This window comes from Delphinapterus leucas, chromosome 5 (assembly GCF_059928025.1).
Source record: "Delphinapterus leucas isolate spDelLeu-1000000601 "Yukka" chromosome 5, BTC_Dleu_Yukka2, whole genome shotgun sequence".
Taxonomy (NCBI): Eukaryota; Metazoa; Chordata; class Mammalia; order Artiodactyla; family Monodontidae; genus Delphinapterus; species Delphinapterus leucas.
This window is the reverse complement of record NC_143133.1, coordinates 69,135,736-69,279,914: the sequence shown is the minus strand read 5'-3', so window position 1 is coordinate 69,279,914 and position 144,179 is coordinate 69,135,736. Positions and strand designations below refer to the sequence as shown.

General features: G+C 34.1%; 1 protein-coding gene across 1 annotated transcript; it reads left to right on the top strand.

Annotated features, from left to right (window-relative positions):
• The first annotated feature begins 53,964 nt into the window (after positions 1–53,964).
• On the top strand, positions 53,965–124,821 carry GABRG1 (gamma-aminobutyric acid type A receptor subunit gamma1). Its single transcript, XM_022565017.3, has 9 exons — positions 53,965–54,091; positions 70,767–70,915; positions 84,199–84,266; positions 107,044–107,264; positions 108,100–108,182; positions 111,398–111,535; positions 111,661–111,813; positions 115,655–115,866; positions 123,787–124,821. The coding sequence occupies exons 1-9, from the start codon at positions 53,988–53,990 to the stop codon at positions 124,054–124,056; spliced, it is 1,398 nt and encodes a 465-aa protein (XP_022420725.1). The 5' UTR covers positions 53,965–53,987; the 3' UTR covers positions 124,057–124,821.
• Positions 124,822–144,179: the final 19,358 nt, after the last annotated feature.

The following is a 144,179-nucleotide window of genomic DNA, read 5'->3' as shown; positions in this document are numbered from 1 at the left end:
CATTTTGGAATCACCTCCTGTACCTAGTATAATGCTCTATGCTTAATAGGTTTTAATGAATCATTGACAGTGAATGGAAGGACACTCTTGATCCTTCATCGTTTGTAGATATATATCCTGATAAAAATCAAGGTTCCATGCTTACTGTGATATTCCTGTTCTACAGCAATTATATGGAAGCATCTCAGCGAAGTTACAAAGGAGATATAGAGCAGAAAGTGTGCCTGATCTGAAAATGCTGACTCACCAGTTCTTACTTAATGAACAGCCTTATCACCTGTTTCTCTTACTTCCACAAATGTAAAAACACTTTCAAATTATTTTCTCTTTCCTCAGCAACTTTTGGTTTGGCTGAAGAAAGGTGTCTAGGATTTTTATGTTCTAATCTGATTAATATCTAATTTCATACCCGAAGGGATAGAAATTAACCTTGTTTTGGTTTCATTTCTAGTCCATTCTATTAGCAAAAGTCTGTAGCCTGGAGAGTCCAAGAGAAAACAAAGTATATATCCAGATAACTCATGAAAACAGGAAATCAAAATATCCATACACTAATACAGTTTACAGTTTTCTGGTATATTTTAGGACAAAACATATTTTTGGTCTAAAACAATCTCCTAAACATTAGAATCTTCTTTTTCACTCTCCTAACAGATACATGATTGATAGCACTTTAAAAGTATGTAAATTAAGAAACTAGTTTACTTTCTGTTATTATTATAGGTGTTATGGGTTGACTTGTGCTCCTCAAAATGATATGGTGAGGTCCTAATTCTCAGTTTTTCAGAGAGTGATATTATTTGGAGAAAGAGTCTTTGCAGATGTAATTAGTTAAGATGAGGTCATAAGGAACTGAGGTGGGCCCTTAATCCAATAGACTAATGTCCTTATAAGAAGAGAAGAAAGAAATACACAAAGAGAACACCATATGAAGAAGCAGGTACAGAGGGAAGACAGCCATGTAAGGACTGAGGCAGTTTGGAGTTATGCTGCTATAAGGCAATGAATGCCTAAGGCTACCAGGAGCTAGAAGAGGCAAGAAAGGATCCCCCATCCACAAGAGGCTTCAAGGGAGCACGGCCCCACCAAACAGCTTGATTTCAGACTTCTACCCTCCAAAACCTTGAGAGAAAAACATATCTATTGCTCTAAGACATCCAGTTTGCGGTACCTTGTTCTGGCAGCCCTAGGAAACTAGTACAAAGGGTATGTTAAAAATCATCATCAACAATCTGACCAGAACAAATACTAATAAGACATATGTCAAATATATTAGCGCTTATTTCTAGTCAGAGGGTTTAGAGGTGGACAGTGAGATTTCTGGTTACTGGGATTATGGAGAACAGTTGTGTGGTGTGTTGGTTAAAAGCTTACACTTGAAAATTATTTAAATTTATTTGGATACTAGTTTTGTGATTTTGTTCAATGTACTTCACCTTTCTTGAGCCTTAGTTTTCTCATTGATGCAAAGTGAATACTATTTGTATTGAATGCCTTTTAAAGATTAAATGAATTAAACATGGGAAATTCTTTAAAAAGAACCTGGTAATTTGAAAATGTTCAACAAGGATTCATTGCTATTATTGTATTGTGTTTTTATGTACTCCCCATCTTGTATGAAGTTTTCTGTATTACTTTGTAATTAGAAAAAAAAGAATAATAAAGATTATTTAGAAAATATGTTTAACATTTATTGAGAGCTTGCAACGTGCCAAATGTTGTGTGATGTATCATGCAAGCATTTTATCTGTTAAATCTCACAGGTATTATGTGTATCATTTCTAGTCAATATTACATATGAGGTTAGTAAAATCCAAAGATGTGAAATAAATTGTTAAAGGACAGAATAAATCTAGACCATTCAAATTTCAAAACTTTGTTAATAACTATGCTATGCTTTGTTACCTCACCAATCCTTCTCCCAAATAAAATAATACAATCTTGTGTCAATCGATTATGCTCTTTGTGGTGTGAATAGAGTTGATGTAGTAGAATTACTGTTTAATTTAATATTAATTTAATTTTCTATTTTTTGAAATTGTGACATGCTAGTTAGAAAAGAAGAACCATATTACATCTGTATATTTGCCAGAAAGCCTGATTTGGAGTCTATGGTTCTAATCCCCTTGTAACCTTCATTCTTTTTATTGATTTTTTATGTTATTCCATTGCCTTTATATAAGATATCAGCTTTTAGATAGAAGTGTGTGTGGCTGTAAATTAAGATTAAATTTCAATTCAGAGGCCAAATAGGTAAGCACTTATATAATGTGCTCCACTGAATAGCACAAACACCCCTTGCAAAGCCTATAATATCACATGCAATATTTTTATTGAATATAATTAGAGATAAACGTGACTTAAACTCCTCTTATTATCCCAAAATGTAAAATCATGGTTCCATGAATTTAGACATAGGTTAAAAGCAAAACATATATATTTTTTTAGTTAATGTGAACATATTTCTCTTATTTAGTCAAACAAATGTTATTAATAATTTTATTTTACTTTTTCTTTTCTGATAACCCAATTTCATCTGTTCTTGTTAAATCTCTCAACAATCAGTGGCCTGATAATTATAACATGGCTTTCCAGCAAGTGTGGAAGATTTGTTATTCCTAAAGGAAGGCTTTCATTGAAAGATTATGTGTCTGATATGTTAGATGTTTCAAATCCTCTTAGAAATACTTTCTGATTTCGTTTACACCACTTCATTTGATGCTGCAGAAAAGAGTTAACTCCTCCATATCTTCTTTCTCTGAATTAAAATACTTGTTGTTTCCCTAAGGTAACAATAACTGTCAAGACCAATGTATCAGAAAATAGCTCAGACACAAGAGAAACATGTTTCTGACTCACATGAAGCTCCAGACCAGCAATGGCTCTCCATGAGATGATTTGGGGTCGAGGCTTTTTCACCTGTGGCTGCACCATCTTCAATACATGGCTTTCAGGTCTGCAGTGCTTGCCTTCATCAATCTGACATTTGCAACAGCGTGGCCAGCTGCACATAGGAGATGTTTATAGGTCAGTTCAGAAAGTGATAGACGCCACTTTTGCTTACATTCCATGGCTACCAATATGTGAAACTGCCAACTCTATCCACAAGGTAAACTAGGAAAGATAGTCTACAAGCATGCAAGGAAAGAGAAGTAAGACTGCCAATCACTCTCACATTCTTGAACTCAAATTACAGTGTAAACTGTCAAGGGCAAAGAATTAGAATAGGACTAGTCCATGCTTTCCTACTATAACTAGAGGAAGAAAACTTATCCACATACAGCAAGCCTCATTTCATTAATGAGAGATTAGCAGCAGTCAAAATGTGGTTCAAATGAGTTAGAGCCCCAGCATCTACTGCTGGCAAACACCATTGTAGGGGATGATGTTCTTTCCTCAAGAGGCTCTTGCCTTGGGAGATTGGGGAAACTGTGGGGAGGGGAAGAATCAGTCTGCTATTGCCTTGTTTTCCCCCAACATTTCAATGAATAGTCCCTTGCCTTAGTGCTATGATACTTAGTGCTTATGTTGAATGACACATCTGAATGGATCATAAAATAGAGAATAAGAGATGGTATTCTATACCCATATTCTTCTGTTTTTTCCTGGGGCATTCCAGGTAAATCTATCTTTCTTAAAGAGTTAAATTTAAGATTTAGTACTTTTTAAAGGAAACATTTTAAATCCCTAACATAGGAGGAGACAGTATAATATATTATTTTTTAATGTTATATTTATTGCACAAATATGGGGTTCTTTTTTAAAAATTAATTTCATTTTTATTTCATATTGGAGTATAGTTGATCATGGGATTCTTAGAAAAACAATAAAATTTCTTTTTTAGACTCAAAATGAGCCATTAACCTACAAAATTAGTTTAAGAGGGATCATTAGCTACTTATTTATTGAATTTTAAAATAATACACTTTGCTTAGAATAAAGTGTAAGCAGTGCAAAATATCTGACATCTTTAAACTAGTTATAGCAGCAGTTAAAAAGCAAAGTCTGAGATTCAAACAAATGCATGTGGTTGTACTTGATTTGTGTCCTGTCCCTACAGCACTGCTGATCAGAGCCAGTGTGGAATTCCCCAGCTGCTAGTTACCACCGCTGACAGGCAAACTCTTCCCAAAGCTGCTCAGAAACAAAGGAAAATGTACCTGTAGGCCTGACCAATTCCATAAGGCTGTGCAGAATCTGGGCATTGTTTACTGCTACAATCTCACTACATACCATTCTCAGTCTCATTCACTACACTGCTTATGGTATTCCCTTCTGCTTGCAAGGTTCTTTGTCCCTGATCTGTTCATGCGTTTTTCCTTTCTGTCATACAGATCTCATCTCCAATGTCATTGCATTAGAGAGGTCTTTCCTGACCATCCTATGTAATATTTTGCTTTTCATCCCTGCCCGAGTCACTCTCTATCAAATTATGGTTTATTAATTTATCTGTTTGGTTTTTTTTCCCTTCATGGTACTTAAACTATCTGAAATGATCTTATTTACATATTTGTTTTTTCTCCTCCCTGTATTCTACGCTTGACAAGGAAAGTGAGCTTGTCTGTCTTGCTCATTTATTGATGTGTTTCCAGACCCAACAACAATGATTGGAATATGGTAAGTATACAGTCAATATATGTTGAATGAAAAAGACAGTAATGATATGTGGGTGAGAGAAGCTGATATTTGTCCTTCTTAGTATGTAAGCTAGTTCTGAAATTGATCAATGAACTCAACATTTCTCCTGAAATACCCTTTGGATGGAAGACAGTGGATCTTCTCATCAAAGCTAAAAAAATATGTAAGGCACCTACGTGGCTCACCAAGGAAACTGCTCTCTCTCTAATATCTAATTGATCCTGGTAGAATTATGTTTATATCCCTGGCATCTCTAATGATTTTGATTATGCTGGTTCAGAGAATCACCTAGTCAGCATAATGAAAGTTATTCTACATAAGTATCATTGTGTTACATAAAATAATTAGGCTTTGCAGTTATTAAAGATAGCAATAATTTATTGTTATCGACAATCTAATTAATAATGAATAGCAATCATTATTGGTTCAATGAACTTTGTAAACAAAGTGCTATATTTCCTCTTCTACACATAATTAACACTGAGCTTCAGTACTCTGTAGAAGGTAATAAATTCAAGAATGATGAGGCCAGTTTTTCACTACAAATTTTACTGATGCTAACGTTTATGCACCTTAACCATTTTACCTAATTGTCATCAGCAGCAAATGTTTACTGAGTTTTGTTACGTTACACAGAACTGGAATAGGAGCCCAAAGAGTCTGGTTTCAGAGACCGTGCTTATAACCCATACTCTAAGCGACATCCTCTCTGGTTTTAAATGTTTACTCTAGTCCTCAATAGAAATATATCACTCTTTTAAACAGTTCTTTCATGTTGCATTATATATTTTTAAGGATAAATCAAACATGGTTGTCTAGTCAGGAAGTCTCTTAAATGCATTAAAATAAATTTTGAAAGTGTATAACAATTATAATTTAGGGATTATAAATCTCATACATGCTTACTGTAGTAAAATGAAGATGAGAAAAATAAAAAATCATTTATAATCCCTTCTTTTCTGAGATAACTACTGTCAAGAAACCTTTGGATCACAAAACAAAATTGCACTTAATGGTAAGAGAGAAGAAAGTTTAGAGAGTATAAAACCCTTTAAGCTCTCAAAAACAATCAAAAGGTGTTTTGATCATCAGAAGAACCATTGAAGTCCCTTCATTTTCACGTGGTGTTATAGATAGAAATCACCAAACTATGTGCAGAAAACGACATATAGCAAGGTCACTTAACCTTTTGGCACCTCAGATCCTCCTTTGAAATATAAAAATAATAAGCCCTAGCTTACTTGCCTCAGGGACGTTTAAGGATAAACTTAGATTATAAATGTGAAAGCTCTTTGAAATATCTTCTCTCTTGCTGAGCACTTCCCCACAACTATATTCTGTTACTCTGCCCTCTGACCTTTCTTCTCACTTGAGAATCACTGTGTCTCTTTGTCTCCTTCTTCAACACAGCACGGAAATCACCGGACTACATACTCTCTAGGCTACTTTCTGATTCGGTGCTATGATTTCTGGGAAGAAATTAATGACATTGTTAGGGGAAAAAAGGCATACTGGAAAATAGTTTAAAGATATTGTCTTCCGATGGTTTAGTGTGTCATTGGTTTAATCTCTCCAAGTCTTGTGAATTTCCCCTGAGTAGTAAGATTGATTGCCAAATGATGAAGCACTGAATTACAGTTGACCTTTGAACAACACCAGTTTCAACAGCATGGGTCCACTTATATGTGGATTTTGTTTAATAAAAATATTGGAAAATATTTTGGAGATTTGTAACAATTTGAAAAAACTTACAGATGAACCAAGTAGCCTAGAAATATAGAAAAATTAAGAAAAAGTTGGTTATGCCATGAATGCATAAAATATATGTAGATACTAGTCTATCTTATCATTGACTACTATAAAATACACACAAATCTATTATAAAAAAGTTAAATTGATCAAAACTTACACACACAAACACAGACCATACATGTCACAGTTGAGAGAAAGGTAAACAAACATAAAGATGCAGTATTAAATCATAATTGCATAAAATTAACTGTAGTACATACTGTATTACTGTAATAGTTTTGTAGCCACCTTCTGTTGCTATTGTGGTGAACACAAGTGCTGTGTGTATCTGCTTAAAACGTCATGTAATCATCTCTGCCTGAGCAGTTTCTCTCTAGTAAATCGCATATCAAGGTAAAAAGTCATCTCTCGAGGTTTTCCCATGTTTTTCACCACGTTTAGTGCAACTTTGCAAATCTTGAATGACACCAGGGGACCCATACGAAGTGCCACTTGTGATGCTGGAAGTGCTCCCAAGAAGCAGAGAAAAGTCACAACATTACAAGAAGAAGTCAAGTTGCTTGACATGTACTGTAAATTCAGGTCTGTAGCTGTGGTTATCTGCTGTTTCAAGATCAATGAATCCAGTGTAAGGACCATTGTAAAAAAAGAAAAGGAAATTCAAGAAGCCATCACTGCAGCTATGCCAGCAGGTGCAATAGCCTTGCACATTTTTTTTTCAAATACCTTTTTATCTCACAATGAAAATGAAGCTTTTATATGGGTGCACGATTGCTATAACAAAGGCATACCTATAGACTCTAATATTATTTGAAAAGAAGCAAAGTCATTATAAGACAACTTAAAGCAAAAGGAAGGTTAAGGATCTAAAGCTGGAGAATTTAATGTCAGCAAAGGATGGTTTGATAATTTCAGAAAGAAATTTGGCTTAAAAAGTGTCAGCGTTAACAGGAAAATCAGCTTCTCCAGACCAAGAGAGAGCAGGCAAGTTCCCAGATGCCATTAAGAAAATCATTGAAGAGAAAGGATATCTGTCTGAACAGGTTTTTTAATGCAGACAAAAGTTCTCTACTCTAGAAAAAAGTGCCACAAAGGACACTTATTAGAAAGGAAGAGAAGCAGCCATCGGGATCTGAGGCAGGAAGGGATAGGCTAACTCTACTGTTTTGTGCAAATGCAGTTGGGTTCATGATCAGGACTGCTCTTATCTATAAAGCTGCTAAGCCCCGAGCTTTGAAGCGAAAAGATAAACACCAGTTGCTAGTCTTTTGGCTGTACAACAAGAAGCCCTGGACAACCAGAACCCTTTTTCTGCATTGGTTCCATTGGTGCTTTGCCCCTGAAGTCAGGAAGTACTTTGTCAGTAAGGGACTGCCTTTTGAAATTCTTTTGGTATTGGACAACACCCCTGGCCACCCAGAACCCCATGCGTTCAACCCTGTAGACACTGAACTGATCTACTTGCCCCCAATCACAATGTCTCTAATTCTGCTTCTAGATGAGGGGCTTGATAACATATAGGAACAATTTTAGAGAAATAAAAAAGTGAAAAAAATCCAGACAGAAATTATGATGTAACGTTACAGTAACGTTACAATGAGTGTAACGTTACAGTAACGTTACAATGAGTGTGCCTGCCTCTCCTGCCTCCCCTTCAATCTCTTCCGCCCCCTCCACCTCTTCCACCCATGACACAGCAAGACCAACCCCTCCTCTTTCCCCTCCTCCTTAGCCTACACAATGGGAAGATGACGACGAGGATGAAGACTTTTATGATGATCCACTTTCAGCTAATGAAGAGTAAATTGTCATCATGCTCTACAGTTAATAAACTTATCTGTTGTGTCATATGTGTTTTCGTGTGAAAATCTAATAACTGTACAGCAAGAACTGTATGAGACGTTTTGGTGCCATCATCATTATCATCAAAGTATTTACCATGTAGACCATCGTACGCAAGACTCATGTTGAAGTGGAGAGCCTATCCTTACATAGGCATAAGGTGAGTGATATTTAATATAAAATGAATAAAGTGTAAGCTTTCTTACTGTTTTATAACTCTGCTTTCAAAGAATTACATTACTGTACAGTATGTGTCTCTGTCTTGTAATTAGAGAAAATGCATATCAGTCTATCATCAAAATAAGTATTTTTTAAAAAATGTAATGTTTCTAATACTCTATTATGAATATGACTGTGATACTGTATGCCATAAAAATTTTATAATGACCTACCTATTTATTAGTGTATAGGCTAGGCTACAGTGAAGCAATCACATCAATTATACTAGGCAGCCATGAAGTAACCATATTGCTGCCTCATTATATTGTAAATGCATGAATTGTTATACTTGTAAATAAATATTAATTTATTTTTCACATTGTCTTTTAATTTTTAATGTCTAGTGTTAGTAATATGCATAATATCTACAGTGTTTTGTATCATATAAGACAATATTGATGTAGGTATTGACAGGTGATTCATCTTGTAAACAGATGACATAAACTTACTGTAATGATAAAGACAGTACAGTACTGTAAATGTATTTTCTCTTTCTTATTATTTTCTTCATACTTTTTCTCTAGCTTATTTTACTGTGAGAATAGTTAACTACATGTAAATATAACATACAAAATATGGGTTAATCACTGTTTATGTTATTGGTAAGGCTTCTGGTCAATGGTAGGCTATTAGTAGTTAAGTTTTAGGGGAATCAAAAGTTACAAGTGGATTTTTTTTTTTTTTTGCGGTACGCGGGCCTCTCACTGTTGTGGCCTCTCCGGTTGTGGAGCACAGGCTCCGGATGCGCAGGCTCAGCGGCCATGGCTCACGGACCCAGCCGCTCTGCGGCATGTGGGATCTTTCCGGACCGGGGCACGAACTCGTGTCTCCTGCATCGGCAGGAGGACTCTCAACCACTGCGCCACCAGGGAAGCCCGTGGATTTTTTTTTTTAACCCAGATGAGGTTTTTAAAAAATATTTATTTATTTACTTGGCTGCGTCGTATCTTAGTAGCGGCATGCGGGATCTTTCATTGTGGCACATGAGCTCTTCATCGCGGTGCAAGGGCTTCCTCTAACTGTGGCACGCGGGCTCTAGAGCACACAGGCTTAGTTGCCCCACGGCATGTGGGATCTTAGTTCCCCGACCAGGGACCGAACCAACATCCCCTGCATTGGAAGGTGGCTTCTTAACCACAGGACCACCAGGGAAGTCCCACAAAGGGATTTTTGACTGTGCAAAGGGTTAACATCCTTAAACCCCAAGTTGTTCGAGGGTCAACTGTATTTTCATACCCACTACTATCTTCATTCTTGGAGCTCTCATTATATCATTTCCTACTTTCTTTTATGTTCAAACTCTTTAAATTTCTGTATCTTTTCTAACAGCATTAAATATCTCATAAAGAAAACCCTCAATTTCTCATTTCTATCTTATTATTGCCTTATTGCCTTATCTAATATCTTCTTTTCACAGTCTCCTCACACTGTTGTCCATAGGCACTGACTCTAGTTACTTTCCTCTTCAAGTATGTTTTCTTAAAATCCATTATGAAAGTAATATATGCAATGATAAACATTTCAAACAGGTTAAAAGAATTTTTAAGTATAGCTCAGAGTCTCAGTCCCATTTCCCAAAGTAAAATTTTCAGTCTCAGGTCCTGGAGGCTGCCCATTGTCCCTGCCACATGGCTCTCTCCCAGGTCCTCTCACAACCTGAGAGCTTAATTCTTCAAGGTGAGAAGGAGAATTTTTGCTGCTTTGTGTCTCTTTTGTTCAGGGAAAGTCTGTATCTTTTATAAAAGAGTTCACCTTTAAAATCAGGACAGGTTCATTTCCCTTTTGATTAATGAAAGTCAGTCATCTAGGACCTTAATTACACCTGTAACATTAATTCACCTTGGCTACATTCTATTGGTTAAAAGCAAGTCACAAATTCCACTCACACTTAAGGGGTGGGAATTATACAACTGTGTGGTTATCAGGAGCAGGGAATCATGGGAGCCATCTCAGAATTCTGTTTACCCAGGATTCCTCAGTGTAATGTTTGAATTTGAGTCTGTTCACGAAGGTTTTTCTAAAGATATACTAATATTTTAGGTAAACTCAATTTTCTCAATCTTTTGGATTTGTGCCTTGTTTAATAAAGCTTTCCTGATTCTAATAATATGAGAACAATATATATGGTTAGTGTATTTTTTTTCAAGTGCTTTTACAGCTTTATTTCCATTTTTTTTTTCTTTTTGCCTTTTGTGCATTAATTCTTTGACACATCTAAATATTTGTGTTTTGTTTGTTTGTTTTTTGCAGTATGCGGGCTTCTCACTGTTGCAGCCTCTCCCGTTGCGGAGCACAGGCTCCGGGTGCGCAGGCTCAGCGGCCATGGCTCACGGGCCTAGGCCGTGAGGCCCGCGTACTGCAATAAAAAAAAAAAGAAATATCCCTTGAGATTAACTTCTGCCTACTGATTTTATATATCTAATTGATTAATTTATGCTCATATTTAATATTATTCTGGTTTTGTGGGGTTTTTATTTTCCAATTTCTTGAGTTAGATGTTTAGCTCATATAATATTAATATATTAATATATAATATTATATTAATAATATATTAATTCATAATAATTACATTATTACTTTATCATAGTATTACTGTTTTATAATTTTATTAAGATATACTTTACATGTAAAATTCACAATTTCAAGTGTAAAAATTCAACAATTATTGATTTGAACATATTGTGCATTCATCACCATAAATCAGTTTTAGAATATTTCAAAATTCCAATATAATATTACTTTTTGATAAAAAATAGTTTGTTTTTTTTTTACGGATTTTCCACTGTACTATTTAGCCTTATCATACAATTTTGCTTCTTAATGTTTTGTTAGTACATTCTAGTTATTCTGCAGTTTTAGGGATTTTATTTTGACCAAAGTTTTTCTTTTTTTAAATTAAGAAAGAAGATATATCTAACACCTTCATATTATGTACTTTAGATTTTATTTAATACTTACTAAATTAACTCCTATTTTTGCTGTATTGTGTTGTATTTCTCAGTCTTCCAGAACATCACAGTCTTCTAGTTTATCATTTTCCTTTCTTTGCATTATTCTTAGGCTCCTCTGATCTTCTTTTACATAATTGTTTCCTGAAGAATTTATTATTTTTCCTATTTTCATTCTTTCTCTCTCTCTCTGCCTCTCTCTTAGTATATTTTTCCTAGGTATTACTCAACCACACGGCTTAATTTCTATCCTTTTGTTAATAGCCTCTTATCTACAAATCCACCGTACAACCCCTTGCCAAGCTACACACTTATCCAACCGTGTAGGAACACATCCCTTGGAATAATGCACAATGTTCAGAATAGAGTTAATTCTTCCACACTCTATCTCCTAACACTCCTTTGCCCTTTTGCCTATTCATTGCCAAATAAACTACAAGATACTAGCTCTGTTACCTGCCTTATAAAGAAAACCTTTTGTGCCGTACCTGGGGCATATTGATACATACTGTGCTCTGCCCTACTTTCTCTCCTCATTAATTTGCCTGTTCCTGCTTCTCCATTGTCAACTCCCTTCATTTACATAACTTACAGAAAACATTTCAGTGTATGGTTAAAGGCATGGAGGACTCTGGCACAAGACTGCCTTCTTTCAAATCTGATTCAGTCATTTGGCAGTGTGACTTTGAGTCTCTCTGTGAACTTAACCTCTCTGCCTCATAAAGTAGTACAGGTACATCCATTATAAGACTGTAACCATGATTCAATCATAAACATATAAAGCAATGGTGCCTGGCAAAAAGTAAGAACCTGATAAATGTTTCCTCTTATTTTTGGTCCAAAATTATCTATTTCCTATTACAAAATACAAAAAGCTCTGGAAACAAAGAGTTTTGGAATTTATTTGGCAAGAAAATCAACCCTAACCCTGTGCTTATCTGGATACAAGATATGACTTGAACTAAAGTGATACTATTATGTTGTTTACAAAATTAAAGTGTATATTTTCATTTCTCTGCTGAAATATAAATATTTTGAACACTGGTCTGCTACCCCAAATCTCACTAGAGATGTTACATAATATATTAAGTATGCACCATATTATCTTTCTAAAATGTGAAAAATTCTGAAGTCAGAAATGCATCTGGTTACAGGATTTCAGAAAAGGGATCATGAACTGTACTACAGTTTAAACCTTAGCTTCAATATTTCCCTCTTGTCAAAGCCTTTCCTGTATTCCAAAACTGATTAGAAATATCTCTTGTGTGCTGCAGTTGTGCCTTACATTTCCCCATCATAATAATTTTGAACTATTTTATTTGCTTGTAAAACGTGTGCTCTTTTATTCAACATAGTACCAGGCACCTGGTAGGTATTCAGCAGGTATTTATTACAGATTCTCTGAATGAATGTATTGGATAGAACATCCCTACACCAAAATAAACAGCCACATTAACATTTATTTAATGCCTTGCTGAGCATTAAATTTGTTGCATAAATTCATTGATGTAACAATGAATGAGACACAGAATCTGACTTCGAATCAGTTGTAACATAGTGGTTAAAACAAGAATATTGACATGGATTCACTTTAAAGAGATTTATGCTCTGATAGTGAAATCCACAGGGTGTTAATAGTGCTTTGAGGAAGCACCTTTGGGATTCTGGCAACACTTCCTAGAAAAAAAAAGACATTTGAGCTGAGGGTTTTAGGAGGAGAAGCTGTTAGCTCTACAAAAAGAGAGCACTGAGAAGACAGAGCTAATGAGCAAAGGCATGAAAGCCGGAAACTGCTAGATGAGTGTGAGGAATCGGAAGCAGTATGATCACCTGGTGACAAGCTGGGTACGAGAGGAGATTAATAAGAGTCAGAGTCAATTGATGTACCTCCTGGAGATTAATTAATAATCATTGTTTTTCATTTGTAAATGAGAACTCCAAAGAGCAAGGGAAAATGTGCTTGAGAGGAATAAACTCTTCATCCATATTACTTGACTGACTCTTCCAACGGATTGCCCCATAACCTGAGATTTTCTTTAAATTTAACATTTAACTAACCATAGTTATTTGATGATTGGTTTCTATAAATTCTGGTTTCCTCATCTGAAAATTCTACTGCTCAATTTCTGCATCTTACAAGGATAAGGGAGGAAGTACAAAATTATTTTTGTCTCAATAGGTGACTATAAAAATTCCAGGGTACAATAAATGTCTAAGTCATTATCAAGATGACTGAAGATCAGAACATCATGCTTTGCAATAATTTCGTTAGCAATATTTTGAAAGAGTATTAAAAGAATTCAAAATACTGCCCTGAGAAAGGTTAAGATTAGGATTTACTAGACAATCTTCAGCATGAATAGCTGGATTAGTAATCTTTATTGCAATATGAAAGAGGAAAACATGATCACATCTAGATCTCTGGAGAAATTCTCTATGTTGCTGGCTTTTACAAACTCTGTATATACTGTTCAACCTTATTCCATTTAAAATATAGCTATGTTGTGCACCAGTAATTAACATAATATTATAGGTCAATTATATTTCAAAAACAAACTCATAGAAAGAGATTTGTGGTTGTCATGGGCAGGCAGTAGTGGGAGGGGGTATTGGATAAAGGTAGTCAAAATGTAAAAATTTCCAGTTATAAGATAAATCAGTACTAAATCATGATAAATATAATATAAATATAATCATCATAATAAATATAATGAAAACTGCTGGATGTTATATTTGAAAGTTGTTAAAAGAGTAAATCCTGATAGCTATCAGAAGTATTTTGTGATAGCATTTTTCTTTATATATATATATATGGTGATGAATGTTCACTAAACTTACTGTGTTAATCATTTTTTGATGTATGTAAGTCAAATCATTATCCTACAGACCTTAAACTTTAACAGTGTCAATTATTTCTCCATAAAACAGGAAAAAAATGAAACCAAAAATTAAAACTTATATATAGCTATTTTCACAACATTGATAACGAGCTATTGAGTTAAAGCAGAGGAAAGAAGTGACAAATACAGGGCCTGCAAATTGGACCCTATTGTATCTTCTGGCCTCAGACTTCTATTCTAAAATTATAGACCTGTGGTTCATTACTTCAAATTGTACATTGAAAATATGAATTATTGGTTTGGCCAAAAAGTTCGTTCGGGTTCGCCACACCATCTTACGGAAAAACGAAAGCTTTGGCCAACCCAATATTCTTTTTCTTGAATATGAAAGTATGAATTATTTTTTCTTGAATGTTTGGAAACTTATTCTTCTTGTAAAGACCACAGTGAATTGTGTTTTGCTATTTGACTTCTAGGCACAATGCTGGCTTTTAGGATTTAAAGAATCACAGCAAGTCAGAGGCCATGTCCCAGTGATAGCAATAATAACCAACAGAAAACTAGTTGTGTTGAGCCATAAGAAGAAAAAACTATAGACAAAAACAGAAACTTTTCTTGTCTATATCTTTTTAACCATAACTCCATTGGATACTTGATTTTTCAAGATTAAAATGAAGTTATATCTATAAAATTCTGAAAGGCTGAAGATAATATGGTACTTATTTCATTGAACAACAGAGGAAGGGTTATTTATTTGGACATTACCTTCAAAAATTAGTATCAAAAGTGTGGGCTGGGGCTTCCCTGGTGGCGCAGTGGTTGAAAGTCCGCCTGCTGATGCAGGGGACACGGGTTCGTGCCCCAGTCCGGGAAGATCCCACATGCCGCGGAGCGGCTGGGCGCGTGAGCCATGGCTGCTGAGCCTGCGCGTCCGGAGCCTGTGCTCCGCAACTGGAGAGGCCACAACAGTGAGAGGCCCGCAAACCGCAAAAAAAAAGTGTGGGATGAAAACCATAAAATCAAAAGTTTCCCAAGCAAGTTTTCTTTCTTTTTAAGTGTTATGCAGTCAGTTGAATACAAGTTCCACAAGAGCAGTTATCTTGTATGTGTGCTATTGCACAAGAAATTCCCAGGGCCTGCACAGTACCTGGAAACTGGTATGTGCTTAAAAAAAAAAATGCAATGTGGAATGAATGAATTAATAGTGGCCATAAAATGGGACCTTTATTGAAGGAAGACAGTACTTATATGCTTTTAGTAATTACCTTATTTAATCCTCTCAATAAGTCAGGAAGGTAGGTATTAATATCTTCATTTTATAAATGAGAAAATGAAAGCAGAGCTAGAAAATATCTCACCCAAAGTACGTATGTATTTGTATACATATATTATATTCAAATTATATATGTGTATAAAATATATATCTATATATACATGAAACGTGTGTGCATACACATATATCTATCATCTATCTTGTTTCTTACCTACTTGGCCACATGCCTATCATCATGTCTAGAAGAGAGTGGAAGCTCATTAGATGTTAATCTCCTTTTCCTCCTATTAAGGGTCTTATATTTAACATGCAGATTAAATAAAATCTTGGAATGAAATAATATTTAGCTTTGTATAATACTATAAACTCATAAGGTGAGTTAAAAAGCAAAATTTTCTCTCTCTCTCTCCCTCTCCTTTTCTCTCATTTATATAATTGATTTGTCTAGTTTTCTTCCCAATGACTTAGAAAAAGACTTTTTTTTTTCCGGTACGCGGGCCTCTCACTGTTGTGGCCTCTCCTGTTGCAGAGCACAGGCTCCGGACGCGCCGGCTCAGTGGGCATGGCTCACGGGCCGAGCCGCTCCGCGGCATGTGGGATCTTCCCAGACCAGGGCACGAACCCACGTGCATCCCCTGCATCAGCAGACGGACTCTCAACCACTGCACCACCAGGGAAGCCCCGAAAAAGACTTTTATGTCTCAAAAATTATAGCCATATCACTTGTTCAGAACTTTATTCATTTCCATGAAAAACCTGGCATTGCTCTGTATTTCACACAAATTACAATGTAATATATTTTCCACATTATTTGAATTTGTGTCTAGGGATGTCAAAAGGCCAAGAGCTTAAAAGACAGATACAGTGAATCAGAGAGCTAAGGAGATACAAAATTTAAAGTAATATATTCATTTTGATTGTGCTAACCTTTCCCCACAGACTTTGAATAAAATTACTTTTGGAAAGGAATGGGTGTTCAGAGATTTTAGGTTGTTAAGAAAATGAGGTCAGTACGTAAATGGTAGTTAAACAAATCCATAAAAATGATGACTTGAAATTCAGGGTTACTTGGAGGAAGTATTTATCAAGTCATATAGAAGATGTTCTTCTAAAATGTATGCATCTTAACATTGTCCATTACTTAGTAAGACATATGGAAATATCTCAATATATCATTTTCAGAACTCATTCTTTATAAATAATTCAAATACTTCATTGTGATTCATGTTCATCTGAAAGAGATTGTAGGTCTTTTTTTTTTTTTTTTGGCTAAATACTGGGCCAAAAGTGAAAACTAATTCATCTTTAGTTTTTCAATAGTGAAAATATTACAGATCTTTCAGAATAGAGACGAATCCATTAGATAAAGTGTTTCTCAGCCTGATTACAAACAATTTACTATTACATTGCTAGCTAGAAAACATAGAAATTTAAGTTTTTATGTAAATAAATGTGAATAAATAAATGTAAATCTCCTTCCAAGTTTGAGGTGGCTGTGTGCATTGATTTGGCTAACAAGATGTATTTTTTCTGACAGGAAACTTTAAAATCCAGTGTGTGGTTCCACATATTTTATTTCTCCTGCTACAGTAACCTTGAGAACGAGTCTAGGTGGAGTCTTTGTCAACCCAGGTCTCTGACTAAAATGAGCAGAGCTCCTCTGCTGATCTTTATTGCACTTGGAGCACACCTGATAAATGTACCTGTTATCCAATTCTGTTTTTGTTTGTTTCTGCAATATAATTTAGCCTCTTATGACTGATACATTATTATTTGGAATAATATTGTTCACGTATACAAATGGTATGCATGCATATTTGAAACCATAGAGAAAGTCACACATTAAAATAATAAAATAGTTTTATCTAAAAAAAGCTAGACACATATGTTGCATTGTGCTACAGTACCTAGTAATAAATAATTACTTGTTGTGAATTATGACTATGTTAATTAAAATCTAGTTCACAGTCACTGAGAGAATTCAACCTGACAATAATTATACATCTAGTACAGTATAGGGGCATAGTAGGCACTCTATAGATAGTTTTCTTTTTTCTTTGGCTTTTAACTGGTAAGGCTATTAACTAGTTTATTTTAAGCAAGAATTCAGAATTTGACTAAAATCAGTATTAGTCATGCAAACTTGAAATTTTGAATTCCCAGATTATTGCATTAATAAAAATTCAGCCCTTGCTCTCAAAGGGTTATAGTTTTTAACCAAAGCATAAAGCCCCAAATAATCAGTGATCTACTTTCTCTACTATAAAATAATCATACTAAATGGGTTTGTATGTATTGGTCAGTCACAACTTAATATAAATCCTGAAATATATGTGTATATGTGTCATAAAATGTTGGTATGACAGTGTTGATATGTGATATAGGCCATGTTTCCCAATATTTACATGCTTATACATATGATGTTTAACATGTATTCACTGAGTGCCTAATAAAGTACCACATATTGTGATCAGATAGAGTTGTTACTCTTCTGGAAATGCCTTTTATTTTTTTCCCTCTATATTCTGATTTTCTGAATTTGTAAAAGAGGTTTCATTAAAAATGTTGTATATTTTAATGTTCAAAGTAGGGTCTGACACATAGAAATGGCAGAAAGAAGCAAGTGAACCTGATTGGGTTTAACATTTGCATAGCATACATTTTCCTGTGGTGAAAGTGGCCATTTATATCCAGGAAATACCCAAAGTCTGACAAATTGTTACCACATTTCCTCCAGCCACCGTTTTAATTTTGCCCTTTATCATTTCACAGAAATGACCACAACAACTTTTAACTGGCTTATTGCATCTAGTCCTCCTTCCTTCTATTAATTCTGCATTAAATCACTAGAGTAAGCCTCCTGTCTCTACTCTGTACAAATAAAACAAAACATCATAATAATACCAGGAATCAGTACTCTTAAGAGTACCTTCAAATCTCTTTCATATTTCTCTATCCAAGTATTATGAGCCAAACATCCCTATTTCACTAGAGCAGTCAGTTGCTGGCCAGTATTTCAGCAAGTGCTTGTCTCTCCAAATGCAGATTAAGTTCCATTTTAAGCAATTTGTTCCCACACTAAACCCTTGAATAACTTTTATCCCAGAAACCTCATTTGGTATTTATTATTCATTTCATAGTATTGTAAATTCCTTTGTATTATGTCCACATGTTATTTATGTAATTAAATTTTAAATTCGTGGAGAATACTCGTGTTTTGTTTTCTCCCAAAATATCTATGACATTTAATGGATATTTATCAATTTGATTCTAAAAATGTTTACACTTAATTTACTTTTTTTAAAAAGAGCATTGAAAATTGTCACCTTAGTAAGGATTTATATGAGAATTAACCTCAAAAATGAGAAACAAGATTACTAAAAAAAAAATTCTGAGATTTAAAAAAAAACACAAAGATTTTATATTTCCTAATATGCAGAAACTTTTAGTAGTCTTCAAGATCTCCTTTTGGAAAAACTAGTTAAATAAGAGAATTAATTGGTCTTTCCTCTCCAATGCCCAGCCTTCAGTTTTTGACATTTATAAATCATCATTGGAGCAAGGTGACTTCCATTTTAGTATGACAATATCATCCCAAGATGGAAAAAAATTTTTTTAAAGATATCAAAAATATCTTTTAGAAGAGAAATGTGGTAAAAAAAGAAGAAGAAGAATGTTTGCTTTTCTCAGAGCAAACAAAAGATAAAGTGGTGGTAGGGCTTCCCTGGTGGCGCAGTGGTTGAGAGTCCGCCTGCCGATGCAGGGGACACGGGTTCGTGCCCCGGTCCGGGAAGATCTGACATGCCGCGGAGCGGCTGGGTCCGTGAGCCATGGCCCCTGAGCCTGCGCGTCCGGAGCCTGTGCTCCGCAACGGGAGAGGCCACAGCAGTGAAAAAGATAAAGCGGTGAAAGATTTCATTTGTCAGTGAGCAAATGGAACTTTCATGTTAATGAAACATTGAAAGATGTAGTTGTAAACTTAGACAAAAAAATAATTATTGAAAAAGACAAGGGGAATTCATAAAATTCAAGGAACATAAACAGAATTTCAAGTCAAAGTTTTGCCAGTGTGTGGGGAGTTAAAAATCACACAATGGGTTATAGAGAGCTGGGAACAGAAAACAGCAGAGTTAAGAATTATAAAGTCCAAAATGTTTTATGAGCAGAAAGTCAGTTTCTTCACTTCTCTAAGAATCTGGGAGACCAGTGGAAAGAAGAAAGATAATTATCTTGCTTCAGTACTAGAGATTAAAAGGTGACTCCTACAAATGGCCTCACAGCTCCTTTCTTTCTTCCAGATCACCTTTAAGAAATAATCATTTCAGACTTTTTGATGACTTTTTGTGGAGAAAATGGAACCCTTCTACACTGTTGGTGGGAATGTAAATTGGTACAACCACTGCGGAGAACAGTATGGAAGTTCCTTAAAAAGCTAAACATAGAGCTACCATATGATCCAGCAATCCCACTCCTGGACATGTATTTGGAGAAAACTATAATCCAGAAAGATACATGCACTCCAATGTTCATTGCAGCACTATTTATAATAGCCAAGACATGGAAGCAACCTAAATGTCCATTGACAGAGGAATGCATAAAGAAGATGTGGTACATATATACAATGGAATATTAGCCATAAAAAAGAATAAAATAATGCCATTTGCAGCAACTTGGATGGACCTAGAGATTATCATACTAAGTGAAGTAAGTCAGACAAAGACAAATATCATATGATATCACTCATACGTGGAATCTAATTTAAAAAATGATACAAATGAACTTATTTACAAAACAGAAACAGACTTATGGATATGGAAAACAAACTTATGGTTACCAAAGAGGAAATGTTGTGGGGAGAGATAAATCAGGAGCTTGGGATGAACATACACACACTACTACATATAAGATAGATAACCAGCAAGGACCTACTGTATAGCACAGGAAACTCTACTCAATATTCTGTGATAACCTATATGAGAAAAGAATCTGAAAAAGAATGAATATATGTATATGTATAACTGAATCACTTTGTTGCACACATGAAACTAATACAACACTGTAAATCAACTGTACTCCAAGAAAATTTTAAAAAGAAAGGAAGAAAAAATCATTTCAGATTAATATTTGTGAATGTTTGGTACCAGGAAGATCTGATTTTGAGACTTTTGGAGAGATAACACAAACAAATTTAGTTTCTTAAAAAAAACAAAAACAAAAAACTTAGAACTAAATCTAACACATAGTAAATGCATTCCGAGAGGGATTATAAGGCAATTCTATCATCTCCCTTTCTGCTGGATTTAACCAAGGAGAGGATTCACCTCTGGTGAATCTTGGTGATGATCAGCTAAAGGCCCAACTTAGTTTCAGGTGTACAACATAATGATTTGACATTTGTATACATTGCAAAGTTATCCCCACAACAAGTCTAGTTACCATCTGTCACCATACAAAATTACAACTTGTTCTTTTGATGAGAACTTTGAAGATTTACCTTCTTAGCAACTTTCATATTTGCAATGACTTATTTAAAAAAAATTCTTTAACTCTTTATACATTCTGCTACTAATGCATTCCATACATTCAATTATTTTCTTATAGTCTATCTTTTTTTGAAGTTTAACATTAAGTTTACAAGTATTCACACAATTATATTACAAAGATTTTCCATTCCACAATATGAAATATTCTAAATTTATTCTAGTTGTATTTTATATCCGTAATTAAAGTGTCAGCATAACTTTATATGGATTTGACACATTTATAAGTTTTATTCCTAGATTTTCTATAACTTTGTTGCTTTTTTTTTTTTGGTTTAATTTTCTCTATGTTGTATAAGAAGGTTATCAACATTTATACATCATTATTTTGCCTGGCTACTTTAATATTTATGTATTAAGTACCCACTATATGCAACGCTATTTCTAGCCTCTGAGGACAAAATAGTCCTTGCTTTTTGGAGTTTACATATCCAGCTTATATGATGCATTTAATGACAGTTACAACTCTTCCTTTTTAAAAGATATAATGTGTGAGTGTTTATCAAAATACTTCCAGTTTCCCCTCAATTTAGTATGAAACTTAAATTACTCTAAAAAAATAAAGTCAATAAAAAAATGACTAGTACAGTATTGAGTAATAACATCATTCTTGTCCAGTCCTTGACCATAATAGAAAATGTATCTAATCTTTCACCATTAACTTTGAAGTTTTTGATAGATTTCTGATAGATATATATTAACTAAAAATTTGTTGTAAAATATAAATTTGTTATTCTTTCTTTGTAATCACAAATGCATGTTAAACTTTCTAGAATGCTTTTTCATTATCAATCAAGATTATGGTGGGATTTTTCACCTTATTCAATAAGGGTAATTGATCCTACAATTTGTTCATGTAATTAATCATATTGTCATAGTATACTATCACTTTAATCAGTTCTAGACCTAATAATTATCAACTTTTTTTAAAGAATTAGATGAGATAATACGTGTGATGCTTTTATTTATTCTTTTTAATTTTTTAATTTTTTAACATCTTTATTGGAGTATAATTGCTTTACAATGGCGTGCTAGTCTCTGCTTTATAACAAAGTGAATCAGTTATACATATACATATGTTCCCATATCTCTTCCCTCTTGCGTCTCCCTCCCTCCCACCCTCCCTATCTCACCCCTCTAGGGGGTCACAAAGCACCGAGCTGATCTCCCTGTGCTATGCGGCTGCTGTCCACTAGATATCTATTTTACGTTTGGTAGTGTATATATGTTCATGCCACTCTCTCACTTTGTCCCAGCTTACCCTTCCCCCTCCCAGTATCTTCAAGTCCATTCTCTAGTAGGTCTGCATCTTTATTCCCGTCTTGACCCTAGGTTCTTCTAAACATTTTTTCTTTCTTTTTCTTTCTTTTTTTTTTTTTTAGATTCCATATATATGTGTTAGAATACAGCATTTGTTCTTCTCTTTATGACTTACTTCACTCTGTATGAAAGTCTCTAGGTCCATCCACCTCATTACAAATAACTCAGTTTCTTTCCTTTTTATGGCTGAGTAATATTCCATTGTATATATGTGCCACATCTTCTTTACCCATTCATCCGTTGATGGACACTTAGGTTGCTTCCATGTACTGGCTATTGTAAATAGAGCTGCAATGAACATTTTGGTACATGACTCTTTCTGAATTATGGTTTTCTCAGCGTATATGCCCAGTAGTGGGATTGCCGGGTTGTAAGGTCATTCTATTTTTAGTTCTTTAAGGAACCTCCATACTGTTCTCCATAGTGGCTGTATCAACTTACATTCCCACCAACAGTGCAAGAGGGTTCACTTTTCTCCACACTCTCTCCAGCATTTATTGTTTCTAGATGGGTTTTTTTTTTTTTTTTTTTTTTTTGCGGTACGCAGGCCTCTCACTGTTGTGGCCTCTCCCATTGCGGAGCACAGGCTCTGGATGTGCAGGCTCAGCGGCCATGGCTCACGGGCCCAGCTGCTCCACGGCATGTGGGATCTTCCCAGACCGGGGCACGAACCTATGTCCCCTGCATCGGCAGGCAGACTCTCAACCACTGTGCCACCAGGGAAGCCCTAGATGTTTTCATGATGGCCATTCTAAACGGTGTGAGATGATATCTCTTGTAGTTTTGATTTGTATTTCTCTAATGATTAATGATGTTGAGCATTCTTTCATGTGTTTGTTGGCAATCTGTATATCTACTTTGGAGAAATGTCTGCTTAGGTCTTCTGTCCAGTTTTGGATTCGGTTGTTTGTTTTTTTTTGATATTGAGCTGCATGAGCTGCTTGTATGTTTTTGAGATTAATCCTTTGTCAGTTGCTTCATTTGCAAATATTTTCTCCCATTCTGAGGGTTGCCTTTTCGTCTTATTTATGTTTTACTTTGCTGTGCAAAAGTTTTCAGCTTCATTAGGTCCCATTTGTTTATTTTTGTTTTTATTTCCATTTCTCTAGGAGGTGGGTCAAAAAGGATCATGCTGTGATTTATGTCATAGAGTGTTCTACCTATGTTTTCCTCTAAGAGTCTGATGGTGTCTCGCCTTAAACTCAGGTCTTTAATCCATTTTGAGTATATTTTTGTGTATGGTGTTAGGGAGTGTTCTAATTTCATTCTTTTACATGTAGCTGTCCAGTTTTCCCAGCACCACTTATTGAAGAGGCTCTCCTTTCTCCACTGTATATTCTTGCCTCCTTTATCAAAGATAAGATGACCGTATGTGCGTGGGATTATCTCTGGGCTTTCTATCATCTTCTGTTGATCTATATTTCTGTTTTTGTGCCAATACTATACTGTCTTGATTACTGTAGCTTTGCAATATAGTCTGAAGTCAGGGAGCCTGATTCCTCCAGCTCCATTTTTCTTTCTCAAGATTGCTTTGGCTATTCAGGGTCTATTGTGTTTCCATACAAATTGTGAAATTTTTTGTTCTAGTTCTGTGAAAAATGCCAGTGGTAGTTTGATAGGGGTTGCATTGAATCTGTAGATTGCTTTGGGTAGTAGAGTCATTTTCACAATGTTGATTCTTTCAATCCAAGAACATGGTATATCTCTCCATCTATTTGTATCATCTTTAATTTCTTTCATCAGTGTCTTATAATTTTCTGCATACAGGTCTTTTGTCTCCTTAGGTAAGTTTATTCCTACATATTTTATTCTTTTTGTTGCAATGGTAAATGGGAGTGTTTTCTTAATTTCACTTTCAGATTTTTCATCATTAGTGTAGAGGAATGCAAGAGATTTCTGTGCATTAATTTTGTTTCCTGCTATTTTACCAAATTCATTGATTAGCTCTAGTAGTTTTCTGGTGGCATATTTAGGTTTCTCTATGTATAGTATCATGTCATCTGCAAACAATGACAGCTTTACTTCTTCTTTTCCAATTTGGATTCCTTTTATTTCATTTTCTTCTCTGATTGCTGTGGCTAAAACTTCCAAAACTACACTGAGTAATAGTGGTAAGAGTGGGCAACCTTTTCCTGTTCCTGACCTTAGTGGAAATTGCTTCAGTTTTTCACCATTGAGGATGATGTTGGCTGTGGGTTTGTCATATATGGCCTTTATTATGTTGAGGAAAGTTCCCTCTATGCCTACTTTCTGCAGGGTTTTCACCATAAATGAGTGTTGAATTTTGTCGAAAGCTTTCTATGCATCTATTGAGATGGCCATATGGTTTTTCTCCTTTAATTTGTTAATATGGTGTTTCACGTTGATTGATTTGCGTATATTGAAGAATCCTTGCATTCCCGGGATAAACCCCACTTGATCATGGTGTATGATCCTTTTAATGTGCTGTTGGATTCTGTTTGCTAGTATTTTGTTGAGGATTTTTGCCTCTATGTTCCTCAAGGATATTGGCCTGTAGTTTTCTTTTTTTGAACATCTTTGTCTGGTTTTGGTATCAGGTGACGGTGGTCTCGTAGAATGAGTTTGGGAGTGTTCCTCCCTCTGCTATATTTTGGAAGAGTTTGAGAAGGACAGGTGTTAGCTCTTCTCTAAATGTTTGATAGAATTCGCCTGTGAAGTCATCTGGTCCTGGGCTTTTGTTTGTTGGAAGATTTTTAATCACAGTTTCAATTTCAGTGCTTGTGATTGGTCTGTTCATATATTCTATTTCTTCCTGGTTCAGTCTCGGCAGGTTGTGCATTTCTAAGAATTTGTCCATTTCTTCCAGGTTGTCCATTTTATTGCCATATAGTTGCTTGCAGTAATCTGTTATGATCCTTTTTATTTCTGCAGTGTCAGTTGTTACTTCTCCTTTTTCATTTCTATTGATTTGGGTCTTCTCCCTTTTTTTCTTGATACGTCTGGCTAATGGTTTATCAATTTTGTTTATCTTCTCAAAGAAGCAGCTTTTAGTTTTATTGATCTTTGCTATTGTTTCCTTCATTTCTTTTTCATTTATTTCTGATCTGATCTTTATGATTTCTTTCCTTCTGCTAAGTTTGGGGGGTTTTTGTTCTTCTTTCTCTAATTGCTTTAAGTGTAAGGTTAGGTTTTTTATTTGAGATGTTTCTTGTTTCTTAGGTAGGATTGTAGTGCTATAAACTTCCCTCTTAGAACTGCTTTTGCTGCATCCCATAGGTTTTAGATCGTTGTGTGTTCAGTGTCATTTGTTTCTAGGTATTTTTTGTTTTCCTCTTTGATTTCTTCAGTGATCTCTTGGTTATGAAGTAGTGTCTTGTTTAGCCTCTATGTGTTTGTATTTCTTACAGATTTTTTCCTGTAATTGATATCTAGTCTCATAGCGTTGTGGTCAGAAAAGATACTTGATACGGTTTCAATTTTCATCAATTTACCAAGGCTTGATTTGTGACCCAAGATATGATCTATCCTGGAGAATGTTCCATGAACACTTGAGAAGAATGTGTATTTTGTTGTTTTTGGATGGAATGTCCTATAAATATCAATTAAGTCCATCTCGTTTAATGTATCATTTAAAGCTTGTGTTTACTTGTTTATTTTCATTTTGGATGATCTGTCCATTGGTGAAAGTGGGGGTGTTAATGTCCCCTACTATGATTGTGCTACTGTAGATTTCCTCTTTTATGGCTGTTAGTATTTGCCTTATGTATTCAGTTGCTCCTATGTTGGGTGCATAAATATTTACAATTGTTATATCTTCTTCTTGAATTGATCCCTTGATCATTATGTAGTGTCCTTCTTTGTCTCTTGTTATAGTCTTTGTTTTAAAGTCTATTTTGTCTGATATGAGAATTGCTACTCCAGCTTTCTTTTGATTTCCATTTGCATGGAATATCTTTTTCCATACCCTCACTTTCAGTCTGTATGTGTCCCTAGGTCTGTTGGGACTGTTGTAGACAGCATATATATGGGTCTTGTTTTTTTTATCCATTCACCCAGTCTATGTCTTTTGGTTGGAGCATTTAATCCATTTACATTTAAGGTAATTATTGATATGTATGTTCCTATTACCATTTTCTTAATCGTTTTGGGTTTATTATTGTAGGTCTTTTCCTTCTCTTGTGTTTCCTGCCTAGAGAAGTTCCTTTAGCATTTGTTGTAAAGCTGGTTTGGTGGTGCTGAATTCTCTTAGCTTTTGCTTGTCTGTAAAGCTTTTAATTTGTCTTTTAAATCTGAATGAGATCCTTGCTGGGTAGAGCAATCTTGGTTTTAGGTTTTTCTCCTTCATCACTTTAAATATGTCCTGCCACTCTCTTCTGGCTTGCAGAGTTTCTGCTGAAAGATCTGCTTTTCACATTATGGAGATTCCCTTATGTGCTATTTGTTGTTTTTTCCTTGCTACTTTTAATATTTGTTCTTTCTATTTAATTTTTGATAGTTTGATTAAGATGTGTGTTGGCGTGTTTCTCCTTGGATTTATCCTGTATGGGACTCTCTGTGCTTCCTAGACTTGATTAACTGTTTCTTTTCCCATATTAGAGAAGTTTTCAACTATAATCTCCTCAAATATTTTGTCAGTCCCTTTCTTTTTCTCTTCTTCTTCTTGGACTCCTATAAATTGAATGTTGGTGCACTTAATGTTGTCCCAGAGGTCTCTGAGACTGTCCTCAATTCTTTTCATCTTTTTTGTTTATTCTGCTCTGCAGTAGTTATTTCCACTATTTTATCTTCCAGGTCACTTATCCCTTCTTCTGCCTCAGTTATTCTGCTATTGATCCCTTCTAGAGTATTTTTAATTTCATTTATTGTGTTGTTCATCATTGCTTGTTTCATCTTTAGTTCTTCTAGATCCTTGTTAAACATTTCTTTTATTTTCTCTGTTCTATTTCCAAGATTTTGGATCATCTTTACTATCATTATTCTGAATTCTTTTTCAGGTAGACTGCCTATTTCCTCTTCATTTGTTAGGTCTGGTGGGTTTTTGCCTTGCTCCTTTGTCTGCTGTGTGTTTCTCTGTCTTCTCATTTTGCTTAACTTACTGTGTTTGGGGTCTCCTTTTTGCAGGCTGCAAGTTCGTAGTTTCCTTTGTTTTTGGTGTCTGTCCCCAGTGGCTAAGGTTGGTTCAGTGGTTGTGTAGGCTTCCTGGTGGAGGGGACTAGTGCCTGTGTTCTGGTGGATGAGGCTGGATCTTGTCTTTCTGGTGGGAAGGTCCACACCTGGTGGTGTGTTTTGGGGGGTCTGTGGCATTATGATTTTAGGCAGCCTCTGTGCTAATGGATGTGGCTGTGTTCCTGTCTTGCTAGTTGTTTGGCATAGGGTGTCCTGCACTGTAGTTTGCTGGTCGTTGAGTGGAGCTGGGTCTTGGCGTTGAGATGTAGATCTCTGGGAGATTTTCGCCGTTTGATATTATGTGGAGCTGGGAGGTCTCTTGTGGACCAGTGTCCTGAACTTGGCTCTCCCACCTCAGTGGCACAGCCCTGACGCCTGGCTGGAGCACCAAGAGCCTGTCCTCCACATGGCTCAGAATAAAAGGGAGAAAAAAAAAAGAAAGAAAAAAGAAGAAGATAAAATAAAAAAGTTATTAAAATAAAAAATAATTAAGAAAAAAAATTTAAGTAATAAAAACAAACAAAAAAAAAACAGACAGACCCCTAGGACAAATGGTAAAAGCAAAGCTATACAGACAAAATCACACACAGAAGCATACACATACACACTCACAAAAAGAGAAAAAGGGGAAAAAAATAATATATATCATTGCTCCCAAAGTCCACCTCTCCTCAATTTGGGAGGATTCATTGTCTATTCAGGTATTCCACGGATGCAGGGTACATCAAGTTGATTGTGGAGATTTAATCCGCTGCTCCTGAGGCTGCTGGGAGAAATTTCCCTTTCTCTTCTTTGTTCGCACAGCTCCCGGGGTTCAGCTTTGGATTTGGCTGGGGGGTTCAGCTTTGGATTTGGCCCAGCCTCTGCGTATAGGTCGCCTGAGGGCATCTGTTCCGGCTCAGACAGGTCGGGGTTAAAGGAGCAGCTGCTTCGGGGTCTCTGGCTCACTCAGGCCGGGGGGGGGGGGGGGAGGGAGGGGTTACGGAGTGCAAGGCGAGCCTGCGGCAGCAGAGGCCGGCATGACATTGCACCAGCCTGAGGTGCGCCATGCATTCTCCCGGGGAAGTTGTCCCTGGATCACGGGACCCTGGCAGTGGCGGGCTGCACAGGCTCCCGGGAGGGGAGGTGCGGAGAGTGACCTGTGCTTGTACACAGGCTTCTTGGTGGCGGCAGCAGCAGCCTTAGCATCTCATGCCCACCTCTGGGGTCTGTACTGATAGCCGTGGCTCGCGCCCGTCTCTGGAGCACCTTTAAGCAGCACCCTTAATCCCCTCTCCTCGAGCACCAGGAAACAAAGAGGCAAGAAAAAGTCTCTTGCCTCTTCGGCAGCTGCAGACTTTTTTCCGGACTCCCTCCCAGCTAGCTGTGGTGCACTAGCCCCCTTCAGGCTGTGTTCACGCAGCCAACCCAGTCCTCTCCCTGGGATCCGACCGAAGCCGGAGCCTCAGCTCCCAGCCCCCGCCGTCCCCGCGGGTAAGCAGACAAGCCTCTGGGGCTGGTGAGTGCTGGTCGGCACCGATCCTCTGTGCGGGAATCTCTCTGCTTTGCCCTCCGCAACCCTGTTGCTGCGCTCTCCTCCGCGGCGCCGAAGCTTCCCCCATCCACCACCCGCAGTCTCCGTCCGCGAAGGGGCTTCCTAGTGTGTGGAAACCTGTCCTCCTTCACAGCTCCCTTCTTTTTTTTTTTTTTTTTTTTTGCCCTACCCAGGTATGTGGGGAGTTTCTTCCCTTTTGGGAGGTCTGAGGTCTTCTGTCAGCATTCAGTAGGTGTTCTGTAGGTGTTGTTCCACATGTAGATGTATTTCTGGTGTATTTGTGGGGAGGAAGATGATCTCCTTGTCTTACTCTTCCACCATCTTGAAGCTCCTCTCAGCTTTTTAAAAATACAAACTGTGATCCATAGCTTAATGTCTTTCAGTATGCGTAAAAAATAATTTAGATTTTAAATATCACTTTAACCATTTTATTTTGTAGCTAATGTTTATTGTATTCTATAGCTATCTCTTTATTTAAATACATTTGTAAAAAAATTCTGCCTTACATTCTTATAAAATTCTTTCAAAACTCTCCAAATGACAAACTGACCAAGTACCAGTTATTATTTGGTGAGTAATTTTTGACTAAAAATATATCTGTTTCATTTTCCAGATTTTAATTATTAATGGGAATATAACTCTGAGTTGAAAATAAATTTCATTCAGAAATTTAAAGAAATTATTATGTTTCTAGTGTCCAATATTGAAAAGGAGAAATTTAATGCAAATTTTATTATTCCTTTAAAGTTACTATTTTCTTTCCCTCTTGAAGCTTTTAAATTTTATTTTATCTTAAGATTTCTATAATTTTACTAGATTATTGATAGGTCAAAGTTAAGGAAAGAATGAACTGTTTCTCAGCATTTGATAGATGCAATCTAAGGACTAGTTTTAGACAAATTATCCTCTTAAAAATCCTAACAAGGACAACAAGCAAAAGCAACAACAAAAGCAACAAACATTTCTCCTATTCCACTTTCTTTGTTCTCATCTTAAGGAAAACACATTAGACAGAGTTCTAAAAATCTTTAGACTGATCCTCTAGGTACTGGAAGATTTCTCTGATTTTCCCTTTCAGACAATGAATTTTACTTTTAGCCAAATTCAAACTTACTTAGCTTGTATTTAAACATTACAAGTGTGTTTTGCTGTTTAATATTTTCTCCTCTTTCACAACAGGCTTTTTTTTCAGGATTAATTTTTCCCAAAAACTGCCCTTAGCATTTCTAATACTCAGAATTTTCTTTTTCTTTTTTTAATTAATTTTTATTGGAGTATAGTTGCTTTACAATGTTGTGTTAATTTCTGCTGTACAGCAAAGTGAATCAGTTATACGTATACATATATCCGCTCTTTTTTAGATTTCCTTCTGATTTAGGTCACCACAGAGCACTGAGTAGAGTTCCCTGTGCTATACAGTAGGTTCTCATTAATTATCTTTTTACACATAGTAGTGTATATATGTCAATCCCAATCTCCCAGTTCATCCCATTCTCCCTTCCCCCCTTGGTATCCGTAAGTTTGTTCTCTACATCTGTGTCTCTATTTCTGCTTTGCAAATAAGTTCATCTGTACCAATCTTCTAGGTTCCACAAATATTTGTTTTTCTCTTCCTGACTTACTTCACTCTGTATGACAGTCTTGGAATTTTCTTTGACTCATTCTGTTTCTTTTGGGTTCAGTTATTTTGGTCGCTCACTTTGGTCCTTTTCCTTAGGTCTATTACTTATCCCCCCCAATTATAGAAAATTCATTGTATTACCAAATGAAAATGCAGACTTATTTATATAGGTACCTGGTTTAGCATCCCCCCACACGTACTATTATAAACCTATTTAGACAGTTGTGCTATTGTAATAAATTTAACTTCAGGGGAAGGTGCATTATTAATTAAATATTAACTCTGAGAATTGACTAAGGAGTCCCTCTTGATTACTTATTTCTTGACACTAATTTAGGAATATCATGGAATTACAATAACCTTTCAGTGACTTGCCCTTATATGTATTTTACATTGTGATGGGCTTTCTTCAATCTTCATCATTGTAATTCTAGTCTATCTCCTAGAAGTTTTTCAAAATACATGGCCTATTTATGGTGCAGTTTTGGTTTCCAGGGCTACTGGTTTTCCTTTAACAAAAATAGCATTTATGCCAAATTATGATGGATAGGTTTGGAGGAGAGAAATAGGTTTTCTTGATCCTCTATCATGATCCAATTTTAAAACTAACCAATCTCAATCTGTAAAATAATTCACAATCTTAGCACAAAAAAGTAGTGTTTGTGGTTGTTGGATTTAGTAGATTGGCCCACTTGAACCCCTATTCCAATCTCCTTCTAGCATGCTGAAACTGTTTCCCAGATTTCTTAGGAGCTAGGATCTTGGAGTTAATGAATTAATATAAGATTTGAATTTGGAAATGAGTTAAGTGGAGTGAGAAGTGTTCAAATTATTATTATTTTCTACTGCTGAGGGATTAGTGATATGACTCTGAATCCAACATTCTGGAGGGGGAATTCCTAGTTCCTGATTATAACTGCAAGCCAATGTGCTCTTGTAGTTAAAATTGCAGAGGCAGCTTTCTGATCCTTCAATTTCCTGATGTGACAGGTTCAGGGAGCCATTTCCAAGGGGCTTAGCCATGAGTCTGTTCCTAAATTCTTTTCTGTTTAACATCTTTAATATTAGAACAGAGACTGGCATAAGTTAAACACTCGAGAAACTTAGGGTATTATTATTAATAGAATTTTTGCTTTTTGCTTACTATATACATAGCCTGCATAAAAGCAAGGGCTTGTGTTTGGCTTGATCTTCTACACAAACGTTCTCTTGCAGAATACATAAGCACAAAAGGAATATATGAATCCTAGTCAAAATAATTGTTTTTAACCTACAAGTGTAAATTATAAAACCTATGTTGGGTTTAAATTGTGGGTTTGAAGCATACAACAGAGATTTTATTCTATTTCCTTGGCAGTGAATAACTTCGGAAGAATTTTTATCTTGCATTTTCATAAAAGTTAGACAATATTTTAAACTATATTAATCAGGAAATACTATTAGTATAAAGGGCACTGATGGAGACAAGCGAAATATGTATGATCACATCAAGGCAAGATTACAAAGTAATTATCAAATTACTTTGATATTTACAAAGTAAAACACAACCTATATACCATTTTAAATTATGATAAACCTGTTATAGCAATTTTAAAATAAGTTTTCATTTATATTTCAAACATGTAATTAATAGAAAATATTTACTATATAATTTTGTACTCATTAAATTCATGAGTATGGCAATAATTTAGATTAAGGGAATTATTTTTACAAAGTAGCTGAGGAGTAAAATATGGAATTCAAAATGAATCACACTTGAGGAAGAATCCTTAATACTGAATCACCTTTCTTGTTTTATATACTTCTTTAGCAATTACAGCTAGATTAGATATTAAAAAGAAGATATATTAAAAGGAGTCATACAGAAATGTAAGAACAAGCACAAATGATCATTTTAATTGTTTATATAGGAAAACCTTGACTCAATCATAGCAAGGCAGGCATGTCAAGAGCAGGGTATGGTGATAGCATGTTATCTTAACTATACAACACTATTTTATTATTTTTATATATTATATTTTATTTTTATATTTTTATTTTATTTATTTATATTTTCTATTTTATTTATTTATACTTCTATTTTATTATGTTATATATTTTATTTATATATTATGTATACTTATATATTTTATTATTTACACATACACACATTTTATATATATAGTGCTTTTTATACCTACTCATTGCTTGAAGATCACATGGTAGAATGCTGGTTTTCAAACTCTACTCTTTCCAGCTCTTACTGAGGAGACTGATTAAGGATTGCTGTTGTTGGATGGTATGGGATAAGAGCAAACAGCTGTGGAAGGAGCAAGCAGGGCTCTATAACCTGTGCCCCTGATTTATCCAGTTCAGGTCTTTTTCTGGTTTTTTTGTATATTGGGATTTGTGGTAAGTTTTTAATCTGAGAACAGGACTATAAATAAAATCAAAACCAAACCAAAACCAAACCAAATATTTAAAAACAAGTGATCTAGTTCAAGGTTTGCATTGTTAGATGAAGGAACTCAATCCTTTAAACATCCTTTGATTAATGCCAAAGTCACCATTTAAGACCACTTCCTAATCCACATGCCAGTCCCCTTTAGGCAATGACACATTTCTTCTCTTATCCTAGTCTTTATTCATTCTACTTAATTCAGTTTATTTCAATAAACATATTATGCCCCTCCTGTATTCCATGCATATATTAGGCACTGGAGACATGAAGATGGATAATTCATGATTTCCTTCCCTCCAAAATCTCAGCTTACTTAGGAGACAAAGAGTACATACAGATTTCAGAATACAGGAGTAAATGCTACTATGAGGTGTATCATACCCAAATAAAATTAAGGCTCATTAATGCAGGATTGTTTGGGAAAGGGCTTTTATTCCTGATTTTGTTCATTCTGGGTACCAAAATCTTAATTCTAATATTCAGAAAATATTCACATGTTTCATATATCAGTATGAAACAATATTAAAGTGTTTTCATTTAACTCAGAAATTTTTGAAGTTGACAAAATGATTTATTGAGCATAAGTAAATCTACACTCATTTATGAAAACTATGTAGAATTTCCTAAACTATACTTATACACAATGAATTCCAAAGGAGAGTGGCTTTTATTATTAATTTCTAGTTTCTCTTCATTAAGTAACAGGTAATAATAATATTTAACCTTTTTATGAAAGAGAAGCTGTGATCCAGTTTGTGTTTTTTCCTGGCATTCACCATATTGTTCTTTTCCACATCTTCTGGTCAATTCTGGGATGTTTATATTTCACTTCAGTGAAATATAAACTGAAGTTTTTTTTCTCCGCGTTACTAAAGTTTTTCTCCACCTCCCCTCCCCACCCCAACTGCAATGACTCACCTCCATCTCCAGTCTGAGTAATGGTGTCTCTGGAGTCTACATTGAATCCATGTGCTCCCAAAGTATCAATGGTCTTCTGCCTGGTAACTAGAGACAGGTTGCATTTTAAGTTTCTTTGGCTACAAGCCTTCCTCTGTTCAACTTAAAACAAAGCCTCCATTTGCACTGATGACACATACAGTGAATCATCATCAACAATAGCTCAGGACCTAACTCTTTACTTATTTACTTGTCAATATCACATGGTCATGCATGAGATGAAGCTCAGTTGTGAAGCTTAAAGTATCAGAATTTGCTGCAGACTTCACTGTAAACAATGTCTTACCAGGAAATGATATCATAAGTTGATAGAACTCTTCTCTGATTTGTGTTATACATAATGCTAGCTTTAAATATATTTGGGATACTAACAAACATCTATTTTATTACCAGAGAGTAACTTTAAACTTCAGAGATCATGGGTCCTATTGCTTATACGAATGATTTTTACTTTCTAGTATTTCTCTGTAGTCACCTTTACTGCTTGTACTTCTATATCTGATAAATTATGTTTACTTCTATAACATCATGATTATTTAATCTTGTCTTTGAGTAAGCTTATGATCTCTTTAATGAGAGGCTATAACAAAGACGCTTGAGCTGAGGCTTCTGAGACTGATTTCTTCATTAATAGGTTCTGATACCCTGAGTTTAATTTATAATCATAAATTACTGTCAATAAACCCATGCATCTACTAAATTAGGATGAAAAGAAAAATTGAGAAGATATCTTTAAATTTAGGTGGAAAAAGTCATTTTAGTTATTTTAGATATTCAAGTCCCAAGTTTCTTTTATGATTAAAGAAATCAATGCTTTTTTGCCATTGGTATCCAATTTGCAATTCCCTTCTTTGATGTTTTGCTAGCATCATGTTAGCTAAATGAAGCAATTACGCTCTTAGCTTTAAGTAGCTACTTAAATTCTTTTGAAGTATAGTGGAAAGCAGCAGGGTTTTGGAGTTAGGAAGATCTGGGATGTAAATACCAGCTCTGCCATTTAGTAGCTGTGTAACCCTGGGCAAGTTATTTAACTTCTCTGAGTTTTCATTACTCTATCTATAAAATAAGTATAATAATATAAAGTGGAAGATTTCTTCCAGGGATTAAATGAAATACTAAATATATGCAAAAACACAACACAGATCCTACTAAAAAGTAATTATTCATTTAATGGCAGCTATTACCAATTTTATATGCTGATGTATTTCTCAATTTTAACAGCTTACTTTGCATATGCAAATATTTTAGAATAATATACTTAATTTGAACTGATTTTTATTTAGAATATTGTAGAAGCTTTCACCCAAGACCAACTGAAGTCATAAAGAAGAGCTTGGTTGCCATGAGGAGGAAGAGAATAAACGCAGAGAAAGTCCTATTCCCAAGTCTGATAACACCAGGTTAGTCTCTGACTGAGGCTGGACCAGGGCAATAGCGAACCACTATCTCCACATCCCACTTAGTTCAAGCAACAAGTAACAAGCAGCAATAGCCTGGCATTAGGAAGGGTGAGGTCATATAGAAACAGCCTATCTGTGGTTGCAGGTGTGCAGAAATGACTAAAGTTGAAAGAGGAGGAGGGCCACTAAAAAATGCCTATTTCTCTACTCCCTATTTTCTACACAAGGAAACAACAGCCCATTACTAGAAGAATTTGAAGAGTATATATCAGTATGAGTCAGGCTCTTTGAGAAATAAAACCAATAGGATATATACATACAGACGTGTAGAAAAAGATTTACTATAAGGGGTTGTCTCATGTTATCAGGGAGGCTGAGAAGTCTCACGATTAGCCATCTCTAACTGGAAGCCCAGGAAAGCTGGTGTAGTTCCTGTCCAAACCCAGACGACTGAGAACCAGGAGGCCAGACATATGAGTTCCAGTCTGAGTCCAAAAACCCAGGAACCAGAAGCCCTGCTGTCCTAGGGCAGGAGAAGATGGATATCACCATTCAAGAAGAGCAAGTAGATTTGCCCTTCCTATGCCTCTTTCTTCTAATCAGGCCCTCAACAGATTGAATGATGCATTGGTGAGGGCAATCTTCATTACTAAATCTACCAATTCAAATGCTAATCTCTTCTGGAAATACCCTCACAGACAAACAAGCTATTTTTACCAGCTATCTTGGTATCCCTTAGTCTAGTCAAGATGACACAGAAAATTAACCATCATAGTATCCTGAAGGTAATAATAGCAATAACAAAACCCAAATAGAGTTCAACTACAAACTAAATTAGCTCATCCCCCTACACTAACAGCATAACAAAAGAGGCATGACCATTTACGAGCATAAACACTATTTACTTCAGTCTTTATTATTTTACATACAATTCCTGATACTCAAGAAAATTACGAGACATTGAAAAATGTAAGGCAAAAAATTAAAATTATTGTCAAGAGATAAAGCAATCAACAAAATCAGACTCAGAGATGGCCCTGGTCTTAGATTATGAGATAGGGACATTTACATAACTAAAATTAATATGTTAGAGGATCTACCAGAAAAAGTGGACAACATACACGTGTGAGGAAAGTTTAGTAAAATGATAGATAACATAAGAAGGTAAAATAAGAATACTAGCATGCTAAAAATGCTACCAGATATAAAGAATTCCTTTAATGGATTTATTAGTAGATGGACATAAAAGAGAGAAAGAAGAAAAAAGAGAGAATCCAAGAGCAGAGAAAAAATATGGAACAGTCAAGTATATGTGTAATTGGGGTCCCAGAAGGAGAAGAGAAAATTTGGGTGCAGAAGAAATATTTGAAGAGATAACGATCAAAATGCCCATAGAATCTTAATCAGTATATATACAAAGAGAAACAAACAGATAAAAAAACTACCCACTTAGATACATCATAGTCAAAATGTGTGGGGGGAAAGAAGATTTTCAAAATTTTGTATGCAATCAGAGAAGAAAAGAAAACATTACACACCAAGAAAAAATAAAAATAATCTTATTGATCAGAAATTATGCAAGCCAGAATACAAGATTTTTACATCTTCAAAGGACTGGGCAAAAAGTAAAAACAAAGTGGAATTGTACATCCAAAGAATATATCTTACAGAAAACTAAGATGAAATAAAGAACATTTTTAACTGACAGCATGCCATGTTAAGAAATTTTTCAGACCATGTTAAGTAATATGATACCAGATAGAAACTTCAATCTGGGCAAAGAAAAAAGAATGTGGGAAATAATACACACAAAAAAGATGCAAATAGAAATTACATATTTTCTTATTTTTAATACTTTAAAACATATTTGATTCTCTAAAGCAAAAATGTGAAAATATAATGTGGACCTTACAGCATATATAAAAGTAAAATTATGAAAAAACAATAGTAGAATGGATGGGAGTGCATAATTGGAATTATACTGTTATAATTTTCTTAAACTCTTTGTGAATTGGTATAATGTTATTTGAATGTAAAATGTGATAAGTTAAAGAAGAATATTGTAAGCCCTATGGCTACTGCTAAGGAAAAGAAATATGAGTAACATACATGCAAATTGTATTAAAGCCTTGAACATAAGACCTAAAATCATAAAACTCCTACAATAAAATATAAGCAGTAAGCATCTTGACATAGGCAAGACTTTTATAATCTGACACCAAAAGCAAGAGCAACAAAAGCAAAAATAAACAAGTAGAACTACATCAAACTAAAAACTTCTGTATAGCAAAGGGAACCATCAACAAAATGAAAAGGCAACCCAATGAATGGGAGAAAATATTGGCAAATCATATATGTGATAAGAAGCTAATATCCCAAATATATAAAGAACACATACAACTCAATAACAAAACAATCAGATTAAAAAATGGGCAGAAGATCTGAATAGACATTTTTCCAAAGAAGACAAACAGATGTCCAACAGTTACATGAAAAGATGCTCTACATCATTAATCTTCAAGTAAATACAAATCAAAACCTCAATGAGATACCACCCCACACCTGTTAGAATGGCTGTTACAAAAAAACAACAAGCGCTGGTGAGGATGTGAGAAAAGGGAACTTGAGTACATTGTTGATGGAAATGTGAATTGGTGCAGTCACTCTGGAAAACAGTATGGAAGTTCCTAAAAATGTTAAAAATGTAACTAGCATATGATCCAGCAAATCCACTTATACAAAGAAATAAAAATACTAACTCAAGAAGACATATACAACTACATGTTCATTGCAGCATTGTTTACAATAGCCAAGATATGAAAACGATTTAAGTGTTCATCGATGGATGAATGGATAAAGAAATTGTGATACGAATTGTAAGTATATTACTCAGGCATAAAAAAGAATAAAATCCTACCATTTGTGACAACATGGATGGACCTAGACAGTATTATGCTAAGTGAAATAAGCCAGAGAAAGACAAATACTGTATGATCTCTCTTTTACGTGGAATCTAAAAAAAAAAGAAAACAAAAAGCAAAACCAAACTCATAGACACAGCGAACATACTGGTGGTTGCTAGAGGTGAGGAATGGCATTGTGGGAGAAATGGGTGAAAAAAAAATAACCTGTGCCTCCTGGTATAATGCCTGGAAAAGGACACAAAATTTTTTCATTTGTGTTCTTGCCAAAATCATGTAACCTAAATCTAGTCAGAAGGAAATGTCGGAAAACTCCAGACAGAGGAACATTCTACAAAATAACTTGTCTACTCTCTTAGAAAATATCAAGGGTAAAATAGACAAAGATAGATTCACTATAAACAACATTATTGGAACAAATGTCAAAGTATGAATAATGTCTATAAATTATATAGTAGTATTGTAAAAATCTTAAATTCCTAATTTGGATCATTGTTCCTAGGAAATACACACAAAATTATTTAGAGTTGAGAGACAGCATGTCTACAACTTACCCTCAAATGGTTCAATAATAATGATAATGATTAGTAACAATATTATGAAGAAGAATATGTATATACGGAAAAAATAAAGGCGTGGGGAAATTTTTACAGTTGGGACTATCACAGAAGGGTGTCCCTATATTTCTTCTTATCATTATTTTCTGTAAGTCTGAAATTATTTCAGACTAAATATTTACTAAATAAACTTCAAAAAGAGATATAAGTAGTAGTGAAAATAAATGAAATCATGAAAATAATTAATACAAAAAGACATGAAAAAGGATGAAAAAGAACAAAGAATAGATGGAACAAACAGAGAATAAGGATTAATATAATAGACTGACTAATCATATCCCAGGTCAAGTTAAACTGAAATGGTCTAAACACCCCAGATAAAATGAAGGGCTTATCAGATTGGATAAAAAACAAGGCTGAGCTACGTATGACCTATAAAGAAACTACTTTATTTATAAAGGTATATATAGATTAAAACTAAAAAAAGAAGGAAAGAAGAAGTAAAAAAATAAGAACAGAAATCACTTAAATTAAAAACAGAAAGACACTAAAGAACACAAATGAAGCAAAAAAGGTGGTTCTTTGAGCAGATCAATACAATTAATAATCCTCAGCCTGATTGATCACAAAATCGATTAAAAAAAAAACAACACAAATTACCAAAATCAGGAATGAAAGAAGTGACATCTCTAGATACTACAGACATCATAGCAAGTATTGGTAATTTTTTTTCTTTATATGGACCAATAATAAATACTTCAGAATTTTCATGCCACAATACAGCCTCTGTAGCATATTCTTGTTTGTTTGACTCTTTTTGTGGCAGTTTAAAAATGTAAAAAACATTTTCACTTCATGGGGTGTATAAAAACAGGGCCAGATTTGGCTCTCAGGCTATAGTTTGCCAAACCCCAGTTAAAAGGACATTAAGGCAAAATTATGAACAATTTTAAGTCACTAAATTAGTAATTTACATAAAATGTACAATTTCCTCAAAATATAGAAACTTCCAATGTTCACTCAGGAAAAAATAGATAACAGGGCTGATTACATGTCTATTAAACGAATTGAGTTTCTAGTTAAAAACCTCCCAACAAAGAGAACTCCATGCCCAGATAACTTCAATGGCAAACACTAACAACCATTAAAGGAAGAATGTACTAGTTATACACAAATTCTTCCAGGAAATAGAAGAAAGTTGAGAATTTCCAACTCATTTTATGAGGGGGAAGAAAAATCCTACTAAATATCCCTCAAGAATATTGTATTAGTTTCTTCTAGTTGCTATAACAAATTACTACAAATCTGGTGGATTAAAACAAAGGAAATGTATTCTCTCACATTTCTGGAGGCCAAAAGCCTGAAATCATTATAAGTGGGTGTAAATCATGAGTTGGCAAAGCTGCACTTGCTCCAGAGGCTTTTAGGAACACTTCATTCCTTGCCTTTTCCAAAAAGAATTTGACATTTATGATAAAAACTGTCAGCAAAGGAGGAATAAAAGGGAACATTCTCAACCTGGTTAAAGGCATTTACCAAAAAAAAAAGCAGCTAATATCATATATATATATTCATATGTGTACAGTAATATTGACAAATGCATTCCTGCTAAGATGGAGAGTAAGGCAATGATGTCCTCTCTAACCATTATTACTCATATCATAATAAAAGCCTTAACCAGTAAAATAAGGCAAAAAAAAAAAACACTAAAAGTATAGAGATGAGAAAGAACTAAAATTTATTTTATTCATATTTTGATATAATTGTCTACATAGAAAATTCCCAAAGAATTTACAAATTTTCTCTAGTACCAATGAATGTATTTAGTAGGGTTGCAGGATACAAGCCCTACTAAAATCATTTTTTATATATACCAGTGATAAAAAATCTTTTAATTTAAATTTTAAGAGACTATTTAAAACAGTATGAAAAATGACAACTATAGGAATAATTTTAACAAAATATAGTCAATTTAAAAAATAAAAACTAAATAAATGGGGAAATAAAAATTATACTTGCAGTAAACAACTGAAAATCAAAATTTTAAAAATTTTATTTATAATAGGATCAAAAAATGTGAAGCACTTAGGGAAAAATCTAACAAAGTCTGTATAAGATGAATATGATGAAAACTAACACATCAATGAGAGAAATCAAAGAAAATTTAACTAAATGAAAAGTTTATTTGGAAGACTCAATATTATTAAAATATCAATTATTCCCAAATTGATTTGTACATCCAAAGCAATTTCAGACACAATCCCAGCCGTTTTTTTTTTGCTTTTTGTTTTGTTATAGATTAATAAGTTTATTTGAAAGTATTTATGGACATGTAAAGAACCTAAAGTAGTCAAAACAATTTTGAGAACAAAGAATAAAGTATGAGAACTCCCAATTTCTGATTTCAAAGCTTACAACAAATCTATACTAATCCAGATAGTGTGATATTGGCCTAAGGATCATTGGACCAGAATAGAGTCCAAAAATAGGCTTACATATATAACAGTAATTAATTTTCAACAAAAGTTGACAAGGTAATACAATGGAGAAAGAATAGTCTTCTCAACAAATGGTGATGCACCATTTGGATATCTACATGAACAAAAGGAGACTTTGATGCATACTTTGCACAATACATAAAAATCAACACTAATTGGATCATAGAATTAAACACAAAACATACAACTACAAAACTTGAGAAGAAGTCATAAGAGAAAATCTTTCCAAGCTTGGATTAGGAAAAATGCTTTTAGATCATCCCAAGCACAAACCATGAAAGAAACCAAATTGATACCTGTACTTCATCAAAATTAAAAACCTTCTAACCAAGAGAATGAAGACATATGTCCACAAAAGACTGTATATAAAGGTTTATAGCAGCAACTGGAAGCAAGAAAAAGATACGTCAACTGCTGAATGGATAAATAAATATTGGTACATCCATACAATTAAATATTGTTCCCAATAAAAGGAACATAATATTGATAACATCTAATAGAGCAGAATCTTAAATTTATTATGCTAAATGAAAGACACAAGAAGACAAAATTGCATACTTTATGATTCTGTTTATATCATGTTCTGGAAAAGGCAAAGAACAGAGGTAGATATCAAGACAGTGATTGCCAGGACTGAGTATGAGATGGATTGACTACAAAGAAGTATGTTGAAAATTTTCAGATAGTAGAAATATTCTGTACCTTCATAGTGACAAGTGTCAAAACCTATGGAATAGTATTCCTAAACAGGGTAAATTTTACCAATTGTAAATTATATCTCAATAATCATGAGATATAAGCAATGTTGTTTACACTCATTCCTGTTAGGTTTTATCTGCGTCAAGATTTCCCAAAGCTAAATTCTGTCATCCAGCATATAAGTAAGCTTTCTCTTCTAGCTTCCTATTTTTCAGTCTTGCAAAAAATGCCTTTTAATTTTCTTTCAAGGTGACATTGATCAACTAAATCTATTCTGTCCTTGTTTGGTTGACTAACCAACTTTAAATCCACACAGACTACAGCTACTAAACAGACTGAAACAACATGGACCCCAAGGACTTCAAAGCTATGATCCTCCACCATGTCTGTTGGCAGCAAATTCCTGCAATGTAGTCAACTGAGAGGGTTGATTAAGTTATCTCAAAGCAAAAATATCTGTCTTGAATTCCAAGATGAAAAAATTAAACCTCTGAGGCTCTTCCACATGTATATTAATGTGGAAAAATGATATTATTTGGCTTCTTTTTTTCTGATCACACGTCTTCCTTTTTATTCTAAGGGTATATAGATTCTTGATAATTGCACTTTGCTTAAAATTTAAATGATGTTAGTTGTGAGCCTGGAGGAAAGAGCGTGAATGCAAATCAGCAGCAATACGAGTAATTTAGGGCAATAGTTCTTAACCTTTGGGAGAGAGAAGAAAGAATCCCTTATAGATAGTCAAATATTTGCTGAATCAATGAGAATGAGATGAAGCTTCTTCTCAGAAAAAAACATGTATATTATTCATGTAAAATGGAGTTCAAAGACTATGAATCCAATTCATCTTTTCATTAAGAGGTCATCAAACCCTAAGAGAAGGATCACCATTATGTTGTCTTATAAATACTTGTAAAGTTCTTGGAAGTATTTTAACATTCCTTGGAATGTGATACGTTTAGCAAAGCTGCAAAGCTGGTCACATATATTCAGTGAGCAAATATGTATTGACTGCATTTTGCCGTTGTATATGGTATCAGTGGTTTCAATGGAAGTCTATATATCATTTGTTTAAGCATCTCCTGAGAAGCTTGTTAAAAATACAAATTTCAGGATTTTACCTACTGAAACTCTGAATCAGGTTGTACAGGGTGGTAGAATTTCTATTTTTAAAGGCTCCACTAGACCTTTCTGTTCAATAGCCTGGTTTGGAAATATGGTTCAAAAATTACTAAGTCCTGGACTACTTTTCAATGTTTATAGAGACATGAAATTATCTAACATGTTCTTTAAGTTAAACTTCTTCTCAATGAAAACAAATTACTGATGATAAATTTATTCCTAAAGACTATAGCGGTTAATTCCATGCCTTCGTAACCATTTCAAACATTTGTTCTGCGCAGAATAATTATGGATGTTTTTAGCAATAATGAAGGAACCATTACAAAGTGAACTACTGACTTTGAAGAAATAATACTGTAATTCTAAAATAAAATCCAGTTTTCAGAGAATAGCACACTGATGTTCATAATTCTTCTCATGGGAAAATATGACAGAAATTAATATTGTAAAGACTTTTAAGAATCAGCTCTACTAATCAAATACTTAGTATTGGGGAAATACAATATTACGCATATGTGTTGTGTAAATTTGTAGATGCTTTCTCCTCTCCATCTATTCCACTTGTAAAATATTTTAATACAAATTTGACGTTGTTTTTATATTCCTCACTTCTCTGCCTCATAATTTGTTTCAAAGATTAATTGTCCATACTCCTGTTCTACCCTGGATATCCGGACAAATATATTCCTCTCTTTTACCCATGAGGTATGACATAATTTACCTGATTAACTTTATAAGTCTTGTTTTGATCAGCAAAAATTAATTTGCAACAGATCCTTGCACCATCTCAATTTCTGCTGAGAAACCTCTCCCCATATTAACCCTGACATCCCATCCTGTGTACCCAAATTTGTGACAAGTCTTCAATTCTTGATTATGTTTTCATGACTTAAATGCTGGTCTTATTTCTATAGCTAGTTATCTAAATAGATAAACAGACAGACTGACAGACAAGATAATTCACGAATTCACTCTTTTTCATCCAACAATTACAGTGTACCTACTGTAGCTAGGTATTATTAGGGACACAAAGACAAAAGAGAGAGTCCCAGCTACAGAGAGTATGCCATATGGTGTTATGACAAACACCATAATATAAAATACTTACTGCTATAAATGGAACACATATACAGTGTAGAAATACAGAAAAATAGATGTCAATATCTGATGATGATTGTGTATATGTAGAATCTGTCCACAAAGATTTAATGTAAAAATATATTTTACATTGTGAATCAAAACATTAGGCAATATTTATTCCCCCAAATTTAGACACTAATATTCTTGGAGACTTTGTAATTTGGACTTTTCTCAGACCACCCTTTTGTTCAAAATGAGTCAGACTTCTATAGAATTTCATGGGTGGTGGTTGGTGATAAATGGCTATAGGTCAGCAGGGGTAGCAGTTGTGGAAGAAAGCTGGCTGTGAAGGGATAGAGAGCAAGGAAAAACTAGAAACTGGGGTGTTTCTCACAACCTCCAATCTTGACAACTCAGGTAATTTTCAGAAGAAAATGGCATCCATGGAAGGGTCCAATTCAATCCACGTGCTATCAGGTGGCTAATTAATGCTCTTGTGCAATGGTATCATATTTGGAGCTAAGTGTTAGTATCTGTTATTGACTGGCTGGAAATCTGCCAAGTCAGACCACACTTGGTGCATCTATATTACTGACTCTATGTATAATATTCATCACTTCGTGTAAAAGGACAGTCTATAAGGACATGGGTGGCTGGAGAAAGAGGGTAACTGATAGTCACACAGCACATCATCTTGTTCACTTGAATACAAAGGTCTTGTTCTGGTGAGGCTATCTTTGGTGAGAATCATAGATGGAATGAAAAATATGTCGACATTCTGTGTTTCTTCAGAGAGGTCTATTCAAATATCTCTTCCCCATTCTCTTGCCACCAATTTTCCAAGTGTGTCTCTTCCAAGCCTCTGACCTTTAGACACAAACTATAAATCAATGAAGATTCTACTTCTGACAATCTCTCATTAAAAAAAAAAATTCAACAAAACAGTTATACTACTCAAAGTTCTGCCTACTGGGAGTTTTCTTCACTTTATTCTGGAGGCCCTGGAGTAAGCTGAAGTTGTCTACTTTTGTCTACAGAATCATTTGTAAATAAGGCCTGATTTTTTTTTCATCTTGTTAACTACTCATAGGAAATTCCTAATGAGACTCTAGGTGAAGATTGAGAGAGATGGGCAAAGGAGCTAGAGTAAGGGCCATAGGCATTTTAGCTATTTGCTTGTGTGTCTCAGTCTATGCCTCACTCAAGCCTGATTGCTTATGTGTTGCTATCATTTGACTATGGACTTCTGCCCATGCCAACAATACCAGTTCATGAAGGGTAACTCAGGTTGTATGGTAACTTGGTGGCTCACGTGAAGTGTTCAGTCTCTACTAGAGACCTGTAGCAAGCCAGAATCTATTTCTTAAAAGGAGAATAATAATCTGAAGAGGATGGCACAGCTTTGCTCTAAAATTTTAAAAGTCTTCTTTGTGATTCATTAACAGGAGTCTGTTCATAAGTGCCATACAGCATCCCTATATGCTACAATCATTTCAAACATAATTGGATTAGTATTCTTTCTTGGCCCAAGTGGTAGAGGCTCTTATGCAGTAGTCTAAACCTATTGCACAGATTTTTTCTTTTTCTGAGGCCTAATAAAAATAATAAAAGCCCTAATAAAAAACAGACTTTAAGGTTACTCAGTAAATAGGTTGGAGTAATAAACCTAAATAAAGGATATGTTATTTCTACAATCCAAAGAGACATTATGATCCTTCTTTAATGATAGGAAGGACCCGATGCACCAAATTTTCCTTCACCTTCACAGGAATATCTCCACACCCAGGTCACTGAACCCCTAGTAATTTCATCAATGTGTAAACAAGGCCCTGAATTTTTGTGGAATTCTTTCCCCACATTTTGGTATGCGTGTGTCTTACCAAGGTGTCTAGAGTAGTTTCTTCTTCCTGTCCACCAGATCCAATCAGAATGGTGTCATCAACTTAATGGAAAAGCATGATGTCTTATAAAATAAAAAGGCAGTCAAGGTCCATTTAGACTAGACTATGTCACTGGCTGGATGTTTGATTTAGCCCTGAGGTAAGTCAGCAACAGTGTATTCTGACCCTCTCCTCTGAAAGTAAACTTCTAATGAGTTTCACCACTGAAATGTTTGCTACACATCAGGTATCAAGAGACTCTGGAAACTCCAGTAATAAAAACAAATTTGGGATAACAGCTGCAATTGGAATCATTACCTAATTAAATTTTTGATAATCTACTCTTATTCTCTTATACCCATCTGCATTGTGTATAAGCCAAATAGACAAACTAAATGTATCTTTAGTAAGAAGTACCACTCCTTCATCTTTTACGTTGTTGATGTGGTAGAGATGTAGCATTACATTTTGTTTATTATATTGGTAGGTAAAGAGAGTCCTGGGGCTTTTCTTGGTTTTTTTTCCCACAGGTCAAAGAATTAATTTGGTATTCTACAAGTTGCTGAGTATGTCCCTCACAACTATGCATTGTATACCTGGGATAAAATCACATGATGGGTTCAGGTGCACATAGGCCTACTTTGGAATTACCCCAAACCATAAATCATCTCATCTCTGTAGATGTCTACTATGGCTTCACTGGACCACAGTGGCATTTTGGATCTCCAGGAATTGCTGTAAGTTAAAACCAGGGCCTTATAATCTCAAAGAATCTGGTTATTCAGCTTCTACAGTCACTCTGATAAATGGTGGCAGGACTTCTGGGAGGAAGAATAGGACATAAATTTACAGAATAAATTTTTGTCTGTGTAGCTACAATCTTCCTTAAGCAAAACCCATCACCCCTTCATTAAGAGGCTCTAGACTCAAGACTAGAAACTGGTTTGAGGGGCTTGAACTCTTTTGTGATAATTCAAATCACATCTTTCTTCACCAGACCTAATGCTTTGCTGACTATACACATCACTAAGGTTCTATAGGCTGATCATCTACTTCAGTTCCAAGGACACCATTATCATTTAACAAACAACAAAGATCTCTGCAGCTCAGACTATGCTGATTACTGTGTTGCCTCTGGTGTACATTTCTGTACCCATGCCCATCTTTACTCTGGTGATTAAGTGCCACCACCTGACCCCTGATATTCTAGGATTTTATCCTGTCCATTGAATACAGAGAATCCCTGAGATCCCATTATATCCATTGGATTTGGGAATCCAGTTTGATGGCAGCATTTCCCACTATCATCTCTGGCCTAGAGACAATAGTCACCCAAGAGCTCGTCAAGGCTGCTGGAGCTCCCCTGATGAATACATTAAGGGAGTGTGCTTGGACAAATTTAGGGGCATAGATTGGAGTTGGTGAACAGGACAAATCCATGCTAACATCTATTTATTCTTAAAACTTCGGATACCTACTTTTCAGTATCATGGATGTTTTAACTTCATAACTTGCTACTTTGGGGTAAAGGATCAGTCAGTCATTAAAGCAAACTGCTAGAAATACTCTTGATTCAACATATTGAATCCAGAATCTTCACTTAGTGGAATGTACCCATTTCAAAGCATTTTGACCCACCCAGCATTATAATCCTTCTACCCTGATCCAATATACTTAAATTTTATTTTCATAAAGGCTCCCCAGATTTCTGTCAATAAGGACAATTCTTTTGGTGTTCATGGCACCTCCTTGTGGTCTAAAAGGAGACTTGAGGACTATAAATGCTTTTCTGGTACATACATGTTGTCACTGCATACTTTGCTGGACGAAGAGCTATTGTAAGACAAATTAGGGAGGAAATATGCAAGTAGAAGGATGTGCTCTCTTTGTGGAGCTTAAATGGCCATGGGAAACTATATTATTCTTTAGCTGCTAGTCAAAACCATACAAATAGACATACTGCAGGCTATTAACTAGATAAGTAGGGAGTTAGTTACTAGATAGGACCCATTCAAAGATGCCCTTGGGGCTGGGGCATTTCAATGCCAGTCCTGCTAGTGAGACTTTTTAAAAATAAAATATATTAGGCCATATACAAGGTGAATGAGTAATTGATATAAAGCTCCATCAAGATCTTTAAGGTTTTCATTAAATGTCAGGCTTTGATATATCTCCAAGTGCTGTACCTTTTCCTGTAAGTGTCTCATATTCTGAACAGGACTGTATTCCTTTGAATCACGGCTGCTAAAGGGTCATTCTTCAAAAACTCTTTCCCACCTTTGACATTTTTATGGGATGGCCCTTTAAAGTAAAATATGGAAGGTTTTCATGACAGTGATGTCCTGGTATGTAGTCACTAAAATAACAGTGTTGGTTAACCTGAGGTTGGAAAAGGTGTCCTGGGCAGAAATATAAATTATCTTCTTTAAAGCAGAGATCATGACTCATCTGTCATCGTAAAGACAACATCACGCAGCAGCTCAAACATGGGCTCTGAAAACTGACTCCCTAGATTCAAATTCCAGCTCTGCCATTTACTTGCTGTGTGACCTGGGAAAGTTACTCAATCTACTAGATCAATTTCCTCATCTATAAAATAGATGTGCCGGAAAAGAAATGCTAGAAAAGAAAGCATGAAACATACAAGAAAGAACAGCGATAACCAGTGGCAAAAGGTCAGATTCAGAAACTACTATACAGAAACCCAAAAATGGGATGGACTTAGATGCTTTAGATCCATAGCTGCCTGCCACCAATGATCAGTACTCCCTCTCTTTGCTGTACTCTAGAGGCCAGGTATAGGATTAAGGAGATTGAACAAAGAAAGGGTGTGTGTCTTCAGTTTTCTGAAATCTCTTTGAGCTGGCCCTCTCTTCTGTTTGATTTAAATAATAATCTTATTGCATAAATTAAAGTGCTTGGGTTTGTTAATTTTTATCATGGCAATATGTAAATAGGAAAAATAGTTAATTTCCATGGTGTGATAAGAAGGAATAAATCAAGCAACAAGGTCTGGATTTTGTCTAATTAGAGATGGGCACTTGGAATCTATGCTGTTGAAAGAGATCCCTTAATGGCTGCAGAAGTATATAAAAGGAATAAAGCTATGCATGTGTTTGTTTATTTATTTAATTATACACTGAATACTTATTCATTCTACAGATATTTATCAAGTACCTATTACTAGCTAGCCATTGCTTTGGACAAAAGGGGTGAGTGGATGAAAACAAATGAAATCCTTGACTTCACAGAGCTAAATTATAGGGAGAGAAAGGTATTGACCAAATGTACACATAATATTAAATACAGATAAGCTATAATAACATTAAATATATACATAACAATACCAGGTTTGATAAGTACTATAAATTTTTAATATATAAAAATTTAAAACACAGAACTGATAATTTGGGTAGAAATACAGATACTTTTAAAAAATGTGTTATGTGCTATGATACAAATATGAAATGGTTGCTTTAAGTGGAGAGAGTATTACATGCACCTATAATGTAGAACCATTAAGAATAATGCCTGGTGACACATAGAACTCAATAAATATTAACTATTATTATAGGACAGACTGTACCACAGACTAGCATGCAGTGAACAAGCAATAAAGCCTCCTTGGGGGAAAAAAAATGACACCTAAACTTAATCAGAAAGAATGAAGAAAGACGAGGCAGATGGAGAAGAGGGAAGGGCTTTCTAAACTGAAGGAATAGCATATGACAGGACAAAACAAACAAACACACAAAAGTATGATATTGAGTGATAAGTTTAGGAACCTACAATTGTGATTTTGACTGAAGTATAGAGTTTGTGGCCATCAGAAGAAAAGTGTACCAGGAGAACTAGAAAATGACTCCAAATGTCCTCTTGCTCTGGAAAAGTCAGGTTTCAGGACAATGTTGAGGGTGGGGTGAGAACATCAGTGTCTCCTAATCTTCTCCATTCTCCCTGTTAGACTGTACATTCTAGAAATTACTACTCTGTGCCAGATCCTGTAACCAAGCGCTGGAGTGAATGAATTAGATTTGAAACCTACTCTCAACAAGTAAGCAACAGTGACAAATAACATTTTTTGAGTAATCTCTATTATGCATGTACTGTTTAAAGCAATCCCCATGTCTTCATGCATTTGATGCTTAAAACAACTCAGTAAACTAAAAATTCTTATAACCTTTCTATAGATGAAGAAAGCAAGGCAAAAAGTGGTAAGTCTTGGGGCTTCCCTGGTGGCGCAGTTGTTGAGGGTCCACCTGCCGATGCAGGGGATGCAGGTTCGTGCCCCGGTCCAGGAAGAGACCCACATGCCGCGGAGCGGCTGGGCCCATGAGCCATGGCCGCTGAGCCTGCGCGTCCGGAGCCTGTGCTCCGCAATGGGAGAGGCCACAGCAGTGAGAGGTCTGCGTACCGCAAAAAAAAAAAAAAAAAAAAAGTGGTAAGTCTTGTTCACCATTGTATTCTCAGTGCCTGGTACAGTGTCTGACATCATAATTTATTCATAAATATTTGAATGAATACATTAATAATGGACAAGTGAATCATATGGAAATCTAGCTTTGCTAGGCCAGGGTTGCACATTCATAATCAGGTCACTGTCTCACTGGTCATTTTGTGGGACAATTATAGGACAATGGTTTTCAAATGTTTTGATGCATGAGAACCTCCAGAGGTTCTTGCTAAAGATTCTAATTCATTTGGTCTGGGGAGAAGCCCATGTCTTTGCATTTTTAGTAGATACTCCAAGCATTTTATTCTAAGGTGATACTTGGATACATTTTGAAAAAAATGCTGTGAAATATGAGTTGATAATCATCACAACTAGGTATGAAATTAATGAATAATGGTTATGGCTTAGCCTGTCAAAGGAAGGAGAAGGGGTATGGTGACTTCAATGACAATATGAAGAACATCAGCTGCAATGGAATCATTCTACTGATCCTTCTCATCCGTATGGCAGGGCTTCTCATTTTGGGCACTATTGAGGGCTCGGACTCGATAATTCTTTGTTGTGGGATGGCTTTCTTTTGCATTTTAGAATGTGTAGCAGCAACTCTGGACTCTACTTACTAGATGCCAGTAGCTCGTCCATCCTCCAAGTTGTGACAACTGAAAATATGACAACTGAAAATATCTCCAGACATTGAAAAATGTCTCATGAGGTCAAATTGCCTAGAATTGGAAACCACTGCCATAGTGGAAGACAGGGAGCTGTCTCCAGACACTTTCCTACAGCAAATTCTGGCCTTCTAATCTAGATTTGTATACAGTATAAGACACCTGATCTGTTTCTCCATAAGTGTTCCTCTGTGAGACACTATGGTTTGTTTGATGAGCACAGTGTACCTTCTTGGCTTTTTTTCAGTGCTCACACTATGTGTCATCCCCCCTCCCACCATACACAAACACATACACACACACACACACACACACACACACACACAACTGATTTAGCAAATCAAATGAGACAGACTGTCAGCGTCAAGACATGGCTGATATACAAAATCATCATTCCTTCTTCAGGTTCCAGAGGGCTCAGATCCCTTTAACTTTACAGGAAATTATAGTTAATTTTGACAGCAGAATAGGATCAGTTTCCCAGAAGACAAATATTATAAGAAGGAAAAATAAATCAAAGGAAGAGACAGAGAAATAAAAAGTCAGATAAAATTTCTTGAAAGAAAGAATTTAAATAAGTTTGAAAAATTTCAGCCCCAAATTGGCAAAAACATATATTTCAGAAAATACAGAAACTTTCCCAGTTTGGAAATTACTCCAGTCCTTTATTTTTACAAGAATAAACAGACAATGTGTAACTGCCTAAGGATATATCCTTCACCTTTTCTCTTCATTCATTTCTCTTAACAGTTCTCAGCATCTTTCAGTTATGTATGAGAACAATAAAAGTAAAACCTTGTTAAGAATTTTTGATGGGAAAACTATAAACTACTGTTGTATAAAAATATGCAATATCATACTGCCACTGATTATATGCAGAAAACTTACTTAATCTTAGCAAAATGCAAAGAGTACCTAGACGAGTATTTGTTATTCACTACATACGTCTAGTGAATTCATTCCTAGTTCACTGGCTAATCAGAATGGTGATTTAGTGTGTGCACCCAATGAAACAGTTAAATAGCTATGCAAAGCATATTCTTAATTGGCCAGAAAAAAAAATAACTACCCAGATTCATATTGAAATCAACTTTAAATTTATTCACTTCAGAATCTATTATAATGAAACTTTATTGTTATACAAATTATTTGGTATGAGCTACCTTGACTAACATACTTTGTGGAAGAGAATAATGCTTCCTAATTAACAAGTAGTAGAAGAAAAACAAGGAAGTCAATACCTATTTTCAGAGAAGACTAGAAAGGTGGAGAATCAAAGAGAGGGGAGAAAAGCCCAGCACTGCACCATCTGTTATTCTGGGCAAGAGAATACCTGTAACCTTGTTACCTCCATCCAGTTCCTTTAAGTGATTTCAGACGGCAGGGTAGCAACAGCTACTCATGCACAAACACTGTTACTTCTACCTTGAACTATTTGCTGGGAGACAAATACTCTAAGGTAACTCGGTGGTTAATTGCAGTTCACCCCTGAATCTGGTCAATTCCAGGTGGTTGTGAGGTGATTAATGACAACCAAAGACCCCAAACCCAGGGCTTCGGTGGGAAGCAGTGATTTAGAAGGGCATACAGGCGGAAGATGGCTGGGCAGAGCAAACCTGTTTCCACCACCACCACTGTCTTAGCCTTTACAGTTTGTTCGAGCTGCCAGAGGCTTTCTAGTTGCCATGGCAACTGTTGGGCTCTGCTGCAAACTCAAAGCAGAGCCTCTGAAGTTAGGTACCAAACACTGGAGCTCAACAAACGCAAAGGGGAGAACAAGGATTACACATGTAATCGATCTCCAGCTCCTATGACTAAAATAACCTTTTTAAAATCGGCTTTTTGTTTATTTCTTTGTAAAAGGAGATTATTCTTGTCTAGTATTGTTCATTAGTATCATCTTCTGGTGCCCGGAGAGAGGAGACTGCAAATCCTCTCTTATAAGGCAGCAGAAGGGGGGTGGGTAGGAAACGTGATTACCAGGAATGCACCCAGCCCGCTCATTCATTCATTCAGTTATATATTTCAACATCTCCCGAGGACATATTTGTGCTGGGCATCGTGCCAGGTGCTGGGTCTGCAAAGAGAAATGAACCGCTCCCTCCCCCCCAACAAAATTAACAACAATAATTAACAAAAATTAGCAGAATCTTCGCGAGCCTTGGGAAAACCAATTAGGCACGGCAAACTCCCCACGGATCCCTCTTGGAAGACAGATTCAGAATCCAAACACGGGAGAGGAAACAGATCGCCGAAATAGAGTCAGGCAGGAGGGAAGGCTAGAGGGAAGAGGGAAGCCGTCTTTCCCTAGCGAGGGAAATCTGTCAGGGCCACTCAACTGCTTCTCTGAGGCTGCCAGGGAGAAGAGGTTTGTTTTTCTTTCAGAAAGACGGAGCCCTTTTCCCTACTGGGCTCGATTTCTAGTAGGGGAAGCCCCGCCTTTTGGGGCCTTTGATTGGTCCAACTTCTTTTCAGATAATTTATGCCAGCATCCTCTCGGTCTGATTGGCTCCCTTGCTCAATTCCGCTGGGAGTCGCATCCTACCTGGTTGGGAGGTGTACTGCCTTCCCACACTCTCCCTTCTGTACTCACCAGGCTGCAGCTAAGGTGGGAGAAAAAGTCCTGGCTTGGAGAACTGAGCGGAAAAAGCGATCCCAATGGGTTCTTGGAAAACTCTTCTCTTCTCCCCTTTTCTTCTGTGCAGTCAAAGGAAAGGGTTGAGGTTGATGTTCCTGTTACTGACCCTGCATCTGGGAAACTGGTGAGTAAATTCAAGGACTCAAAACTATTCTTTGGTATCTACCCACTCCCCCCTCATTTCTCTTTTTTTTTAAAAAAAATCATTCTAGGTTAAATAATTTGCATTTCCCTGGGCACATGTGCAACATTTTACCATCAGTTTATTTTTTAATTGGATCTACTCTTTTTCTGATAGAATGAAATTAGCCTATGTGTGAAGCATGGAGATTAGCTCAGTTGAAGCAGAGTAGAAACTAGTAAAGATTCAGTTACTGGAAGTGGGGAGGGGAGTAGAAATGTTTTCGCTACTACATTTAGTCAATGAATGCCACTGATGAACTTTCTGGATGATTCTGCATTTTAAAGACAAAGTTATTTTAGAAACTTGTTACAGAGCATGGCATGTATGATGCTTTTTTATACACTAATATTGCCTTTTCCCTTACCTTTTTGGTATTCTAAAAAAAAAAAATCAAAGTTTTACATCAAGAAAGATCATAAATATGGCTAAAAATCCATCAGGGTTGAAGCTATGTTACATTTAAGTTAGAAATAACCATGTATATTTTACTGAGCCAGCTTTGAATCATTTTTTTTAACTTGGCTGTGTACAAGTAAATAAATATTGTAAGGTGATGTGATTGTCCTGTGTGTGTGTGTGTGTGTGTGTGTGTGTGTGTGTGTGACAGAGAGGAAGAGAGAGAGGGAGTGCTTAGAACTCAAGAGTAAAATGCAATCACTATAGAGATGGAAAAATGCCTTTTTAAGTACTTGCATCACTGCTAAAATTTATTATTATGACGATTATTTTTAGCATATAGCTAGAGTGGATTTTCACCATTACTAACAGATAGAACAACTGTATTTTCTCTCCAAAAATAGAGAATAAAGTATGCTAAGTAATATTAGACTTGCCAGAATATGTTTGACACTCAATGTTTTTTAAATATTACAGTTTTAGTTTATTTACCCTTTTCGCTTAGAAACATAAATGTTCTGCATGAGCACAAACATACTACTTGATTAATTATTTCTTATATTTAAGTGCATTGTAATGGTTTATTTCTTTTAATATATTATAAAACTTTGGAAGATATTTTGGTAGGCCATGTATTAGTGCTCTCATGCATCTTCATAATATCGCAAATGAATCTGTGTTCTCATAAGTAAAAACAGACTAACCCAGTGATTTTCTGAAATAACAACCTGTAAGCTGATTTATCACTGTAAGTGCAAGTTTCTCTTGCAACCTAACAGACGAGCTGCTTACTAAAGGGCATACTGTCTACTTAAAGAGATGTTTGGTTTTAAATAATACATTTGCTTCTTGAGGATATTTACATTATGAGAATCGTGATGGGTTTCAGACTCTCTTCAAGCTGCTCAGAATTAACAAGTTGTGTGGTATAGTGGACAGAGATGGGCTCTGGAAGTCTGGAGACATGATTCTATGTGTCAAGGGTCCTTAACCACTCTGAACACAGTTCCTTCATCTAGGAAATGAAGGGCAGTAGTAGATCATTTATGATTTCTTCAAGTTTTCATATTCAATATTTCTAAGATTTGAACTGAAACATAAAATAACTCAACAGCTGCATCACTGGCTTTTTGTAGCAGTTTTCAAGAGGGAAATTCTAATTGGGAATGCTGTGTACTTTTGTTTTGGTCATATGTATGAGTGAGAGAGAGAGAGATGCGTTATGCAGCTAAAATAAATAAATCATTTTATCATAGTACTATAGAGAATATAGATTATTCTGGCCAGTGAAAAAATACATATTAAAAAATAAAGCTGTATGTTGCTGTTGTAATTAACTCTTCGGGTCTCAGTTATGGGAGTGTATGTCTTCACTTTTCAAAGTAGCTAGAGTTGTGATGAACTTTTTATCCTTTTAATATTTAGTTGAAGGTAATTGATGTCAACATGTATAAACCATTTACATTCATAATTTCTTCTTCCTTTCTTCTTCTTTTGAGGGACCTTTCTAAAACTAATCACAGATGGTTCTATTTGTAAGAATTTTGATGTCTGATGCCAGTTTCTAAATTAAATTTTCAGTCACCTATTTTGGGATTTACCGAATTGGAGGCTATTATTTTTTGTATCTAATCAAAGACAGTAGCTTGTTTACTCATTATTTTTCATCAAGAGCATAAAGGAGAGGCACTTTATTGATTTTTACATTGCTGAACTATGAAAACCAATCCTGTTGTTGTAATTAAAAGCTGTAGTCATGGTTCCTATGTTTCATTCTTTGTGAGGCTCTATGGCATCTTGGCAAGTTGGTTAAAATCTCTCAAGCTTGAGTTGACTTATTTGTAATGTTGAAAAAAATATAATTATAATCAGACTTTTGAAAAGAATTGAAAAAGTGCTTTGAGATTTTACATAGTCTAAAATGTAATTTATGGTAAGCTTTGACTAAGAAGTTATACTTTGAGAGAGCTAAAGAGAGATTGTTTTAGAGATTGTTTCTAAAAACAATCTCATGAGTCAATAATCATACAATTTAGCAGTCAGTTGCCCAAATGACAATATTCAAGTATAATTACATTATAAAATATATTATTTTAAAATAATTTCAGTAATATATTTTGTGGAGATGGTAATGCATGATTTTTCTTTAGGCATACAGAGCTTTGGCTTCATTTTCTAATAAAATACAGATGCAAATGAGTACAAAATGACTAATGATGCTCCATGATAATTAAATATTCAAAGAAGAACTGAGGGACAAAATGATTTTGAAGTTAAAATGTAAATGCTATAATTGATAAATCCCCTGTGTATAGAGTCTTTTTGGTATACTCGTCTTCCTTTTTATCCTATTATATACTATGAGTCACATTTTTGGCTTATCAACAAAAGGAAATGTTTGATTTTTTCATCTTAAAAATGAAAGAGACAAATCTAATATTTTATATTTATATATTTATATAAAGGTGATTAAAATTTGTCTAAGAAAATAATAATGAAGGTGGGGTCCCAAAGAAGAGGAGACAGGCAGGGCGAAAAACTGAAAAAAAGGGCTCTTGAGATATTGTCAAAATATGATGAAATGACTGCCACAAGCCTCAGGAGAATAATTCACATATATGCATGCTACCAACTGAGAATCCTAGACTCGACCATTAGATGTAAATTCTAGTTTCAGCCTCAGCACTTCCCACTAGGCTGAAATCAGGCAAATCTTTGAGACAGAGACTCCTCGTTTGTGAAAAGTAGAACTGGCATCTACCTTTCCAGCTTGTTTCAAGACCAAGAGAGAAAATTTTTGCAAAGTACATGACAGTTAAAGTTTTAACTGAAAAGTCATAACAACAGATATTCTTGGAATCTCAGTAATTCTAGAATTTTTTATTCTAGTTAAATTTAAGTGCAGTAAACTCCTTGAATTGTTTGTGCATTATTAAATATCTTTTGGATTATGGGAGAGATCATTCAACGAATATTTATTGAATACCTGCTATGTGCTCTACACAGTGCAACTTGCTGGGTTTACAGTGGTGAATAAACTAGACATGAGAACTAACCATATGGATAGTGCTTGTGTCTAGTGTTCTACATGAGTACTACCATTATACACACTGCTGAGGCTGAGGTTTATGGTATTAACCAAAGGAAAACATCTTGTAGTCAAAATAAGGAAATATACCTTCACAACTCCAAAGATAAACAGGAGTCTAAATTTTTAAGGTTAGAGGGTACTGATAGAAAAGATCACAATCAGGGAAAGAGAATTAGAACATCATGAGATTACTCATCTATAATACCAGAAAACCATGGAGGAAATGTCTCCAAAATTCTAAAGATAAATGTTCAACCTGGAAGGTTATACTTAGCCGAACTACCAATCAAAAATGAAGGGAAAATAAAGCCCAGATACTGTTATTCTCCCCATTTCACAGATGGAAAAACCAGGGCACAGCAATTTTTACAAACTCACTAAAGATCATCTTGCTGATAATGCTGAATCCAAGACTCAGATCCCATGTGCTCTATGCCCAGAGCCTGCATTTTTAATCACCTTTCCTCCAAGATTACAAATACCATATAAATCAAAGCAATTAACGTAACTGTGGATGAGGGGGTTGGAAAGTAAGGGAGGGAGGGATAAAAGGAAGAAAGGAAAGGAAATGAAAAAAAGGAAAAGAAAGGAAAGGAAAGGAAAGGTGAAAGGAAGAGAGGAGAGGAGAGGAGAGAAGAGGAGAGACAGTAAAATTGACACAAGCTCAGTAAGTTACAGCCCACTGTGTATTTATCACATAATCTAGAATATTATGTGTAGTGCTGGATTAATTATTTTAGGAAAAACTTAAATGAACTGGAGTTCTTGATCTAGAAAAAACACCACTGGATAGAGAGTTAAAAGCAAGAATTTTGAATTCAGGTAAATTTTGTTGAGGAATCATATATTCTTAAGGATGCTAGAGAAAATCATTGTTGAATTTATTATGTATAGATGTTACAGACAAACCATAAACAAGTAGTGAAAGCTATGTGAAGCCAGATTTTCATCAGTACAAAAACACTCTAACAAAATAATGGATGTCTTGTCACTAAACTTCAAGCAGAAGCTTGTTAGAGTTCTTGTACTCTGTGAGAGCCAGATGAAATTTATGTTTTTTTCTACTTTTAAATATCTCAGAATCTAATTCTATCTGTACTAAAATGGTTTAACCAACTGAAGCCCCATGTTTCAGGAAATAGTCTTAGCTATTAATTCATTCAATAAACAGTTATTAAGCATTAGCATTCATTCAACAAATATTTACTCAGTGCCTACCATGTATTAAGCAGGGAAGTGGAGATACAGTGGAAAGCAAGACATAACCTTTGTGCTAGTAGTGTTTGTATAGTGTATATAGGACATATTTGTGATAGTATACGTGCTGGACAAAGAAGGCAGAGCCCCTAACCCCAGTGAACTTAAACTCTAGTAGTTAATGTTGAGACGGTCTATCAATATAAACAAGTAAAGACAATAAAATGCTATAACAGCTACTTGCAATTCTAGATGAGCTATAGTGGTGACACTAAGGAGATTGGCATCAGTTGTAACTCTGGGAAAAGATTGAATGCTCTTAGCTGTCATAGGCATAAGTTCAGGTCAGTGTTAGTGAAAAATATACATAGGAAGATAACACTAATATTCTGTGGCCAGAGGTATGGTCTCATGCTTTGGTGGGCCTTTTGAAAACTATATTCCTAAGATATCCTTTACTTTGGTCATCTAACATATGACATTAAGATAGCAACGTCCTATTAAAACCTATATAACTTAGTTTAGTAGTAAATTTTTGAACTATAGGCATTCTCTCCTTACAAATACAATTCATTTATAGATTTAACATTTCTCCCTATTTTTAGACAAATATATTGAGTGACAAATATTTTGAGTAACACAGTGGTAGAGACTGTGATAAATATTAGGGATATAGAAAGGAAGTTAACATAGACCCTGAACTCCAACCTGTAGGTAGATGAGCATATCAGAAGATCTATGATTAGAATATAGTAGGTTAAATATGAAAATTTTAATATTGTTGTGATCAGGGTGTGATGTGGTTCTCCACATAGATGTAGGGCTGCTAGAATCAAGGGTCCTGGAAAACAAGTTAATCTTTGGGTAGATTGCTAGGACCATGACTTGTGGTTGCAGAATTTGTGATCCGTCTCAATATAGGCAGGTCATTTACCTCTCAGTCGGCCTAGATGTGTACCACTATTAGAATAATTTTCCAACACATGCAGTAGAGTGTTTTCAGCAGGGATTACTTTTCTACTAAATAGCCACATTGAGTAGAACAATGTAGCCCTATTGGTTGGATTAAATTTAAGTTTTAATCAGACATCTGTGTTCTACAATTTGTTACTCTGTGCAGGTGTCTTATGAGTGTATATTTCTTTCTGTCATTTCCTTAGTACAATTCTTTCTGAAAAACCTGCAAATTATCATAACTGGAGTTGACTAGAAAGAGTGTTTTGTTGTTTCTGTTCTACTCATTTGTATTCTCTCCCTTTTGAAGTGAAAGTTCTGAGAGGACACTTATGTCAATGAAACTATTTTACCTCTCATTTTATGGTCCCAAGACTTAGGGAGAAGGTATATCTTTTAGCATTCAAAAGAACGACTCCCATTTCTTTCTTCCATTTAATTTTAAGATCTTTTCATATCGTTTATAATTTAATAAGCCTCAATATTATGCCTTAATTTTACAAAAATTTTAGCAGTCTGATAGAATTTATCTGATGCATAAGTGCATCAAAGGCTTAGAGAATGTGAATGTCATGAAGTGTTATATGTTTCTAAGTCTAATTTATGTTCTGTTATGTTGTATGAATATAAAGTGGAACAATGGAAAATTTGGTGTTCAGTTTAATATACTTTCAATCCAGCGGTAATTTTTTAATGGACTGTGAAGAAAATTATGGTTTCTTTCCCTTCCTCCAAAAAATATTCACATGGAACCAGTCTCAAAAGAACATTTATAATCTCTGTGTATTCATCATCCCCCTAAAGACTATTCTTTGGAAGCACGATTCCCAATTTTCCAAACTCTGTTTTAACAAAATAGCGTTGGCCTGCCAAACAAAGCAAATAAAAAAATCCCAAAACTGGAAAAATATATTGTTTTATTATTAGTACTAGTTGTTATCTTAAGGATCAATCACTAAACTATGAGCAAAGATGTTACAAAAAATAATCTGCTATATTTTATATTTTTCTGTTTTTGTTTTCTTTCTAAAAATATGTCACTATACTAATTTTTAAAAATCGATTCTGATATCAATCTGTCGCTTTTCTCATTAACTAATATAACCCTACACTCCTGTATCTTATCTCACCAGATCAAACTATGTTCTACTAGATTTAGGAATTGGCCATACCCCTTTTGAAACTAACAGTGAAGCTCTCTGTGCCCCAAGTAATCTCTATTGCCTTTAATTTCCTAACATTAGTGTAATTTTAAAGATGCTATGTATTCTACCTTACCAAGGAAACTACATAAAAATCACAGTGGATGAAGGTGTCACATTTTATTCTTTCTCTGAGACTAATATTCCACATCTCAAATTGTAGAATCATTAATATATAATCCAATTTCTGTTCTATTCTGTGGACATAAAATATTTTAAATTTTTTACCACAAATAGTTTAGACCTTATTTTTCTTTACTTGTTTTCTTAAACAAACAATTTAAGCAATCTCTAAGTGATATAAATATATGTTGTTGAAATATATGGGAAAAACAAAAATTTTTTCCCTAATGTCATAATCGTTTTGATCATATAATGTAAATAATAATGGAATAACACTTAGTCCATTCTACTCCTCAAAATTACTTAGCAATTTGGAGCCTATACTTCCAGATTTTTCCATAAGTTTAAACAAATATGTGTATACACATTTGTATGTATATTTTTTATACAAATGAAATCTAACAGTTGTTTTTGTCACACAGCTAATATCAAAGATATTTTTCTAGGTTTGTACACCTACTTAGTTGTACCTCCTTTTTAATGATAATATGGTATTCTATATTAAGGGAGTATCATAATTTCTTAAATTTTTCCATTACAGATTCTCTTTTTTGTTATTACTAATATTGTTACTGTGTATATATATATATATATATATACATATGTACATGCTTTTAGTTTCAATATTTCATCAATGTTGCCAAATTACTCAATTTATTCTATTAGAGCAATTTATTCTATTAATGGTTATAAAAATGCCATTTATCTATATTATCAATGGTACTGAATGTAATGAATCTTTTAATATTTTGCCAATGTGATGGCTAAAATTTGTCACATTTTAAAGTTATTCTCCCTTGCTACCAGTAAATGTTAGCACAGTTTGTTATTTTTATTAGTCTTTTTTTCCCTCTGAAATTTCTGTATACCAGTTATGTTGTAAATATCTTTGTCTCAATCTATCCTTTGTCTCCAGTCTTTGTCTAAACTGTCTTATGTCCTCCATGAGTTATTTTTCCTTTTTTTTTGTCATTTTTTTTTCCTTTCCTGGTTTGGTTACATGTTGCATAGAAAGACCTCCTCATCTCAAAAGTTAAAAAACGTTTTCAATATTTTCTTTAATAGTTTTATACTTTATTATATTTTGATCTCTAATATATCTGCAATTTATTGTCTAAGTAGTAATCTAATTTATTTTTTCTAAATGGCTTGATAAACCTTTCAATCCAAGTTACTGAATAATTCATCCTTTCATTTCTAAACTGACTAGTCACGTTTATTGTATACTGAATTTCTAGACACTTGGGATCTGAATTTGAAGGTTTGATTTTGTTTTCACTGATTTCTTTATGTGTTATCACAATATGGTTTTGATTACAGTAACTTTATTTTGTTTTCTTTTTATTCTGGCAAATTTCATCTAACAATCTATTTTTCAATAATTTCTTGTAATTCTTATATTGATTCTTCTACTTAATTACAGTATAATGATTTTAATCTGTTATATAGGAACTGTGGATTTTAATTAAAACTTTATTAAATTTATAAACTAATTTGAGAATTATGTATTAATAATATTGTTTTATAGCCAAAATGTTTATTTCCCTTTATTTTGTTCTATTCTTATATTCTTCAATTGGTATTTTAGTTTCTTCACATAAGACAGATCTTCCCTGCTATATTTTTTGTAATTGCTTTATAGATTGTATTATCATTGTGAAAGAAATCAGTTTTTTTTTTTAAGTTTATGATGGATGAATACTAGAATCAGAAAGCTACTGCTACTATGTTTTAAAATTTATATTAGGCTAACTACAATCAATTCTCTGATTAACACCAATAATTACAGTTTTCAGTTGTTTATTTTCTTTATTCACTGTAATTTTACTTGTAAACAGCAAGATGATTTCTAATATTTGGTCCATTTATTCATTTACTTAGTGAATTTTTTTTTAATTTTATACCTACTATATGTCAGGCTAAGTGCCAATGGTATCACATTGAAAACCTTAACCCTGGCTTTCAAGGAGCTTACAGAGGGTCATAAATAAATAAAGTAAATAGCTAATTAAGATGCAGTGTGATCAATTTTATGGTAAAGTTAAGCACTGGACAAACTGGAACACACTTATTTAATATTCTAGGCATGCTTCCCTTCCCCCTCCTCAAATTTTCAAAGCATTCCTCTCTGTGCCTCAAGTGATGGGTCCCAAATTCTTTTGTGTTAAGAGGATAATCACAGAATTGAGTGGACTATCACTTCACCTCTCTAAAACTCTGAAAGTTCAAATCTGTAACTCTATTATCTATCATCTTTTACTTATTTCGCTTCCCTACCAACTTTTATGAGCAATAAAAATGATTCAGCATTACTACCCTAAAAAGAGCTTTGTACAAAAGAATTAAGCAGGTAGAATATAAAGGCAAAAAGAAAATAAGAATTAAAGTTTTTAAATTTTATTTTCTTTGAATTTCAGATCTAAATTCGGTGCCTATACATACTCTTTAAAAGTTAGCTCCTGTAGGCTTTGACATTAAAATATAGTCTACTCAGAAACATTAGAAGAGGTATGTTTCTTCCCTGGAACTTGTCACTTGACTTATAGAAATGTATCTGATGTTCATAAACAAACACTAATTTGTCATGAGCAACAGATCACAGATGAGGCCTTGTTTGGAACTTCATCTGCACTTTTTTTTTTTTTAAATAACCCATTTTATTTATCCATTCCACTACTGATGCATATTTGGATTTTTTTTTTCTGAATTGATGGTACATCCACTAATGCTTCTCTGAATATTGTGGAACAAGCATTCTGGTGAACATACTATGCATCTGTGTTGAGTATGTACCTGGGAGTGTAATTATTGGGTCATAGAGTGTGTGAACATCCATCTTTAGGAGATAACACCAAGGAGTTTTCTAAGTGGTTTTAACAGTTTGCCCTCACAGCCCTGTACAAGAGTTCCAGTTGTTCCACAACCTCATCAACACTTGGTGTTGTCAAGGTTTTTTATTTTAACCACTGTGGTTTATGTATAGTGGTATCTCATGTTTTTAATTTACATTTTCCTCATGAGTAATGATGTGGAGTGTCTGTTCATGTACTCATTCCCATTTGGTTATCTTTGCTTGTGAAATGCCTAATCAAATCTCTGCCCATTTTTTTTTTCCTGATGGATCATCCATCTTTTTCTAAATAATTTATGGGAGTCTGTTACAATCTTAGAGATGAGTCTTTTTTTTTTTAAGTTTTGCTATATGATTTAATATTATTTATTGCCTTGTCCTAAACAGCTTGAAATTCAATTTTGTAATCATAGCATCAGCAATATGTATCGTATTTTTTTTACATCTTTATTGGAGTATAATTGCTTTACAATGTTGTGTTAGTTTCTACTGTAAAACAAAGTAAATCAGCTATACATATACATATATCCCCATATCGCCTCCCTCTTGCGTCTCCCTTCCATGCTCCCTATCCCATCCCTCTATGTGGTCACAAAGCACCGAGCTGATCTCCCTGTGCTATATAGCTGCTTCCCACTAGCTATCTATTTTACATTTGGTAGTGTATATATGTCCATGCCACTCTCTCACTTTGTCTCAGCTTACCCTTCCCCCTCCCAGTGTTCTCAAATCATTCTCTACATTTGCATCTTTATTCCCATCTTGCCCCTAGGTTCTTCAGAACCCTTTTTTTTTTTTTTTTAGATTCCATATACATGTGTTAGCATATGGTATTTGTTTTTCTCTTTCTGACTTACTTCACTCTGTATGACAGACTCTAGGTCCATCCACCTCACTACAAATAACTCAATCTCGTTTCTTTTTATGGCTGAGTAATATTCCATTTTTTATATATATATATATTTTATATATATATATATATATATATATATATATATATATATATACACACCACATCTTCTTTATCCATTCATCTGTCGATGGACACCTAGGTTGCTTCCATGTCCTGGCTATTGTAAATAGTGCTGTAATGAATATTGTGGTACATGACTCTTTGAATTATGGTTTTCTCAGGGTATATGCCCAGTAGTGGGATTGCTGGGTCACATGGTAGTTCTATTTGTAGTTTTTTAAGGAATCTCCATACTTTTTTCCATAGTAGCTGTATCAATTTACATTCCCACCAACACTGCAAGAGGGTTCCCTTCTCTCCACACCCTCTCCAGCATTTATTGCTTGTAGATGTTTTGATGATGGCCATTCTTATTGATCTGTGTGAGGTGATACCTCATTGTAGCTTTGATTTGCATTTCTCTAATGATTAGTGATGTTGAGCATCCTTTCATGTGTTTGTTGGCAATCTGTATATCTTCTTTGGAGAAATGTCTATTTAGGTCTTCTGCCCATTTTTGGATTGGGTTGTTTGTTTTCTTGATATTGAGCTGCATGGGCTGCTTGTATATTTTGGAGATTAGTCCTTTGTCAGTTGCTTCATTTGCAAATATTTTCTCCCATTCTGAGGGTTGTCTTTTTGTCTTGTTTATGGTTTCCTTTGCTGTCATCTGCACTGTCTTACTAGATAATGGAAGAGTCTTCCCTAGGTGTCAGAACAAGGGCATTTGCATTGAAGTAAACTTTATATGAACTATATCCAGGGTGACTTTACAATTTATCATCCAAATTAGGCCATTTTGTGAGTGAAAGAGGTTACTATTAATATTGTAATTATTCTAGGACAACAGGTGTAAATCAAGATTGTCCTGGGAAAATCTTGATGAATATTTACCCTATGTATGAAAAATAGTTTATATTGATTGATTGACTTGTTATAGACATATATATATATTTTCTAGCTGTAAAGATGAATTCTCCTCATGATTATATGGCTTAGCATGCCTTGTCTTCACTTAACCTATCTCTCAGTTATCATTAGTTTAAAACTTTTGCTTGTCATATTCAGAAGAGTAATACAATCATTAAAGTACTCTTTTACATACAATAATTTACTATGTAATCAGATGGATTTGTCAAGGTATTAAACTAAGTTAGTAAGACCAAAAATGACAACACTGATACAGGTGACTCAGAAATTTTCTTTAGTAACAAGTTACAAGTGTCAATTAAAGAATATGAGAAGCGAAAGCCTCAGAGAAACAGATGCCAAGTTGGGATTGGACATGTAAGAGATTTTTGAGAGAAATGCCTGTGCAGGGTAAATGAGAGGAAGTGGAAGTAAGCAGAGAGAGCCTTCAGATAATAACGGAGGTCTGATCCCTGTGCAAGTATAAGGCAAAGAGGATGTTTGGGTTAAAAGAGTCTCAGACTAGAGAGCCCTACTAAATAGGCTTTGGCCAGGCCAGCAGGATTCATCCAACACAAGTTGCCCTTTAGAGGAGGCCCTAGTCTTGCAGGAACGGGTCTGTACTACCATTGCCACAATGTTCATTTATTGCCTGAAAGCAACCCGGGGAAGCTTGGATCTGGTACAGATGCAGTGCTCGTCCAGAGGGCTGGCGCCTGGGCTGTCAGTCAACCATGTTCCTACCCCAGGAGAATCGAGTGGCAACTTTTTAAGGCTGCCAATTTCATTTTCTTGGCAGAGTGTAAAGCTCTACTTGTCTCTATAAAAACCTCTACTTAATTACTTATTTTTTATGATTAGAAATTTATTTCTGGGCACTATCTGGTGTATAGGAAGAAGCAGTTCATTCTTAGGTAGGCATTAATGTCAAATTAACTCCTTTTCATATAGTTATATTACAAAATTATGCAGAAAAATTGTAGTATACTATTAATATACAGAATAAAATTAAATTTTCTATAGCTCCACTAGCATAGAATACTTACTGTATTCATTATACTGCTTTCCCGTTAACTCTTTAGCCATTTTATACCTAGGTTTTGATCAAGGCAAATTATTATATGTTACTTTGCATATAACATTAAATTATGAAAATAATTTAATATCTTTACAGACTTTTCATAATCACCAATTGAATGGATGCATCAATCACACCATATGGACATATAATACTTTACTTAAACCTGCTCTTTTGTTTAAAATTTGTGCTACTATAGATAACACTGTGATAAGCATCTTTGTTTATGATGGTTTTTTGTATCATCTGAATAGTTTTCTCCTTCATTAGAAAATAAGATCATATAGATCAAGAATAAAATTTTACTTATCTTTTTGTCTTCAGCAATTAGCATATTTTGTAATACATGGTATTTCCTCTATAAACGAATTAAAGCATTGGACTGAAGACTGAGCACACACTTTAGAAAGTCTTTTTCATCAGAGAGTGTGATTCCTTGAAATTATTATTCTAACTTCTCAGAACTCAAAGGCAGAGACTAAGCATTCTACCCATGCACAACCCAAATGCACTTGCTAACTACTTACCATAAATGTTGTGTTCTTATAAATTAGAAAACTCAAAATCTAACTACCCTGGATTGTTTAACAAAGATAAAGTAAGATACCATGGAAACTTCAAAGAGAAAAGGAGTCTTCAAGCTAAATCAATCTTGTTTCAAATCCTGGCTCTATTATTTAATAGTGTGGGTCCTGCGAATTCTATAAATCTATTTTTTTCTAATTTGTAAAACAGGACTCGTAATGTTTATTTCATGGGATTACTCTGGATTAAATGACATACCTTAATATGGAAGAAACCTAGCACTCAGTTCATGAAACATGGTAGGAACTTACTCAACAGCTGATAAGAACAATAAAAGCATCAATCATCAAAATAAACATTTAGTAAAATTATATACTAAGGAGTATATTTATTTCCAATAATGATAAAATTATACTCATTCAAATTATTTAAGAGAAGTGCTTGCAAATGTCTACAACTTCCCATAATATTATCTACGAAAATAATACTTGTTTCCTCCAAATGAATGTTCACTCAACATAGGTAAATGTTACAAAACTTCCAGTCTATGAATGATAGTGAAACATCAGATATGCTATATGAACTATCTTTAAAATTATAAGTGTTTTTTAGTCACCAAAATAATACCAGTGTGAAATTAAGGTAGTTAATGAATATTCTGAAGGTAATTCAGAAAGTGTGGAGGAAAAATGAAGAAAATTAACTATAATGAAATTTCTTTTCTGCTTTGACAAAAATGAGGAAAGTTAGTTTATGAAGTCATTGAGGTCGATTTTTATATTACCTCTGAGATAGCTGGGAAAAGGGGATATAAATCAGTATAAGCATGTGCTTCCTGGATTACCAAGATGTTTCTACCCTAAAACACAGGAAAAACATATTTTTTCTGGGAACTTCCATTTGACTACAGTTATATTTCAAAGAAAAATCAAGTTCTTATACATGCAGTGGTCTGCATCTATCCATCAGATGTTTTATTTTATAAAACTGGGATTTAAAGCTAGATGGATGCCCTAAATTTTGGTTGTTGACAATATCTCAGAAGTTCTAATTAGATAAAATTTTCCTGGAAGACACATGAGCAGGATTCTTAATATTTCAGTACTTTTAATGCTTTAATTTATAAATGAATGTATGTATGTATGTATGTATATATTTTACTGAGAGAAAATAAGAAATTATTTAAAGGAAATCATACAACTGTATTTCAGTAGTGTATATTTTTGAAGTTAAATATAGCAAAACAATTAATATAAATGAGCACTTCATTAAAAATCTGTTAAATAAATGTACTCCAGGAGTTCACATAGGGATAAAATTTGTATACTGTGGTAATAAACTAAAATCTCAGTGGCTTACAATACTAAATGTTTATTTCTCGCTCAGGCTACATGTCCATTGTAGGTCAACTGTGGCTATGTTCATGTTGCCTTCACTCTGAAAGTGAAGTCATGGAGTAGTAGCCTCTGCCTGAGTACGGCTGGTCTTCTGGCAGAAGGACAGAGATATGGTGAACCATGCACTGACAATAAATCTGCTTGGTAGTGATGTATGTTACATGTATTCCATTAACCAAAGCAAATTGCAGGGCCAAACCTGAGTTTAATGGGACAGGGATGCCTTGCAGAAAGGATTATTTCAGGTCACATGACCAAGTTAGAAGTCAGTGGAGTGAAAAGAATAATTCTCTGATAGGAAGAAGAGGAAAAATATCGAGAAGAATAATGTACTCCATTATCCATTAACTCTCCGTTAATAACTATCAATACAATTATTGTAAAGATAAAATGAGGTACAAATACTTACAGGTTAAGTTTTAATTTACAATGTTAATTTATACTCTTTAAAAGAATAAAGAGAGTGGATGTTAACTAAACTTATTGTGGCAATCATTTTACTATATATACATAGATCAAATCATTATGTTGTACACCTTAAACATATACAATGTTATATGCCAATTAGATCTCAATAAAACTGAAAAATAATTTAGAAGGATAAAGGGGGTAAAGGCTGCATTAGCTAAGATGTTTAGGTTCACAGCAAAAGAGATTTGAATGAATAGTGTAGAAATATCAACTAAGGCTGTTAAGATAAACTTGAATATCTACTGTGGGAGGGAAGCTCATCTCTCAAATATATGTAAATAAATAATATAGATTTACCTGATTTTACCAGTATAAAAGTTTATATATACTTTTTCAGTGGAGGACTAATATTTACTAAAGTTGGGTGTAAGTCTAAGTTGATCTCACTCAAATGAAGGTGGGGTTACTTACGGGTAATAAACAAAGTAGTTTGTTACTTTTGGTGAATTATAGATGAATATCTATGTTACTATATGTTTCTACCACAATTCATAAGTAAGCTGAAACTTTATGCTTGTTAAACACACAGGCGTAGCAGGAAGCATTAGCTATAGGACCAGGGTTTGAGTCTCAGTTTTGAAAATAAATGAGTTTGTGCTTTGGTTGATTCCCTACTGACTTGTTTCCTCATTTACAAAATAAAGGCAGTGGGTTATTTGATCCCTAAAGTCTAACTTCTAGTCCTAAAATGTGATAATCATTCTTTCCATATATATACACATATATATATGGAAAGCATGATTATATATATGTGTATATATATAGACATGTATATATATACATATGTGTATATATAATATGTATATATATGTATACGTGATTATATATTTATGTATATATATGGAGAGTGAGTCAACCACTCATGATTTGGTGAGACAATCTTTGACAGAGTTCTTGGAATAGATGTCTGGGGTCTCGGTTCTTCTGACTTAAAAGGAAGAAGCATAGGTGTGTTCAATACTTTTTCCTTTTTTCTTTGAATCCTTCTTCACTCATCTTTCCTTAAGTCTTCTTTTCTACACGTGCATTTTAAAATACATTTTACCAGACTAATGATTACAACTTTTCCTGCACTTATTTACCTTTTAATTTTTATTTTAGGGTGTGGTGGTATAGAGTCACTTACGTATGGTTGTGCAGATTGTGTACCGCACAAATCTGGGGCCACTCCTCACATTATCAGTGCATAATCTCTATGGCCTTAAATGACAGTTGTGGGAGTGGCAAAACTTTATTACATTAATATTATACGATATTTTCTTGCACTGGATTCTTCATTTTTGAGTATTATTAAAACAGGACAGTTCATATGATGTAGGCCTTAGTCTTACTGAATGTAAAATATTTCGAATGCTTTTTTTCCCCTCTTATTATTCTCTTACACAATTAGAATAATCTTAAACTATTTTTTAAAATACACTACTTGGTTGAACTTTCTATTATACAATTTTTGTTTTTGAATTCTTTAGTGTTGATAAAGCAGATGATGAAGATGATGAGGATTTAACAGTGAACAAAACTTGGGTCTTGGCACCAAAGATTCATGAAGGAGATATAACACAAATTCTCAACTCCTTGCTTCAAGGCTATGACAATAAACTTCGCCCAGATATAGGAGGTAAGTTCGAGTAATCATTCTTGGATTTTGGTGACTGTGAAAGCCACATTTGCTGATGTTATTTTATCATATTTCATATTCCTTGAGTGTCCGATGTGTGTTAGAGACTGCGGGTTTGGCAATTATTATTTGGAATGGTACTGCTTTGAAAGCTTCACAGTTTGACGTGGGAAGAAAGACATCTAAACATTTTCAATGTAATTATTTTACAATTGCTACAACAGAGCAATTTTTGATAAAACTGCCTGAAAAACTAAGAGATATTTCATAAAAGGGAATATTTGAAAGGTATGTAGGAGTTCCAATTTTTTGCATTGCTGCACTGTTTTAGTTAATGTAGAATTATAAGCCTTGAGAGCATATTTAGTGTAGACAATCCAACATTGCTCTTCTTTGTCAAAATTGTTATTCTCAGTTCTGAGCATTTATGTATACATTTTATAAAATAAATAATCTCTAAGTTTCCCACTGCAACACTTTAAAACAAACAAACAAAATATAAGTCAGCCAGATTTTTATTGGGATTGCATTAAATCTACAATCAATATAGAGAAATTGAAATGTTTACCATACTGAATTTTTACTGTACTAAATTCATGATCATCATATATTCTTCCACATATGTTCAATTTTTTATTATCGTCTTCTGTAAAGAAGTGCTGAATATATTTTACTAGATTTAATTTTCTATATTTGAAGTTTTAATGTAAGTATAAATAGATTTAAAAAAAATTTTACTTTCTAAGTTTTTATTAGCAGTGTATAGAAATACAATAGATATTTTGCTAATCTACTCTGTCCTCAGCAGCCTTGCTAAATTTATCAACTTTATGTATTGTTATATTAATGTAGATTTTCTATAAACACAGAGTAATGACTATTACCAATAATGACTACTTTGCCAATAGTGTTTATTTTGCAAATAATGAGCATTCTAATTAATTTTCAAAATTATACTTTTTTCATGACATATTGCACTAAGACTAGAGATCAGTGTTGAATAGTCCTGGTTTGTTCCTGATATCAGGGAAAACAGTCTATATTTCACTATTAATTATGATGTTTGATGTAAGCTTCTTTTTTTCTAAGATGCTTTTTGTAGTTCCTTTATCTTCTTATTTTGCTAGGGTTCTTTTTACTTCCCTACTGGTTCAAATGATTTCTGTGCACCTATTGAAACAATCATATTGATCATATTTTGCCCTTTATTCTACTAACTTTTTTTTCTGTAACTAACTTTGGCTGATTTTTAAAACTTAAACAAAATTTGCATGTCTGTAATAAATGTTACTTAGTTGTGACATGGTAATATTTTTAAAATATCACTAGATTCAGTTTGATAATATTTAGTTTTGGAATTTTATATATATGTTCATAAAGGGCATTAGCCAGTTATTTTATTTTCTGTAATGTCTTTCAGTTTTGGAGTCAATATTATGCTAGCATCTACAAATGAGCTATATTTCCCTCTCTTTTCATCTCTGAAAGAGTTACCTAAAATGGATACTATTTCTCCCTTCAATATTTGGAAGAATTACTTGGTGAAGTCATATTGGCCTAGAGTTTGTATTTTGGGAAAAAATTTTAGCAGTTCAATTACTTTATTAGCTTTGGTTAGTATTCAAGGAGTTTAAATTTTAAAATTTACTTGAGTTAGATTGTTTCATAACATCTTTTACGATATTTTTAATGTTTTTAGGATCTGAGGGCTTTTCTCCTTCGCCATTCCTGATATTAGTAATCTATTCTTTCATTTATGAATAAATCTTGAAGGGCTTTAAAATTTTTATTAGTTTGTCATAAAATCGAATTTTAGCTTTGTCAAATTTCTTTGTTGAAAATTTTCTTAAATTTTATTATTTTACACTATTTTGTTTATTATTAATCTATTTTTCACAATTTAATTTTCTGTTTTCCTAGATTATTTTAATTATTTTTTCAAAATAAAATTTAGGCTTAATAAAATATTATCTATCCATGAAATTCCCAGAAATCTTTCAGCCATGTTAATATTTACATAATCATAGAACCATTATCTAAATCATTAAATTAATATTGATACAATACTATTAACTAATCTACAGACCTTATTCAAATTATGGCAGATACCTCACTGATGTCCTTTTTTTCTGTTCAGAATCCCAACCAAGATCACACATTGCATTTTGTTCTCATGCCTCCATACTCTCCTCTAACCTGGTATAGTTTCTCAGTTTTTCTGTTTGTTTCATGAACATGATAATTTTAAAGTATACTGGCCAATGGAACGCCCCTCAATTTGTCTGATATTTTCATTATTGGGCTGTGTTTATGCATTTTTGCCAAGAACACCGCAAAAGTGATATTTTGTGCTTTCAGTGTATTGTGTTAGGAGGCATGTGATGTTTATGTATCTTATTACTGGTGATGTAAACCACACTTATCATTAAGTGTGGTTTCTTCCACGTTTCTTCACTGTGAAGTTATTATCTTTCTTTTTGATTAATAAATATGTTGTGAGGAGATACTGCGCTGGGGAGAACTATGCAGATATTCTCAGCACACTTTTGTCCATTCCTCTGGTCTCTATCAATGATTCTTACCTGCAGGAGCATTACTGTGATGTTTGTCAAGTGGTAAGTCAGTATTATCATCATTCCTTCTACACAAATTAATTGTAATTCTGCAGTAACTAGGATCTGTGACTTGTCCAATTGTTTATCTATTCACTTATTTATTTACTCAGTGTAGACCTCTAGATATATGTCTTATCTTATAGTTTATTATCCTTTACCATCGTTTATTTTATTGCTCAAAATGAAAATTTGACAACTGGTATGTCCTATAATTTTATTTCTCTGTTCTTTTATGTTTCTATCATTTTCTGAGCATATCGTTACTTTCTAGCACATAAAATTTTCCAGGCTCCTCTTGATCCAGCAATGGAATTCATCATTTCTCCAAGAACCCTGGTTCCTCTTTTTGTAGAATGGTATTTAGAAACCAAGATGTGAGCACCAGGTATATTTCTTAATATTGGGTGTCATTGCTTCTTGACCTTCTCATTGGGCAGAAGGAGAAAATATATGTTCTACACACACATTCATAGGCATCTATATATCTATGTCTATCCCTGTGTATATGGATTATAAACCAGAAGTCAATACTGACAGCCCTGTTTCCAATCCAAATACAATAGGGTTCATTCTAACCTTTCCCTTTTCCTTATCTGTAATTTCTTTTTCCATCAGGGAGACACCTGGCTCTCACTTACCCATAGTATATTTTATTATTTGTTCAATTCCAGTAAATACATAAAGTAATTCTATAATTTTAACAGTCTATAAAAAATTAACTAGAATAAAATATCCATATACAATTTATTTTGCCTTTATCTTTGCAGTATGTAATCAAAATACTGTTCCCAAAAGTAACTTAGGTTAGTTCTTTTCTTCCTTATCCCCATTCAATGTGGTTATGTTAACCATTTTATGACAGTTTTGTTTCCATGTTACTGGTTATATTCCACTTTGAATGGAATTCATCTATGTTTACTTTTAGCATTTGTATGATTTTATTTCTTTTACTTAATTCCCTGATGCATTTGAATTTTATTTCTGTGTATGGTGTAAAGTATGAATCTAATTTTTATCTTTTTCAAATGGCTTTTCTGTTGACTCAGCATGATTTATTAAAAAGTCAATCTTTGCTTCCATTATTTGAGATGTCAACTTTATCGTATATTACATTTTCTTATGTACTTTTGTGATTTCTGTCCTTTCTATTCCATTCTTTCATTTGTTTTTCTATTTATTTGCCACCACACTATATTAACAGTAGAGATTCAACGAATTTTGAGCCTAAAACATTTAGTATTAATACCTTATAAAGCTGGCCCCACCTCATATTTTCATTTTGTTTTGTTTTTCCTTTTCAGTTTTCCTGGCTATTGCGTGTCATTAAAAAAGAATAGGAGCTTTATTATCAACAAGTTTAGATACATTTTAAAAAGAGCTGTTGGTATTTTTATTGGGATTGCATTAAATTTGTAAATTAACTTTGGGAAAACTAACATCTTTATAACATTGAATCATCTAATATGGGAACATGGGCTGTCTTTCTAAATCTTCATGTTAATTTTGTATCTCTCTGGAATGTTTTAAGATTTACTCATAGATTTTTCATATTTCTTAAATTGAATCCTAAGTATTTAATTTTTTTCTCCTATAAATATTTCCTCAACTCTAATGTCCTCTACCTTATTTCTGGTTTTGCATATCAATGTCATTGATTTATGAATGTTCATTTTATATCTTACTACCTTCCTGCTGCCTTACTGATTTTTTTTGTTAGTTTAAGCATCATTTGTTTACAAAATATGCTGTCATACCATATACAAAAAAGTATTTATTTTATTTACCAACTCATATGCAACTAATAGAATTATCTTGTCTAAAAGCATTATGTTGTTTCATTGTCTAACATGTCTAATATAATAATGAATAGTAGTGGAGATAATGGGTAATTTTGCCTCATTTTAGTTCTTATGGAAAAGACTCTAGCGTTTCTTCATATGAATATTCACATTAAGAACTTATCCCTTGATTTGCTTGATTTAGTTTTAAAATCAGGAATTGGTACTGAAATTTTTCAAAGACTTTTTCAACATTTCCGGAAATAATTTTGAGTTTTATCCTCTTTAAATCTATTAGTATGGTGTATAGTATTAATTGAAACAATTTGCATTCTGGACTAAAGCTTTCTTGGTCATGATATATTATAAACTTAATGAGGTATTGGATTCTGCTTGGTAATATATTATTTAGTATTTTGTATTGGTATTTATAAGTGATATTCATCTTTTATTTTTGAGTACTGTCTTCATTTGTTTTAGCCATCCTTTTACATTTGTTTCATGAAAAGGTATTTTCCTTCATTTGCAAAGGTCTAGCACTTTATCTGGGTGTTAGCATCATCTGACTTTTGGAAGTTTGATAGAATTCCATTATAAATTCATCCAGGTCTTGTGCTTTTTGGAAATAGTTAATCACTTTGATCACTTTGTTTTCCTATGAAATTTGGTCTGTTTGTGCTTTCTACTCATTTTTGGTAATCTGTATTTGCCTAGGAAAACTATCTCTTTTATTTAGGTTTTCAAGTTTATTTGCAAAGAAGTCTTCAAAGTAATTTCTTAGGATTAAAAAAAAACCTTTTTCTGTTTCAATGTTTAGTTCCCATTTGTTATTTCCTATTTTATATTTTGTATTATTATCCCCTTTTTTCTGATCAAGAAAATTAAGAGAAGTGGATTTTTTCAGAATTTCCATTATTAATGAATGAGCTCTACTGTGTTTCTATTAACTACCTTGTAATTTCTACTTTGTCTTTATTATAACCTTCATTATATTTTATTTTGTTTTGCTTTTTCTTTTGAGTTGGAATTTAATTATTTATTTTCCCTCTTCAATTTTTGGTGTGTTAATATCTGTATTTCCCTTTTTCTCCTGTAGATTTTGCCTCATAAAGGTAAATGCATTGTTATTTCGTGTATAAATATTTTGTGTTATATCTTCATAATGACTCTCATGGCTTTAAACATTAAAAAGTTGTTTTTATTGAGATGGTTAAATTGATGCCAGTTACTTATCACAAGACACAGAAACCTGTACTTCCATTTTACTCGTCATATTTCACTATTATTATTTGACACTCTCTTTTCTTTCAATTAATGTCAACTCCCTGAAGGTAGAAAGCATCCTATCCCTCATTGCTAAAACAATGTCTGAAACATAAATTATGTTCACTTAATATTTACTGAGTGAACTTTTTTGAATAGAACCTAGCGTGTATAATCTTTTAATTTCATGTGTAAGTATTTTGAAAGTTGTTCTACTTTATGAATTTAGCGTTTTACCTAAATTATTTCAGATCGAGATTTGGACTTTCAAACGCTATATACATCTGTGACATCACATCGTTTAATAGATTAGACGAGACATGTCCTAAGTACCTTGATAATTATACCATGCATAGCAGCATTTGTATCTGTGCATCTCAGATTATACACAATGAATTAGTTAATTGTTCACATGATTTGTAGGCATTCCTTTCTGCCCAAAATTTGTGTTAACATCTTTCTTCTTCATAAATTATGAAAACAAATTTAATCAATTTACTGAGGACTTATGAAATTAATAACAAATTAACATTAAAAGGCTTTGTAATTCTAGTAAAGCTTTAATTACTTTATGTTGAGTTTTCTTTTTTATTTCTTAACAACTTTTCAGGTAGAGTCTACAGCTTTTCAAACAATTTCAGTGATTTAAATAGTTTGATCTAATCTAAAAAATTACTATCCCAATGGATTTAAAGCTATCCCTCTCCCAGGACAGATGATAGACATGTGCCACTAGACAGGGACTTGGGGTGAGAAGGGGAGAATCTGCTTTTTTATTCCATCTGTTTAATTGTTCTAAGTTTCTAGTGATGGGAACATGCAGGAGATATGAGGAGTTAATTGGGTGCAGTTTGAAACTTTTGTCTTCTTAGTTTTTATTTCTTTTTGGGTTAACACCAAATGGCCCTTGGTACACTTGGAGAGGCAAACATATAAATAGTGAGGGTAGGAGGGTAGGAATAGAGTAGAAATGCTTTATGTTGTTGTTCATAGGCATTTTATACTGTTCAATTCCTTGACCTGGGGAATCTAGAGGCTTCTCTATATCTTCCACCTGTCTTAGCTCCTTTCATCAACAATCTAGTCTGGAGATACGTGCTGCTGGTGGCCAAAAAACTGGTAAGATGCCTCTGGTCCAGTTATCTTCCTTTGATGTGAATTGTACCCACAAGAAAATAAAATATCCTAGACATTCTAAAGAGTGGGTGTGCAGATACTCCATTGCTTCTCTTTCTTTAAATCTCCTCTCCAACTTTCTTTTCCCCTGATCAGGTGTAGGAGTGGAAGCAGGTTGATAAGTCTGCTGTCTAAAGAGACATTAAACTACAGAATAAGAAAGCAGTCTTTCATTCTCCTAAGAAGAAATTCCAAATAATTAAATTTACATATACTTAATATATATTATGTATATTAATAACAGTCATACATTTGTGAGTATTGAATACTTGAAATTGGTTATTGACTATTGAGTACTTGAAATGTGGCTAGTATGGCTAAATTTCAATTAAATTTAATTAATTTCTATTTAAATGTAAGTAGTAATATGTACTGTGCAGAGTAGCATTTTATCTGTTCATCTCAGAGTATACATAGCAAATGACTTAAGTCTCTCCAAAAAGTGATGTTGGGAAAGCTGGACAGCTACATGTAAATCAATGAAATTTGAACACTCCCTCATACCATATACAAAAATAAACTCAAAATGGCTTAAAGACCTAAATATAAGACATGACAACATAAAACTCTTAGAAAAGAACACAGGCAAAACATTCTCTGACATAAATTGTAGCAATATTTTCTTAGATCAGTGTCCCGAGGAAAAATAAATAAAAGCAAAAATAAACAAATGGCACCTAATTAAACTCAAAGCTTTTGCACAGCAAAGGAAATCATCAACAAAACGAAAAGACAGCTTATGGGATGGGAGAAAATATTTGCAAACGATGCGACCAACAAGGAGTTAATATCCAAAATATACAAACAGCACATACAACTCAATATTGAAAAAATAAACAACCCAATCAAAAAATGGGCAGAAGACCTATATAGACATTTTTCCAAAGAAGACATACAGATGGCCAAGAGGCAGATGAAAAGATGTTCATATCACTAATTATTAGGGAAATGCAAATCAAAACCACAATGAGGTATCACCTCACACTTGTCAGAATGGTTATCATCAAAAAGTCTACAAATAATAAATGCTGGAGAAGGTGTGGAGAAAAGGGATCTCTTGTACACTGTTGTTGGGAATGCAAATTGGTGCCTCCACTATGGAGAACAGTATGGAGGTTCCTTAAAAAAATAAAAATAGAACTACCATATGATCCAGCAATCCCACTCCCTGGTACATACCCAGAAAAAACAAAAACCTAATTCAAAAAGATACATGTGCCCCAGTGTTCACAGCAGCACTATTTATAATAGCCAAGACATAGACACAACCCAAGTGCCCATCAACAGATCAGTTAAAGAAGATAAGATATATATATATATGATATATATACATATATGTATATATATATATAAATATATATATAAAGGAATATTACTCAGCCATAAAAAGGAACAAAATATTGCCATTTGCAGCAACATGGATGGACCTAGAGAATATTGTACTTAGTGAAGTATGTAAGACAGAGAAAGACAAATACTATGTGATATCACTTATATGTGGAATCTAAAAAATAATACAAAGACTCTATATACAAAACAGAAAAAGACTCACAGGCATAGAAAACAAACTTATGGTTACTAAAGGGGAGAGAGAGGGGAGGAGGGACAAATTAGGAGTATGGGATTAACAGATACAAAGTACTATACATAAAATGTATAAAATAGATAAGCAACAAGGATTTACCATATAGCACAGAAAATTGTAATCAATATCTTGTAATAATCTGTAATGGAATATAATCAGAAAAAAATAACTGAATCACTATGCTGAACACCTGAAACTAACACAATAGTATAAATCAAATATACTTCAATAAAATTTTGAAAACAAACAAATATGAATAATTATTAAAGTGATCTTTTTAGGCATTCTTTTCTGTCCAAAATTTATGTTAGTATCTTTTCTAGCCGTCTGTGTTAGTATCTACTAGCTAAGGTATTAGACAGCACAGTCTCAAGTATCTATTTATCCATATCTACCTTTTCTTCCATGTGTATCCAAGTGTCTATTTGTCCATATGTAACCTAGGGAAGGAGATGGCAAATGTTAGTTCACATTCCTTGTTAGTAAGGCCTGGGAAGAAGCATCTGGACCCAAATATGACATCTTTGTGTTGAGAACCCTTGCTGTCTGTTCTAGGGCAATAAGACATATTAGTCATAGTTCTTTCAAAATCTGTATAACTGCAATATCCAGATCAGTGGGACTATTTCTTTTTTAATACCATTTAGGGGCAGTAAGAAAAGACCATGAATCTTATTTTCCAGGATTAGAGTTTTTGACTGACTTAAATTAATTTTAATATCCAAGGTGACCAAAAAGCTACATATTATGCTAAAGATATCTTAGACTACTGGAATACAGCATGGTTAAAAATAAGTATGAAGAAAATATTTTTAAAATTCATTTTAGTTTATATCTTCTGATTGATAACCAATTACCCACCCAGAGTGAGCTCTCTTCAGTTTTGCCTTAACTACCTGGAAACTCGACGTTGAGCTCACTGTTTTTTTCTTTCTTTCTCTTTTCCTTCCTCTTTGTATTTTCTGGATTACTAAGTTGCCTGGAATGTCTATTTCTATATACTCGCACTAGGAGTTTACTTATATTCTGGTGAGATACTTAAAGCAAAGTACTTAGAAGTCACAGCACAGAAAGAGGCCTTGCAAAAATAATTCAGTGTCATCTTTACCTGTCTTCCCTCTATCTATCAAAAATGTAATTTGCTGTGGCAGTACATGCTTTTCTAAGTCATTGCTGTACTATCACAAAAAACAGATCTTTGATCTCTGTGTGTATTGATGAATTAAACATAGTGTGCCCACTTTCTAAACATCATTTAATAAGCTTGGAATAGCAATTTTCTTTTAGCTTCATTTTCCTACTTTTGAATTGAAGTATGGTGTTTTCCTTTTTAAATATCACTAAAATCCTGCAATTGGACAACCTTCTACTGAGAAAATCATAAAGCCAAGAAAGTACTTACTCAATTACTAAGAATCCTGTATTTTAAGTGATTTCACCCAAAAGTATTGTTCATAGCATGAATCAATGAAAGCAGTAATAAGTCATTATTAAGGAACAACTACAGATTTCTGTTGTTTTCCTTTTTATATTTTGAAGCATATAAGCACTAGCTGTAGTTTCAAAATTAATCTGAAATATTTTAATCCACTTTCAAGTTTATTCTACGTCGTGTTTTGGGGATGAAGTTTAAAGGATTGGATCAAATGATAGCACCTCAAAGTTATAAAATGATACACATAACAACTCAAAAAATGCTCATAGTTTGCAAATATATGTTCATTGTGTAATTTATTGAATATCTTCTGTGAATAGCAATGTTCTACGCTGGAATTACTGATGTAATATATCTTTTGTCCCATCTCAGAAGAACTTGATGTATGCGCATCATGAAATAGTGTGGCTCAAGCCCTAATGCCAGAGTTAATATTTCTGTAACATACATATATTTGCCTTATAGTTAGCTAAGGAAATGTTGCTATCAAGAAACCAGGACAGATCACTCATATCTACATCTTTCTCTACTGTAAAATGTGAAAAGTATGTCCTGTAAATAAAAATGTCCTCAAGAATATTACTCAGCCATAAAAAGAAACAAAATTGAGTTATTTGTGGTGAGGTGGATGAAACTAGAGTCTGTCATACAGAGTGAAGTAAGTCAGAAAGAGAAAAACAAATACCGTATGTTAACACATATATATGGAATCTAAAAAAAACAAAAACAAAAACAAATGGTTCTGGAGAACCTAGGGGCAGAACAGGAATAAAGACACAGACGTAGAGAATGGACTTGAGGACACGGGGAGGGGGAAAGGTAAGCTGGGACGAAATGAGAGAGTGGCATGGACTTACATATACTACCAAATGTAAAATAGATAGCTAGTGGGAAGCAGCCACATAGCACAGGGAGATCAGCTCAGTGCTTTGTGGATAAGGAGGGTGGGAGGGAGACGCAAGAGGGAGGAGATATGGGGATATATGCATATGTATAGCTGATTCACTTTGTTATAAAGCAGAAACTAAGACATCATTGTGAAGCAATTATACTCCAATAAAGATGTTAAAAAAAATCATTTAGTTCTTGTCATAAGCGGTGTTCAGCCCCAAGTATCATGCAATAGAGAGCAGGCACTCAGTTTTTGTTGATTTATCAGATGAACTGAAAAAATCTAATCAGATAAGACTGGTACATTGCACTTAATTGCTTATAACTGTTAATAAATATACTAAATGAAACTAATAAACCTATTGTTATTAATTGACTTTCATAAAAGCCACTCTGTAAATCTAGTTATAATTAGCTTAATTATATGATATTTATTGGTTACAATTCATAGCTAGTCAAACATAAATGGCAAATGATTAAAGCAACTCATCTCAGAAGTCATCAGCTTAGGTTAAGCTATATAACCTTCTATAAGTCATAGAACCTACTTTATTTTATTTGCATTATCTCTATGTAAATCTCCATGAGATCTATGACAGATTTTCTTCTCACAATGTCTTTTTCCCTTCTTGTCTTCTTTATGAAACCTTTATACGCATTCCTCAACAAGTATTTGTTGAATCAGTAAATGAACCCTTTATGCTTTATATGGCGGGGGGGTAGGGAGTAAAAAGAAACTATGTGAAAATGTTTTTCATAGTGAACAAAAAAATCTCATGAGTATAAGTTATCATCATTATGGTAAATCTCATTATAGCAAGTCAAAAATACCCGACAAATGTTCAAAGCCCAAATCACAATCAAATATGCACTATTGCAGACAGTAGTTAATCATATCATTCGATTAGCATTTAAAAGGCTGACCTGTGCTGCACATTTTGATAGAATATAAGAATACAGCATATACCATTTAAACACTAACTTGGAAAACACAAATGGTTATGTACAAAACACAACAGATGAAGTCCACAGGGATGGCTGTACAATATATTCTAAGAATTAGATGAAAATACACCTTTCACTGGAACCAGCTATAAACAACCGAAAGGAATTTTGTTAACAAGAGAGGAAGGAGGTGTGAACAAATTTAATGAAGCTCCTCACAAGAATCAGACCTGGATGTAGACGCTTCAGATCTATCACCTCCTTTAATCATCATAACTATGCTTCAAGCTCTAGTGTGTGCCGGAACTAGCTTATACTAGCTCACAATAACCACTCATTATATATCGTCCCGACTCTGTATTCAGTGACTTCACACTGGTGTCTTTAAATCATTCATTGTGGGAGTATTTACAACATTGAAATCAGCAAACGGTACAAATCGGGGCTTGTTTTCTCCCAGTCCAAGAGCAAGTTTGTTAAGATTTGCTAGCACATCATGATATGCACTAAGTAGGATAACATAACAATGTTTAGGCTCTAAAATCCATCTAATCCTAAAATTCTATGACTATTGCAGAGCAAATTAACTAGCATTTTTAACTGAATAAACTTCCTTAGTTTTAATGGATGATTTAGACAGTTTTAGTCTGTACACTGGGAGGTTTTTAGTCAAAAATGGTAATTTTTAGTTACATAATTTATTTGTAAAATGAAAAGGTTGTTGTGTTTATATAATGGGCCATGCTTCCTCATTTAATAATGAGAATGTTTTATTCTTGAAAGTGTAAAATAGTAATAGTTATTAAGATTTATTTAAATGAGATTTATTTAAGACAACCTATGATTATATCTTTGACCATTCTTTTTCTTTTTTTTAACATCTTTATTGGAGTATAATTGCTTTACAATGGTGTGTTAGTTTCTGCTTTATAAAAAGTGAATCAGCTATACATATATCCCCATATCTCCTACCTCTTGTGTCTCCCTCCCACCCTCCCTATCCCACCCCTCTAGGTGGTCACAAAGCACTGAGCTGATCTCCCTGTGCCATGCGGCTGCTTCCCACTAGCTATCTATTTTACATTTGGTAGTATATATAAGTCCATGCCCTCTCTCACTTCGTCCCAGCTTACCCTTCCCCCTCCCCGTGTCCTCAACTCCATTCTCTATGTCTGTGTCTTTATTCCTGTCCTGCCCCTAGGTTCTCCAGAACCATTTGTTTTTGTTTTTGTCTTTTTAGATTCCACATATATGTGTTAGCATATGGTATTTGTTTTCCTGTTTCTGACTTCACTCTGCATGACAGACTCTAAGTCCATCCACGTCACTATGAATAACTCAATTTCATTTCTTTTTATGGCTGAGTAATATTCCATTGTATATATGTGCCACATCTTCTTTATCCATTCATCTGTTGATGGACACTTAGGTTGCTTCCATGTCCTGGCTACTGTAAATAGAGCTGCAATGAACATTGTGGTACATGACTCTTTCTGAATTATGGTTTTCTCAGAGTATATGCCCAGTAGTGGGATTGCTGGGTTGTATGGTAGTTCTGTTTCCAGTTGACCATTCTTTATATTGGTATTTTGCAGTGAGGCCCACAGTAATTGAAACTGATGTTTACGTAAACAGCATTGGACCAGTTGATCCCATAAATATGGTGAGTAATGAATATTAAAAATAGTTATCTGGCATAGAGTTCTGGAGTATATATATACCACAATAATAGAAAGAATATGTGAATAATTTCTGATAACTAATTCTGAATGAGTTCTGGGCAACAGGTGCAATTAGTGATTCGTTGGTTGTGCATAGGCTGACTGCAAGGTATAGAGATGATTTTGCAGATGGTAGAGTCATTTTTTGAGATAGGGAATTTAGCCATATGTGCCCTCAGATGCTGAAGGCACATTCAGGAGGAACCGTCCAGTAATGATTTGGATTTTAATTTCCAGGAAGAAGTTATGACTGGAAATAATTGTAAATTGGGGAGGGAAGAGGGACAAGCAGCATAAAATATAGCTTAAAGCCTCAATAAATGATCCAAGAAGATGCAGATTAAGAGGAACACAGATTTGAGAATCAGATGGTATTTATAATGAGGTCAATGCATGTAAAATACAGGTGGAAGAAAGAGAAATGCAGAAAAGGGACATACTCAGAAAAGTCAGAGGGTAGGAGAAGAACCAGGGAGAAAATGATATTGTATAATCTGAGGAAGAAAAGAGAATGGAAAAGAAGGAACTGATAACCAGTTGTCAACATACATGAGAATCCAGTGATAAATGGAATAAATTGGGCCCACTGGTGTTGGTTATATGGTACTGGTTATCTCTGTTAGGTGAAATTCAGTGGAAAAGTGAAAGAAAGAAACGAATAGCAGCTGAATCGTACGTCTCTCCTCCATCCTCAAAATTGGTCTCCTATCCAACTTCTTGTCACAGAGCTAGAAATATGGGTTCTGCAGTGATAGACATGCAATCATGTGTGGATTTCAAGGTGATGGTGAGTAAGTGGGAATGCAGGTTAATTTTATGAACTACTACTTTGAGAAACTTGACTTAGAAGAGAATGAGGTAAGAGTTTGGCGGTAGAGAAGGAAGAGAGTAAAAGAGGAATATGAGCAAGAGAGAATATGAGAAAATGTCAAGGAAAGGTCATTTAGGATGGAAAATGGAAAAGTTTGTAACTATGCTTTATCTCTTATACACAGAATAAATAGTTTTCATTACCATTTGAAAGACATAATAACTCCAATATAACCCAAAGACATTATTTAAAATAGGTTGAAAATGTGCTGTTCCAAACCCTAATGATCCCATTTCTGTGAGTCAAACTACTTGGTCCCATTCAATGAGCTCAATCATGTTATATGTTCATCTCCTCTGATTTGGTCACCTGTGTTACTCTCTCAGGCTGCCGTAACAAAGTGCCAGAGACTGCTGGCTGAAACAACAGACATTTCAGACATTTATGTCTCCAGTTCTTAAGGACAGAAGTCCAAATCAAGGTGTCAGCAACTTTGCTTTCTTCTCAGGCCTTTCTCCTTGGTTTGAAGATGGCCACCTTCTCACTGTGTCATTACATGGGCTTTCCTCAGTGCATGTGTTTCCCTGGTGCTCTTTGTGTATCCAAATTTTCCCTTCTATAAAGACAGCAGTCAGATTGGATTTGGGTCCACCCTAAAGACCTCATTTTAAATTAATCATCTATTCAAAGGCCCTATCTTCAATTACAGTCACATTCTGAGGTACTGGGGGTTAGGGCTTCAACATATGAATTTTGGGAGGACACCATTTAGCCCATAGCACCATGCAAAGATAATTCTCTAACCCTTTGATGATTTTTCTCCCTAACTTCATTTATTCAGTACCACAACAAATTGTCTCTTTATTAGTGATCTTAACCACTTTATGCCTGAATAACCATCATTATATACTTGTCTGTGTCTGCTTATTCTTATAGTATTACAGCCATGCTCAGTTTTTCTCTTACTCAATATGATGTTCACATGATTGTCATTAACTTTCACAGCTGCCTATATTGATTACCGTACTGACAGCATTTTGGCCACACCATAATGGACATCTTTGTTGCCTTAGTGCAAATAAATACGAACTGGCTTGGGATAAGTTGAATTTGAGAGTCTGAAAATAGGAGCCAACTGTCAGGAGAAAGGGCTGGAGCAAATATTTACCAGGGATTAGCTAAACCTCCGAGGAATTGGAAAAGCAGTGTTAAAGTAAAGAGAGAAGGAAAAAGAAACAAATATCAGACTTTGAGGAACATATATTGGGTTGGCCAAAATGTTCGTTTGTTTTTTCCTGTAAGATGGCTCTGGTAGCTCTTAGTTGTCTTTAATTTGAAACAATTTTGTTAGATTGTATTGTGACAGCTGTCATATCAGCATGCATTAAAAAAAACTTACCAAATTGATGAATTTTTGTGTAGCCATTTTAATACTGAAGGTGGAAGAAAAACAGCAACATTTTCGGCATATTACGCTTTATTATTTCAAGAAAGGTAAAAATACAACTGAAATGCAAAAAAAGATTTGTGCAGTGTATGGAAAAGGTGCTGTGACTGAACAAACCTGTCAAAAGTGGTTTGTGAAGTTTCGTGCTGGAGATTTCTCTCTGGACAATGCCCCATGGTAGGGTAGACCAGTTGAAGTTGATAGGGATCAAATCAAGACATTCACTGAGGACAATCAACATTATACCACATGAGAGACAGCCGACATACTCAAAATATCCAAGTCAAGCATTGAAAATCATTTGCACCAGCCTGGTTATGTTAATCACTTTGATGTTTGGGTTCCACATAAGTTAAGTGAAAAAAACCTTCTTGACCGTATTTCTGCGTGTGATTCTCTACAGAAACGTAATGAAAACATTCCATTTTTAAAACAAATTGTTGCGGGCGATGAAAAGTGGATACTGTACAATAATGTGGAACAGAAGTGAAATGAATCACCACCAACCACACCAAAGGCCAGTCTTCATCCAAAGAAGGTGATGTTGTGTATATGGTGGGATTGGAAGGGAGTCCTCTGTTATGAGCTCTTTCTGGAAAACCAAACAATTAATTCCAACAAGTACTGCTCCCAATTAGATCAACTAAAAGCAGCACTTGACGAAAAGCATCCAGAATCAGTCAACAGAAAATGCATAATCTTCCATCTGGATAACACAAGACCACATGTTTCTTTGATGACCAGGCAAAAACTGTTACAGCTTGGCTGGGAAGTTCTGATTCTTCTGCCATATTCACCAGAGACTGCACCTTCAGATTTGCATTTATTTCGGTCTTTACAAAATTCTGGAAAAAATTTCAATTCTCTGGAAGACTGTAAAAGGCACCTGGAACAGTTCTTTGCTCAAAAAGATTAAAAGTTTTGGGAAAATGGAATAATGAAGTTGCCTGAAAAATGGCAGAAGGTAGTGGAACAAAAGGGCAAATACATTGTTCAATAAAGTTCTTGGTGAAAATGAAAAATGTGCCTTTTATTTTGGCTTAAAAAACCAAAGGCACTTTTTGGCCAACCCAATATATTTAAGGACCTGAAAGATGAAATTGAGGTAGTAAATTAAACAGCATAGTTGGCAAGAAAATGAAGATAAAGCAAGGGAAAAGAAAGTTTCAAAGAGTGTTTTAGTACTACTTCTACCCCAAACAAATTTGTATACAACCTCTTGGTTTTTGTAAAGATAAAACATTCTATATACCTGTGTGTATTGATTTAACATTATGAAAATATAAGATTTCATAAAGTAATGCCTTACTAAAATGTTAATTTTCTCTTAAAAAATCATAAAATATTCAGTCTCTAATTAACCAATACTTAGATAAGCCCATTTGGGCATGTGGAAGTCTAAATTTTTCTGCATTGTATATGTTTTATTTGGGGCTTTTGTTTTCAATTTGAATGAATTCATTAAAGAAAAATGTGGTCATTAAAGAAGAAGTAGAATTCAAGACTGAATTTGTATTCCAGAAATATTTTGACAAGAATGGCTATCAAGAGGCTTCTATGATGATCTTCCTATATAAAAGTTTCATGGTATTAAATATTTAGTTTTCCCAGTGGGGCAAATTAGACACTTGTAACCTTGGACAGTGATAGTTTTTTAATAAAGTTAATTAAGTGAAATTACTATTAAAATTGGTGATACTAAAGCACGTATAAGAAAAAAAACTGTGGAATATTTGATAGTGTTTATTAAAAGAGAAGCATTGTCATACTAGGGATTAAGGAACAGTTTACATAGAAGACTATTTTAACTAAACAATGCAGGAAAATTAGAATTCAGTTATTATAAAATGAACAAAATTGCTTTGACTGTGAGTGTAATAAAGCAAGCAGACTTGAGTGTAATTAAGCAAGCAAGTGTTTTTTCCCTCTTTACACATACAACTTAAGTTACTGATAAGGAACAAAATTAATACATAGGTTTAATGTTTTTATTTTTTCAAATGAGGCAAAATTTTGTTTGGTGCAAAATGGTTGTTTCATTTTAAGCTTGGCTACATAAAATAGTATCTGTAGATTACTGATAAGACCTAAAGCAATATAATTCTACAATAGGATATGTCTTTCTTTTCTTTTCTTTTTAAATCCAGGGTTAGATTAATGGCTTCAATCCTGGTGCCACTGTCAAAAAATAGATATTTAATAATTGCATGTTGAAAGAATGAATAAATCAGTCAATAAATAGATCGTTCCTATAATTTCTATTTTGAGAATTTAAGTGCAAAGTGAATAACAGATGAACTAATGAAGATTGAAAGATTAACTTGGAAAGAGGCTGTTCAACTATGCATCTCTAATTAAAACTATCTAATTGTAAACAGAACAGAAATATACAATCAAAACTGAAGGCAAAAAATGTTAATAGAGGTTATTAGACTGGAATTAAAGTATTTAACCTCTTAATTTTTCAGGTTTTGAGGAGATTATGTATTTTCACTCTTTCAAGTAAATGTGTCAGGATAATTAAACAATTGCACTTATCCTCTGGTAGCAAATACAACGTTCAAGGGTTATAGCGATTCTCTGAATCAAGTCAAAATCAATGAAAGCTCCAGAGAATCCAAGATGATATTATAGGTATATAACACATGGGGAGTAAGTAGAAAACAGTTATAATTGAAAATTCCAGGTATAATTTGGACATGGGTTTACTCATAGGAACTGGTACACCATTATATAGTCCAATATTTAAGAAATTATCAATATACGCATTTTGAAAGTGTCAGACCAGAGAGAAAGACAGCTATACAAAACTGTTCAAGAACAAGATCCCATTTCATGTCTGTAGAACTTAAGTTTATATCTTCCTAACTGCCAGGGTCAGAGGTCACATGGTCTTAGAATATGCTTCCGAAGCTGAATATATTCTTCCAGCGTGAAATTGCGATTGGTTTTGGTAATGGAGACAGGGATGAAGAATGAAAACACAAGTTATGAGGAAGGCAACTTAGAAAGGAGCCAGGGCACAAGCTGGGCTAGACTCCAAAGTAACTACCTGCTGGAGATGACAATGCTGGGGAGAGCAGTACACAAATAGGATTAAATTAATTTAGCAAAAGACAAGTTGTTTTCTTTCTGTCCAGTATAGAAATATTTAACAATAATGCCCCTTTTCAGACTCCTTTTACAAGAAAAGGAAAATCCAACTGCTCCCTATAAAAGAAAAAATATTCTTTAAAAGCATAGACAGAACTACGAAAGTTATAAACACTAATCATTATTGTATGGAAATACAGTACGGGATATAAGAGATTTTCCAGAAACCAAATTTTGTTCTGTCATTCAAATGGAATGGCCAAACATCAAATGTGTGTATAGGGGGTGAGGTATAGTTAAATAATCTATTTGAGAATGGTGAGAACTGAAGTTTAATATTTTTTATTTTCCCTTATTTTATCAGACTTGTTTTTGACAATAAACTCCCTAGACATATAACTTGGGTTTAAACATTCTAGATATATTGAGAAAGCTGGTGCTCAGAATTTTTTTCTCCATGAATTTCTTGCAAGGAGCACATTTCTTCAGCATGGTTCATACAGTAGGTGCTAATGTTCATAGGTTCATTTTTCCATCTCTCTTTGTCTCTGTCTCTGCCTTTCTCTCTCTCTCTCTCTCTTCCCTCTCATTCCTCTCCTTCCTTTTCTCTCTTTTTTGTTCCTGCTGCTTCCAGATTTAAGGAAATAAAGCCTCAAGCATAGCTTCTACATATCAAATTAACCGTGTTTTTTCCTCTTACTATATTAACAGGAAATGGTCACTCCTTGCCAGCTATATTATTTTTAGGAATTATGAAACAGCAAACACATTAAGTTTATTTGTTTGGTTTGTACAATATTTTAAAGTTTGTTGCCATAGTTTTAATTTCTTTTCTTTTGCATATTATGTTAAGATTTATTGTTTTCATTAAATACTCTAAAATCTATTTCTTTTCACAGGCTTTATTTTAAAATAATATAGAATTTAGGTAAGTTTTGATTCAACACTAGCAGAGGTAAAATTTAAAATTATAAATAAATATTATTTTCAACTCTGTACTTCTTTGATCCAGAATGCTCACTTGCCCCATGAATAGGAAGTTAAAGCTCTTAGAATAAAGAAATTAAAATAACCTCTGAACTTCCAAAAATTATTAAAATAATTTTACTATTTCTTGAGTTGAAAAAAACACATTTAAATTTTTATTTTATGGTCTTATTTGTCTTTTATTTATGTAAGACTTGTATTGCAAAAGTTGGTACATTGGCTACTAAGTTAGAATATATATGGCCTCTTTCCTTTGGAGAAGTATAAAACCTAGTGGGGAAGATGTCTAAAAAATAACAAATTAGATCGATACAGAAGAGGAAGGGCCCGGAAAGTTCTGTGTATGAACACATACATATTTTAAGTTGCAAACGGTGACCCTATGCTATTTTATTTCTAAAAATCTTTCATTAAAATAGGATTTTTTCCTTATTATAAAAGAAATACATGACCAATATTGGAAAATTAGAAATTCCATTTAGGCAAAAGAAAAAATTAATATTCTAGATTATGATTATCCAGTGGTCACCATTGTTAACTACCATTTTAATAACTTCATGTACATAGTTTTCCCAAATGTTATACTATTAATATTATACATATTTTTATAACGTTGTGTCTTTCTACTTATTATATCATGACTGTTATTCCACTTAACTACTTTTTAAAAATATCATTAAATGTTGCATGATATTAGGGGATGTATTTGTACCATAATCTATATAGTAATACATTATCTAACATCTTGGTCAGATTTTGGAGGTGTCTATATTGAATTATTTTTTAATGATCTGCCTCCTAGGTTAGTTACAATTTTGAGTCCTTCATGAATTAGTAGATAGAGAATGTTGTAGAATGGGACTGTACTGCTTGGTAGTTCTGGCCTCAGGCTAGGATTAGGGGGAAAGTTCTGCCAGAATAAGGACCTAATCATACATGTGATTAAAAGGTAGGTAGCCTTGCTTCCTGCCTAGCTGATTCAAGGCACTATTTCATTTGTCAAATGTTATAGATGATAATAAATATATCTTATGAGTATACATTTTTCACCTCTTTGTTTAAAATCAAATTATATGAGTTATATGGTACCTACCAAGGGTTTTCAATGATAAACTCAAAGTTATTAGGCAACGGCTTTGATTGCTTCACTTCTTTTTTTTTTTTTTTTTTTTTTTTTTTTTTTTTTTTTTAATTTTTTTAAATTTAATTTAATTTTTTTATACAGCACGTTCTATTTAGTTACCTATTTTATACATATTAGTGTATACACATCAATCCCAATCTCCCAGTCCATCCCACCCCCCCAGACCCCACCCCCACTTTTCCCCCTTGGTGTCGATACGTTTGTTCTCTACATCTGTGTCTCTATTTCTGCCTTGCAAACTGGTTCATCTGTACCATTTTTCTAGATTCCACATATATGCATTAATACATGATATTTGTTTTTTCTTTCTGACTTACTTCAGTCTGTATGACAGTCTCTAGGTCCATCCACATCTCTACAAATGACCCAATTTTGTTCCTTTTATGGCTGAGTAATATTCCATTGTATATATGTGCCACATCTTCTTTATCCATTCACCTGTCGATGGGCATTTAGGTCACTACCATGACCTGGCTATTGTAAATAGTGCTACAGTGAACATTGGGGTGCATGTGTCTTTTTTTTTTTTTTTTTTTTTTTAAACATCTTTATTGGGGTATAATTGCTTTACAATTGTGTGTTAGTTTCTGCTTTATAACAAAGTGAATCAGTTATACATATACATATGTTCCCATATGTCTTCCCTCTTGCGTCTCCCTCCCTCCCACTCTCCCTATCCCACCCCTCCAGGCTGTCACAAAGCACCGAGCTAATATCCCTGTGCCTTGCGGCTGCTTCCCCCTAGCTATCTACCTTACTACGTTTGTTAGTGTGTATATGTCCATGACTCTCTCTCACCCTGTCAAAGCTCACCCTTCCCCCTCCCCATATCCTCAAGTCCGTTCTCCAGTAGGTCTGCGTCTTTATTCCTGTCTTACCCCTAGGTTCTTCATGACATTTTTTTTCCCCTTAAATTCCATATATATGCGTTAGCATACGGTATTTGTCTTTTTCTTTCTGACTTACTTCACTCTGTATGACAGACTCTAGGTCTATCCACCTCATTACAAATAGCTCAATTTCGTTTCTTTTTATGGCTGAGTAATATTCCATTGTATATATGTGCCACATCTTCTTTATCCATTCATCCGATGATGGGCGCTTAGGTTGTTTCCATCTCCGGGCTATTGTAAATAGAGCTGCAATGAACATTTTGGTACATGACTCTTTTTGAATTTTGGTTTTCTCAGGGTATATGCCCAGTAGTGGGATTGCTGGGTCATATGGTAATTCTATTTGTAGTTTTTTAAGGAACCTCCATACTGTTCTCCATAGTGGCTGAACCAATTCACATTCCCACCAGCAGTGCAAGAGTGTTCCCTTTTCTCCACACCCTCTCCAGCATTTATTGTTTCTAGATTTTTTGATGATGGCCATTCTGACTGGTGTGAGATGATATCTCATTGTAGTTTTGATTTGCATTTCTCTAATGATTAATGATGTTGAGCATTCTTTCATGTGTTTGTTGGCATTCTGTATATCTTCTTTGGAGAAATGTCTATTTAGGTCTTCTGCCCATTTTTGGATTGGGTTGTTTGTTTTTTTGTTATTGAGCTGCATGAGCTGCTTGTAAATTTTGGAGATTAAAGCTTTGTCAGTTGCTTCATTTGCAAATATTTTCTCCCATTCTGAGGGTTGTCTTTTGGTCTTGATTATGGTTTCCTTTGCTGTGCAAAAGCTTTGAAGTTTCATTAGGTCCCATTTGTTTATTTTTGTTTTTATTTCCATTACTCTAGGAGGTGGGTCAGAAAGGATCTTGCTGTGATTTATGTCATAGAGTGTTCTGCCTATGTTTTCCTCTAAGAGTTTGATAGTTTCTGGCCTTACATTTAGGTCTTTAATCCATTTTGAGCTTATTTTTGTGTATGGTGTTAGGGAGTGATCTAATCTCATACTTTTACATGTACCTGTCCAGTTTTCCCAGCACCATTTATTGAAGAGGCTGTCCTTTCTCCACTGTACATTCCTGCCACCTTTATCAAAGATAAGGTGTCCATATGTGCGTGGGTTTATCGCTGGGCTTTCTATCCTGTTCCATTGATCTATATTTCTGTTTTTGTGCCAGTACCATACTGTCTTGATTACTGTAGCTTTGTAGTATAGTCTGAAGTCAGGGAGCCTGATTCCTCCAGCTCCTTTTTTCGTTCTCAAGATTGCTTTGGCTATTCGGGGTCTTTTGTGTTTCCATACAAATTGTGAAATTTTTTGTTCTAGTTCTGTGAAAAATGCCAGTGGTAGTTTGATAGGGATTGCATTGAATCTGTAGATTGCTTTGGGTAGTAGAGTCATTTTCACAATGTTGATTCTTCCCATCCAAGAACATGGTATATCTCTCCATCTATTTGTATCATCTTTAATTTCTTTCATCAGTGTCTTATAATTTTCTGCATACAGGTCTTTTGTCTCCTTAGGTAGGTTTATTCCTAGATATTTTATTCTTTTTGTTGCAATGGTAAATGGGAGTGTTTTCTTGATTTCACTTTCAGATTTTTCATCATTAGTATATAGGAATGCCAGAGATTTCTGTGCATTAACTTTGTATCCTGCTACTTTACCAAATTCATTGATTAGCTCTAGTAGTTTTCTGGTAGCATCTTTAGGATTCTCTATGTATAGTATCATGTCATCTGCAAACAGTGACAGCTTTACTTCTTCTTTTCCGATTTGGATTCCTTTTATTTCCTTTTCTTCTCTGATTGCTGTGGCTAAAACTTCCAAAACTATGTTGAATAAGAGTGGTGAGAGTGGGCAACCTTGTCTTGTTCCTGATCTTAGTGGAAATGCTTTCAGTTTTTCACCATTGAGGATGATGTTTGCTGTGGGCTTGTCATATATGGCCTTTATTATGTTGAGGAAAGTTCCCTCTATGCCTACTTTCTGCAGGGTTTTTATCATAAATGGGTGTTGAATTTTGTCAAAAGCTTTCTCTGCATCTATTGAGATGATCATATGGTTTTTCTCTTTCAATTTGTTAATATGGTTTATCACATTGATAGATTTGCGTATATTGAAGAATCCTTGCATTCCTGGAATAAACCCCACTTGATCATGGTGTATGATCCTTTTAATGTGCTGTTGGATTCTGTTTGCTAGTATTTTGTTGAGGATTTTTGCATCTATGTTCATCAGTGATATTGGCCTGTAGTTTTCTTTCTTTGTGACATCCTTGTCTGGTTTTGGTATCAAGGTGATGGTGGCCTCGTAGAAGGAATTTGGGAGTGTTCCTCCCTCTGCTATATTTTGGAAGAGTTTGAGAAGGATAGGTGTTAGCTCTTCTCTAAACGTTTGATAGAATTCACCTGTGAAGCCATCTGGTCCTGGGCTTTTGTTTGTTGGAAGATTTTTAATGACAGTTTCAATTTCAGTGCTTGTGATTGGTCTGTTCATATTTTCTATTTCTTCCTGATTCAGTCTTGGCAGGTTGTGCATTTCTAAGAATTTGTCCATTTCTTCCAGATTGTCCATTTTATTGGCATAGAGTTGCTTGTAGTAATCTCTTATGATTTTTTTTATTTCTGCAGTGTCAGTTGTTACTTCTCCTTTTTCATTTCTAATTCTATTGATTTGAGTCTTCTCCCTTTTTTTCTTGATGAGTCTGGCTAGTGGTTTATCTATTTTGTTTATCTTCTCAAAGAACCAGCTTTTAGTTTTATTGATCTTTGCTATCGTTTCCTTCATTTCTTTTTCATTTATTTCTGATCTGATTTTTATGATTTCTTTCCTTCTGCTAGCTTTGGGGTTTTTTTGTTCTTCTTTCTCTAATTGCTTTAGGTGCAAGGTTAGGTTGTTTATTCGAGATGTTTCCTGCTTCTTAAGGTGGGCTTGTATTGCTATAAACTTCCCCCTTAGAACTGCTTTTGCTGCATCCCATAGGTTTTGGGTCGTTGTGTCTCCATTGTCATTTGTTTCTAGGTATTTTTTTATTTCCTCTCTGATTTCTTCAGTGATCACTTCATTATTAAGTAGTGTATTGTTTAGCTTCCATGTGTTTGTATTTTTTACAGATCTTTTCCTGTAATTGATATCTAGTCTCATGGCGTTGTGGTCAGAAAAGATACTTGATACAATTTCAATTTTCTTAAATTTACCAAGGCTTGATTTGTGACCCAAGATATGGTCTATCCTGGAGAATGTTCCATGAGCACTTGAGAAAAATGTGTATTCTGTTGTTTTTGGATGGAGTGTCCTATAAATATCAATTAAGTCCATCTTGTTTAATGTATCATTTAAAGCTTGTGTTTCCTTATTTATTTTCATTTTGGATGATCTGTCCATGGGTGAAAGTGGGGTGTTAAAGTCCCCTACTATGAATGTGTTACTGTCAATCTCCCCTTTTATGGCTGTTAGTATTCGCCTTATGTATTGAGGTGCTCCTATGTTGGGTGCATAAATATTTACAATTGTTATATCTTCTTCTTGGATCGATCCCTTTATCATTATGTAGTGTCCTTCTTTGTCTCTTGTAATAGTCCTTATTTTAAAGTCTATTTTGTCTGATATGAGAATTGCTACTCCAGCTTTCTTTTGGTTTCCATTTGCATGGAATATCTTTTTCCATCCCCTTATTTTCAGTCTGTATGTGTCTCTAGGTCTGAAGTGGGTCTCTTGTAGACAGCATATATAAGGGTCTTGTTTTTGTATCCATTCAGCCAATCTGTGTCTTTTGGTGGGAGCATTTAGTCCATTTACATTTAAGGTAATTATCGATATGTATGTTCCTATTCCCATTTTCTATATTGTTTTGGGTTCGTTATTATAGGTCTTTTCCTTCTCTTGTGTTCCTTGTCTAGAGAAGTTCCTTTAGCATTTGCTGTAAAGCTGGTTTGGTGGTGCTAAACTCTCTCAGCTTTTGCTTGTCTGTAAAGGTTTTAATTTCTCCATCAAATCTGAATGAGATCCTTGCTGGGTAGAGTAGCCTTGGTTGCAGGTTTTTCTCCTTCATCACTTTCAGTATGTCCTGCCACTCCCTTCTGGCTTGTAGGGTTTCTGCTGAGAGATCAGCTGTTAACCTTATGGGGATTCCCTTGTGTGTTATTTGCTGTTTTTCCCTTGCTGCTTTTAATATGCTTTCTTTGTATTTAATTTTTGACAGTTTGATTAATATGTGTCTTGGCGTATTTCTCCTTGTATTTATCCTGTATGGGACTCTCTGTGCTTCCTGGACTTGATTAACTATTTCCTTTCCCATATTAGGGAAGTTTTCAACTATAATCTCTTCAAATATTTTCTCAGTCCCTTTCTTTTTCTCTTCTTCTTCTGGAACCCCTATAATTCGAATGTTGGTGCGTTTAATGTTGTCCCAGAGGTCTCTGAGACTGTCCTCAGTTCTTTTCATTCTTTTTTTTTTATTCTGCTCTGCAGTAGTTATTTCCACTATTTTATCTTCCAGGTCACTTATCCGTTCTTCTGCCTCAGTTATCCTGTTATTGATCCCATCTAGAGTACTTTTAATTTCATTTATTGCGTTGTTCATCATTGCTTGTTTCATCTTTATTTCTTCTAGGTCCTTGTTAACTGCTTCTTGCATTTTGTCCATTCTACTTCCAAGATTTCGGATCATCCTTACTATCATTATTCTGAATTCTTTTTCAGGTAGACTGCCTATTTCCTCTTCATTTGTTAGGTCTGGTGCATTTTTATCTTGCTCCTTCATCTGCTGTGTGTTTTTCTGTCTTCTCATTTTGCTTATCTTACTGTGTTTGGGGTCTCCTTTTTGCAGGCTGCACGTTCGTAGTTCCCGTTGTTTTTGATGTCTGTCTCCAGTGGCTAAGGTTGTTTCAGTGGGTTGTGTAGGCTTCCTGGTGGAGGGGACTAGTGCCTGTGTTGTGGTGGATGAGGCTGGATCTTGTCTCTCTAGTGGGCAGGTTCACGTCTGGTGGTGTGTTTTGGGGTGTCTGTGGCCTTATTATGATTTTAGGCAGCCTCTCTGCTAATGGGTGGGGTTGTGTTCCTGTTTTGCTAGTTGTTTGGCATAGGTTGTCTAGCACTGTGGCTTGCTGGTCGTTGAGTGAAGCTGGGTGCTGGTGTTAAGATGGAGGTCACTGGGAGATTTCCACCGTTTAATATTATGTGGAGCTGGGAGGTCTCTTGTTGACCAGTGTCCTGAAGTTGGCTCTCCTACCTCAGAGGCAGAGCCCTGACTCCTGGCTGGAGCACCAAGAGCCTTTCATCCACACGGCTCAGAATAAAAGGGAGAAAAAGTAGAGAGAATTAGTAGAAGTATGAGGAAAGAAAGAAGGAAAGGAGGAAAGGAAGGAAGGAAGAAAGAAGCAAAGAAGGAAAGAAAGGAGGGAGGGAGGGAGGAAGGAAGGAAGGAAGGAAGGAGGGAAAGAAGGAAAAAAGACAGAAAGAAAGAAGATACAGTAAAAATAAAATAAAGTATAATATAGTTATTGAATTAAAAAATATTTAGAAAAAAAAAAAAAAAAAAAAGAGGGACGGATAGAACCTTAGGACAAATGTTGGAAGCAAAGCTATACAGAGAAAATCTTATACAGAAGCATACACATACACCTTCACAAAAAGAGGTAAAGGGGGAAAAATCATAAATCTTGCTCTCAGAGACCACCTCCTCAATTTGGGGTGATTCGTTGTCTAAAGGAGGGAAGGACGGAAAGAAAGAAAGAAAGAAAGAAGGAACGACGGTAAAGTATAATAAAGTTATTACAATTAAAATTAATTATTGAGAAAAAAAATTTTTTTTTTTTAAAAACCATGGACGGATAGAGCCCTAGGACAAATGGTGGAAGCAAGAGTATACAGACAAGATGTCACACATAAGCATACACGTACATATTCACAAAAAGAGGAGAAGGGAAAAAAATCATAGATCTCGCTCCTAAATTCCACCTCTTCAATTTGGGATCATTCCTTGTCTATTCAGGTATTCCACAGATGCAGGGTATATCAAGTTGATTGTGGAGCTTTAATCCTCTGCTTCTGAGGCTGCTGGGAAAGATTTCCCTTTCTCTTCTTTGTTCTCACAGCTCACAGGAGCTCAGCTTTGGATTTGGCCCTGCCTCTGCGTGTAGGTCGCTGGAGGGCGTCTGTTTTTTGCTCAGACAGGACGGGGTTAAAGGAGCCGCTGATTCGGGGGCTCAGGCTTACTCAGGCGGGGGGTGGGGGGGGGAAGGAGGGGCACTGCGTGCGGGGCGGGCCTGCGGCGTCAGAGGCGGCGTGACGTTGCGGCAGAGGCCGGCGTGATGTTGCACCAGCCTGAGGCCCGCCGTGCGTTCTCCCGGGGAAGTTGTCCCTGGTTCCCGGGAACCTGGCAGTGGCTGGCTGCACAGGCTCCGCAGAAGAGGGGTGTGGAGAGTGACCTGTGCTCGCACACAGGCCCCTTGGTGGCGGCAGCAGCAGCCTTAGCGTCTCCCGCCCGTCTCTGGGGTCCGCGCTTTTAGCCGCGGCTCGCGCCCGTCTCTGGGGTTCGCGCTTTTTGCCGCGGCTCGCGCCCGTCTCTGGGGTTCGCGCTTTTAGCCGCGGCTCGCGCCCGTCTCTGGAGTTCCTTTAAGCAGCGCTCTTAAACCCCTCTCCTCGCGCACCAGGAAACAAAGAGGGAAGAAAAAGTCTCTTGCCTCTTCGGCAGGTGCAGGCTTTTCCCCGAACTCCCTCCCGGCTAGTCGTGGTGCACTAACCCCTTCAGGCTATGTTCAAGCCGCCAACCCCAGTCCTCTCCCTGCGCTCCGTCCAAAACCGAAACCCGAGCTTCAGCTCGCAGCCCCGCCCGCCCGGGCGGGTGAGCAGACAAGCCTCTCGGGCTGGTGAGTGCCGGTCGGCACCGATCCTCTGTGCGGGAATCTCCCCGCTTTGCCCTCCGCACCCGTCGCTGTGCACTACTCCTCGGTCCCGAAGCCCCCCCCCTCCGCCTCCCGCAGTCTCCGCCCGCGGAGGGGCTTCCTAGTGTGTGGAAACTTTTCCTCCTTCACAGCTCCCTCCCACTGGCGCAGGTGCCGTCCTTATTCTTTTGTCTCTGTTTTTTCTTTTTTTCTTTTGCCCTACCCAGGTACGTGGGGAGTTTCTTGCCTTTTGGGAGGTCTGAGGTCTTCTGCCAGCTTTCAGTAGGTGTTCTGTAGGAGTTGTTCCACGTGTAGATGTATTTCTGGTGTATCCGTGGGGAGGAAGGCGATCTCCGCGTCTTACTCTTCCGCCATCTTCAAGGCCCCCCCCTGCTTCACTTCTTAATAGAAAATTTATTTACAAGAGGAGAATGACAAATGTTAATACGTTGCTAATAATACTCTTTAAAAAAAAAGAAAAACAATGAATATCTAAGAAAAAGCAGTTTAGCACATATGGTGATAATTAACATGGCCTAAGATAACTTCAGAGGGATAATATTTCACCATTTTTGAAGATTACACTTAAAATTCTGTTGAGGTACATTTATTAGTTGAATGTTAAAGTTTTCTTAAATACACACACACATAAACACATGTTCTAAAACAGTGTTTATATATAGAAATTTTATTTAAAGAGATGACAAGTTATACTGTACAGTTTGAGGAATTCTGTACAAATCTCATCTATGGATTTCTCTCTCTCTCTAACTCTCTTTATTTCTTTTACTTTTATCTTTATTTTGGTCAGGAAACCTAGTTATTGGATAGAAATGCCTTGAGGAAGTGATAGAATTTTAAGTCGAAATTTTCCAAACTTTTAGAAACCCAAACTGCATTTAAGAAAAATGCAATTTTTCAGTATTGCTTTATGAGATTCTGATTCAGTAATCTGGGATGGGGACCTAGAATCAGAATTTTGAAAAATGCTCTTTGGGGACTTCTGGTCAACCAGTTTTGGCAGCCACTGGCTTGAGCCATTTTCAACTATAAATTTAGCAGGAATTAGGTGGGATTAAATTAAAATAACAAAGATGCCTATAGATCAGAAGTATTTTTATGAGAATGGGTCACTGGACAACACCATGTCCACTGTAGCCTTTATTCTTGTTTATGTTTAGAACAAGATCACCAAACCTTAGAGATGGGAAAGATCAGGATGATAATTTCGCATAGTGCCCTGATTTTTCCAGTGAGAGAGAGTAAAGGACATAGTCAGCACCCTACTCTAAGAAGTCACATAACTGGGACTCTGACATGATTTTCTGACTCCACCCAACCAGTAATTCTTTAGATTACACCATAACATCTCACTACACACACTAACTACAACACACTTTGGATGTATTAGTATTAGTCATTGTTTATCTGAAAAGTATTTACAATTATGTATACAATTAAAGACAATGCCCTACCTCCTACTCAGTTGTGTTATTTTTATATTTGTTTCAGCCCAAAGGCTTTAAATAATGTACTAAAGTTTTAGGTTTTAGATTGGCAATGAATTTGAACTCACATCAGTTACCCTGCAGTTTAACTAAAATCTGAAATAGAGAAAATTTGTTAAATGTCTCCACTTTTAACATCTTGCTGTAATGGAAATCAAGACAAATCTCTATAATGGAAATTGTGCAAATCCTGCCACAGGCTTTGGCTTATCTGGGTAGAGCACTCAGCTTTGTGATATGCACAACTTGATCTAAACTACTGAAGTAAACGTTGGAAGCCAGCACTTCCAATAATAGTGTGAAAAATGCCATCCTAGTAGCATACTGATATGTCAGAAAATCCTCTGATTCTATTTTTGTGTTAGGATTTGAACTTGTAACAAAGAGTGGACCACAAAATTAACTTACATTTTAGAGATAAAGATTTCTCTTTAATGTTAGTATTCAGCTGTGTGTGATAGTCAGTTCAGGTAAATACAACTTCTGTCATGAAGTCTTTCTTAATTTTCCATAGCTGAAAATGATCTCTATTGTTTCTATTTCTGTTTAACTCTATCCCCCCTAAGCATTATGAATTTCCAATTTTATTATTTATATATTCATAACAAGAAGTCTTCATGTTCATCTTTGTAAACCAAGAACAATACAGAAGTAACTCGGACACTGAAAAATATTTGTTAAAAAGTTAAGTGATGAATGCACATGGTGTTATGTACCTTTGGAAATCTAAATTTAGAGACATAAAAATAGAACCCAAAGGGTTGATAACTGAACTCAGGATTTATGTCTGCTTTTGTAATATCTCTCAATGTACTGCTGATTGATTTCAATGATTTAAGTACCTGACATAATCTCCTTCCTTATTTCTTTTTCATTTGAAAAAACAGAATAACACCAAGTTATTTTACTTATCTTGTGATAGTTTCAAGAAGTTGGTGCTTTTACAATAATTGAGCAAAGTGGGGCAGAATCCTATGAACTTTTATCACTAAAGCTATTTGTGCTGGGGATTAACTACACTTGTACCTTTTCTCTACATGTTTATAGCCTTAGTATCTGGTTTACTGCTAACCATTGGCCCATCATATTTTGGCCGTGTGAATAGATACTTTAGGGAGAGATTAATGCCAAGGTGCTAAGATCAGATCAGGATCAACCCAACTTCATGATGTAATTATGCACCTAAATTAATTATTTAGGTCTGTATTTTGAGTGATGCTAATTCCATTACTAAAAAAAAAAGTATTGAATTAACCAGTGCTTTTAAATGTTAGACACAGCACATAACTGCAAATATGACAGTGAAGTAGAAGAATGCACTACATGAACTTTCATCAGTTATGGTTTGACTGATTAAGTTAGAAATCAAGATGGCTCACTTCTTCACCTTTATTCACTAATGCTATTTTCAGGGCTAACTTGCAAGGAGGCAAAGTTTCATAATGTACTTTGGATCTCAAATGTTAAATGCACTGTTCCTCATCTCAAAATGTTTATCCTAGAAGCTATTCTTCAACAAGCTACTTGTTCTCAGTGAATGGAAGTTCCTTTTCATGTTTCTTTTGCTTATTTATTATGCAGGTAATTATAACCTCTAAATAGGAACATGAAGTACAAGAACACAGTTTGATTATTTTCTTGAAATTACACTAATACAAATGAGCAAACAAAATTGGATTTTTCACTTATGTATAAAATGGCACAGACTTTAATAACTTTTCATCTCAATGAGGCATTTATTAAGGATTAGTAATTTAAAAGAGCTTGGAAGTATTAGCCTTTGCAAAAAGTTTAGGAAGGGTGGATAATCAAGACAGGCTCTGTATCTTTCTCTTCTTGAACATAGATTGAGGGACTTGTGAGCAGAAAAAACTTCACACTTTCCCAAAAATCTCTGCTTGGAAGAATTTGGCCTTTGGAAGTTATAACTCTTTTAACAGTGATTAGCACATTTATAAACAGGTGTGCTAAAGAAGATCCCGCCAGCTGCTAAGCAGGATTCACAGATGCTTGCTATATCCCAGCCCTATATAAGTTACTTCTCAACTGCAATCTTTAATGCCCTGTTAGTCAGGAACACCGAAGCCAAGTATACCTACTAAGTAGACTGAGATTTCCTCTACCAACCAATGTTGGATCTTTGCCAAGCCATAAACCTGGTGGGTATGTTAGTTTCTTCCTTTATCTTAAGCAGTTTCTGCTGTTCAATCCCATACAAAAGCACAGTGTAATTCTGGTATAGAATGTTGTTTAAATGGTAACCAAGACTATGTGAAGAGGGGGTCATGATGCAATGTTTTTGTGTACAGGGACCTCATGTCTTTACATCTATGCAAAACAATGAACGACACACTGTAGATGTTAAATATATGAATGATCACTAATTACATTATTATATGGGACAAATTAACCATAATAATTTATCTATGCATATTAGTCACTTTATAAAACATACATTTCATACTCAATTACATAATGTCTAGGCCTGTGTTGGATTTTAAATAATTATTAATATGTATGTGGCTTTCCCAAATTGCAATAGTGTTCATACGAAATAGATAAAATAATGGTGTTTAAAGGTATAAATTTATAAGTATTAACTAATGCATAGAAATCTAATGTACAGTATAATGAATATAGACAATAATATCATACTATAATTAGATACTGTGATAAATATCACTATAACAGTAACCACATAACAATATATAAATGTACTAAAGTAACTTTAAACTTACACAAAGTTACAGGTCAAATTTATTCAATTAATAAAAACCACCAAACTGGGAAAACTGGGCAGGTACGTGTAAAAGTATGAGATTAGATCACTCCCTAACACCATACACAAAAATAAGCTCAAAATGGATTAAAGACCTAAATGTAAGGCCAGAAACTATCAAACTCTTAGAGGAAAACATAGGCAGAACACTCTATGACATAAATCACAGCAAGGTCCTTTTTGACACACCTCCTAGAGAAATGGAAATAAAAACAAAAATAAACAAATGGGACCTAATGAAACTTAAAAGCTTTTGCACAGCAAAGGAAACCATAAACAAGACCAAAAGACAACCCTCAGAATGGGAGAAAATATTTGCAAATGAAGCAACTGACAAAGGATTAATCTCGAAAATTTATAAGCAGCTCATGAAGCTCAATAACAAAAAAACAAACAACCCAATCCAAAAATGGGCAGAAGACCTAAACAGACATTTCTCCAAAGAAGATATACAGACCGCCAACAAACACATGAAAGAATGCTCAACATCATTAATCATTAGACAAATGCAAATCAAAACTACAATGAGATATCATCTCATACCAGTCAGAATGGCCATCATCAAAAAATCTAGAAACAATAAATGATGGAGAGGGTGTGGAGAAAAGGGAACACTCTTGCACTGCTGATGGGAATGTGAATTGGTACAGCCACTATGGAGAACAGTATGAAGGTTCCTTAAAAAACTACAAATAGAACTACCATATGACCCAGCAATCCCACTACTGGGCTGAGAAAACCATAATTCAAAAAGAGTCATGTACCAAAATGTTCATTGCAGCTCTATTTACAATAGCCAGGAGATGGAAACAACCTAAGTGTCCATCATCAGATGAATGGATAAAGAAGATGTGGCACATATATACAATGGAATATTAGCCATAAAAAGAAACGAAATTGAGCTATTTTTAATGAGGTCGATAGACCTAGAGTCTGTCATACAGAGTGAAGTAAGTCAGAAAGAGAAAGACAAATACCATATGCTAACACATATATATGGAATTTAAGAAAAAAAATGTCATGAAGAACCTAGGGGTAAGACAGGAATAAAGACACAGACCTACTAGAGAAGGGACTTGAGGATATGGGGAGGGGGAAGGGTAAGCTATGACAAACTGAGAGAGTGGCATGGACATATATACACTACTAAACGTAAAATAGATAGCTAGTGGGAAGCAGCCGCATAGCACAGGGAGATCAGCTCGGTGCTGTGTGACCACCTAGAGGGGTGGGATAGGGAGGGTGGGAGGGAGGGAGACGCAAGAGGGAAGAGATATGGGAACATATGTATATGTATAACTGATTCACTTTGTTATAAAGCAGAAACTAACACACCATTGTAAAGCAATTATACTCCAATAAAGATGTAAAAAAAAAAAAAAAAGAGTTCGCCTGCAAATGCATGGGACACGGGTTTGCTCCTTGGTCCAGGAAGATCCCATGTGCCAAGGAGCAACTAAGCCAGTGGGCCACAACTACTGAGCCTGCGTGCCACAACTACTGAAGCTGGTGCGCCTTGAGCCCATGTGCCGTTTATTTTTTGGAGAATAAAACCACTTTTGAGTGATTAAAATTTTAAAAATAAATAAATAAATTGAATTAAGCTCTTACAGGAAACATTAAAATTTTATTTGTTAAAAACTGTATGTGCAAAAATTTTAGTGGACTATGAAATTTAAATATTTCATCTTTGTGGCAATTCATAATTTGAAAATAGGGCTTTTCCACTGGAGGCTTAGGAAGGCCAATTAAAAATTGTTGGGTTATGGGATTATTAAAAAATAAAAAAATAAAAATAAAATAAACCCACCGAAATAGATAAAAGGAGATTTTCCACTCACTTTACTCTCTGTATTCTAGTCAAGTAAATTGTAATTTAAATATCCTGCCTGGAAATTAGGATTTGATCCAACTTCTCTATTGACAAGTTGATTCCTAATCTGTTTACTTATTATTCTCTCTACCATTTTAAAATGTTTTTCATTCATTAGTCAAGCTCCCAATTATAATTCCATTTATTATAAATATTTCTCTCCAGGTAAATTGGACAAAAGCTAGTATTACACCAAGAGTGAGTAACCAATCTCTCCCATCTCAAGTGACTCATAAAATTTTGTATCTTTCAACTTACTCTCTTCCTCCTGTTTTAATATCAAAGTTACACACAAATACATATAATCACTTTCTTTTCTCAGTAGCATCAAATATGCATTCTTATTCATTAATTTTATCAAATAAATTTTAATGCTTATAATATGGTAGATATTCTGTCAGGATATAAAGGTAGATTATACCTAATCACCTACTCCTAAGAATTCTCTCATAACCATGCAATTTCCTACTTACAGTCACTTGCTGATTATGGGCAGAGCCTTTGCTCTAATTATGGCACTCATCAGGCCTCACTGTGACCACCATTATATGTGGTTGTTAGATATGTGGATTTGGGATTCAACCTACAGTGTCTCAGTTTTCATATCATCTGCTCTTTGATGTGGGGAGAATTATTTTATGTCTCTATTAATAAATGTTCCTTAAAAATAAAGATTATAGTAGTAATTATTCACAGGGCTGTAGTAAGGATTTAATGACATGATACTTGCAAAACTCAACAGATACTTGGCATATTATAAGTGCTTAATAGGGTGTGTGTGTGTGTGTCTGTGTATGTGTGTATGTGAGTATGATTGCTTTAAAATACTTGAAAACAGTGGATCTAAATAATTGAAATTAATTTTTTGGACAAAGGACAAGATAAGGGCTTTTAGATAATTTGGCGAGTGTTTGCATTTTGATTTTGTAGCTTGTGACTTTTTGTGTGACTTAAGCATTCATAAATATCACAAAATTTAATATAATTGTTAACATGAAAATGATTGGCCTTTATGTTTAATAACTATATCCTACCTATTATAAATCTTGAATACAATTTACAAAAAACTATGTAAAGCCACACGGGACAGCAGTAATTACGAGAAATCTTGGATTTTAGTTTATGTGACTCATGTAAACAATGAAAAAAAAGGTTAAGATAATGGCATACTTTTTTTCTACAAAAAAGACTGAGTTTAAGTGCTATTTACTCACAGAAACTTTATAAAAATCCAACCTGAAGAAAATGTCTAAAATAGTGGCTTTACTATTATAAGTCATTACTCTTCTTTTTATCTTTTAGGAATACACAATAGATATAATTTTTGCCCAAACCTGGTTCGATAGTCGTCTAAAATTCAACAGTACCATGAAAGTGCTTATGCTTAACAGTAATATGGTTGGAAAAATTTGGATTCCTGACACTTTCTTCAGAAATTCAAGAAAATCTGATGCTCATTGGATAACAACTCCTAATCGTCTTCTTCGAATTTGGAATGATGGACGAGTTCTATATACTCTAAGGTATTACTGTTTAAGAAAACTTGTAGTTGCTCTAATTTATTTTCCATACTAATATTTGATCAACTCATAAATTTCCATTTTTCAAACTTGGCAAAGTGAGAAATATGAAGCTTCTTTTATACACTAAAATCTAAAATGGTGAACAATTGTGGAAACACTTGTTTAAGCTTGGAGTTACTAGTATGTGAAAAGGACTGAAAGTAAAGAGGAAAAACTCCATTTCCCCTCTTTGAAGCAGAAGAGATTGTGGTGCAAACATGTTCTTTTTAATCTATAGGGCAAGTGATTGACAGAGATTTTTCTCTGGGAGTTCATCCTGCTATAACATTTTAAAATATTCTGATTTTCAGTGGTGTAGTAAAACATCCCTAACACAGGATTAAATGAGGGTCGGGGTGTAAGATTCAAGTTTATTTAATTCATTGTCTTGAACATATCGACTCATTAAGAATCATCCTGTTAATGGAAAGATGTTTATGGTCAAAAGAAAACAATTCACCATACTTAACCAGGTACACTCTGTTAACCTGCATGTGTGTGCACGTATATGTGTTTGTTGAGATCCTGAAGTATGAATTTTTAAGTGTAAACACAGAGATCATACTTGGGCTAATTATGAGTTATCTTAGTTGGCTGGAGAGAAAAATGTCAGAATTTTCTTATTCATGTATGAATGTTATTATATTACTACTGTGAGACTTCAGAATTATTATTATTTTCTAGTGTATCACAGTCCATTATTGTAGGCCAAAATCACGTTTAAAAATTAGACAAAAGATTTTTAATGCCTGAAATTATTTCTCATTATTTAATATTTATTTTTCCATCTAAATAGATTGACAATTAATGCAGAATGTTACCTTCAGCTTCATAACTTTCCTATGGATGAACATTCATGTCCATTGGAATTTTCAAGTTGTAAGTGATAAAATACTTGATTTTTCATAGAATTTTGTAGCCTCTGATCCTATTTATTTAAAAATGTAAAATAAAATGAGATAAACTACAATTTATACAATTTTCAGAGTTGTGGACTATGTTTAACTGTCTTAGATAGAATTACAAATGACATATTTGTTCCTGGCTTTAAGTTAAAAAGTGGCAATAAATCCATAGTAAATATATATATTTTATCATTCTTTACAAATCTTAGTTATATCCATGTTCTTTTCTTATTTTGATTAAATAAGGGACTACTGAAGATAGATTTGTATTCAGATGTTTTTACACTGCCATGAATAAAAAGTTGATTCGAATTTTATTCATTTTCCTAGAGGCCAGATTTAACTTTATTACATTGTACTTTAAAATATATTCAATTGGTCTGGTGAAGAACATTTACTATATGGGTAGCAAATATTTGAGAAAACTTTAATGAGTTGGAAAAACCAAGGTATAAATAAATTTATTTTATTCAAAAGAATGAATGAAACACAGAGAAATGATTAGAGAGAAATAATTTAGATACAAACACTTAGTATTTTGTTGCAAAGAACTAGTTATAATCTTTCTATACCAATATCAGTTTTGTTTTATATTTACTAACATATTTATCCTCACATTTATCTTTATAAAAGTGTTTTTCTACATAATATATAATTGAGCAAGTCTTGAAAGCCCATAAAATGACTTTAAAAATATTGCTTATGTCTATGAATTGTATAATGCTTTTTCCTTTTTTAAAATTCAATTTTTTTCAGATATCACATTCTAGAATTTATTCACAGTAGATTACAAGTATTTATAAGTATTATCCTGCTTCTTCACTTTAAAAATTCCCATATATCTCTTGCTGTCATTTATTAAGGATTTTCTTGACTTTCTTAATAATTTTAATCTCACTAAAATGTCCTTTTTACTTCATAGTCTCATCTCTCACTGCTCTGATTTTCTAACATTGACTTCTCAATGAATAAAACAGCCAAATAACAGCAAAGACTTGATTAAAAGGAACATTCAAGGACTAGTTGATACACAAATATTTAAAGATGTAGCAATTACTGTATTCTCCTCTAGATATCATACCTGAATTCTTGGTATTGTCATTGGGAATATCCTATCCCTGTTAGTGCAATTGGGTGTTACTGACATAAATATAATAATCATAGCTATCTTTTTTCAGGCACTCTATAGGGGTCCAGTAGAGGATCCAGCCTTCTCCATCTAATATTTCACAACAAATGTATTTGGAAGATTTCATTATGGCTCCCATTTTACAAGTCAACATCATGAGATTTAGAGTGGTTAAGTAACTAGCTCCCTGTTTCTATTTGTGCCCACATTCCTATATATTATGATTATACTCTATTACTTCTACAATTCCAATGAAAAAGAATGGGAAATATGGGAAAAAAAGATGCTAAACCTTTAGAACAAGAGAGAGAAGATGGAGAAAGGAAAGAGGAAACACATCCTTATACAGGCCAACAAAGATGAGAGCAATTTCATTGCATGGCTGATTAAGGGATCCTGGTGGGAAATGATACTCTGTTTTGGAACTTTTTAAAGTTGATACTGAATTTCATTCCGGTAATATGGTAGATTAACCTTTGTGTCTAAAACAATTTAAAACATTTTATTTTTAAAATCGTCTCAAAAATCTTTAAGTGATCACTAGGAAAGAATTTTCAGCTACAAAAATTCACATTAAAAGTTGAAACCAGAAAGGTAAGAAGGTTTGTAGCCTGAGGACATTTGCCAAAAAAAGATAAAATTGAGCTTCGATTTTGACGGCCTTGTGGATTGGAAATGTAGTAAAACATGATCGCTACATACATCTGGGTTACAAAAGGCTGGACACTTAGAGTAACATTAGAGTAACAAGAAGGAGCACCCCCTACCCCGTACACACACACATACACATACAAACACTAAGGTCTAAAAGGAAAGTTGTCTCTTCAATCAGCATACCAGGGTGAATTAACTCCTTGAGAGGATTTAACCACAAGCCCAGCCCCACATGGATTTTCCCAAATTTCCTTCACTTGGTCCAAAAAACCCTTGTGGATTTCCAGGAAGTGTAGCAGAAACAAAATCATATCCTTTTTAAAAGAATTCACTTCCATTCTAGACAGGTGCAGAGAAGGCAAAGGCATTTTCAACATAAATAACAAAGGTCTAGTATCCAGAATATACATAAGAATTCAGATAAAAGAAAGATAAAAAGGAAAACCCAATAAAATAATGGGCAATTGACAAGCAGTTATCCAAAGAAGAAACCGAAGAGTCCAGTAAACACATGAAAATTTTTCTAGGTTTTATTCATAATCAGGAAAAAAGTGAAATAAAGTACACTCTACAGTGAAAATAAAGAAGACTGTCCACATAAACCTTAATGAGAATATGGATCCACATATATTTTCATACTCTGGTTGGTGAGAGATGAGTATAGTATACTCTCTATGGAAAAAAGATTGACGCTGTTTCATAAAGTGGGAAGTATATGTAATCCACGACCCAGCTACTCCATACCTAGGTATATATACCAGAGAAACTTTTGCATATACAATTGTGAGACATGTACAATAACATAACTAACAGCAGTGTTAGTAATAGCCAACAGAAAAGATTACAAGTGTGGACACAATAAAATGGATAAATAAATTTTAGCACATCTTTACAATACAACAAATTTACTACTACTACATAAAACAGCATGGATGACTATTACAAATATGATATTAAAAGAAGTAAGATATAAAATAATGCATCCAGTATGTTAACAATCAAGCAGAGTTCAAAAAGAAACTAGACTAAGCTATATATTTCAGAATTGCCTATCAAAAAAATCTATAACCAAAAATACAAGGGGAGGATTATCACAGAAATCAGGTTAGTGGTTACCTGTGGTCGGGAGGGGAAATACTATATTGGAGTGGACACATGGTTTTTCCCAAGGCTAGCAAGATTTTATTTCTTGATTTAAATGGAGTCAACATGGATTATCATTATTTAATCATTATGATTATTCCTTAACCTATACTCATAAATTTTATGCAGTATTTTTTCTATATTTGACATATAATAAAAATGAGAAAGAATTTCAAAAGAATTTGTCTTTGGATGTTGGTATTGCAACAGCAACAGATTTGGATCTGCTAATGTATATATTTTTAATTTTAATTTTTACCTAGATGGATACCCTAAAAATGAAATTGAGTATAAGTGGAAAAAGCCTTCTGTAGAAGTGGCTGATCCTAAATACTGGAGATTATATCAATTTGCATTTGTAGGGTTACGGAACACAACTGAAATCTCTCACACAATCTCTGGTAAGAAGGAAATACAAATCAGTGATTAATCCTAGCATCAGTGGCATTTGTATTTAAATCTATGGTTTGGAATCCTATACTTATATGTATTTTATAGCCAAAATAAAACATATTTTTTCTTCCAGGGGACTATATTATCATGACAATTTTTTTTGACCTGAGCAGACGAATGGGATATTTTACTATTCAGACCTACATTCCATGTATTCTGACAGTTGTTCTTTCCTGGGTGTCTTTTTGGATCAATAAAGATGCAGTACCTGCAAGAACATCACTGGGTATGACATGTAATATATTCTATAGTGTCATATGACTTTTAGCAACATTTTAATGTGATAAAAGTTTACAGTTTAATATGTTAGAAATATTCCTCTAACTGCAGTCTGACAAAAATGAACAGATACTCTAGTGCAATATGATGTTGAAATGAATATATGAAACAAGTAGGAAAAAGAATTGTAAAGAGCTTGAAATCTCAGAAATGTTTTTAACATAGGTCAAGGGAAGAATAAAACTAAGTAAGAATTAATGCATGAAAATCATACATAATCCCTGAATCTTAAATGTGATCAATATTTTCAATCACTTTTTATCAAGATTTTATTTTTTAGCCAAATCACTAATAGCCAGTATTTATTGACTGGTGTGTGTTTAGAAAGCTTTGAAATCCCCTTCTCTTACAATGGTGCTAACGAACAGTCAATGGTTCCAAAGGGCAGGTGCTGAAAGGAGCAAGAAGTTTCCAGGCTTCTGTGATCTATAAAATGTGTAATAAGTCTGTGAATATTTTTAGAGTTGCCTGTACAATAACACTGATTAAAAGGGTAATTTGTAATTCATACTTGATAAAATAGACTTTTCATCTTTTCTTTAGCAATGTGTTGCAATACAGTCATAAGAAAATGTGTCTAATTATTATACATTGGTTTAAAAGAAAATGATAACCTAAATTTATGTATTGATATACAAAGATGAATTATTGATTAATTGATTAATCCCCAACATCTGTATAAGATATGAATCTCACTACTGATAATTGTGTCCTAAAAACATAAAGAAAGTTGGGACAGTTTCTAGTTTCAACAATAAAGAGGTTTTCATGTGGTTTCTATGGTAGCTGGTGACTAACTCCATTTAGTAAATATAGTAAAATGCAAATTACATAAAAGCAGCAAAATAAAGCCTGAAGTACCTAGTTCTATACTTGGAAATTCAACTCCTTGGGAATTTAAATAGAGGTATAGATATAGCTAGGGGATAAAATGCACTCATATCTGAGTTTTGTTTCCTACAATTACTTCAAATTATTTTATGTTCCAAGGTAATCAAATTACTTTAGTCTTTTTTGTATGCTTCTCTGAGTATACCAAATATTATATTTTGTTCTTAAATATTATTCTTATATTTCTTCCCAAAGAAAATTTGGATGGATTATTTCTACCATTAGGGTTATATGAAGACAAAAGCCTATGCCATAGTGTCATGAAAGAGAATAGTCAATAGTGGAATTGTGTTTTTACATGAATTCATATTTTTAATATTACCATATCAACTATAAAGATAAGCCATAGCCAGCTCTAACTTAAAGAGTATCTCTTACAACTGTGGACTCTATGTAGTTGGAGGATCAAGGATTTTTTTTTAAGTGTACATACATACATCCATACATCCATCATTGAAGGACAATTTCCTGAGCCCATTTATTCAAGATTGTATTTTAACAAACATTTATCAAATGCTTTATGTGAAATAGGCAGCATTCTAGGTGCTGCAGTGTTAACAGTGAACAAATTGTGATGTGCTCTTGTTCATGTTAAAACATAAAACATTTATGTTTTAGTGGGGTGTTTGTTTTAAAAGGAAATCCACCATATTATTTTTAAGCTAAACTCTGTGATAATAATTACTAAATTAAAGAGATAAATGTGTAGAAGCTAAGTTCTGCTATAGTTTTCCTTAATTTATGCAATAGAAATGTAATAGTATTTTAGTAAAGTGAAATTTAATTCTGTCATTGATAATGAAATCAAAGAACACATTGGCCTTAAGATTTTTTTTCTACTTGGGATGGGACATTTTTATGGAAGCCAGAAGTACCTTGGGAAAGCTACCTTTGTCTGACTATGGGAATGTTATGATTTAATAAGTTATTAAAAAAATAGTGCACAAATCAAGGAAGAGAGAAGACTGGTAGTCACTGAAATTATTTCGCACTTACCATATGAAAAGCCTTTAAAAATAATTTTGGCTTAAAAAAAAAGAAGCAAAAACTGTCAGGAATAATGGGAGAAATACACAAATCTGCAATAATAATTGAACATTTTAATACTCTTTCTCTTTCACTGATAGAATAACTACATGGAAAAATCAATTAAGATGTAGAAAATTTGAATGCAATTATCAAACTTAACCTGATTGATATTTATAAAACACTGCACCTAACTACAGAATACACAATATGTTCAAATGCATACAGAACGTTAACCAAGATCTCAATAACATTCAAAAGACTAAAACTTTCCAGAGTATATTTTCTAACCAAAATGAAAGTAAATTAAAAATGAATAAAAATAACACAGATTAATAATGGCCTCAGTTATTTGGAAAAAAGTTAAATGACCTTTAGATAACACTTGGGTTAAAGAAAAATCAAAAAGGAAATTAGAAAATATTTCAAACTTAATTTTAATAAGAATTTAACATATAAATATTTGTAATATGCAGCTAAAGCATGCTTAGAGGGGAAATTTTAAATGCTAGTATTAGAAAGGAAGAAGGATTTTACATCTACTTTAAAAAATAAGTAAATACCTTTTATATAAATATATTATACAAAATTTATTACATTACTGTGCCCATTTTTTAGATGAGAGGCACAGAGGAGTTAAGAAACTTCCCTGAGGTCACAGAGTTAAGAGTGGGAACATGAGAATTTGAACCTAATTTGCCTCCATGACTTCCAATTCATTATACGTGTATCATCTTTAATTTTTTCAATCCTAAGCGATAAAAGTGAAAAGATGGGCATGTGAAAGGAATTATTATTAAGGCATGTTTCAGTGTAGACATGAGGGAAAGAGGTGGATGTTGCCTTTACCATATCAAAGAGGCACTTTCTATTTTTTTCAACCCAGATGTTGCCACTTTATAAATAATTGACCAAATTAAGATTCATTTGGCATTATATTTAGTACTTTTTTGGAGAGAAAACAATCCCACTAATGGTGCCTTCTTTCATAAGGCAAAGAATGAGAATTAAGGCAGTTTAGATCAGAAGAGACATAACATGTGCAGCTGTGAGTTAGGGGCCCTAAAATTAGTAGTGGTAAGAACCACAAGAAGGCCATGGATAAAGAGAAACAGATACCCCCAAAGATCCATATACAGGGCTGGGGCCCAGGTGGGTATTCTAATTTTATATGTTGACTTCTTCAAAACATGAAGATTTACTCTGTCTTTTTAAAGTATTCCCTTGATATCATTTTGCCTGTATTCTTTACCGAGATGAAAAAAATAGGTCTAATTCAAGTAATAAAAAAAAAAATTCTATAGTAGCTTGGATTACTTTTAACTGTGTGTGGCACGAAACTTCAAATCACTGTAGATTAAATTGGGTAGAGGTCTAAAATGGCTTCTGGTGCTCTGGCTATTGTATTCCAGAAAAATGCAATTAGGAAGAGGGAACGAGGAGCATTTCCTATCTTTCTAATGACATCTTTTGGTAGTTGTTTACACCCTTGACTTAATTCTTCTTGGCTAGATTTCAGCCTGTGGCCACACATAGCTAAAAGAAGCTGGCAAATAAATTTGTACTTTCAGGCAGGTGCAGACTAGCTAAAAATTGGATAGTCTATTATTATGGAGGAAGGGAAGAATAGGTACAGGGAGTAAACTACCTGTGGTCTGGAGAATTTAGATGATTAGAACTCACAGAGACACAAAGAACACATTGAACACAATGTAGCTATGGTTACCAGAATTTTTTTTTTTCTGTAAATCACAAGTAATTATATGCTTTTGTTTCCATTGTTTATTTCTGCTCACAATATTGCCAAATCGGTTGGAAGAATAAAAATGGTCTTATTTTTCATCATTTATTTTTCTTCCCTCCCTCCACAGGTATCACTACAGTTCTGACTATGACAACTCTGAGTACAATTGCCAGGAAGTCCTTACCTAAGGTTTCTTATGTGACTGCGATGGATCTCTTTGTTTCTGTTTGTTTCATTTTTGTTTTTGCAGCTTTGATGGAGTATGGTACCTTGCATTATTTTACCAGCAACAAAAAAGTTAAGACTACTAGAGAAAGAAAGCTAAAAAATAAGGCCTCGGTATGTTAAAAAAAAATCTCTATTTTATAAGCAACAATTTACTGTTAGAGATACTCTTTTCTCGTGTTATACTTTCTTAGACTGATATGGTTGCTAGTGGTACCTTGACAAAAGATAAAAAAAATATTAAGATGAAACTGGGGTACCTAACATTGCCCACCAGCAAAAGTATTCTTATATTTTTCCCTAGAAAAGACTTTTGGATCACCTTTGTAAAGAGTGGTTATTATGCTGTGAAATTTTCTACAAGTAGTAAATTCTTTGTACCTAAAAATTATTTAAACTCTCTCTTTGAATCTATTTTTGTGATAGGATTTGGACTTCTTACACTGGTACCCCACAAAATTAACTTAATTTTTAGAGATAAAGATCTCTCTTTAATGTTAGTATTCAGCTGTGTTTGAAAGACATAGCTTTCTATGTCATAGAGAAGATATCTGTTTGGCTTTTGCATATTTGTACTCACTTACTCCCCCTTCCTAAGTATATATCTACCTTAACTTACATCACATCAAGTTGATAAATTAGAATTAACTCTACTGATTCTAAAATACTTAAGTATTGGATGATTAACTATAGTTTCTTTTTATAATGGCAATTATAACAACTTTAAAGTAATATCTAGCACTGAGTATTCCAGGAACTCCTTTATATGCATAATTTCATTTATGCTCATAGGCACCTTATACATACAAGTTCAGTAATTTGCACAAGGACAAACTTAGGAAGACAAGGATCCAAGACTCAAACCCAGGTCTTTTATGATAACAGAGGTCAAGCTTGTAATCCTTCCTTTATGTTGCCTGTTTTCATAGGACTCAGAAAAGTAAACATCTTTTTCTCCAATATTAACAAAAAAGACACTTCATTGCTAATTCCAATAAATGTTTTTAAAGCAGATTTTTTCCAAAATACCAACATACTTGAGGACTATATAAAACAGTTATGCATGAGTGGCAAGCTTGTAAACCTACCATAGCATGTACATAATGAGGCATGGGATTTTTCATGTTACATCCTAAAGTTGTAAGTTCTAAGATTCAATGCTTTTTCTCCCTTCCCCCATTTTTCATTAGTTTCCTTATAAAACTTTACCATACTTTTAAATTATATTTTACCTTTTATGTTATACTCCAAGGACCAAAGTCTTGTGTATTTGGTTCCAGATTCCCACAATATCCCAAGGAAGGAGAGCACATTGTTGGTGGTACACATTTCAGAACTTACATGGTAGAATTAACATGTGACTCTCTCAACTTGACATGATTTTAGCTTATCCATAGGATTTATTATGGCCGCTGAGTGGACAAGGCATCAGGGGGCAATGATTTCAGCTTTAAAATCCATTTGCTAATTTTTTAGGTAAAGAAAAACACAAGTTTTCTACTATCTTCCTTTAATCCAAGCCAAACATCCTCTCTGAATTTTCCATTTCATCATTTACTCATCCACAGCTGTGCTTGATTAATACCTTGACAATTTTATTTTTGGAAATTGTGAATGAAAATGTTTAGAATAAAAATAATTAACATCATAAGCCAGACAATGTACAATCTCACATGGATTCTAGAATTTCATTCTAAGAATATGTAATATAGGTACTAATATTATCTAAGGCTATTCAACCAATAAGTGGCTACTGTAGGACTACAGATAATCAGTTTGACCCCAGATCATGTGCTCTCAACCACATTACCAGATGTCTCATTTACTCAGGAAGCTGAAACATTATGACATTCATTTAATCATTCATTCATCAAATATTAATTAAGGACACCCATGTTCTAGGCACTGTTCTAGAATAGTTATTTAGGAAAAAAATGCCTGTATGTTGAGTATTTAAAACTTAGCACCAAACCCAAGAAGCAAAATATTAAAGATGAAAAATTAAGGAATAAAAAATAAATGAGAGCTTTGAAGCATTAAATTGCAAATATCAAAAGTTAAATTGATATGTAATTGACTACCTAGGTAAGAAAAATATTTTTAGAGCCGTCCAAAATAAAATTCTATAGTAGTTTCTTTCTGTTCAGTTATGTGCTTCGTGAGCTTTTTCAATACACAATGACACTTTAAGTGAAAAATTGGATCAGTAATCAAATCTGACTCCCTGCCTAGTTCAGTGTTTAGCCATATGGTCTTGCCAATCAGGTAAATCAGGGCACACTTTTATGAAGAATAGATAGCTCTGCTTGCTGTTGTCTCAAAATATTCTATTTAAGGGCTTTGTGGAATCTGTGTTTTTCTTCTGTTCCAGCCAGGAGGATCAAATGCAAGCCTAGACCCAGAAATCTTGCAGCATCTTGCCTTTACACATGTTTTAATTGTTTGTGAGTTTATCTTCGTTCTCTCTCTCTCTCTCTCTCTCTCTATCTCTATCTCTATCTCTCTCTATCTCTGTCCTTCCATCTGCCCACTTTATTTTATAGGCTCAAAATTCTGAGTTGTTTAAAATCCAGCATTTCCCTTTTCTTCACCAAATTATTTATGGCAATAGGCCAGGACCAAAGATCTTGCCTAGAGTCACTGAAAAGTCAACATGTCTGTTATTAAAAGAAACTAAAATCCCCTTCTTGACATCTCTTTGACTGCTTAGCTGAGAATCCCAGAAAACTCCAATTTATTTTACTCAGGAAGAGATGATATTTGAACACAATAGATTTTAGCTTCAATGACCCCTCTAAGAAAAATATAAATTAATAAAGATGCTTTCTACCTTACTCTCCACATGATACATTGGACCTTTTCTCTCTTTCTTTTTCTTGCTCTCTCTCTCCACCTCCCTTCCTCCTTTCCTTCTTCTCCCCCTTCCTCCTTCCTTCCTTCCTTCTTTCCATTATCCCTTTCTTCCTTCTGGCCTTACTTATGTCCATATTTCTTTATTTCTTTCTCCTTTATTTTTTATTGTGAATGTCAGTGACATTTTGACTTGGTCCATATTACCATCCAATATATTTTATTGGGTTTTTATTTCTACTCATTAAGAATATGATTCACGTGTGTTTGTATCAATATCTATTTTCACGAGAATCTAATAAGTTAACTGTGTTGAAGTATAGAATCAAGATCCTTATGAAACATGTAAAGATCTCAGAAAAGCAATAGTAGTAAACCAGCTAACTAAAGAGTAGTTCTTGTTGAAACTGAAATAGCCCATTGATGATAAAAAAAAAAATCTCAGAAAACCGTGTTATACCTACATCAGGAGCCTGATCTACCCATTTGAGGTAGAACTTATTTGTAATCTCTCAATTGGTTAAAATGTTAAATGAAGGAAGTTTATTTCACCAGCCATGAACAAGGCACTATGAAGAAAATAACGACACAATGTGTTCTCTGCTTTCGGGGATCTTTGAATCTAGTTGTGGAAAAATACATTAGAAGTGTAAATGTAAGATAATAAAGTACAGTCCAATATAAAAATCAAAAGTAGACAAAGACACTATAAGGAAGTAGCAGTTAGGTGACTGGTTTCAAATACCTTTTCGGCAGCAAAATATTTTCTATGATAGATATAAGTTAAGAATATTTAAAGATGTTCTTATTGAAATAGAGATAGGTACCACAAAGTCCGAACAAAGTGGCCTGTCCTATGCACAGAGGAAATCTTGAGGCATCATGTAATATGGTCTGTGAAGCACTAACAAGCACATAGTGTTGAGAAGAGGCTATGTCATTGTGAGCCAACAGTGCAGTGGGTGGCCTTTTTCATTTCATTGTAAATAATTTATTCAAAATGTATGTAAACTAACTCTTCCAAAGGGAATTTGATAGAGAAAATTACAAAGAAAGCATGGCATCATTGAAGTAGTTCTTTAAAGAATAAGTTGCAGTTTTCAGGAAAACAAATTATCAAGCATATTTGAGAGAGAAGGAACCATGTAAGCCAAGTTGAGGCATACATATAAGAATACAAAGTAGATTTGTATATTTCTCAGGCTTTTCATCTAATACAGTAGCCACTAGCCATATGGCTAGGTTGATTTAAATTAATTAAAAGCAAGCAAAATTTAAAATTTAGTATCTTAGTAGCATTAGTCACATTTCAAGTGCTTAATAGCTACATGTAACTAGTGGCTACCATATTGAACAATACTGATACAGAACACTTCAAGCACTGCAAAAACTTCTCTTGGACATTTGCTTCTATGTTTTTGAAAGATAATTATAAGTAGCATGGAGTATATACTTGAATGGCAAAAGAAGCAAGGAGATAAAGGCTATTGCAGTAGTTCAATAAGTCATATATTACTGAGAGTGGAACTAGGGTATTGGAGTGGAAATAATGGGTGGAAGGTTGTGTTTTTTGTTTCTTGTTTGTTTGTTTGTTTTTGCCCACAAAACCCAACCATAACATTTTCTTCACACACAAAAAATATCGTATTTTCAGCCAGTGCATATCTATATGAATAAACATTCTTCTACCTTTCAGAGCACAAAAATAATGAAAAGATGAATCAATACACAGTTTCACAAATTATAAACCTTCTTTCCTGTAATGGTAATTGGCAAAGCTCCTAGGAAGGATTATTTGATATTGGTGAAATGTGAAGTACAGTAAGAAGTTTACTTGTGCATGGTTGAAACAAATGAACAAATAAAACAGTATATAAATGTACAAGTGAGAATACAATTCTCTGCTTCACAGCCTTGGTCCCAACCCTCAGAATTTTTTTTTTTTAACTTTCTATTTTTTACTTTCCTCTGATAATTATTTCCATTAACTTCTAATTCTTGGAGTACCAAAATGACAACTCAGAATCACCAAAATCCACCTCATGTCTATTTTTAAACATTGATGTAGATCTTGTAATTTTTGAAATTCTCACTGATAAATAACTGGGATTTTGTGAAAGTTGATTGGAGAAAATCTGTGCTTAGTTTGGCATTCTCATGTGCCACTTTTTGAATGAGAAGTTAATAGTGATATTAGTTAATATTTCATAGTATCAATAACATGACCTAATAATGTTTGCTAATCATATTGCTAATACTTAATATTATTAATTGTATTAGTATATGATCTAAATAGTTATTATATTATTGGTCTTGGTGCTTAAAATATATTTTGTATATTTAACTATACGATTAATCTATAAGTAAGAGCATTTAATATATAACCAGACACATATGTATCTTTAATAGTGAGAATGGGATGGATTTCTCAAAATGTTAAGTTCAGCTATTCTTAGTGACTTTTTTAAATAACAAAAAAAGGCATAGTCTCAAAACTACATCATTTGAAGTAAAAGGAAATTCTATTCAATTGTGTTGTTTCTTTTTATGTCATTTAAATGGATCTATTTTATTTTTTCAATGTTTGCTATTTGGGGGGCAGCAGGATTTTTATTTGAGAAATTGCAAGGTGGGTTTTGCTGTTGTACTTCAGATAAATAAGGCATATAATGTTTATATTGTTCCAATTAATTTTTCAATGGTTTCCAAGGTCACAAATGTGTCGAGAGTATTTTATTTTACTGATACTGTGTCAGCTCTTTGGCTATTTTTCTCAATACATATAAACTTCATTCCTAGTCACATTCATCATTCAATAAAGCGTAGTTTCTTTCAATTTATGAATTAGTGGCGTTTTGGGGGAGGCAGCAGGGAACTAGAAAATTGTCAATCTAAATTGTCACTGCAATAAGAAGCTCTCCATGATTTTGACCACCAGGGATTGGTCAATGTTTTAAATGAACCATTTGCAGTTTTCCTCCATTTTTGTGTACTTTAATCATACCTCTCATGCACAATTGATATCTTCTAACAAACACACCATCTTCCCATTTATGGCAGTTCTGAATGATATATGTAATGTGTTTTATGCCATATAACCTTGAAATTGCGGACTAACAAACTTGCATTTTAACCACTTTTTCACTCTGGTTAACATTGGAACATATGTTATTTAAGTATTAAGTAACAAGAAAATGAATACCAATTTGCCTCATTTTTATACATAAGTTTAGTGCTCCACTAAAATTTAGGAGTCTAGTCGAGTATCTCCAGGTGTCAATCTCAAAAAAGATCTGTCATTAACATTTAATAACATACTGCCTCCGTTTTTCATGATATATCTAGGCAAGTGAAGTCATGCATTTGTGTTTAGGGCATGGTTTCTTACCTTCAGGCTGCATATTTTGTTCCTAATATGGATGTTATGACTTGTGTGATGGTTTTATCTTTTTAAAATATCACTAAATGTGATTATTTGCTTCTTTTTGCATCTACTGAATGTTTAATATGTAGTGGGTCAGATTCTATGTTTCTTTTCAGAAATGAAATGGGTTTGAATATAGGTCTAAATTTTTTTTAATTATCATTTTTTGTGTTTAATTTTTAAAATCTTTCTCATACAATGTTTAATTTTCATGGCTTTGAGATTTATTTATTTCAAAATTTAGGATGAAAAAATTTTATAAACATTTTCATTAGAATTTAAAATCAGGATAAAACAATTGTTATAATCTCAGCATTGTATTCAGTGTTTACATAATGACACCACTGATTATAATAAATTGTAAGATTCACATTTTAAAATAATCCCTGAAATATGTGGAAGTCCTGAGAGATGAAGCAATCTTCATCTCATCTCTTCACTCATATTTTACTTGCCATTTTATTCAAGCGTTCATTAATGTATTTCTTTCCAGGAACATTTTTGATGAGGTCCAAGTTTTTGTTGTTGTTTTTATTGTTATTATTGCTTGTTTTAGCACATATTTTATAGTCAATTATGATATATCCTCTCCAGGAATCAACAGTAGCAATGACAATTACAATACTATTATCAATTGGCAAGGGAATAGTTGCTATGTTTCAAATATTTCATTTGGTGTTTTATGTATATCATCTCATTTACTCATCAAACAGATCTATGTATTGTTTTTGTGGCTTTGGTATGGCAAAAGACACAGACACAAAAGAGCAGTGACATTTCCTGTTCAAAGTTACAGGACTCTACTGGGCAGAGCTGGAATTTCAGCCTAAGTGATTGCTTTAATATTGCACAATATCCTGACTCCAAAGTTATTGCTCCAAAGTGATTGTTCTAAAGTGTTGGCTTTAATATTCCACAGTATCCTGGCCATGCTCAATTTTTTATATTTTTAAAAATTCTTGTTCTTATTTAAGTATTATTCAGAACATGGTATCATCAAGAGTTAGTTTGATATGTGTCCCAAAAAATCTTGGTAAAAATAATAACTATTACTACTAGGCAAGACGAAGCACGGATCATTTTACATGTCATGAAGTTTATTCAGCACAACCATCACAAAAATTAGGTGGTAATATAATTCCAGCTGGATAGCTGGAATGAGCAGAATTTTGGTAGAATTAGCAGAATTTTGAATACCAGTTGTTCTCCAACCTGAATTTTTACCTCCTGCACATTCTGTCTCCCAAGTATGATGCTTTGTGCCTATCCACAACTCCAGACCTCATATCTGTTTTATTCATTCATAGCTCCTCAAAGTTTTCTGCTTTATCAGAATGTCATCTTTACTATTTGTTCTCATTATTACTAAAATAAAGTACAGAATATAACCATAGCAAACAAACACGTTTATAGCATTGTAAATGTTTTACTGTAAAATATCATAGAAAAATATAGTTTATTCTCATTTTAGAATTAGATTCATGGTTAACAATAATTCAGTAGAACAACTTTCTAAAGGTATAAAATATATTTAATTTTGAGTGTTTTTTTCCCTGCAAAATCTTTGGAATGTAAAATAATATTTTTATGTGCTACAAGGTAAATTATAATCTAAAAACATGTTAAATTGGGTATTCATTTGATTTTTGGAAAATAAGATTATTTTTACTGCATGTCAGTCTCTCAGAGTTTGCCTTGAGGGGACAAATTGATCTTTTTTATGATTTTTTTCCTCAAAACTCATTTATTATTTTACTCAGATGTCCTCTGGACTCCATCCAGGATCTACTCTCATTCCAATGAATAGCCTTTCTCTGCCGCAAGGAGAAGATGATTATGGGTACCAGTGCTTGGAGGGAAAAGATTGTGCCAGCTTCTTCTGTTGCTTTGAAGACTGCAGAAGAGGATCATGGAGGGAAGGGAGGATACATATACGCATTGCCAAAATTGATTCCTATTCTCGAATATTTTTCCCAACAGCTTTTGCCTTGTTCAATCTGGTTTACTGGGTTGGCTATCTTTACTTATAAATTCTACTTACTAGGCAAAACTCATAAGAAGTCTGACTAAATCCAATATAATCGACTGTCCTTCAGTAACATGAAGTTTAACTTTAAAATGCAGAGAAACCAATGGTTAAAATGTGAATAGTTATTTTAACTATTTTACAGCTTTCTTGGGTAAATAAAGTAGCAGCTTTCAGATTAATATATGTAAATTTATGTAAAACAGATTAGTTGCAAAATTCACTATATTAAAATAGTATTATATATTTGTACTTTGATTTTCTTTATTTTTACATATATCCTATTATGATTTTGAATTTATAAGTTCTGTGATTCATATTTCAAAGACGGAATAATTTTAATATATATTTTATTTAAACATAACCTATAGTTTGTAATGGTAGCTTAATCTAATGCCTAATATTTATGTAATATGTTTTTGCCTAGAAAATATTGTTAATTTGATTTTTTTTTTTTTGCTTTTTATTTTTATGCTCTGTTTGGAATAGAGTTAGTTGAAAACATATGAAACATATGAAAACAATGATTTCATTGGATTGACTTCCAAGAAACTTTACTCCCAAAAAGAAATTAATTTATTTTTAATTTTTTTATTATTTAAAAAAGAAAAGGCCATTTTACCTTATCTTTGATCCAATTCATTTCCTGATGAAACATTAAATAAAACTCCAGTTATATTTAGGTTTGGTGATTTACAAACTAAGATGGAAACCATCAAAGTAATTTAAATACAAGGCGAAAAAAAATGAAGAATATTACATTTAACCATTTTATTCTCTGTCGCATAGCATTTATGAAGAATGAAGAGATTAACACTGAAGTGTTTAGATCTACCGACCCTGAAATTAAATACAGAAAGAACTGACTTTTTCTTAACCCTCTACAAAAATGTTACATTCCTTAAATTAACCAAAAGCATTGAGGAACAGGGCTTCTATTTGCTCATTGTGGCTAAAGAATTATTATCTAGCAAATTGATTTGAAATGCATATTGAGGATATGGTCTTAATTACGTGCTATTAACATTTTTCAGACCAGAAATGTTCTAGAAACACAGTCTTAGGCTTGTGTTCTATATTGCCTTTCCCAGTTCCTAAATTTGGACTTGGTCAGCTTTACGACTTTGTTATCAATTTTAATGATATTGTCTTTTTTTAAAAGATGTGAGCAGGCACAAAAATCATGTTAAAGGTGGAGTTCTATTAGAGGCACCTCTAATGAACATGAGTGTGTGGAGCTCTCTCAATTCTGAGAGGAACAAAAATAGTCTTACTATAGTTTAAAGCCTGTTGCTTAATAGTTTCCAAAATGTCTGCTTTGTTAAGAGGCGAGATAAATTTAGGCTTTAATTAATCTATTCCTGTAACTAGTTGGGCATATCAACTATTTATAAGAACTCCCTATTCATTCACCATTACCTAATTATCTGTAAAATCACCAGAGTGATCTTGAAGATAGCCTTTAAAAATTGTTTCCATTGTCAAGAGCAACTATCAGGATGAATAATTTTGTGATCAAGGCCTATCTTATGGTATGTGGAGGAAGCTATCACCTGTGCTCCTGACACCATGTGGATAGTGAATACATGTGTATGCTCTGGCATGGTTATACTTATGATTTTAGAATATATAGTGTTTTGGTTTTTTTAATCTAAATATGTTTCATTGGGTATCCACCACCTACATATGAACTTTTTTACTTTGCTTATAAATCTTGGAAAAACGTAAGCATCAATTAAATGATATTGCCCAAATATCCACCGACACTGTTTTTTTCTGAATGGAGAGCCAAATTAAACTTTGGCCATGTATATATTCACTTACAAAGTGCTCATGCATTCATTGTTATAACACTGAGTATTGATGGATATTCTTAACGTAAGCATTCATTTAAAGGTAAATGAAAAATGAAGTACCAACGAAGAATAAATCATTTCACTAAAATGTATCATGGCTATTTCCATGCTTTAAGCTATAGCCTTCTCATTACCATGGGGGCAATTTTAATTCTGGGATTCTTTCAAGTCTGTCAGCATGACCCTATTTTAAAATTCTTAAAAATGCTTAATATTAGTAGGTTTGATTTTCTCACTGGTGTTCCATTAACTTGGCTTTAAATGTTGACAGTATTTACAAGTGGAAATAAAATGTGATATGATAAAAATATGACAGATGCTTTTCTAGATACATTCATTGTATATATCATCAAAACTAGTGCTTTGTTTTCAAAGCCAGTGGCGTTTTGAGCAGTTCTGTTTAAACAAGCAGATCAGAAAGGGAAGTGTGTAAAAATCTTATTATTTCTAAAAATGAGAATGAAAAGGTGAAAATGCAGTTAGATTATTTTTACAAGAAATCAAATAGAGCTTACTTTCAAAGGGTATGCAGTCTAATCCCTGTTTCTCTCTTCTTTCAAGTATTAGTTTTATCATCTTGAGAAATAATTTTTTAAAAATCCTCCTCTTTCTCCAGGTAAGTTATATCTTAATTTTATTGGATTCACTGGTACTTGTGTTTCCTGACTGATTTAAATGTTTTTAACACTAATATAGACCAAAAAAGTGGATATAGATGAGGGGAGAGATAATTAGAGCAGAGAGACTTAGAATAATTTGGAAAAGTGTTCATTCACATCGAGCCATCCTCTAAATATGTGAGCAGGATCTAGAAGTATCAAGAAGGGAAACTGCGACTAGCATGATTTTATTCTCTTGGGTTTACAATTGCATGATAATATTTTATCTATTCTTGAATTGCATAGATAAACTCAATTGAAATCAATTCCTAAAAGGCCAAGTAGTTTCTGGAAAAAAAAAAAAAAAAAGAACTTAGATTTCCTGAGAATTCAGTAGGGAAAGGGCAAAATTAAAGAATAAATCTAACTAAATATAAAGTGTTAATGTAAGCAGAAATTAGATAATTCATTGGCTACATTTTATTTTAAAGATATAGATTTCATTAAGGAGTTTTGAAAACATTAACTTTAGGTTAAAGTACAATAAATGTGGGTAAATATACAAATAATCACCAGGGTTTTTTTCCCCTTTAGTGTGTTCCCATATTCTGACATCAAATTTAATCATAAAATATCTTATATTTCAGTTTAAGAACAAGATCAATATTGAGAGTTGCATTCTTTCCAATGATTCAGCATCAAAAAGAATGATAGACAGTACTCTCACATCAAGGGCCCATAACTGTAAGATGTGAAATTGTATTCCAAGTCAAGGTGTTGTGAAGAAATGCATCCCGTACTTTGATTACACAAGAGATTTAGACAGGATGATTTTTTTGAGTTTAAAATTTAAATTAATAACCAAAAATTGATTAGATATATAATAAATGAATAAATATATGTACAAAATTATCAGTTTTATACCAGTGTCTATTTTCACTCTTGCAAAATTCAGCAAGATATCATTCACAATTATTTCATTGATCTTAGCGCTGGAGTTTAAGTGATCACTTAGACATTCAATAATTTAGCATATGTCCCACCAAAAACATTTTGAAAATAATTTCTGACCAAGCTATTTTTCTTTATATCATCAAATTTATTTAACTCCTCAATGTCACACCAAATGAAGTCTAGACATACTTGGTATTATGTTTCTGTTGGTCATTGTTTTTTACTGCTAGCGAGCCCTTGACAGAGCACTGTAAAGTCACAGAAACCATTACCAAGCCTCTATCAAAACATTCCAAATGGAGTTTCCAGACCCTGTTGACCACATTGCTGTAGTCAATGTAAGGTCAGTTCTATCTTTTTTTGCTTGTGCATTTTGGAAATGACATAACCTAATTCAAATATTTATGCAGCACTTCTTATATATAAAGTACTGACTTAGATACAATAGGGAATATAAAAATGAACTCTGGAGGAGATTATAATATAATCAGAAGACTAGTTATACAATTTAAGGGATGGAGGATAACTCTGGGAAAGTTTCTTGGAGAATATAGGCTTAGAGATGGGAGCTTGAGAATTCAATATGTCAATAGGCGAGGTTAACAGAGAATACATTTTGCAGTTGAGTAAACAGCTTGAATAAAGAAACAGAAGCATGGGCACAAATAAAAGTTCCATTTCAACTGAAGGTTAAGATTCATATAGGGAAGCAAAGATGAGGCTAGAAAGATAAGTCTAGCCCTATGGTAGAGAGGCAAGAATATGAACTTCAGAGGGCTGAGTGATATCAATTCTTGAAGAGTTCACAAAGATACATGAGTACAGAAGCACCATTATTAATATCGCAAGAGTTTCATTTATTGGTGTGTGATGTTTGGAGTAAGGAAAGCCAGTTAGGAAGCTACTGTAATACATGAGGTGAGAAAGAATGAAGGTCAGTACGCAGGTGATTGAAGTTCAATGGAGAAGGGGGAAAGACAGATCCTGAATAAAAAAAGGAAAAATGGCAAACATGAAGCTGTGATTAACAGGCAACTGAGTGACATGTTGTGTGTAAGAAGAGAGGTGATCCTGTATTGCATAGTAGGTACTTGGGTGTAAATGAACACTAAAACACTGCAAGGAAATTCTGGATGTATTACAATCTTGTTTGCTGTTACTTTTAACATTTTAATCAAATGCTTATTTTTCTTACTGATCTATGTTTCCCACATTAGGGATGAAAAAAAGAATAATCTGAAGTATAATCTGTCCAGATTATTATTATTTTGTGAGAATCTGTTCCTCATGAAAAGGGCTTTCTCTTCAAATAACTTTCTCTTCTTTCTTTCTAACTAAGAAAAAAAAAAATAATGTATTTGGACAAAGAGAGGAAGGGAGAACTGTGAATAGAAATAGGCTGCTGTGTGACCAGACAAATCCAGGATTCTGATTCTCAAACAATTTCTGAAATATTTGTCTCAAAATAAATTAATTTATTTTTGGACAATGAAATATGTACCTGGAAGCTTTGAGTCTGGGAATAGTTAAGATGAGCCTGTAATGCAGTTAAGCTGGAAAGAGCTAATTAAAGGACTTTTAAAATATAATTGACCTAAATAGAAATAGTTTGGATCTCGATAAACCACTGTAATAAGAGTTATTTGTGTCCATAAAGTGTATGTAGTCACATCGTATAATAAAGTTTTGTGGCTTGTGACTGCAGTGGCTTCTGCTTCATCATTTTGGGGAGCATTTTGTGTGTGGCAAAGTTATCTCAATTTATCAAAGTATTATGTCCTTTAATGATTCTAAATATAAAATAAATTCAGTAACGTTATGAAGTAGTTACATTCTCTTAAAATGTGTCTTTTTTATAGTTTTCATATAGATATGTCCCTTTTTTAGTTTTAGAGTATGTAATCATGATTTTAGCATTGAAGTTAATTTATGATCAATGTTATTTCACATTTTTCTAATTAAGAAAATAAATTTAAGAGTTCTCTTTGACACAGAGTTCTGAAAATGAATTAAACTGAATGAATTAAAAGGTTAAGCAAAGATAGTTAATATTTATGCATGATTTTCACTACCAAGACAATTAATCTGGATTATTCTAACAACTTGTGATTTCATCCTAATAGGAACTGCCAGATAGTATTCCCCAGGTGAATCAATAAGAAAAATATATATTAGTGAGGATTAATACTCGGGCCATTCCAAATACCTTGTGTTATGAAAATGTATTATTTCATTTGAGGAAACAGTGAAGGAAAATTCTCTGCCACAGTACTTAAAAAAAAAGGAAAGTTTATGATTCTTCCTTCAGGTTCAATGCTGTTTTTATTAAAAAAAAAACAAAAAAACCTGAATAAGATGAAGGAGGTTTTAGTGTTTCTTGAGCACTTACCATGTGTCTGGAACTTTAAGTGCATTCTGTATTAATAACTTAGACTTCAAACGAATGAGCTCTATGTAACAGATGGAAAAACTGAGGCTCAGTATATTAGATACATGCTCCAAGCTCGTATACCTGTAACCTGAAATTAAATACAGGTACCTCTAGTTATACATACACTTCTCTTTCAGTTACAAGTAACTATTCTGATGACAATGTGATTGTTCATATTCCAAAACTAGAACAAGTTTCCTTCACAGAAGAGGTGTTTAGACTTAAAAAGCAGCCTACTCAATTCTGTTTGAAGCACAGAAACCCTATATTATTCAGTAAGAGTGTAATCTTTGTTATCTCCTTGTTATTTCCAGTGCGGACTCAATGTCAGCTGATATATTTTAAACAGGTACTATAAGTGTTCTTAAAAATTACTCCTGATATCCAATCAAATATAATACAGACTACCAGGCATGCCTCAGAGATATTGTGGGTTCAGTTCTACACCACTGCAATAAAGTGAATATCGCAATAAAGCGAGCCACATAAATTTTTTGGTTTCCCAATACTGAAGTTATTATAGTGTTTATACTGTAGTCAATTAAGTGTACAATAGTTTTATTTCTAAAAAACTTACATACCTTAATTTTTAAATATAGCTGAAAAATGCTAACCATCATCTGAGCCTTCAGCAAGTCATAATCTTTTTACTGGTGGACAGCCTTGCCTAGATATTGATGACTGCTGACTGATCTGGGGGGTGTTTGCTAAAGGTTGGGTGTCTGTGGCAATTTCTTAAGTAAGACAAAAAAACGGAGTTCTCCTCATTGATTGACTCTTCTTTTCAAGAATTATACCTCTGTAATAGGGAATGCTGTTTGATAGCATTTTACCCACAGTAGACCTTCTTTCAAAATTGGAGTTAATCCTCTCAAACCCTGTCTCTGCTCTATCAACAAAGGTTATGTAATATCCTCAATTCTTTCTTGTCATTTCACCAGTCAAGTTTGCTGTCTTATATGGACATGGTTTGTGGCGCACCCAAAAAATTATAACAGTAACACCAAAGATCACTGATCACAGATTACCATAACAAATATAAAAATAATGAAAAGTTTCAAAATATTGAGAGAATTAACAAAATGTGACACAGAAACAGGAAATGAGCAAACGCTGTTGGAAAAAAATGGCACCAACAGACTTGTTCGATCCAGGGCTGCCACAAACTTTTAATTTGTAAAAAATGCAATATCTGCAAAGCACAATAAAGCAAAGCACAGTACAATGAGCTATGCCTGTGTTCACTTTTTAGAACATGGAGTGGCACACTATGGCCACAGCAATAGTAACTGGCTCACAGCCATACCCCTTTATTTACATATTGTCTGCGGCTGCTTTTGCACTGTATCAGCACAGTTGAGTAGGTACAACAAAAATCAAGTGGCCCTTAAAGCCTAAATATTTATCCTCTGTCATTTTACAGAAAAAGTTTGCCAACCCCTGTTTTGGAATAACTTTATTGTGCTATTTAAAAAGGCGCCACATTTTTAAAAATGCATTTTCTTAATTTTTAAAAAATAATACAGTTAATTGCTCTCCACTGTATTTTATAGTCTCAACTCCTCTCAAAGAAACATTAATCAAAGCTATGTTCTCCTTTTTTAAATTTGCTAAAAAAAACTGTTGTGAATCTGTTTCATTAATGAAAATGCATGCTTCATAATTATTTCAATGTTTTTTGAAGTAGATAAAGTAGACTAATCTAGAGAGAAGATTGCTGTTACCACTAAAATTGACACAAGATGCTTTAAGTAAAAGAAAAGTGATAAATGCAACTGCTAAAGTAATTTTAATATTTTCCCCCTTGAGACAGCATAAAGTATGTTTTCTCATTAAAATTGTTTGTGTCAGTATACTATCTTGCTTTTAACATTTTTCACAGTATTAAAATCCAAACAGCTTTTTCTGAATAATTTTATTGGAATAAATATTTAGTTCACTTTACACAGTACTCATAAGCTTTCTCTCTGCATTTCAGGGTGTGCACTTCAATAATCAAAATTTACAATTCCAATAGTCACAAAACTTAGTTTGTTAAAATTTTTATGCTCAATAAAATAGGAAAACATCTTTAAGATAATACTATATAATAGGTAACTTTAGTAATGATACATTCAACATTTACCATAAGTCAAATTTCTGAATATTGATTCAAGTACACTACTAAAAATTGTTTATGTTCATACTAAGATTTAGATTTTTACTTTTTTCACTTTTTTAGCTTTAAACCTTTTAAATTATTGTGCTAAAATTTCAATTCTTCATTATGGCTTGTCATTATAAAAGATTACTCTTATAATAAAATTTCAAAATTGTGAAAGCCTCGCTATACATTGATATTAATAATTAATATTAGCGTATCCTTTTACCACACATTTTAAAATTAATGATCTCAGCTGATGAGTAGCAAAGCCTGTGCCATATGAGGGACCAATAGTAAACATTCCGTTTGGCAAACTAGAAACCGTGAGCTTGGGTGACCCAGACAACATGACACACATCAAGTTCAGTCGTTCGCTTATAAATTCTGTTTATTAAGTAAACTCTGGATTTTAAGATATATTATAAAAGAACTAGAGCCATTTGTACTGCGTGCATAATCCCTCCTATCTTTCCTGACTTTGTCTTCTCAAGGATGAGTAAGAAAGGTGAGAACATGTACTCTTAACTCAGAGTGTTTTGATGTGTTTTTCAGTCATGGTCCCAGAAGGAGAATGATGGGATAGTTGAACTGTGTAACTTGAGGAGGGTTTAACAAAAGGACACTTTAAAAAAGTATGGGAAAGAGTTAGGAATGCCTCCAAGCATCTTCCAGAATCCTGAAACTAATTCCAGAAGGAAGAGCTGGTGCCAAAGGATCAGAGGGGAGGGAGTAGTTGCAGGGAGCAAGAAAGAAATAACTGTGGGCAAAAGGACATTTGGCAGATGCTGGAAACTTGTGGCAACCTTGTTGGAGGATCCTGTGGAATAAATACCTCAGTGACATCATTTCCCTTCTTCCCTCCAATCTTCTGCTAGTGCTCCTCAGTGGCAAACTTTAACTGGGAGCCGAGAGCAAAGGGGCATTTGATTTGATCCATACAGGTCAGTTTTCTGGGACACAGAGCAGAGGGCAGAAGACTGGAGATATTTGGAGGGGAAAAGGGAAAACACCCAGAACAATGTTTGAGGGCACTACTGAGAGATTTAGGACTGATTACAGTTAATGACCTTTATGGTCACATAATTACTTTCTCTCTGCCTGGAAAAATAGAGCTAGAGGCATCTCCTGGCAACTCGGAGCTCTGGGCCTCTCACCGCACAGTCACCAGCCATGGCTGGATCAGGATGCCTTGGCAAAGTTGACCTATGCATCAGAAAAGCTTCTCTGTCACTCCAGCTCTATTTTCTCTGATACAGGCAGGTTTTATTTGGTGTACATTAGTGCAGTAAATTTTTACGTATATGTTCGTTCTAAGAGCAAAGGGCTAATTTACAGATTTTTTTTTATTTGACATTTGTTACCAAAATTCCCGTTAGTTTTTCTTTTCCTTTGTCTCTATTATACACCTCTTTTTATTGATAATTTGAATGGAAGAAGAGAAGCAGGACCAGGAAAGACAAGATCCAGGTCTTTCTAGCTCTTTCTTTTTTGCTAGGATTACAACAATGAATATGACATAGTTTCTGACTTCAATAATTATTATAAACTAAAGTGTAATAGTACATGCTGAGCTTTCACTATGTACCTAGAACTATTTACAAAAATTCAATTGCACATGAGGGTGAAACTTTAAAATGTATTGATGGTATTGACTGGTCTGCAATTGAACATCTGCGATACACAAACACACCATAGTTCAATTCTGATTTAACCACCTTTGACAAATAACTGTAATACAGGAAATTGCAGTTGACACACTAAACTAAGTATAGTGAGAATGAGCCATCTTTTTCTATGAGGAATTGTGAAAGGGAATGGCTTCTGAGAATAAAAAAAAAAAAAAAGTGGGAGGTAAAATATAATATAAAAATAAGAAAAAGTAACTTTAGCCAGTACATAATATATACTTGGCATTATCCTAAGAACTTTATTCGTAATAACTAGCTTAATTCTTACAACATCCCTAAGAAGTAGTTATTATTTTATTTGTAATTTACACAGCGAAGCTGAGGCACAGAGTGTCTGATATACTTGCTCAAGGACACAGAGAAAGTGAGTAGCATACCTGGGATTAAACCCCAGCATGCCAGCCTGAGACCTATTCTCTACATCACTCTACAAATTGCCTCTCTATGCATACAGGATCCACATACTGATGAACTAAAGAAACAAGATTATTTATATTAATATATAACTGAGAAGTCAAAGGCCAAATATTAATTGTCCTAGCATGAGACTGCAGGGATAAAGGGTGAAGGAAAAAAAGGGCAATCTCCAAATGGAATATACAGATTTCATATTTTAAATCCTTTTATTAATTAAAATTACTTCTACAATGATTCAGCAATCCTGTATATATCCCAAAGAATTGAAAGGAGCATCTTGAAGGGATAGTTGCACACACATGTTCATTGCAGCATTATTGCAATAGCCAAAAGGTAGAAGCAACCCAACAGCTATCAACAAATGAATGGATAAAGAAAATGTGGTATATACATACAATGGAATATTATGCAGCTTTTAAAAAGAAGAAAATTTTGCCACATGCTGCAACATGGATAAAACTTGGGACAATACACTAAGTGAAATAAGTGCATTCCTATGAAACCTTTTCTAAGTCTAAACCATGTAAAGCGAAGAAGCAATTACCTTAGGACACACCTAGCTAACAGATGCCCACAATAAATAGAAATAAAGTACATATGCTCACAAAGTTGAAAGCTATGGCAGATTGATGCTAAGATGTTGTGTAGTTCCTGGAGAAGGCGCTTGGTGGTGCCATTCTTGCTGCTCAGGCTGTGCACTGCCTCTATAAAAGCTTATTGCAAAACAAATGCTGAACACTATTTTCACTTTTCACTTTTTTTTTTTTTTTGTAAAAGCAAAAATCCTCTTAGGATTTATTTCAGTTAGCAAAATCAGGTACCAACATAGGTCTTTCCATAAAACTTAAGTGGCATAAAGTGCCACTTTCCATAAAACTTAAGTGGCATAAAGTGCCACTTTTGAAAAGTGAGGTGTACCTGTACTGCAGATTCCCCTTTATGAGTTATCTAAAGCAGTGAAATTCAAAGAAACAGAAAGTAGAATGGTACTTGCGAAGGGCTTGGGGAAGGGAGAAATTGGGAGCTGTTCAATGGATATAGAGTTTCAGTTTTGGGGGTTTTTTTTCAGATTTTTTTTTTTTTTTGATGTGGACTATTTTTTGAAAGTATTTATTGAATTTGTTACAATATTGCTTCTGTGTTATGTTTTTTGGTTTTTTGGCTGCGAGGCATGTGGGATCTTAGCTCCCTGACCAGGGAGCGAACCTGCACCCCTGCATTGGAAGGCAAAGTCTTAACCACTGGACCACCAGGGAAGTCCCGAGTTTCAGTTTTGCTAGATGAAAAACTTCTAGAGAGCTGCTGCACAGCAATGTGTATATAGTTAACACAACTGAACTGTACAGGTTAAGATAATAAATTGTTTTTTAACCACAATTAAATATATGTCTATATATCTATCTATAGAAGATAGATAGATATACAGAAGTTAAATTACTTCCCCAATCTTCTTTGCAGACTAGATATAGATGAGTAGTATCAGCAATAGTCATTTATATTTAGGAAAATTAAAACCTTATTGTGTAGTAAGAAAGAGAAACAGCTTTGAAATTATGCAGAATTGGAATCAAATCCTAGCCCTCCCTTACTTCTGTGTGGCCATGGACAAATTACTTAAATTTATAAGCTTTGGTGTTTTTTTTTAATCTAAAAATTGGAGGTAACATATAATTCAAAGGATTTCATAAAGATAACATTTATGGAAATACTTGGTGTCTGGCAGATGCTCCAAAATTGTTAATATCTGCCCTTGATGTTTACGCGAGGGGTAAGGCTTATGAAAGGGAGATTTCTTGAAATAATGACTTTTTGCTCGAGGACTGTAATAGGAAGCAACTTTATATAGCAGATGAAAATGTGATTCTGAATTCAGATGCACAGTTTGTAGCCTAGATCCACTAGTTACTGACCACATGGCACTAGGAAAACTGCTTAACCCCTTCAAGGGTTGAGCCACACTCATCTCAACCATAAAACATGGATGATAATAAATGTACTGATTCTATAGAATGTGCAGCAGACACTATAAAGTGAGTGCCAAAAAAATATATTCCAGAGAAAGACAAATATCATAGGACATTACTAATATGTGGAATATAAAAAATGATGCAAATGAACTCATTTACAAAACAGAAATACACTCACAGATGTAGAAAACAAATTTATGGTTACCAAATTTATGGGGAAGGGGGGAGGGATAAATAGATAGACATACAGAAGTTATGATGCTGAGCATATCCTAGAAGAAGAATGCATTGGTATCAATCTGCATGTAAGTCATAGTTTGGGATTAACATATACACACTAGTATATATGAAATAGATAAACAACAAGGACCTACTGTATAGCCCAGGGAACTATATTCAATATCTTGCAATAATCTACATTGGAAAAGGATCTGAAAAATAATATATATATGTATATATATAATTGAATCTCTTTCCTGTACACCTGTAACTAACACAGCACTGTAAATCAACTATACTTCAATAAAAAAATATTCCAAAACCCTATCTTTCCCTCAGGCTTTCTCTACTATAGAGGAAAATAAAGAAAATAAATATGTGTTTTCCCATACTTTCCTATAATTTAAGGGTGACCATGTGATCCAGTTCTCATTAATTACATGTAAGAAAGTGCCTGGGTGTTCCTTCTAGCAAGATTTTCTTTTTCTTCTTAAGAAATAGACTAGTGTCTGCAATCAGCCCTTAGGCCTGTCAGTGTTTGGCCTTCCCCTTTTTCCTCTTGGAATTCAGACAAAAAACCTGGAAGTGCAAAAGTTGATGTATAGAAAAAAATAGAGATCTTTATACCACTGATGAGTTGCCACATAAGCCTTAGACTGCTTATCCCAGAATTTCTTGTCATTATGGATTAAAAAAACCAAAAACCCTCTATTCTTTTAGACACCATACAAGCTTATCACAAGCATTAAAGGAAGAAAAGGGAGGAAAACACTTAGCATGGTGACTTGCCTGCCGCAAATTATTATTGACAGGCATGTATGCCTAGATGAATGTGAATCTCACAACCCCTCTATTTCATATTCTATGATGCTGAGCATATGCTACAAGAAGAATGCATTGGTATCAATCTACATGTAAGTTATATTTGAATGTTTTTATCACTTTCCTAACCTTTGCCAATAAATACATAATTATGAAAAGCCAATTGTATTACAGGTTTCCGCAATTTTTACAGTTACTTTCCATTATATTCTGATTGATTGGTTGAACAGTGAGGAAAATAGACGTTCAAGAATGCATGAGAATATATTGTAAAATCTTCCAAAGAGTGTGTAAAAAATCATTTCTGGGATAGATTTTACTGTTGCATTAAAAAAAAAATTTGGATCTGCATCTGGTTTGGACTATTTTGATGAGCTTAAAATATCTTGAGGGGAGTAGAGTGTGTATACCATATGCTCAAGCCTTAGTTCATTGATTAGTTTATTGAGCTGAGCTGACTTCCTAGTGTAAAGCTGATTCATTTTTTGATTCATCATAGAGAAAGCTAATAAGTTGAAATGCTCTTTCTACTATTATGGAAAATGTATGTTTCTTAATGGGCTTTATAATGGTATAGTTTTCAACCATGACTTGCTTTCCTTAAACTATCAAGATGAAAGTTAAAGTAGCATTTAATCTAAAACGATACATTCAATGAAGTAAAGATGTGACTGGCTCTTTGAAAGCATATGAATCAAATCACATTTCCAGAGTTCCATTATTTACTGAACCAATTCCACAGTAGATTGTGTTTTCAAGAAAAGGTTGCAACAACACTTCCCAGCATACATGATTTGTTTGTTTGTTTGTTTTGCGGTACGCGGGCCTCTCACGGTCGCGGTCTCTCTCGCTGTGGAGCACAGGCTCCGGACGCGCAGGCTCAGCGGCCATGGCTCACGGGCCCAGCCGCTCCGCAGCACGCGGGATCTTCCCGGACCGGGGCACTAACCCGTGTCCCCTGAATCGGCAGGCGGACTCTCAACAACTGCGCCACCAGGGAAGCCCTGTTTGTTTTATGATGTGATTTTTGACTTTCCTCCAATTAAAAGGTAGGACTTAATTCAGTTACTTATTTTCTAGAAATTTCTATGGTATCTGGCCTTGCCAACATCTACAACTTTATCTAGTGCCATTTCAAAGACCCTGGGTGTTCACAACAAAGAACCTTGGCATAATTTTTTATTTTTGCTTAGATTTTTCTTTTCCCTACAGTTTGCTTTCTTGGCCCATTCTTGTATTGTAGATCTAAGCTTAAGTGTGATCTAAAAGAGGAATCCTCTGACTACTCTGTAAATGTGAGACCCCCTTCGTTATTCTCTATTCTCTATATATGATTGATCTGAGGCCCATTATTCACTTTGAAACACTTATTATAAGCAGTAACTTTCATAAGTATATACACACATATTTATTAATTGATTAATAGATCGTCCTCTAAGTTGTAGCTTCAGTTAGTGAGGGGCCAAAATAGCTACCAGATAAGACAAAATTAATAACTATTATTTGAAAGAATCATTGAAATAATGATTCAAAAGAGAAGAGTCATAATTATACCTTGATTACAATACAACAAATGTATAAAGTTTTTCAGGTAAATGGACAGTATTTAATGTTACCATCAATTAGAAAAAAAAGGAAATGGATTGAATAAAAATTCAATTAAACAATACAACAAATGCAGGAAAACCGGAAAATGAATAATAGTAAAGAAAAATTAAAGATTGATAAACATGACATGAATTGATAAACACAGACAAGCAATTAAAAAATAAAAGAGAAAAATCACTTATAAAACAAGAGAGAATAAAAAAGATAACTAATGTAACCAAAGTTGTAAATGTAAGGAAGATGAAACATCAACTAGAGAAATAATTGAGACATTTTAGAATACTTTGTGCAATTACACAATAGTAACAAGGCAACATGAAATAGGCATGATTGACATAAAAGTATTAGGTATGCCAACAACAATGTGAATCAAAGGGAAAAGGCACTGGAGTCAGAGACATATAACAAGGGATTATTTTACATTTCAAGAAATAGACTAGAAATAAGTTTTTAAAACCTCCCAATTTGACTTTTCCAGAAAATATATTTTAAAATGTGAAAATAAAACTATAGGCCTATTGCATAAAATATGTTACATATATTTTATATAAAATTCAGCATTAATTGTTCCATACCTGACAGAGAATATTACTTGCTACATATGGCCAAGAACTTCTGAAATGATAACTAACTCAAGAAGGTTGTGAGATGTAGCTTCCTCGAGGGTCTTCCTGAAGCTAAATTTCCATTTCCACAGGCTATTTGATATATCTCATATATATGACAATTTAAAACAATATTTTTAGCTCAATAACTTATAGCAATAAATGTGTACATGCACAAATATACTTTTAATATTTCAAGGAAAATAACAGTTGGAAAAAAATGATTTATACATTATTTATTTCAGGCAATTTTACCATTATTTGAAGTTATTTCAAATCAAGTTAATTAATGAAGGAATATACACGTACTAAGGGGTTTTCAAAAATAGCATTTCTGAATTCATAAAGATTAATTCCAAGTTGAATATTCTATGCTTATTCAAGCTTCAATTTTTCTCTACCACAAGGAAATTTTATGGAGTACATTTTATTCACAGTCCTCTTGAAAAGCTTATTTAATGATTTTATGGATGCCTTAATTCTACTATCTGAAAAACTCCTGGCTATGAAGGTAGGAAATGGATCCATGTCAGGGAAGGAAATTCGTTGTCAACAGGTGCTTAAATAGTGACAATGCTTGATGCATTATTTCATTTAATTCCTGCAGTCTACCTATGAGGTAGTTATTTTATTTTAAATTAGGTACTAAAGGTTTTGGTACTAGAGTTATCTGTGCAGGTCATGCTGTTGGTAAATAGCAGAGTGAGACTTGAACTTAGATTAACCTGACTAAATACAGTGTGTATGTGTGTGTGTGTGTGTGTGTGTGTGTGTGTGTGTGGTGTGTTTCCATCTTTCATGGTTTGATATGGAGAAGGATAAAAGAAATGCGGTTAACTCTATTAAAAGCAAAATAAATTAACCACAAGTCATAGAAACATTAAGTATGGTAGCTCTCCAGCAAAGAAAACCATAAAAAAGACAAAAAGACAACCCTCAAAATGGGAGAAAATATTTGCAAATGAAGCAACTGACAAAGGATTAATCTCCAAAATTTACAAGCATCTCATGCAGCTCTACATTAAAAAAAAACAACCCAATCCAAAAATGGGCAGAAGACCTAAAAAGACATTTCTACAAAGAAGACATATAGATTGCCAACAAACACATGAAAGAATGCTCAACATCACTAATCATTAGAGAAATGCAAATCAAAACTACAATGAGGTATCATGTCACACAGGTCAGAATGGCCATCCTCAAAAATCTACAAACAATAAATGCTGGAGAGGGTGTGGAAAAAAAGGAACCCTCTTGTACTGTTGGTGGGAATGTAAATTGATACAGCCACTATGGAGAACAGTATGGAGGTTCCTTAAAAAACTAAAAATAGAACTACCATATGACCCAGCAATCCCACTACTGGGCATATACCCTGCGAAAACCATAATTCAAAAAGAGTCATGCACCACAATGTTCATTGCAACACTATTTACAATAGCCAGAACATGGAAGCAACCTAAGTGTCCAACAATAGATGAATGGATAAAGAAGATGTGGCACATATATACAATGGAATATTACTCAGGTATAAAAAGAATCAAAACTGAGTTATTTGTAGAGATGTGGATGGACCTGGAGTCTGTCCTACAGAGTGAAGTAAGTCAGAAAGAGAAAAACAGATACCGTATGCTAACACATATATATAGAACCTAAAAAAAAAAAAAAAAGGTTCTGATGAACTTAGAGGCAGGACAGGAATAAAGACGCAGACGTAGAGAATGGACTTGAGGACACGGGGAGGGGGAAGGGTAAACTGGGATGAAGTGAGAGAGTAGCATTGACATATATACACTACCAATTGTAAAATAGATAGCTAGTGGGAAGCAGCTGCATAGCACAGGGAGATCAGCTTGATGCTTTGTGACCACCTAGAGGGGTTATGGGTATACATTTAAACATATAGCTGATTCACTTTTTTTTACAGCAGAAACTAACACATCATAAAGCAATTACACTCCAATAAAGATGTTTAAAAAAAAAAGAATGGTGGCTCTCAATGTGAAATATTATTATAAACATCATGAATTATTTTTCTAAATGATATTGTTTTAGAACAATATTTTATTTCCAAATTACTGAAATACCACCATAAACATACTAGCATTTTGAAAATATATTAACAAAGTAATAAAGTAAAGCCAAATTGCCCTAGGATAGATGAGAGCAGTTATTAATGAAATAGGACTTTCAAAAATCATAAAAATAACAAGTAACAACAGACTTAAACATTTTCTAGTAAATTGTGAAAAATGGAAATAATCAACCTATTTGTGATAATCACAATCACAAAGAACTTGAGGAATCTTACTATTGTTTTAATTCCTATTCAAATAGATTGGAGTATAAATATGATTTCTTTGGTAACAGATTTTAATAGTCACAAGCCACCCAAGACAAACAAACAAACAAAAACCTTGGACTCAGCTTTTCTCTTATTGCCATCATCACCTTTTCTACTGAATATTTCTAACTTTCTCCTAAATATAAAAAAACCTTCACTAAGTTTTCACCACCAGGTTTTGATGGATATTTACCCAAGGATATATTAACAACTTTCAGGTTTTAAAATGTTTTCTGTTCTGTTTGTTTCATGAAACTCTGACTATACTAATGGTAATCATTTGACATATGTTACACTTGGTCCTTTTACAGAAACAAACAAAAGAAAAGTGGTTTAGAGTCAAACAGCCCACTATCCATCTACTATATCCAATCACATTAAATAAATCACCTGAGTTTTCCATTTATCAGTTCTAGAACAACTGAAAATGGTCCAAGTATTCTGAATCTCATCTTGAATATCTAAGTCAAAAGTCCTTCCAGTATATGAAAAACCATCTGTTACTCATTTGTATTTCAAGGACTTCTTCTAGACACAGCATAATATTATACATTAATCTTAAGAATTACTGTAGAAACATTTGAAGTGATAAGACACAATTTTTGGAATTAAGCATCATCAAGAAATTTCAAATATGGCTGATGTTATGGAGAGTAATAGATGACCTCATCTCACCAGAGTCAATATTTTTCATTTCTATTACTGGTTTCCAAACTACAGGAATATTTTATCCATTCTTTCAATGTGACCTTTTTGAAGTAAATACTAGAGCTCATTCTCTAAAGGAATTCCTTCCTTGGTGCATGTGCAGTGGCGGGTGACATATGTAAATGTGCAATGGGATACCTGGGCTCTCCAAGAAGCAAGTCAACACGGGATTAGATATGCAAGAGCTTCACTGGGGGTAATTCCAGATGAATTACCATTACCAGCTTTACCTTGCATGATTTTCTGAAATAAAATTTGGAGATAATGTAGGTAAATCATATATTTCTACACTTAGATGATCTGTTTTTCAGGAAGTGATAATAATACTTACTTGACTAAATACATCTTCCCCAGTCTGTCTTCTATACTGATGCTTCCAGTTAAGCAATAGAGGAGAGATACTGTCTCTGGAATACCTTTGTTAAACACTCAAACACCTTTTCATAATGATGGGAGGTTCCAGGGAGTCTTCACTGCCTTCCTTCTGCTAGAATGGATGAGTTTTTCTGAACTGTAATATCCACTTTTTTTTGTATTCTGAACTGTAATATCCACTTATTTTTGTATGTTTTACCATTTATAAGGCATTAGGGGACCTTACTTCATTTGATCTTCACAATGTCTAGAAGTAGCTAAAGAGTACCACTAGTCCCATTGCACAGTTAAGAAAACAAGAACTAGTTATTTTCTGAAAGTTAAAGAAGTACTCAATTAAGGCCAAAGATATGAGCCTTTTCAAGGCTAATTCCAGAGTTCTTTCTAACACAAGGCCATTCCTTTCTGACTGGTGTTCCTTCACTTTGACCAGCCCAGACAATCTAGCCCTGTGAGATGTGAGGAAGGAAAGAGGGTTCTTGCTGAGAGAAGGGATTGATCCTACAAGAACAAATGCCCTTTGAATAAAGGAATATCTGAGGTCATTTGGCCTGGTGGGCAGTAAGGAAACAAAGGGGCAAAGAACTGAAGGTATTGAGAGGTGGAAAGGGAAGGCTCCAGACTTCCTAGATGTGGTCTACCTGTTGCCACATGGAAGATCCAATATATTTCACCAAGACATTCCACAAACTTAAGATCATAGTAAAGTACTGCAGGATTGAGTAGTATACAGCACAATATATGTCATTTTTAACTCTGCCAACTAATTTGATTACTGTAATAATGTTCTGACTAAATTAATTTTAGAGATTGAGGAAATTGGGACTCAGTGAGGTTTAGTGATTTTGATAGAAGTCATCAGCTAGCAAGCCAGAGCTGAAAATAGAACCAGCTTTTGACACCTATTTCTATTTAATTTCCTCTACATAAACCTCAGTGAACTGTATTTGTTGTATCTAAGACATTCTGGTCCTTTGAATCCTATTGACAACATTAAAAATAAAAATAAGAATAGCATTTGAATATCAAAATTCTTATGAAACATAAGGTACTAGGTAAAAGCTAAGCAATCTTCTTAATAGATATATTTCACTTTTCATGATGATTCATAGTTAACTTTTTTCCTGTAAATCTAGGCTCAAAATGGTATTGTCTTTGAATTTCAGTATTTTATCTTCTCAAGAAAAACTTAGAATGTCATTTATTAAATAATGACAGATTTTAATGTAGGTTAAACTTTATCAACTTTTATACCAAACAAGCAATAAAAATAAGGTTTTAAAAATTGACTAATTATAGTTATGCTAAAGTAATTTGTAGTTACAACACCAAGATTGCAGCTTACCATTAATTCATTGGGGGTATAATTATTTAACAATGTTGATAGAAGA

Excerpts from the sequence above, each read along its gene's own strand:
- GABRG1 (XM_022565017.3), top strand. The coding sequence starts at position 53,988 with ATGGGTTCTTGGAAAACTCTTCTCTTCTCCCCTTTTCTTCTGTGCAGT. Across the intron at positions 70,916-84,198 it reads ACTTCGCCCAGATATAGGAG|TGAGGCCCACAGTAATTGAA; the intron begins GTAAGTTCGAGT and ends GGTATTTTGCAG. Across the intron at positions 84,267-107,043 it reads CAGTTGATCCCATAAATATG|GAATACACAATAGATATAAT; the intron begins GTGAGTAATGAA and ends TTTATCTTTTAG.